At 38.5% G+C, this 142,291-nt stretch overlaps 14 protein-coding genes, 1 long non-coding RNA gene and 1 pseudogene across 15 annotated transcripts; 14 read left to right on the forward strand and 2 right to left on the reverse strand.

Moving 5' to 3' along the window:
• The first annotated feature begins 782 nt into the window (after positions 1-782).
• On the forward strand, positions 783-2,754 carry LOC142397172 (uncharacterized). Its single transcript, XM_075480516.1, has 6 exons — positions 783-825; positions 928-1,254; positions 1,554-1,910; positions 2,024-2,146; positions 2,450-2,511; positions 2,617-2,754. Exons 1-6 carry the CDS (start codon positions 783-785, stop codon positions 2,752-2,754), a joined length of 1,050 nt encoding a protein of 349 aa, XP_075336631.1.
• Positions 2,755-11,447: 8,693 nt separating this feature from the next.
• Positions 11,448-13,123, forward strand: LOC142397368 (uncharacterized). The gene is made up of 4 exons (XM_075480721.1): positions 11,448-11,714; positions 12,009-12,365; positions 12,479-12,601; positions 12,903-13,123. The coding sequence occupies exons 1-4, from the start codon at positions 11,525-11,527 to the stop codon at positions 13,004-13,006; spliced, it is 774 nt and encodes a 257-aa protein (XP_075336836.1). The 5' UTR covers positions 11,448-11,524; the 3' UTR covers positions 13,007-13,123.
• A 5,165-nt stretch (positions 13,124-18,288) lies between these two features.
• On the forward strand, positions 18,289-20,299 carry LOC142397369 (uncharacterized). The gene is made up of 6 exons (XM_075480722.1): positions 18,289-18,331; positions 18,436-18,762; positions 19,043-19,399; positions 19,513-19,635; positions 19,937-19,998; positions 20,098-20,299. The coding sequence occupies exons 1-6, from the start codon at positions 18,289-18,291 to the stop codon at positions 20,218-20,220; spliced, it is 1,035 nt and encodes a 344-aa protein (XP_075336837.1). The 3' UTR covers positions 20,221-20,299.
• A 5,962-nt stretch (positions 20,300-26,261) lies between these two features.
• On the reverse strand, positions 26,262-32,318 carry LOC142397173 (uncharacterized). The gene is made up of 5 exons (XM_075480517.1): positions 32,309-32,318; positions 27,244-27,600; positions 27,016-27,138; positions 26,759-26,820; positions 26,262-26,653 (listed from the first exon to the last, which is right to left on the reverse strand). Exons 1-5 carry the CDS (start codon positions 32,316-32,318, stop codon positions 26,531-26,533), a joined length of 675 nt encoding a protein of 224 aa, XP_075336632.1. The 3' UTR covers positions 26,262-26,530.
• Positions 32,319-33,270: 952 nt separating this feature from the next.
• Positions 33,271-36,240, forward strand: LOC142397370 (signal-regulatory protein beta-2-like). The gene is made up of 6 exons (XM_075480723.1): positions 33,271-33,313; positions 33,466-33,792; positions 34,118-34,474; positions 34,589-34,711; positions 35,870-35,931; positions 36,037-36,240. The coding sequence occupies exons 1-6, from the start codon at positions 33,271-33,273 to the stop codon at positions 36,157-36,159; spliced, it is 1,035 nt and encodes a 344-aa protein (XP_075336838.1). The 3' UTR covers positions 36,160-36,240.
• A 628-nt stretch (positions 36,241-36,868) lies between these two features.
• LOC142397174 (uncharacterized) lies at positions 36,869-48,215 on the reverse strand (annotated as a pseudogene).
• Positions 48,216-57,412: 9,197 nt separating this feature from the next.
• On the forward strand, positions 57,413-59,719 carry LOC142397175 (uncharacterized). The gene is made up of 6 exons (XM_075480518.1): positions 57,413-57,455; positions 57,607-57,930; positions 58,256-58,612; positions 58,727-58,849; positions 59,434-59,495; positions 59,597-59,719. The coding sequence occupies exons 1-6, from the start codon at positions 57,413-57,415 to the stop codon at positions 59,717-59,719; spliced, it is 1,032 nt and encodes a 343-aa protein (XP_075336633.1).
• A 4,927-nt stretch (positions 59,720-64,646) lies between these two features.
• On the forward strand, positions 64,647-66,517 carry LOC142397372 (uncharacterized). The gene is made up of 6 exons (XM_075480724.1): positions 64,647-64,689; positions 64,794-65,120; positions 65,423-65,779; positions 65,890-66,012; positions 66,208-66,269; positions 66,375-66,517. The coding sequence occupies exons 1-6, from the start codon at positions 64,647-64,649 to the stop codon at positions 66,495-66,497; spliced, it is 1,035 nt and encodes a 344-aa protein (XP_075336839.1). The 3' UTR covers positions 66,498-66,517.
• Positions 66,518-73,328: 6,811 nt separating this feature from the next.
• Positions 73,329-75,201, forward strand: LOC142397176 (signal-regulatory protein beta-2-like). The gene is made up of 6 exons (XM_075480519.1): positions 73,329-73,371; positions 73,527-73,853; positions 74,136-74,492; positions 74,588-74,710; positions 74,912-74,973; positions 75,079-75,201. Exons 1-6 carry the CDS (start codon positions 73,329-73,331, stop codon positions 75,199-75,201), a joined length of 1,035 nt encoding a protein of 344 aa, XP_075336634.1.
• A 9,885-nt stretch (positions 75,202-85,086) lies between these two features.
• On the forward strand, positions 85,087-90,044 carry LOC142397178 (uncharacterized). Its single transcript, XM_075480520.1, has 7 exons — positions 85,087-85,129; positions 85,285-85,611; positions 85,889-86,245; positions 86,361-86,483; positions 86,685-86,746; positions 86,852-86,962; positions 89,907-90,044. The coding sequence occupies exons 1-7, from the start codon at positions 85,087-85,089 to the stop codon at positions 90,042-90,044; spliced, it is 1,161 nt and encodes a 386-aa protein (XP_075336635.1).
• Positions 90,045-92,602: 2,558 nt separating this feature from the next.
• On the forward strand, positions 92,603-96,299 carry LOC142397373 (uncharacterized). Its single transcript, XM_075480725.1, has 5 exons — positions 92,603-92,852; positions 94,972-95,328; positions 95,424-95,546; positions 95,724-95,785; positions 95,891-96,299. The coding sequence occupies exons 1-5, from the start codon at positions 92,669-92,671 to the stop codon at positions 96,011-96,013; spliced, it is 849 nt and encodes a 282-aa protein (XP_075336840.1). The 5' UTR covers positions 92,603-92,668; the 3' UTR covers positions 96,014-96,299.
• Positions 96,300-101,018: 4,719 nt separating this feature from the next.
• LOC142397179 (uncharacterized) lies at positions 101,019-110,802 on the forward strand. The gene is made up of 8 exons (XM_075480521.1): positions 101,019-101,061; positions 101,165-101,491; positions 101,827-102,183; positions 108,939-109,277; positions 109,365-109,721; positions 109,954-110,085; positions 110,181-110,218; positions 110,391-110,802. The coding sequence occupies exons 1-8, from the start codon at positions 101,019-101,021 to the stop codon at positions 110,523-110,525; spliced, it is 1,728 nt and encodes a 575-aa protein (XP_075336636.1). The 3' UTR covers positions 110,526-110,802.
• A 13,156-nt stretch (positions 110,803-123,958) lies between these two features.
• LOC142397180 (uncharacterized) lies at positions 123,959-125,664 on the forward strand (the record flags this gene model as incomplete). Its single annotated transcript, XM_075480523.1, has 4 exons — positions 123,959-123,985; positions 124,359-124,614; positions 124,728-125,078; positions 125,618-125,664. Coding segments are annotated over exons 1-4 (681 nt in total), but the record flags the coding sequence as incomplete, so codon positions are not given.
• Positions 125,665-125,667: 3 nt separating this feature from the next.
• Positions 125,668-126,100, forward strand: LOC142397374 (uncharacterized). The gene is made up of 3 exons (XR_012772695.1): positions 125,668-125,749; positions 125,845-125,882; positions 125,982-126,100. It is a non-coding gene; the product is annotated as an uncharacterized LOC142397374 (long non-coding RNA).
• A 4,485-nt stretch (positions 126,101-130,585) lies between these two features.
• LOC142397181 (uncharacterized) lies at positions 130,586-132,736 on the forward strand. The gene is made up of 6 exons (XM_075480524.1): positions 130,586-130,612; positions 130,972-131,227; positions 131,341-131,691; positions 132,238-132,369; positions 132,465-132,502; positions 132,602-132,736. The coding sequence occupies exons 1-6, from the start codon at positions 130,586-130,588 to the stop codon at positions 132,734-132,736; spliced, it is 939 nt and encodes a 312-aa protein (XP_075336639.1).
• A 1,493-nt stretch (positions 132,737-134,229) lies between these two features.
• On the forward strand, positions 134,230-139,423 carry LOC142397182 (uncharacterized). The gene is made up of 6 exons (XM_075480525.1): positions 134,230-134,275; positions 137,523-137,855; positions 137,964-138,320; positions 138,603-138,734; positions 138,830-138,867; positions 138,972-139,423. The coding sequence occupies exons 1-6, from the start codon at positions 134,230-134,232 to the stop codon at positions 139,104-139,106; spliced, it is 1,041 nt and encodes a 346-aa protein (XP_075336640.1). The 3' UTR covers positions 139,107-139,423.
• Positions 139,424-142,291: the final 2,868 nt, after the last annotated feature.

Raw genomic sequence — 142,291 nt, forward strand, 5'->3', positions numbered from 1 at the left:
CCGGCTAGTTGGCTAGGGTAAAAAAAATAAAGCGTTTTGCTTCTCAAAACAAAATGCGTTCAACAGAGTAATACATTTGCATCACAAAATCGTTCTCCAGTAAAATGTCAGACCTCACAATCTAAAAAACATTTCAACAGAGGAAGTGGTCTCAGCACCTACAATGCAGAATTGTCTCTCCTCTCTAGGCAGTTTGACAACCATTCACACCTTAGGTCCTGTGACCAAAACTCACCTTTTCAGGCAGGTAAACAATTCAGGGGTGATAATGAGTAAGAATATGCACATTGGTCAGGGGGATCAGTGACACATGTGACTGTAACAACCCTCTGTGCTTATAAGCTGATACTCCTCGTCATGTAGTTTAGAACTGAAGAAGCCTTTTGGATGAGAAGTGAAACTTCTTCAAGATCCAATAAGAAGTCCAGTTACCCTTATTGGAGCTCTTATGATTACCATGACCTGGATGACTGAGAATCTTCATCAACAAATTAATATGTATATGTGTATGTATGTATACATATATAAATATATACACAAACACACATAAGAAAAAATAAAAGTGTGTGTTTCTGTGAATGGATCTCAGACGCAGATTAATTCTGTTGCTTAAAAAATATAATTAGAGCAAACAGAATACATAGAGGGAAAGATCATTGTGACAGGAAATACACTTTGATTGTATATTCTGAGATAACCAATCAGGCGCCTCTGATGCTCTGGATAACCACACCTCCCTTTGTCACTTAAGAAGCTGGTCTTCCAATGAAGACAGTGTCAAGATGATTCTGGTATGGGTTACACTGCTTCTTCTTCATCGAGGGTGTAAGTGCTATATACAGGAACAGAAATGTGCTATTCTCTGTATTATTTGAATTTGAGTAATCCTTTTTAGTAGCTCTTGTAACTTCTTTCTTTTTCATGCAGATTCACTGGTTCCAGTGGTCACAGTTCAACTCGGGGAACCTGTGACTTTGACATGTGTTTTGCCCGACGAAAGGTGGAGTACTGAAAAACTTCACTGGTACAAGCAGAGTGCAGGAGATACTCTGAAATCAATTGTGATGCTGTGGAAAAATGTAAAGCCTTCATATGGACCAGGGTTTTCTGCTTCAAAACTGGAGGCATTATACAATGAGAAAAATAGCACTCTGACAATTTTGAGGACAAGTAAAGAAGATGAAGGAATGTATCACTGTGCACTCTTTCAATGGACTGATGTTACTTGGAGTGGGACTTATTTGTCATTAAAAGGTAAATATGTTATCTATGTATTCAAGTTTTTTTTAAATTCCTTTAAAGATACAAATGTTCTCAACTACTAGTATTAAGACAATTAGTTGTATCAGTTAATACGAGTATTAATTTATTTGGATGTACGTTATATAAAGTATATTACTTGCTTTTATCAGTGGACGAATAGCTTATGTGCAAACTATCACATCAACTTACATGCATTTTGTTTACACAAACTGGAAACACCCAGAAGTCTGTATTAGTCTCTTTTTGTATGACACTAAATAAGTTTTTCTAATGTGTTCTTTTTTATACAGGAAACACTGAGAGGACGTCAAACTACATTGTTGTCCAGCAGCCGGCAGTATCAGATCCAGCTGGTCCAGGAGACTCAGTGAGTCTGCAGTGTTCAGTCCTCTCTGACTCTGAGAACAAGACGTGTTCAGGAGATCTCAGTGTGTTCTGGTTCAGAGCTGCATCAAATAAATCTCATCCACACATCATCTACTCTGATGGAAACGGACGTAATGAATGTGACAAGAGAGCTGCCACTCAGAGGAGATGTGTGCATCACTTCTCTAAGAACATCAGCTCCTCTGATGCTGGGACTTACTACTGTGCTGTGGCCACATGTGGAGAGATACTTTTTGGAAATGGGGCTAAACCAGAGATTGGTAGGATTTTTGTACAATATTGGAGGTATTTTTTAAAAATCTTCCAATGAAATCATGTCAAGTTTTTTTCCAGAAGTAAATGATATGTACTCATTTTTTTCTTTGTTTTCCAGAGAAAACAAGTTCTGAATTCAAAGTGCTGGTGATCATAACAATCTGCTTCGGCATTTCTGTGATTGTAAATGTTTTTTTCATCTGTTATAAAACAACAAGAGCAGCAAATGGAAAATATAAAGGTAAGTGTTGTTCACTGAACCTTGAATAATGTAATACTTTATTGAAGGTAATCCTAGTATACAAGACAGAACAAACAACTTTTTCGTGTTATTGAATGAAATTACAGATATGAGTAGATGTAAAACATATTGTCACTAAATTTATCGACTCAATTTGAGTCCGCTTTTTGATGTTTGTTCTAAGTTTCTTTCATAAAAGTTTAATCTGTTATCAACTGCTTTAAATTATACTTTGAGTCAGCTTTGAATCCTCTCTGAAAAGTCAGAATGAATACATGACACTCTCATTTTATTATTTATCAGGGAGAGAAAACAGCTCTTCACAAGGAAGACATGACAACTCGATCCAACCAGAAAATGACTTAGTAAGTAATGATATGAAATCACCTAACTTGCTGTTGCACTGAAATATTTACTTACAGCTGGATGTAACAATAAGAAGTTAAAATGAAATTTAATCTGCTGCACAGACTGAAGGTGGACGTGATCTGAACTACGCTGCGTTGCATTTCTCTGGAGGGAAAGCTACAAGAGGAAAGAAGAAGAAAGAGTTGACGGCAGAAGAAAGTGTATATTCACATGTTATATATCAGGGTGTTTCTCTGTAAATGTATAAATGCCGAAAAAGACTCTGATATACACTCACAATATGAGTAAATAATAAATGTTGCAGGTTCAATCTTAACTTTGAGAGAGCTGTGAAAAACAAAATCACATAATCTGCTCTTTTAAAGGGAATTAAAAAAAAATTAAATATAAATAGAATGAGTCTTAAGTTTGCATGTTCTCCGTGTGTATGTGTGGGTTCTCTCCGGGTACTCCGGCTTCCTCCCACTGTCCAAAAACATGCATGTTAGGTTAATTGGTGACTTTAAAAATGTCCTTAGGAGTGAGTGTGAGCATGTGTGGTTGTTTGTCTCGTTTGTCTCTGTGTGGCCCTGTGATGTACCCCGCCTCTTGCGATGAACGCTGGGATAGGCTCCAGGCCCCGGCGACCCGACCGACGGATTAAGCGGGTTTAGAAAATAGATGGATGGATGAGTCTTCTTATTCTAATGTCTTAGGAAATTATCCCACTCTCATTTGCACTTTACCACATTTATAGTTTTTTCTCAAGCTTAATGCCTTGAAGCCTGTCATTTTTGTTGTTGAACCTCTTTAAAACACTTATATCAGTAATATAAAATCAGTTTAAAGTATTTTGTTAAAGTCTGACTGTGCTGAACAATATATCATGAAAATGTGACTGAAATGATTTGTGAATCTTTACATGTTACTGGCCTGGATATGGGAGGTGACATGATGGAGCTTCATGTTTTGTCACATGAATGAGCTCAGTCAATGAAAAAGCAACCGTACACACAGATTCTTAATAGTGCAACTGATTTTTTTTAGGTAAAACATGTTCTATTATTCCTTTGAATTACCTTGCATGCAAAAGCTGATCTAAATTTCAAGTAAAGCTATATGAGACTTCAGAGCTTTGAGTTCTCAAACTGCAAAGTAGTTTCCAAAGTTCTAGTCTCAAGGAAATAGAGTTTAAACTCAATATGCAACTTGGTCTCATCACAAAACACAAAATTTCCATGAACTGGCTCGGAGCCCCTTTGCTCTTTCCCCTCTCTTTTGCTCTCTGCACCATTTCCTGTCAAGTAACTTTCTTATAAAGGCCACTTGTGTAAAAAAAAAAATCCTTTAATAGAAAAAAAAGAGATGACGTTATGAGATTAGAGGAACAACAAGCATGTTGTCACAGTTCATCACCTTTAGGAGACAATATAATCTTAGATTGGAGGTCAAAGGAGTCAAAGGAGAAGCTACTTACTTGACAGTCAAATTGAGTTAATTTCCTTTCTCAACCACTGATGTTATGAAACATCTTTTTTTTTTAAAAGAGTTTTTGTTACAGTCATTGTCTCCTGAGACTGGTTAGCCAAGTTTCCATGGCTTAGGTATAACAAAATGTCCAGTGTGATGTATTATATTTCTTATAAATAATACAGCCAAAGCATGGCCAGTATCCGTGGGTTTGTTGTCATTGCGCCAACATTCAGAACTGAAATGCTGAAAATAACCCACAAATTCTCATGTTAACACATTGGCTATAGTGACAACAGTCTGACAAACAGGGTGGCCTCCCTCAGCTGCATCAGATAGCAGCAAATTGAAGCAACAAGTCAGAGATAGTAATTAAATGTAAAAGTCCTCATATTGCCAAAGAAGGAATTATTTTCTACAGAATACAAGTCACAAATCAATAACTTGAAAAATAAACTATTGAATGTAAGCATGACAAAGAGCAATGCCATAACATGTGCCCAAATCGCTGGTATAATTGCAGACACTGAAAAAAGACAAAGACATCTGTAGAAATCACAAATCTTATGAACATGTCATTCATGACTGATGGAGACAGACATTTTCTTGATGGAATGAATGAATTTGTTCAAATTTGGTTTGTGGTGTGATTTAAATAAAGATAAACTTTTTACCTCCACCTAATGACCAATTTGATGCAGTACCAATTGTGGCGGTGCACCAAAAACAAAAAGTTAGATACATAACTTCACTTATATTGTGGCTTTCTTCTCTTTTCTCTGATTTGGTTGCCCTCCTGGTCTCACTGACCAATGAGAAATTTATTGCTGCCAGAATGTCGGATGGTTTCTTTCCCTTCATCCAATCCTCGAGCCCCCTTTCTCAGTGCTGAGGGCACTTCTGTCTTAAGTAGCCACAAGTAATCCACAACTCAGTAAAAATCCAAATTAAAATAGTAAATTAAAACATAAATGCAGTAAAAAACGAGGGAGCTACCAGTCCAGGCATCTGCATGTGTTTCTGCTATTGAATGTTAGTCAGGTAGTTGATGGTTAATTTAATGACCTTTTATTGAATAGATAACCTCAAAACCACAAGTTCCTTTGGGTGTTAAACAAGACCCATAGGAAGCATTTTCAAAACAAGCATCTCTACAAGCAGCAGGAGATATACCAAAATATATATCAAAATAACCAAAGAGGACGTTTGTTTGTACCCTGACGTATGAAACATTTAAGAATGTCCAAATCTAGACTGTGGGCCTTTTCTGTCTTGCATCATGTCACGTTCCACCTTGATGCAGCATCAATCTAACTGACTCTATTCTTATTATTTGTGCACACACTTTATTCTGATTACTGAACCTCCAAACTTTTTGTAATTATTGTACCCCAATAGATTTGTGTCAATCTTTCATTTTATCTTACTTCCTTAAAATGAATACATATATTTTTTTGGACTTTGCTGTGTACATTAAATAAGATGGAAGTCTTAACACTGAGGTCTACAGGAAACCCACACACACTGAACAGTACCTGCTTTTTGACCCTCATCCACCAGAAACCAAATTGGCCGTCATCACCACTCTACACCACCGGGCTGAGAGTGTACCTACTTAGGCTGAGAGGAAACAAAATGAACATCACCACTTCAAGAAAGCTCTTCAAACCTGTGGATATCCTAACTGGGCTTTTGTCAAATCAGTGAAGACAACTGGACCAAACCACATTGACAGAGAAGCTAAGAAGAACAGGCGCAAACATGTTGTTATTCCATATGTGGCAGAAGTCTCAGAGAAACTTAGAAGGACCTCCTCCAAACATTACAGTGCACTTCAAACGCAAAAGCACCCTCAGTCAAAGACTGGTCCACCCAAAGGACCAAACACCCAAACAAAAACTGAGTGGTGTCGTGTATGCAGTGCAGTGCAGCAAAGAGTGTGCAGACCTCTATATGGGAGAGACCAAACAACGGATCCACAAGCGCATGGCACAACATAGCAGAACCACCTCTTCAGGGGTCCGTTTCACAAAGCAGGTTGAATCAACTCTGAGTCTATTCCTGACCTCTGAGTTGATCTACTCTGAGATAGAAAACTCAGAGTTTTCGGTTCCAGAAACGCTGATTTGAGTGAGTTTAATCAACTCTGAGTAAGTTCACCTTGAGTTTTGCGTGTGCGCCACAACTTTAAAAAGCCAGCATCAATGGAGCCCCGATTCGACGAGTCACCATGGCAACGGGGAAGAGGAGGGGCTACGTTTTTCACCAACTTTTCAGATTTCACCACCAAATCTTAATGCGCTCATATGGCGAGTTTTAATACATTTTTAGAAATAAGTGCACCGCTGCAGCAGCAAAAGTGTAAGTTTAAATGTAGTCCTTTGCAATCACAATATTACAGGGGAAAACTGCTTGAATGGTAGCCCATTCATTTATTTCATTTAGGTGCAATCTCGAGGGGGAGAAGCGCACTTGGCACCAGTTTAAGATGAAATATAAAAACAATGGGCCTCATGCAAGAACCGTTCGTACGCACAGATTTGTTCTTAAATCGTCCGTACGTTCCACATACAATCAAGAACTGGACTGGGATGAAATATGGATAAATCTCTCTCGAAGCTCAAATAACCTAGCTCACCAGCTGATCCATTACAAAACTATCCATAGAGCATATGCAACCCCTTACAGAAACTTCCAGATGAACCGTGCCCCAAGCTCTATTTGTAACATCTGTAATGCTTACCTGGCACGTTTTTACATATGTTTTGGGAGTGTCCTATAATTGCAGATCTGTGGTCTAGTGTAGTAAAGGACCTCTCGAAACTGCTGGACATCAATTTCCCAAAAATACCACACATTTGCCTTTTGAACGATCTCACCGATCTAGAGTATTCCATTATCCAACAGAGAATGCTGATGACAGGCTTTACAGCCGCCAAAAAGGTAATTTTACATCTATGGATTAACCCCCAGGTTCCACCTCGTAAACTTTGGATTAACTACTTGGACAATATTGTTCATTTAGAATATCACACAGCTAGAGTAAACAAAGCCATGCCTTCCACGTTACAAAAATGGCAAACATTTCTTGTTAGAATTAAAGATTTAAACGGTCAATCTCACCTTCAGTGAGTTTACATATGTGTATGTGGTGTTGTGTGTGTTTTTTGTTGTATTTTTTTTCTTATGTGCTTCTGCTTAGTTGAGTGTGTTTTATTTCTATGTCACTGCATGTCTTGTTTCCTGTAATATCCTTGCGGGCCAAACCTTGGCATTTGGACTGAAATGATGGACTCAATGGACTATATGCAGTTATTCACATGTACCAGAGCTTGTTATGAATGTACCAAGTAACCGTCTACCCCCCCCCCCCCATAAAAGCAATAAAAAAGTTAAACAAAAATAAAAAATTAAAAAAAAACGTCCGTACGAGTGATGTAAGAGAATTTACCCAGTCACCAATCTTTTCGTATTTTACGTTTTCTTTCAGGTACGAACAGAATTTACGAGTGATCCAGACCTGTCGTAGGAGTTTCGTAAAATAGTCCGCTGTTATTCCAATCAAGTTTGCTTGACTAATGGATTGTATATTTAATTACTTTGAAGACAACATAAATAAATATACATTATACCCCATAATTATGCTGACATTATCTTGTTTGACTTAAATTGTGCACTAATTGAAGGTTCATTTGAATCTGTAACGGGAAATGCAGCTGGTGTCTTGCTACTTTTGGATGCCTTAGCGCGTCAGGCTCTTGAAGAGAGCGTGTAGATATCCTTGCGGAGACAGACGAATGGCTGACATCGCGATTAAGATTCCCAAGGACTGTGCTGCTACAAATATGCAGCTTGCTAGAGCCACGACTCCAGAGAAAAACACGCCGATCAAACCCAATTCCACCACATGCCCAGGTCCTCACCACCCTTGGATTTTTGGCCACTGGAACCTTTCAGAGGGAGACTGGAGACAGATCTGGGGTGTCCCAGTCCTCTGTGAGTCGTGCGCTCCCCTTGGTCATCAAAGCTCTCATCAGTTTATCACCCATGGTACATCAAATTTCCATACACTGCTGTCCAACAAGTACAAATTAAGAGGGACTTTCATGCCGTGGCTGGACTGCCAATCATAATTGGAGCACGAGACACATATACGCATCAAAACACCCGTGCTGTCGTGGAGCGCACTGAGCTGAAGGCCAGGTGGGTGTGTCTCGATACCTCGTTCATGGCGCAATATTGCCATGAACGAGGGTCTCCACCTGAACCAGCCCAGGCAGACCAGAAAGTGTGGTGCCAGAAGACCCCCCCTCATGGACCACCCCATCAAAGTGCCATCATGATGAGGCAACAACTGATTGCACGGCTTTAGTTGCAGTCATCGAGCGCCTGCCCAGGGCGAGACGTTTTTTTTTAAGCCATTTTCATATCAAACCATTTATTTTTTTATTTCGGTGACATGGTATTAACAGCACTCCTAATTGCTTCCCATTTCTTCGCTTTAGCAGGTCCTGTAATTCCACTGCTGACACTGGTAAAAATGACAGATTTTCCTTTTTGGATCTCTGAAAGCAGAACTTCAATCTCAGAGCTCCTAAAGTTGTTCTTTTTGCGCCTTGATGCCATTCTCATGACTCAACACTCAACACTTCCTGGCACAGGAGCGAGGAAGCACAGCCTTATATGGTATAATTTAGGGCGTGGAGTATGCAAATCTACTATCCTCGTGCACGTGAACTTAGATACGCACAGGTGTGATTCATCATTTATGCAGGTAATTTACACACTTTTTCCGAAGTTAAGAGCGCTTGTTGAATCTGACGTGGCGTGTTAGTACGAGACCTTCTTACGAAAAAAGTGAGAGAAATTTAGAATAAAAATATGAAAATGTTCTTGCATGAGGCCCATTGTTCAAACAGGGGAGACCTCGGCATGGAGGTACCTCATTTTGATCATGTTTAACACTGTAAAGTAAATATTAATTGGCTATTTGACTGTGCAGTTATTTTATCACCAACATAATGCTGTTTTCACACACATAAACTATGTCTTCTCATCTATATCATGTTCTGTTAAATAATTAAGCCTATTTAAACTAACACAGACTTCTACTGAGCCACCTCTTAACGGAAGGCCAGTGGCTGAGGGAATCCCTGGAGGGAGTCCACCCCTAAGACAATTGTCTTTATAAAATATAATAGGCCTATATATGTCTTTTTTAAGCCTATTCATACAAATATTTATTTGTCTTTTATGTCTTTTTTTCTTTTGTCCCAACAAAATTCTGATGGTGCCGCTCAAAAAGATAATTGTCTGTAAATGCAAAAATCTATGCGTATGATAGCTGTATGACATCCCATACTAGCAATATCATGCATGAACATCTTCTTACCCCCTGCTGCGTCCTGTGAGCCGAGTTCCGGCCTCGTTTTGGTGTTGACGAAGGTAGTCCGGCTAGTTGGCTAGGGTAAAAAAAATAAAGCGTTTTGCTTCTCAAAACAATATGCGTTCAAAAGAGTAATACATTTGCATCACAAAATCGTTCTCCAGGAAAAAGTCAGACCTCACAATCGCTTGGCGCTATTTTCTCTCCCTTCACATCACTGTGTGCTGCCGACAGCCGCGCCTAGACCGTGCAGAACGAAGTGCAGACCGAGCAGTCCCCTGCTTCCGAGCAGTAAACACCGTGAAAACAGGAGTGGCTTACCCCAGCCAACTTGCCGGACTACCTTCGTCAACACCAAAACGAGGCCGGAACTCGGCTCACAGGACGCAGCAGGGGGTAAGTCAATGTTCATGCACAATATTGCTAGTATGGGATGTCATACAGCTTCATGTCAAAATAGGCGAACTATCCCTTTAAACCACACAACACCACACTTTTGAATCTAATTTAATCCAATCTAATCTAAAGTTTAATCTAAAAAACATTTCAACAGAGGAAGTGGTCTCAGCACCTACAATGCAGAATTGTCTCTCCTCTCTAGGCAGTTTGACAACCATTCACACCTTAGGTCCTGTGACCAAAACTCACCTTTTCAGGCAGGTAAACAATTCAGGGGTGATAATGAGTAACGATATCCACATTAGTCAGGGGGATCGGTGACACATGTGACTGTAACAACCCTCTGTGCTTATAAGCTGATACTCCTCGTCATCGTCCTCGAAGCGTCTTCAAGATCCAATAAGTCCAGTTACCCTTATTAGAGCTCTTATGATTACCATGACCTGCATGACTGAGAATCTTCATCAACAAATTAATATGTATATGAGTCTGGGGGCCCTCTCGGCCTGCTTCTGATTGCTGGGGGGGATTGTGACACTATTAAGCATGGTTATTATGTGGGACCATCTATGTGTATTGCATGTTCATGCACACACACACACACACACACACACACACACACGCACACACACACACACACACACACACACACACACACACACACTCTCACACACTCTCAAACACACACATTCATTAGCCCAGTAGCATGCTCACTAAGCAGTTGTTGTGCTGTCCTGTGGTTTAAGGTCACCTGTGTATTATATGAGATTGCTGCTGCTTGTGTTTTTTTGTTTTTTTGTTCTCTGCTTGTCTGCTTACAGGTGCTCCTGGTGCTTCTAAGGTTGGATTCCCCACAAAAGCCGTGAATCGTCTTCAGTTTTGTTTTTACAGGTATAGCAGCTGGTTGTTGGATTTTTCATTGTTTTTAATGTTTGTCTCTTCATGTTTCTGTTCTTTTTTTCTCTTCTTAGCTCTCCCTCTCTCTCTGTGCCCCAATCCGGTTCAGCACTATTATCATATTGTAACAAAAATAAATAAATAAAAATGAGGAGTTGATGGGCGTCAAGGGGAGCTTTACATTCATAAAGCTTCCCTTGGCATAGCAAATGTGTTTAGCATAAACGGTATTCAGATTACAATTCTGCTGCCATAATGCTGGACAGGACTAGGGAAAAAAAAATAATAAATAAAATAAAAAAAAATATGTATATGAGTATGTATATATATATATATACATATATACATACACAAACACACATATGAAAAAATAAAAGTGTGTGTTTCTGTGTATGGATCTCAGACGCAGATTAATTCTGATGCTTAAAAAATATAATTAGAGCAAACAGAATACATAGAGGGAAAGATCATTGTGACAGGAAATACACTTTGATTGTATATTCTGAGATAACCAATCAGGCGCCTCTGATGCTCTGGATAACCACACCTCCCTTTGTCACTTAAGAAGCTGGTCTTCCAATGAAGACAGTGCCACGATGATTCTGGTATGGGTTACACTGCTTCTTCTTCATCGAGGGTGTAAGTGTTATATACAGGAACAGAAATGTGATATTCTCTTTATTATTTGAATTTGAGTAATCCTTTTTAGTAGCTCTTGTAACTTCTTTCTTTTTCATGCAGATTCACTGGTTCCAGTGGTCACAGTTCAACTTGGGGAACCTGTGACTTTGACATGTGTTTTGCTCGATGAAAGGTGGAGTAATGAAAAACTTCACTGGTACAAGCAGAGTGCAGGAGATACTCTGAAATCCATTGTGATGCTACGGGAAAATATAAAGCCTTCATATGGACCAGGGTTTTCTGCTTCAAAACTGGAGGCATTATACAATGAGAAAAATAGCACTCTGACAATTCTGAGGACAAGTAAAGAAGATGAAGGAATGTATCACTGTGCGATCTTTGAATATGCTGCTGTTACTTGGAGTGGGACTTATTTGTCATTAAAAGGTAAATATGTATTCAAGTTTTTTTTAGAATTCCTTTAAAGATACAAACGTTCTCAACTACTAGTATTAAGACAATTAGTTGTATCAGATAATACAAGTATTAATTTATTTGGATGTACGTTATATAAAGTATATTACTTGCTTTTATCAGTGGACGAATAGCTTATGTGCAAACTATCACATCAACTTACATGCCCGATTTTGATAACACAAACTGGAAACACCCAGAAGTCTGTATTTGTCTCTTTTTGCATGACACTAAGTAAACTTTTCTAATGTGTTCTGTATCATACAGGAAACTCTGAGAGAACATCAAACTACACTGTTGTCCAGCAGCCGGCAGTATCAGATCCAGCTGGTCCAGGAGACTCAGTGAGTCTGCAGTGTTCAGTCCTCTCTGACTCTGAGAACAAGACGTGTTCAGGAGATCTCAGTGTGTTCTGGTTCAGGGCTGCATCAAATAAATCTCATCCACACATCATCTACTCTGATGGAAACGGACGTAATGAATGTGACAAGAGAGCTGCCACTCAGAGGAGATGTGTGTATCACTTCTCTAAGAACATCAGCTCCTCTGATGCTGGGACTTACTACTGTGCTGTAGCCACATGTGGAGAGATACTTTTTGGAAATGGGGCTAAACCAGAGATTGGTATGATTTTTGTACAATATTGGAGGTATTTTAAAAAAATCTTCCAATGAAATCAAGTCAAGTTTTTTTTCAGAAGTAAATGATATGTACTCATTTTTTTCTTTGTTTTCCAGAGAAAACAAGTTCTGAATTCAAAGTGCTGGTGATCATAACAATCTGCTTCGGCATTTCTGTGATTGTAAATGTTTTTTTCATCTGTTATAAAACACCAAGAGCAGCAAATGGAAAATATAAAGGTAAGTGTTGTTCACTGAAATCAATAATTTAATACTTTATTCAAGGTAATCCTAGTATCCAAGACAGAACAAACAACTTTTTCGTGTTATTGAATGAAATTACAGATATGAGTAGATGTATAACATATTGTCACTAAATTTATCGGCTCAATTTGAGTCCGCTTTTTGATGTTTGTTCTAAGTTTCTTTCATAAAAGTTTAATCTGTTATCAACTACTTTAAATTATACTTTGAGTCAGCTTTGAATCATCTCTGAAAAGTCAGAATGAATACATGACACTCTCATTTTATTATTTATCAGGGAGAGAAAACAGCTCTTCACAAGGAAGACATGACAACTCGATCCAACCAGAAGACGATTTAGTAAGTAATGATATGAAATCACCTAATTTGCTGTTGCACTGAAATATTTACTTACAGCTGGATGTAACAATAAGAAGTTAAAATGAAATTTAATCTGCTGCACAGACTGAAGGTGGACGTGATCTGAACTACGCTGCGTTGCATTTCTCTGGAGGGAAAGCTACAAGAGGAAAGAAGAAGAAAGAGTTGAGGACAGAAGAAAGTGTATATTCACATGTTATATATCAGGGTGTTTCTCTGTAAATGTATAAATGCCAAAAATAGACTCTGATATACACTCACAATATGAGTAAATAATAAATGTTGCAGGTTCAATCTTAACTTTGAGAGAGCTGTGAAAAACAAAATCACATAATCTGCTCTTTTAAAGGGAGTTAAAAAAAAAAAAATAAAATAGAATGAGTCTTCTTAAGTTTGCATGTTCTCCCCGTGTATGCGTGGCTTCTCTCCGGGTACTCCGGCTTCCTCCCACTGTCCAAAAACATGCATGTTTGGTTAATTGGTGACTCTAAAATTGTCCTTAGGAGTGAGTGTGAGCGTGTGTGGTTTTTTGTCTCGTTTGTCTCTGTGTGGCCCTGTGATGGACTTGCGACTCCACTCCATCCACTCTCGCCCAATGACTGCTGGGATAGGCTCCAGTCCCCCGTGACCCGACCGACGGATTAAGCGGGTATAGAAAATAGATGGATGGATGGACTTTGAGAGAGAGTTGTGAAAAACAAAAACAAATAATCTGCTTGTTTTATTAAAAAAAAAAAAATAATCTTATGTGTCTTTTTATTCTAATGTTTTAGGAAATTATCCCACTCTCATTTGCACTTTACTACATTTATAGTTTTTTCTCAAGCTTAATGCCTTGAAGCCTGTCATTATTTTTGTCGAACCTCTTTAAAACACTTATATCAGTAATATAAAATCAGTTTAAAGTATTTTGTTAATGTCTGACTGTGCTGAAAAATATATCATGAAAATGTGACTGAAATGATTTGTGAATCTTTACATGTTACTGGCCTGGATATGGGAGGTGACATGATGGAGCTTCCTGTTTTGTCACATGAATGAGCTCAGTCAATGAAAAAGCAAAAGTACACACAGATTCTAAATAGTGCAACTGATTTTTTTTAGGTAAAACATGTTCTATTATTCCTTTGAATTACCTTGCATGCAAAAGCTGATCTAAATTTCAAGTAAACCTATATGAGACTTCAGAGCTTTGAGTTCTCAAACTGCAAAGTAGTTTCCAAAGTTCTAGTCTCAAGGAAATAGAGTTTAGGGTAAACTCAATATGCAACTTGGTCTCATCACAAAACACAAAATTTCCATGAACCGGCTCGGGGCCCCTTTGCTCTTTCCCCTCTCTTTTGCTCTCTGAACCATTTCCTGTCAAGCAACTTTCGCATAAAGGCCACTAGTGTAAAAAAAAAATCGTTATGACGTTATGAGATTAGAGGAACAACAAGCATGTTGTCACAGTTCATCACCTTAAGGAGACAATATAATCTTAGATTGGAGGTCAAAGGAGTCAAAGGAGAAGCTACTTACTTGACAGTTGAATTGAGTTAATTTCCTTTCTCAACCACTGATGTTATGAAACACCTTTTTTTTTTTTTTAAAAGAGTTTTTGTTACAGTCATTGTCTCCTGAGACTGGTTAGCCAAGTTTCCATGGCTTAGGTATAACAAAATGTCCAGTGTGATGTATTATATTTCTTATAAATAATACAGCCAAAGCACAGCCAGTATCCGTGGTTTTGTTGTCATTGCGCCAACATTCAGAACTGAAATGCTGAAAATAACCCACAAATTTTTATGTTAACACATTGGCTGTAGTGACAACAGTCTGACAAACATGGTGGCCTCCCTCAGCTGCATCATATAGCAGCAAATTGAAGCAACAAGTCAGAGATAGTAATTAAATCCTCATATTGCCAAAGAAGGAATTATTTTCTACAGAATACAAGTCACAAATCATTAACTTGAAAAATGAACTATTGAATGTAAGCATGACAAAGAGCAATGACATAACATTCTTTCCCTTAATCCAATCCTCGTGCCCCCTTTCTCAGTGCTGAGGGCACTTCTGTCGTAAGTAGCCACAAGTAATTCACGACTCAGTAAAAAGCCAATTAAAACATAAATGCAGTAAAAAATGAGGGAGCTACCAGTCCAGGCATCTGCATGTGTTTCTGCTATTGAATGTTAGTCAGGTAGTTGATGGTTAATTTAATGACCTTTTATTGAATAGATAACCTCAAAACCACAAGTTCCTTTGGGTTGGTGGTTTAAACTGTTAAACAAGACCCATAGGAAGCATTTTCAAAACAAGCATCTCTACAAGCAGCAGGAGATATACCAAAAGACATATCAAAATAACCAAAGAGGACGTTTGTTTGTACCCTGAAGTATGAAACATTTAAGAATGTCCAAATCTAGACTGTGGGCCTTTTCTGTCTTGCATCATGTCACGTTCCACCTTGATGCTGTCATGGGACTATGTTTTAGGTCATGCTTGGTTTTTCACGTTTTAGTCATGTCTTAGTTTAGTTCTTAGTTTTCCCATGTTTTAGTTTCCCTGCACTTAGTTCATTCACTGCACCTGTGTTTCCCCATCAGCTGCACTCTATCCCTAATCACCCTCCACAGTATTTAGTTTCCAGGTCCCCTCATTGTTTTGTGAGATTATTTCCGTCAACATCCTCCATGCCACGCCACGACCAAGATAAGTGTTTGTCTCCATGCAATGTCAAGTGTTTTGTTTTGTTCAGTATTTATCCCACAGTTTAGGTTTTTTTAATCCGGCTCAGCCGCGCTTTTTGTTTGAACTTTGTTTTTGTAAATAAATCAAGTTTGCTTTTTTTGAATATCAGCATCCGTGTCCTCTTCACCCACCCCAAACTGACAGATGCAGCATCAGTCTAACTGTCAGACTCTATTCTAATTCTTTGTACACAAACTTTATTCTGATTATTGAACACCAAACGTTTTTTAAATACTGTAAATCTTTTCATTTAAATGAATCAACATTATGAGAGTCTAAATTGTAGCCAATACACTTTGGACAGAGCAGAAAAAAAGACAAGTGTGGCTTTGATTATTTACTATGTGATGTCCAAATAGATGCCTTTGATCCCCTAGATTGCCACACCTGTAATGGTTTGTAGATGGGGGAGAGATGAGGACCCAAATGCAGAACAGCAGACTGGAGTCAGACGGAAACTTGACCTAAAGTTCAATAAAAACTGTAACCAAAAACGTGTCCGAGTCAGAAACCACAACCTAGACTGAAAAACAAAAACTATACTGACAAACCTCATAGTGGAAATGGACAAGCACTGAACTGAACTACAGAGAAAACCACGAAGATGTAACGGCGATGATTTAACTAAGACTAACCAAGGGGAACATATACTGAAGGTAAGAAACGAGGAAGTGATTGCAACAGTAGCTGACTGAGTAGAGGCAGGTGTGCAGTAGAGCTGAGAACCAAAACAGGGGAACTGAGGATAATGAGGAGTAATGACCAGGACAAGATTCTAAAACTGTACAAAGTAAGATCAAACAAAATACTAACCAAAAACAGAATAGAAATAAAATACCGAAAAACCAAGACAAAAAAAATTAAATCCAAACTCAGAAAATTCATAGCCCCTAACAGTAACCCTGGAGACTGATGCGCTGAAAGCTGGAGCACTGGTGTGTGCTGAGGACAGAAGCTCAGGAGACTGAAGCGCTGAGGTGTGAAGCACTTGAGACTTTGGTGACGATTCAGGCTCTGATGGAGACTTTGGCAAAGATTCTTCAGCTAGCTGAGGCAATGGCTGCAATAAAGGCTCGGGAACCAAAGAGACAGGAGCTGGACCAGGAACTGGACCAGGAACTGGAGAAGACTGTGCCTCAGGCAAGGTTTGTGGTGCAGAAGAAGTCTGTGGCTCAGGAGAATGAACTGGTGCTGGACCTAAGGCAGGAGAACCTGGCGCTAGAACTGGTGCAGGAAGTGGAGCAGAGCTTGGCTGAACATCCTCGGAGGAAGGAACAGGAGGTGTGACGTCTGCCGGTACAAATGAAGTCGAGGGAGCAGGTGCTGTCTGTAGGTCTGACAGAGATACAGACTGTGCTTCTGGTGAAGACTGTGGCTCAGGAAGTGACTGAGGCTCGAGCAAAGTTTCTGGCTCTATCTTGAATGTGGCAGAGAAGGTGAAATTAAGTCCCCTGGAGCTTCGCCTAGGGGCTGCACGGTGGTGTGGTGGTTAGCACTGTCGCCTCACAGCAAGAAGGTTCCAGGTTCAACTCCCAGCTGGGGCAATTCTGTGTGGAGTTTGCATGTTCTCCCTGTGTATGCGTGGCTTCTCTCCAGGTACTCCGGCTTCCTCCCACTGTCCAAAAACATGCATGTTAGGTTAATTGGTGACTCTAAATTGTCCTTAGGAGTGAGTGTGAGCTTGCATGGTTGTTTGTCTCTGTGTGGCCCTGCGATGGACTGGCGGCCTGTCCAGGGTGTACCCTGCCTCTCGCCCATTGACTGCTGGGATAGGCTCCAGCCCCCCCGCGACCCGACCGATGGATTCAGCTGTATAGATAATGGATGGATGGAGCTTCGCCTCCCTCGGCAATGTCTTCCAGAAGGCTGTGCCAGCTCCTGCTTAAGTCTAAGGAGATACTTAAAGAGAGGGATCATCTCTCCTCCTGCAATAGACTTCAGTTATAGACTTCAACTGTGGCTCTGACGAAGGTGATGAAGATTGAGGTAAAGCCTTTGGGAACTTCACCACCTTCTAGAGCAGGGAAGTCCAAAGTCGGTCCTCGAGGGTTGCTGTCCTGCAGATTTGAGATGTTTCCCTGCTTCAAAACACCTGATTTAGATGAAATGATGAAATGGATCTCTTCAAAAGATTGTTAAGTTCTGCACAAGCCTGCTCATGATGCATTGATCTGAATCGAGGATGTGGACATCCCTGTTCTAAAGCGTCTTTTCCTTGATGATGGCTCAAGGGAAGTATCACAGCCGACCCCCTTGGAAGTAGAAAGAGGGGTATCCAACCCGAAAGCACACAGAGAGTAGAGTATACAGTACAGTTATATACATATAAATTTATGTTATGTGAGTACGTATGTTTGTGTGTATACATTCTTCTTCGCTTTTCATGATCTATTTTTCTCTTGTTTAATTCATTTGAGATGCAGATGAATTCTGTTTCTTAAAGGATTTTATAAGACGGCACATACTATACATAGAGAGAAAGATCAGTGTGGCAGGAAATGCACTGACATAACCACACCTCTCTTTGTCACTTAAGAAGCTGGTCTTCCAATGAAGACAGTATCAAGATGATTCTGGTATGGGTTACACTGCTTCTTCTTCATCGAGGATGTAAGTACTATATACAGGAACAGAAATGTAATCTTCTCTTTATCATTTTGAATTTGAGTAATCCTTTTATAGTTTCACTTATACCTTCTTTCTCTTCCATGCAGATTCACTGGTTCCAGTGGTCACAGTTCAACTTGGGGAACCTGCGACTTTGACATGTGCTTTGCCCGATGAAAGGCAAAGTATTGAAAAACTTCAATGGTACAAGCAGAGTGCAGGAGATGCTCTGAAATCAATTGTGATGCTGTGGAAAAATGTAGACACAAAATATGGATCAGGGTTTTCTGCCTCGAAACTGTTGGCAACCCATAATGAGAAAAATATCACTCTGACAATTTTGAGGACAAGTAAAGAAGATGAAGGAATGTATCACTGTGCGGTCTTTGGATACGGTGATGATACTTGGAGTGGGACTTATTTGTCATTGAAAGGTAATTGTGTTATCTATGTATTTTTTGGAATTACTTTAAACCGTACACATGTTCTATTACACTGTAACAGGAAATGTTATTTAAGATTATGCGAGTATTAAGATATTGTGAGATAAGCTATAAAAAAAGTGTATTACTTGCTTTTAGCAGTGGAAGAAGTGCAAACTATCATGTCAATTTACATGTCCAAACTGGAAACACCCAGAATTTTTCAAGTATATAGAAGTTTTTATTTGTACGCCACAAATGAAACCTTTCTAATATGTTCTGTATCATACAGGAAACACTGAGAGGACGTCAAACTACACTGTTGTCCAGCAGCCGGCAGTATCAGATCCAGCTGGTCCAGGAGACTCATTGAGTCTGCAGTGTTCAGTCCTCTCTGACTCTGAGAACAAGACGTGTTCAGGAGATCTCAGCGTGTTCTGGTTCAGAACTGCATCAAATAAATCTCATCCACACATCATCTACTCTGATGGAAATGGACGTAATGAATGTGACAAAAGAGCTGCCACTCAGAGGAGATGTGTGTATCACTTCTCTAAGAGCATCAGCTCCTCTGATGCTGGGACTTACTACTGTGCTGTGGCCACATGTGGAGAGATACTTTTTGGAAATGGGGCTAAACCAGAGATTGGTAAGATTTTTTTACTGCATGATACTGAAGGTATTCTAAAAATTCTCCCAATGATAACATGACAAGTCTTTTCAGAGTAAATGATATGTACTCTTTTTTTCTTTGTTTTCCAGAGAAAACAAGTTCTGAATTCAACATGCTGGTGATCATAACAATCTGCTTTGGCATTTCTGTGATTGTAAATGTTTTTTTCATCTGTTATAAAACACCAAGAGCAGCAAATGGAAAATATAAAGGTAAGTGTTGTTCACTGAACTCAGAAATGTAATACTTTATTCAAGGTAGTCTTAGTATACAAGACAGAAGAAACAACAATGTAGTGTTATTGAATGAAATCATAGATATGAGTAGATGTATAACATATTGTCACTAAATTTATGAACCCAATTTGAGTCTGCTTTTTGATGTATGTTCGAAGTTTCTTTCATAAAAGTTTAATCTGTTATCAACTACTTTAAATTATACTTTGAGTCAGCTTTGAATCATCTCTGAAAAGTCAGAATGAATACATGACACTCTCATTTTATTATTTATTAGGGAGAGAAAACAGGTCTTCACAAGGAAGACATGACAACTCGATCCAACCAGAAGACGATTTAGTAAGTAATGATATGAAATCACTTAATTTCCTGTTGCACTGAAATATTTACTTACAGCTTGATGTAACAATATGAAATGAAATTTAATCTGCTGCTCAGACTGAAGGTGGACGTGATCTGAACTACGCTGCGTTGCATTTCTCTGGAGGGAAAGCTACAAGAGGAAAGAAGAAGAAAGAGTTGACGACAGAAGAAAGTGTATATTCATATGTTAGATCCTGAATATCAATGTATGTCTCTGTAAATGGATATATGCCGAAATAGACTCTGATATACACTCACAATATGAGTAAATAATAAATGTTGCAGGTTCAATCTTAACTTTGAGAGAGAGCTGTGAAAAACAAATTTGTATAATCTGATGTTTTTATTAAAAAAAAAAAAGAGTCTTCTGTGTCTTTTAGGAAATGATCAGAATCAGAATCAGAATCAGCTTTATTGGCCAGGTTTGACTAAACAAACAAGGAATTTGACTCCGGTAACTTCACTCACAAAGTACAACACTCAACAATAACATGAAATAATAAAAATTAGAAATGCAGAGCAGTAAGAGTTGAATTTAATTCAATTTAATTCATCCGACTCTAATTTGCAATGTACTACATTTATAGTTTTTCTCAAGCCTAAAACCTTGAAGCCTGTCATTTTTTTGTGTTAAACCTCTAACATAAAATAATATAATATCAGTTTAAAGAAAACATATTTTGTTAATGTGATGAGATGAGATGAGATTCAACTTTATTGTCATTACACATGTAGCATAACGAAAAGTAGGTTTTGGCATCTCACCAGAAGTGCAAATAGCAGCAATAAATAAATAGTGCATTTTTACAGATGAATAATTACAGATGAATGAAATGAAATGAAATACAGTGCAATGAAATACAAATAAATATACGGATTAAAGTGCAGTGGTAATATATACATCTATGTTGACAGATTTGGGAGGAGAGATTGGGGAGCAGAGTTCAAAAGGCAGACAGCTCTGGGGAAGAAGCTGTTCTTCATTCTGCTGGTTCTGCTCCGGAGGCTTCGAAGGCGCCTACCGGAGGGCAGGGGGACAAACAGTCTGTGCGCAGGGTGGGAGGAGTCCTTGAGGATGCTGCGAGCACGACGCACGCAGCGTTTCCTCTGGATGACCTCAATAGCAGGGAGTGGAGACCTTGTGATGCGCTGGGCGGTTTTCACCACCCGTTGTAGTGATTTCCTGTCTGTGACGGAGCAGTTACCATACCACACAGTAACACAGTTGGTCAGGATGCTCTCTATCACACAGCTGTAAAAGTTTCTGAGGACATCTGAAGACAGGTGGTGTCGCCTCAGGAAAAAGAGGCGCTGGTGAGCCTTTTTTATAAGACTGGAGGTGTTAGTGGTCCAGGAGAGGTCCTCTGAGATGTGGGTCCCCAGAAACTTAAATCTGGAGACACGTTCAACAGCCATCCCATTTATGTGAATGGGGTCGTGTGTGCTCCCTCTTTTTGTCCTGAAGTCCACAATGAGTTCTTTTGTTTTGCTGGTGTTGAGGTGCAGGTTGTTGTTTGAACACCAGGCGGCCAGATGCTGTTCCTCCTCCCTGTAGGCTGTCTCATCGTTGTTGCTGATGAGGCCGATCACCGTTGTATCATCTGCAAACTTGATGATGGCGTTAGACCCATGTACAGGTCTGCAGTCATAGGTGAACAGGGAGTAGAGGAATGGGCTCAGAACACAGCCCTGTGGTACGCCTGTGTTGAGTGTGGTGGTGGTGGAGCAGGTGTGTCCTGACCTAACAAACTGAGGTCTGTTGGTCAAAAAGTGTGCTGAAACGTAGATCATGAAAATATGACTGAAATTATTTGTGAATGTTTCAATGTTACTGGCCTGGATATGGGCTCAGTCAATGAAAAAGCAACTGCACAAACAAACAGATTCTCAGTAGTGTAACATACCTTTATGTATAAAACCTGCTTCTGATATTCCTGTAAGTTACCTTCCATGCATTAACTGAACTGATGTTCAAGTAAAACTGAGACTTCAGAGCTTTGAGTTCTCAAACTGTGTAGTTTCCGAAGTTCTAGTCTCAAGGAAATACAGTTTAAAATCAATGTGCAACTCCGTCTAGTGGCAAAATGACGAACCTCCATGAAAACTTAATCCAAGCTTTTTCAGGATGACATGATTTTCTCTTTTTTTTTCACATATGAAAATATCAGACTACAAGAATGAAAGCATTTTAGAGCATGTTTATAATTTCAACAGACAAAGTCTGAGATTGGAGGTCAGAGGAGTTTGGTGGTGCAGCTACATACCATCAGTCAGTCTGAGTTAATTTTCTGTCCCAACAACTAATGGTATGATATACCTTACTTTGAACATCGTTTTTGGTTACATTCTTTGTTTCCTTATACTTTAAGTCACAGTTTGGTGTTTATTTAAAACTGGGTGGATGAGGTGAAGAAAACATCATGACTTTGATTAAAATAGACACCGTAATAATACTCAAAGTCAAAGGCCATTGACAATATAAAAGGCCAATATATATACATTTTGGAAAGACTGGTTAGCCTGTTTCTGTTGCATAAGTACAAAAATGATGCATTACATTTATTACAAAGATGTAGGTCTTTGCCTTTTATATTCCAATGGGCTTTAACTTCAAGTTTGATTCTATCTCTAGAGCTCAGCAAAGGCAACTGTTTGTAATCTTACCAGGAACAGGGGAGAAGGATGGTTTCACGCTTACCTCAGCTAATGGTGTCCTAAAGTCTGAGATTTTTTCTGAAAGCAAACCTCGTTATTATCGTGTTAACTTGTTAATTATTTAACGCCAATAAATATTTTATCTCGTATTAACGCAGGTTTTATTATTATTATTATTTTTATATATATTTTATTATTTTCTTTATCTTATTATTATTTAATTTTATTTTATTATTGTAAAAGTCTGTTGCTGTCTGCTGCGAACCGGAAAAGAAAGTAATCGGCGGATCCACCAAACATGGAGAAGGGTACGGAACTTTTACTCGGCCATTTTCATTTTAAAGTTCTTCCAGACGGCGGAGTCGACAGAACCAAAGTCACCTGTAAACACTGCCAATATGCCGCCCATTAATTGGATGCGAGACATCAACACCATAGAACTAAATGTTCACGTAAACAAAGTAAAAGACAACATTAGTTGTTGTAATCATTAAAGAAATAGCATTCTTAGCATTGTCGCTGGTACCAATAAATAATCAAAGTAATACTGGACACTTTAGCCTGCTTCTCAACCAGCGGCAGAGTCATTCCCCAGAGGCAATCTTCAAGGTCAAAACTAGGATTCTTTAACTTCCACTTCTCCTATGAATCACATTTACACAGTTACAGCAAACACCACGAAGCATGGAGTGATAAAATAAAAATAAATTAGCAGGTAACATCACGTTACAGGTGCTCCTCGGTCTCTGTGTGAAGCTCACGGAGCTAACCGGCGCTACTTCCTGTTTAACTTGTTTTAACATAAAAGCATAAAAGTACGGTGGCCGACACGTGCAAACGCGCTGCAAACGGCGAAACAAATCCAACAGTAAAACGCTGCAATAGAAAAATGCGGCAATCACAAAAACGACCGGAGCACACGCGCTGCAAACCCCAAAACACATGCAAGAGAAAAATGTGCTGCAAAATTCAAAACACATGCAAGAGAAAAATGCGCTGCAAAATTCAAAACACAACGGAAGTTCGCCAGGCCACTAGGGGGTCTCGACCAGTGGGATAGGGGATTGACTATGGGAGATCTACCATATTAAAGCGGCAGTCTGCAACTCTTTTTCAAGCATAATGCTTGGAACTGTCCGGGGATTCTGAAAGTAGTACATTAAATACCCCAATACAAAAAAAAAAAGAGTTCTCTAGGTCCCCTATATGTCCCGCTAGGTCCCTCCAAAGCCAGCAGGTTTATTTACAAAATTGCAGACCGGACCGGTAAAAGGTAACCAATCAGGTTACGAGCTGGGCTCTGCTGCCTGTCAATCACCGATTGTGCACGCGCGATACAAGGTAGGCTCGTCCCCACGCTTATTTATCTAGACTATTGAACTTCATTACGGGCTAGTCTACTTACTGTGTCTTCCATGATCGCAAATGACAGGTGAGTTGATGAATGAGGAGTCGTGTAGGTGCATCTGGCGTGCACGTAGACGTGCACGAGTTCTCATGTGTTTTGAAGGGGCGGGACAGGAAGTTGAATAACTTTTTATTTTTCGGTTAAAAAATAAGCATTTCTTGCATTTTGCGACTACAGAGGTCACCGTTTTCAACTTCAAGCGTTCTGATAGATCATGTAAACTCTTAAAATGCCAAAAAGTAGGACTTTACGTATGACAACAACAAATCTTGCAGACTGCAGCTTTAATGAAAGAGAAGAAAGTCAAAAGGTACGTTGTCATTTATGTCTTTTTTAAACACTTGGCCGTAATATTTTACTTTATTATAGAAGAGCAGCGGAGTTATGTCGCTATAATAAGGTAAAAGATTACGTTCAAGTGTTTAAAAAAGACATAAATGACAACGTACCTTTTGACTTTCTTCTCTTTCATTAATATGGTAGGTCGAGACACCCTAGTGGCCTGGCGAACTTCCATTGTGTTTTGAAGTTTGCAGCGCATTTCTCTCTTGCATGTGTTTTTAAGTTTGCAGCGTTTCTTTCTTCCATGTGTTTTTAAGTTTGCAGCGTTTCTTTCTTGCATGTGTTTTGAAGATTGCAGCGTTTCTTTCTTGCATGTGTTTTGATGTTTGCAGCGTTTCTCTCTTGCATGTGTTTTGATGTTTGCAGCGTTTCTCTCTTGCATGTGTTTTGAAGTTTGCAGCGTTTCTCTCTTGCTTGTGTTTTGGGGTTTGCAGCGCGTGTGCTCCGGTCGTTTTTGTGATTGCCGCATTTTTCTCTTGCAGCGTTTTACTGTTGGATTTGTTTCGCCGTTTGCAGCGCGTTTGCACGTGTCGGCCACCGTATTAAAAGTATTTCAAAATAAATGTAAAAAAACCTCCTGCATTTACAGCCAAGTTGAATTATCTTATCGCCGTAGTAGTTCCAGTCTAAAATATCACTTAAAGGCAAAACACACAACTGATACCAGCAAGTCATTCAAGGAAACAGACAGTGGAGCGAGGCTTCTACATAAAAACTACATAAAGATGCTGATGTTAAAAGTGTGTTTGCACAAAAAATGTTATGGCACTTTCATTCATATGGCAGTACATTTAAAATAAAACTAAATGCTAAAAGCTATACACTACTTTTGAATTAATATTTGGATTTTGCGTACAAATGCGATTAATCGTGATTCATTGACTGAGCTCATTCATGTAACAAAACAGGAAGCTCCATCATGTAACCTCACATATCCAGGCCAATAACATGGAAACATTCACAAATCATTTCAGTCATATTTTCATGATCTATGAGTCAGACTTTAAGAAAATGCTGCTGCTAGAGTTTTAACTCGGACTAAGAGATCTGAACACATCACACCAGTTTTGAAATCTTTACACTGGCTTCCAGTCAGTCACAGAATAGATTTTAAAAGCCTGCTGATGGTTTACAAATCCCAAAACGGTTTAGGCCCAAAATACATCTGTGATATGTTCAGAGAATATAAACCCAGCAGAGCTCTTAGATCCAAGGACTCAGGTCAGCTGGTCCAGTCCAGAGTCCAGACTAAACATGGAGAAGCAGCATTTAGCTGTTATGCTGCAAACAAGTGGAACAAACTGCCAGTGGAGATTAAACTTTCACCAAATGTATACATTTTTAAATCCAGGTTAAAACCATTTCTTTTCTCATGTGTCTATGCATGAAATATCTTTTAATTTATCTAGACTGTTGCTTGTTTTTAAATTCATTGAAATTATTTTATTTGTTTCTCTTTATATTCTTTTATGTATTTTTAATGCTTCTTCCACTCCCTGCTGCAATGCTTTTATTTTATGTAAAGCACTTTGAATTGTTTTGTACATGAAATGTGCTATATAAATAAATTTGATTTGATTTGAAAATATGTTTACTTTAAACTGATATGATATTATTGATATAATTAGTTTAAAGATGTTTAACAAAAGAAATGACAGGCTTTAAGGCTTTAAGCTTGAAAACAACCATAAATGTAGTACAGTGCAAATGAGAGTGGGATCATTTCCTGAGACATTAGAATAAGAAGACACAGAAGACTCCTTTTTTTTTTTTTTTAATAAAACAAGCAGATTATTTGATTTTGTTTTTCACGGACAATTTTAGAGACATCAATTAACCAAACATGCATGTTTTTGGACAGTGGGAGGAAGCCGGAGGACCCCGAGAGAAGCCACGCATACACGGGGAGAAGATGCAAACTTAAGAAGACTCATTCTATTTATTTTTAATTCCCTTTAAAAGAGCAGATTGTGTGATTTTGTTTTTCACAACTCTCTCTCAAAGTTAAGATTGAACCTACAACATTTATTATTTACTCATATTGTGAGTATATATCAGAGTCTATTTCGGCATTTATCCATTTACAGAGACATACATTGATATTCAGGATCTAACATGTGAATATACACTTTCTTCTGTCGTCAACACTTTCTTCTTCTTTCCTCTTGTAGCTTTCCCTCCAGAGAAATGCAACGCAGTGTAGTTCAGATCACGTCCACCTTCAGTCTGTGCAGCAGATTAAATTTCATTTTAACTTCATATTGTTACATCCAGCTGTAAGTAAATATTTCAATGCAACAGCAAATTAGGTGATTTGGTATCATTACTTACTAAATCATCTTCTGGTTGGATCGAGTTATCATGTCTTGCTTGTGAAGGGTTGCTTTCTCTCCCTGATAAATAATAAAATAGGAATGTCACAAACATGGAGAATGAAACAGTGTTAATTATTTTAGTGACAATATGTCATACATCTACTCATATCTGCAATTTTATTCCATGACACAAACGATGGTTTGTTCTACTTTATATACTAAGACTACCTTGATTAGAGATTTGAAATTTTAAGTTCAGTGAACAACACTTACCTTTATAGTTTCCATTTGCTGCTCTTGGTGTTTTATAACAGATGAAAAAAACATTTACAATCACAGAAATGCCGAAGCAGATTGTTATGATCACCAGCATGTTGAATTCAGAACTTGTTTGCTCTGGAAAAAGAAGAGTACATATCATCGCCAAAAAAAACTTAATTGTTTATATCATTGGAAGTTTCTTAAAAATACCTCCAGTATTATGCAGGAAAAAAATCATACCGGTTTCCAGTTTAGCCCCATTTCCAAAAAGTATCTCTCCACATGTGGCCACAGCACAGTAGTAAGTCCCAGCATCAGAGGAGCTGATGTTCTTAGAGAAGTGATACACACATCTCCTCTGAGTGGCAGCTCTCTTGTCACATTCATTACGTCCGTTTCCATCAGAGTAGATGATGTGTGGATGAGATTTATTTGATGCAGCTCTGAACCAGAACACGCTGAGATCTCCTGAACACGTCTTGTTCTCAGAGTCAGAGAGGACTGAACACTGCAGACTCACTGAGTCTCCTGGACCAGCTGGATCTGATACTGCCGGCTCCTGGATAACAGTGTAGTTTGATGTTCTCTGAGTGTTTCCTGTATGATACAGAACACATTAGAACATTTTAGTTGCTGTCATATATAAAGACACTTATAATAACTTCTGGTTGTTTCCAGTTTGTTTTAACATGTAAAATTTGCAGGACGTCACAGTTTGCATCTGACGTATTCTTCCACTGACAAAAGCTATGTACCCTATAAAACTTACATCTAAATATATAAATACTTGTATAATCTTATATAACAAAATTAAATAATATTGTATAGTTGCAAACGTTTATTTTTTAAGTAATTAAAAAAGTTGCATAGATAATGGTTTAAAAAGTTACGTAGGTAACATAATTACCTTTTAATGACAAATAAGTCCCACTCCAAGTAACAGCAGCATATCCAAAGACTGCACAGTGATACATTCCTTCATCTTCTTTACTTGTCCTCAAAATTATCAGAGTGCTATTCTTCTCATTGTATGTTGTCTTCAGGTTTGAGGCAGAAAACCCTGGTCCATATGTCGGTTTATATATTTTCTGCAGCATCACAATTGATTTCAGAGTCTCCCCTGCACTCTGCTTGCACCATTGAAGTTTTTCAGTACTCCACCTTTCACCATGCAAAGCACATGTCAAAGTCGCAGGTTCCCCAAGTTGAACTGTGACCACTGGAACCAGTGAATCTGCATGAAAGAGAAAGAAGGTATAAGTGAAACTATAAAAGGATTACTCAAATTCAAAATAATAAAGAGAATATCACATTTCTGTTCCAGTTTATACGTAAAACTATAGAGACTAACTCACATTTTAAATTAAAAACACACAAAAAAGGGAGAATGAACGATCACAAGTCATGCTGATACTTCAATAAGAGAATAGCACATTTCTGTTCCTGTATATAGCACTTACATCCTCGATGAAGAAGAAGCAGTGTAACCCATACCAGAATCATCTTGACACTGTCTTCATTGGAAGAACAGCTTCTTAAGTGACAAAGGGAGGTGTGGTTATCCAGAGCATCAGATTCGTCTGATTGGTTATCTCGGGGCATTTCCTGCCACTGATCTTTGGCTCTATGTATAGTGTGTACGTGTATGTGTGTGTGTGTATTTCTTGGATGTTAAACAGTTTAAATGAAGGTTAGTAATCTATTACCTTTACTGATCAGGATGTAAAAGTGGAACACGATCAATCACACGTTTAATGTGCATATAGATACCTAAATGAGACATTATCACATCATAATTCCTGTATAGCCCATTTACATCCCTGACGGACAAAAAAAATAAAAAATTAAACCCATTCGAGAATAATCTTGAAAAGGTATTTCCTGGTTAAGTTCATGAGACACAGAGGGCACATGTTGCAGCTGATGTTTGCTTCTGGTTCACATTCTGATTCGTGAATTAAAGGAATTTGCATAAAGGACCAGTTCCCTGCCCCTTTGGCATATAGCTCATCCTACACTAGGTCCTGTATGAAAGCCACAGTGTTAAAACGTGTCAAATCCGGACTGATTTCTTTATAAAAGATATAGATTCTATAAAACATACTTTGTGATTTGTGAAACCTTTATTTGATTTATGAAAATGCAGAAAAGCCCCATGTCACTGCTTGTTACGCATGTAGGTCATGTTAAACAAGGTCCTGTCTGAAAACTACAACAATAAGATTGGCCAAATACTTTTTTGAAATTCAAGTTTTTATTGAACTTTTCAAAGGCTTGGTACATGGCAAATTTAATGTTTCTCCATCAAGGAACAAATGTAGTGTATAATTAACAATAAACTCTGGTGACATACTCAACATATTTTTCTCTCATAACCACACACACACAAAAAAGGAGAAATAGCTAGCAAATACAAAAGAAGGTGGGTATGTAATAATATCAACTACTATGTACATATATCTGTATACACGCACACCTGCACACCTGTATACACTCATACACTCATACTGTCATGCCAGGTCTATGTATCCGTTCTTTGTTCCTGCTTTATTTTGGTAGTCACTTCCTGTCACAGTCTTATTGTCGTCATCCTAATTATCCTCACCTGTGTATCCTTGTCTCCCTCTCTTTTTGTGGAGTAAAATAGCTGTCAAAATGTTCGTGTGCATAAACTAGAAATGCATGCATATGTTTTGATGTTCGTATGCATAAACTAGAAATGTGTGCATAAACTAGAAATGCATGCATAAATGAGTCCAAAAGTTTTGACATCAAGAATTACGAGTTACGAATTACGAGTTACGCATGCAAGTTCTCTTTTTTTTTTTTTTTTAAACTTTATTAGTAATTCAACAAAATAACAGTTTACAAATGTGAGCATAACGCCAAAAAGAAGATAGCCAGGTGGAGCATAGGAATAATAATAAAAAGAAGATGACCTTCATGATGCACAAAAAATAAAAAATAAAATAAAAAATAAAAAAAATTAGGAATTATGACAACAGTTCGTATGACAACAAGTGATGACATATTTTTGACAGTAAAGTCACGGCAGAGAACTTGAATGCGTACTAAAAAAGCAAAAACAACTATATGGGCCTGTTCCCAACTTGGGATTTTGGACGAACTGTTGTCATAATTCCTAATTTTTTTTATTTTTTATTTTATTTTTATTTTTTGTGCATCATGAAGGTCATCTTCTTCTTTTTATTATTATTCCTATGCTCCCCCTGGCTATCTTCTTTTTGGCGTTATGCTCACATTTGTAAACTGTTATTTTGTTGAATTACTAATAAAGTTTAAAAAAAAAAAGAAAAAAAAAGAGAACTTGCATGCGTAACTTGTAACTCGTAATTCGTAACTCGTAATTCTTGATGTCAAAACTTTTGGACTCATTTATGCATGCATTTCTAGTTTATGCATACGAACATCAAAACATATGCATGCATTTCTAACTCGGAATTCGTAACTCGTAACTCGTAACTCGTAATTCGTAATTCGTAACTCGTAATTCTTGATGTCAAAACTTTTGGACTCATGCATGCATTTCTAGTTTATGCACACATTTCTAGTTTATGCACACGAACATTTTTGACAGCTATTTTACTCCATATCTTTTTAGTGTATTTATACCCAAGCCTTTGTCTTGTTCGTTGCGTGTTCGTCTTGTCATTTTGTCATCCGTTGAAGCATTTATTTCAAGTCTAGCTTTCACGTCATTTTACCCCTTTGCATGTTTTTTGACCAGAGATTTTGCCAGCCGATTTTAAACCTTTGCCTTTCTACTCTTGCCTACCCGTGTACCAGACCTTGGAATTATTAAACCGACACTGATTTTGGAATACTGTCTGTCTGAGTCGTGCATTTGAGTCCAGCAGTTCGGAGCGTGATACATACTTGCTACCACATACATAATGTATACTGTTTATGTTGCTGGGGTATAAAGTATTACAGGATCCCATTTGAAACAAAAAACAAAACAAAACAAAAAACAACACAATTCTAGTGAGGGTCTTTATCCACCTTTATGTAGTCCCAAAACCTGTCCCAGGGGGTCACCCCCTCCCCCCTGTCATCACTTAATCTATTACGCATACATTCATAGGATGCAGTATCAGTCATTGCACAGACCCATTCTTTCACCTGCGGAGATACTGATGCCTTCCAATGTCTTAAAATGACTCGACAAGCTGTTGTTGTACGCACCGAAATTACTGAAAAATTATAGGTAGCTGAGGTTTATCCCCCAGTAAGCAGAGCTCTGGATTTGAGGAGATTTGTGCTCTGAGCCACATTCCCACATACAGTGAAGGAAAGTTCCAGTTTCCTCTTTGCATTTCCAACACAGATCATCACCCAGTAGTTTCATCCCATACAATCTAGAGATGGTTTATAGTATCCATGTAATACGTTATATTGTGTAAGTTGCCTCTCTCACATATTTACCACAATCAGCAACAATTATTAACCATTTATCTCTTTCAATCTCTCCACCAAGGTCCCTCTGCCAGATCATCTTTAACTGGTTAGAGTCATTGCTGAGGGAAGAGTTAGCAATTTGGTTAAACTTAAAGGATTTTTGATTTCTAAGTGGAAGTTTCATATAGTCTATCACCATGTTATCAGTTATATTGTATGGCTTTGGGATAATACAACTCCTTATTTGCAAAAATAAAAGTAATCTTTTCCCATCAAACAAAATTTCTGCAGCAGCTTATCATATGACAAAAACACCCCTTCTTCAAATAGATCATTAATGGTGCTTAAACGTCTGATGTGCCACTGTTTCCAAAACACTTTCCAATTCAGACATCACGATTATACCACAATGATGAATAACTTTGTAAAGTGTATTTGAGTTTTAACATTTTATGTACTCTGCTCCAGACGTCCATTGAATGCAGAAGTATTGGATTTGTGATTTTAGACCTTTTTTGTGATAACACCTCCATGGGTATGAAAGGCAAGCATATCTCCTTTTCTACTTCCATCCTCTGTAGCTGTCCAGTATCTTGCTAGTTTGGCCCTCTCAAATGCTACATAATATATCCTAAGATCTGGGAGGCCCAGCCCTCCCTTCTCTTTTATATGCACATAACTTTCTTAGTTTTAGTCGTGGTCTTTTCCCACCCAATAGAAAATGTTTTATGACATCATCCAGTTGTCTAAAGGTGGTAGATGGTATCTTTTTCTTAATTTGATTTTTAAATTTATTTTTTATAATACCTTTATTGAATTTTCTTTGTAAAAAAGACATACAAGAAAAAAAAAGTGGACAAGAGTGTAAAATAATGCAAAAGTGTACCAACATACATCGTCAGGTCCAATTTTCATTCAGGTAGATGGTATCTTAATTGGCAGCATCATTGTCACATAACTGAATTGTGGGACGACTATCAGTTTTACCACATTCATTTTTCCCCACAATGTGAGTTTTATTTTTTCCCACTTATCAAGAGATCAATCAAATCTTGACTGAACTACTCTACAGAGGATATAGATTATTTAAAAGACACTTTGACACTATTATTTTGATACTTGAATATTTTCTTTTTTAATACTTAATCTGTATTTTAAATAAATTAATTTGTGTCATCTCAACAATCTTTCTTCTTACATGTGCCATCTGTTCCCCTCCTGCTCATGTACTCGGCTGTTTTACATTAGCTTTAGTATTGCTTCCCTTTAGACTTGTTTGTGAATGTGATTACCTGAAACTGTCTTATCAAAAGAAAGAAATGTCCAACTTTGTTTCCAGGTGCCTTGATCCATTATCTGTTAAACCTTTTGATTTCCTGGTTTATACTTTCCTGACAAAGTAAACTGATCTTCTTTAAGTTTAAGTTAAGAATTTTATCAAATTTAGCATTTCTCATTTTCCCATACAACCTTTCGTTGTATCAGGATCTTTTGCAGTCAGAAGAAGGTAGTTAGTACAGCCGGTGAATTTGCAGACAGCCTTTCCCCTCCAGAGAAACTTTTTAGCCTTTTGAAGCTAACTGCATTTCACTTTGTCAGCCTTGAATAAAATGATGCAAGATCCTACATCCTAATCATTAAAGGTTATAGACTACAAACCTTAATTAAAACTATTTAACATCCAAGAAACACACATATACATGTACACGTAGACCCAAAGATCAGTGGCAGGAAATGCACTTTGATTGTATATTCTGAGATAACCAATCAGATGAATTTGATGCTCTGGATAACCACACCTCCCTTTGTCACTTAAGAAGCTGTTCTTCCAATGAAGACAGTGCCAAGATGATTCTGGTATGGGTTACACTGCTTCTTCTTCATCGAGGATGTAAGTGCTATATACAGGAACAGAAATGTGATATTCTCTTATTGAAGTATCAGCATGACTTGTGATGGTTCATTCACCCTTTTTTTTTATGTGTTTTAGATTTGAGTTATTCTTTTATAGTTTTACTTATACCTTCTTTCTCTTCCATGCAGATTCACTGGTTCCAGTGGTCACAGTTCAGCTCGGGGAACCTGTGACTTTGACATGTGTTTTCCCTGGTGAAAGGTGGAGTACTGATAAACTTCACTGGTACAAGCAGAGTACAGGGGAGACTCTGAAATCTGTTGTTTTTCTGTGGAAAAATATAAACCCAACATATGGGCCAGGGTATTCTGCCTCAAAACTGAAGGCAACATGCAATGAGAAGAATAGCACTCTGACAATTTTGAGGACAAGTAAAGAAGATGAAGGAATGTATCACTGTGCAGCCTTTGGATTTGCTGCTGTTACTTGGAGTGGGACTTATTTGTCATTAAAAGGTAATTATGTTATCTATGTAACTTTTTAAAATATATATGCAACTATTTCTGTTTTTTTTTTTAAATTACTTTCAATATACATGTTTGCAACTATACAATATTATTTAATTTTGTTATATAAGATTATACAAGTATTTATATATTTAGATGTAAGTTTTATAGGGTACATAGCTTTTGTCAGTGGAACAATACGTAAGATGCAAACTGTGACGTCCTGCAAATTTTACATGCCCGACTTTGTTAAAACAAACTGGAAACAACCAGAAGTTATTATAAGTGTCTTTATATATGACAGCAACTAAAATGTTCTAATGTGTTCATACAGGAAACTCTGAGAGAACATCAAACTACACTGTTATCCAGCAGCCGGCAGTATCAGATCCAGCTGGTCCAGGAGACTCAGTGAGTCTGCAGTGTTCAGTCCTCTCTGACTCTGAGAACAAGACGTGTTCAGGAGATCTCAGCGTGTTCTGGTTCAGAGCTGCATCAAATAAATCTCATCCACACATCATCTTCTCTGATGGAAACAGACGTAATGAATGTGACAAGAGAGCTGCCACTCAGAGGAGATGTGTGTATCACTTCTCTAAGAACATCAGCTCCTCTGATCCTGGGACTTACTACTGTGCTGTGGCCACATGTGGAGAGATACTTTTTGGAAATGGGGCTAAACTGGAAACCGGTATGATTTTTTTCCTGCATAATACTGGAGGTATTTTTAAAAAACTTCCAATGATATAATGTCTGTAAAAAACATTTTCAGAGTAAATGAAATGTACTTTTCTTTGTTTTCCAGAGCAAACAAGTTCTGAATTCAACATGCTGGTGATCATAACAATCTGCTTCGGCTTTTCTGTGATTGTAAATGTTTTTTTCATCTGTTATAAAACACCAAGAGCAGCAAATGGAAAATATAAAGGTAAGTGTTGTTCACTGAAATCAATAATTTAATACTTTATTCAAAGTAGTCAAGACAGAACAAACCACAATTTAGTGTTATTGAATAAAATTAGGGCTGCACGGTGGTTAGCATCGTCACCTCACAGCAAGAAGGTTCCTGGTTCAACTCCCGGCTGGGCCCTTCCTGTGTGGAGTTTGCATGTTCTCCCTGTGTATGCGTGGGTTCTCTCCGGGTACTCTGGCTTCCTCCCACTGTCCAAAAACATGCATGTTAGGTTAATTGGTGACTCTAAAACTGTCCTTAGGAGTGAGTGTGAGCATGTCTGGTTGTTTGTCTCGTTTGTCTCTGTGTGGCCCTTTGATGGACTGGCAGCCTGTCCAGGGTGTACCCTGCCTCAGCCTTCTTCCTTCTCGGTCTTCCTGATCACCCCAAACCCCCCTCCCACACTGGGTCTTTTAAGAACTGGCATGCACTATAATACCCCACCATCCTTTCAAGACTTAATTTTAGCATAGTTATGCATTGACCACTTTAGCCAGCCTTAAGCTATTTTACAAATTTCTTGCACCTTAATCCACAAAATTTTATACTGGTATTATTGCAATATTGTCTAACCGTTACAACCTCCATATACTACCTCCTTATTCCTCCATGGGAGGAACGCACTGTCCATATTGTCTTAAGTGTTTGGTGTCCATATTGTCTTATGTATGTCTTTTCTTATTTTAGTGCCTTATTTTGGATATTTAATTTATTTAGCTTAGATGTTCTTAGTGTTTGTATAAATGTCTCTTTTTAGCTGCAGCCTTGGTAGGAGAGTAACGTAATTTCAATCCTTGTATGTCCGGTACATATGCAGAATTGAAAATAAACTTGAATTGAATTGAACTGTTGGGATAGGCTCCAGCTACCCCGCGACCCGACCGACGGATTCAGCGTGTATAGAAAATGGATGGATGGATGGATGAATAAAATTACAGATATGAGTAGATGTATAACATATTGTCACTAAATTTATCGACTCAATTTGAATCCCCATTTTCATGTTTATTTTAAGTTTCTTTCATAAAATTTGAATCCTTCATGGACTGCTTTAAATTATACTTTGAGTCAGCTTTGAATCATCTCTGAAAAGTCAGAATGAATACATGACACTCTCATTTTATTATTCATTAGGGAGAGAAAACAGCTCTTCACAAGGAAGACATAACAACTCGATCCAACCAGAAGACGATTTAGTAAGTAATGATATGAAATCACTTAATTTCCTGTTGCACTGAAATATTTACTTACAGCTTGATGTAACAATATGAAATTAAAATGAAATTTAATCTGCTGCTCAGACTGAAGGTGGACGTGATCTGAACTACGCTGCGTTGCATTTCTCTGGAGGGAAAGCTACAAGAGGAAAGAAGAAGAAAGAGTTGACGACAGAAGACAGTGTATATTCATATGTTAGATCCTGAATATCAACGTATGTCTCTGTAAATGGATATATGCCGAAATAGACTCTGATATACACTCACAATATGAGTAAATAATAAATGTTGCAGGTTCAATCTTAACTTTGAGAGAGAGCTGTGAAAAACAAATTTGTATAATCTGATGTTTTTATTAAAAAAAAAAAAGAGTCTTCTGTGTCTTTTAGGAAATGATCAGAATCAGAATCAGCTTTATTGGCCAGGTTTGACTAAACAAACAAGGAATTTGACTCCGGTAACTTCACTCACAAAGTACAACACTCAACAATAACATGAAATAATAAAAATTAGAAATGCAGAGCAGTAAGAGTTGAATTTAATTCAATTTAATTCATCCGACTCTAATTTGCAATGTACTACATTTATAGTTTTTCTCAAGCCTAAAACCTTGAAGCCTGTCATTTTTTTGTGTTAAACCTCTAACATAAAATAATATAATATCAGTTTAAAGAAAACATATTTTGTTAATGTGATGAGATGAGATGAGATTCAACTTTATTGTCATTACACATGTAGCATAACGAAAAGTAGGTTTTGGCATCTCACCAGAAGTGCAAATAGCAGCAATAAATAAATAGTGCATTTTTACGGATGAATAATTACAGATGAATGAAATGAAATTAAATACAGTGCAATGAAATACAAATAAATATACGGATTAAAGTGCAGTGGTAATATATACATCTATATACATCTATATTGACAGATTTGGGAGGAGAGATTGGGGAGCAGAGTTCAAAAGGCAGACAGCTCTGGGGAAGAAGCTGTTCTTCATTCTGCTGGTTCTGCTCCGGAGGCTTCGAAGGCGCCTACCGGAGGGCAGGGGGACAAACAGTCTGTGCGCAGGGTGGGAGGAGTCCTTGAGGATGCTGCGAGCACGACGCACGCAGCGTTTCCTCTGGATGACCTCAATAGCAGGGAGTGGAAACCTGGTGATGCGCTGGGCGGTTTTCACCACCCGTTGTAGTGATTTCCTGTCTGTGACGGAGCAGTTACCATACCACACAGTAACACAGTTGGTCAGGATGCTCTCTATCACACAGCTGTAAAAGTTTCTGAGGACATCTGAAGACAGGTGGTGTCGCCTCAGGAAAAAGAGGCGCTGGTGAGCCTTTTTTATAAGACTGGAGGTGTTAGTGGTCCAGGAGAGGTCCTCTGAGATGTGGGTCCCCAGGAACTTAAAGCTGGAGACACGTTCAACAGCCATCCCATTTATGTGAATGGGGTCGTGTGTGCTCCCTCTTTTTGTCCTGAAGTCCACAATGAGTTCTTTTGTTTTGCTGGTGTTGAGGTGCAGGTTGTTGTTTGAACACCAGGCCAGATGCTGTTCCTCCTCCCTGTAGGCTGTCTCATCGTTGTTACTGATGAGGCCGATCACCGTTGTATCATCTGCAAACTTGATGATGGCGTTAGACCCATGTACAGGTCTGCAGTCATAGGTGAACAGGGAGTAGAGGAATGGGCTCAGAACACAGCCCTGTGGTACGCCTGTGTTGAGTGTGGTGGTGGTGGAGCAGGTGTGTCCTGACCTAACAAACTGGGGTCTGTTGGTCAAAAAGTGTGCTGAAACGTAGATCATGAAAATATGACTGAAATTATTTGTGAATGTTTCCATGTTACTGGCCTGGATATGGGCTCAGTCAATGAAAAAGCAACTGCACAAACAAACAGATTCTCAGTAGTGTAACATACCTTTATGTATAAAACCTGCTTCTGATATTCCTGTAAGTTACCTTCCATGCATTAACTGAACTGATGTTCAAGTAAAACTAAATGAGTGTTCAGAGCTTTGAGTTCTCAAACTGTAGAGTAGTTTCCGAAGTTCTAGTCCAGGGGTGGCCAACCAGTCAGAGACTAAGAGCCGCATTTTTTACTGTGTTACCACAAAGAGCCACATTATTTACAAAAATGACAGAATTCTCTCCGTTACATCCGTCTGTTTTTGACTCGCTCTCGTCTCGGTCACGTGACGCATCAACGCAAAAACAGACGTATTTGGAAAGCTTCTTCCCATGAGGAGACAGAAGAAGAGGCTGTGACCACTAAGAAAAAGAAAGCTGCATTTTGAAGACATGTTTAAGCATTACCATAACGACCAGAGAGGATGTTATGTCAGGAGGACGCTGCTAATAAAGTTACATACAAGTACATAGTGGATTCAAGTTTATTATTATATTTACTAAATACCACAGAGTCTGTGTTGGTCGTATCATTTTATTTTGTAGTATTTATCCGCCACACCTGAAAGGCCGGTCTGTGAAAATATTGTCTGACATTAAACCGGTCCATGGAGCAAAAAAGGTTGGAGACCGCTGCCGTATTGAACTCAAATGAAGCGAACACGCACATAAAACAAAACAAAACAAAACACAAACACAAATTTTGATATGAACGTAAGAGCCGCATGAAACCAGACAAAGAGGTTGGCCACCCCTGTTCTAGTCTCAAGGAAATACAGTTTAAAATCAATGTGCAACATCGTCTAGTGGCAAAATGACGAACCTCCATGAAAACTTAATCTAAGCTTTTTCAGGATGACATGATTTTCTCTTTTTTTTTCACATATGAAAATATCAGACTACAAGAATGAAAGCATTTTAGAGCATGTTTATAATTTCAACAGACAAAGTCTGAGATTGGAGGTCAGAGGAGTTTGGTGGTGCAGCTACATACCATCAGTCAGTCTGAGTTAATTTTCTGTCCCAACTACTAATGGTATGATATACCTTACTTTGAACATCGTTTTTGGTTACATTCTTTGTTTCCTTATACTTTAAGTCACAGTTTGGTGTTTATTTAAAACTGGGTGGATGAGGTGAAGAAAACATCATAACTTTGATTAAAATAGACACCGTAATAATACTCAAAGTCAAAGGCCATTGACAATATAAAAGGCCAATATATATACATTTTGGAAAGACTGGTTAGCCTGTTTCTGTTGCATAAGTACAAAAATGATGCATTACATTTATTACAAAGATGTAGGTCTTTGCCTTTTATATTCCAATGGGCTTTAACTTCGAGTTTGATTCTATCTCTAGAGCTCAGCAAAGGCAACTGTTTGTAATCTTACCAGGAACAGGGGAGAAGGATGGTTTCACGCTTACCTCAGCTAATGGTGTCCTAAAGTCTGAGATTTTTTCTGAAAGCAAACCTCGTTATTATCGTGTTAACTTGTTAATTATTTAACGCCAATAAATATTTTATCTCGCATTAACGCAGGTTTTATTATTCATTTTATTATTGTAAAAGTCTGTTGCTGTCTGCTGCGGAAACCGGAAAAGAAAGTAATTGGCGGATCCACCAAACATGGAGAAGGGTACGGAACTTTTACTCGGCCATTTTCATTTTAAAGTTCTTCCAGACGGCGAAGTCCACAGAACCAAAAGCCGCTTTCGGACAGAGCCGTTCTAAGAACGCAGTTATCAGAACTGTCCTACTTGAATTTCGTTCTGATAACTGTCCTTCCCCAGCGGAACTGTTTCAGTCTGCATTCGCACATGAGTCAGGACCAGGTCGGGACTGATGCGCCGCGCGCAGCCGTCTGCATCAGTGACGTGTTACGTTAGCCGTTAAGCGCCACATTCAACAACAAAACAAAACAAAACCCGGTAAAAGTAAGGAGAGAAGAAAAAACACCACAAAGAAGCTAATATGGAGAGCGGGGAGGCCACCGTGTTTATGGTCTGCATGATGGTGATATTAATCATGGACGATCACATCAGGCGTCTAATATCGAGGCTGGAAGAGCTCACAGAGAGAGTCAGGAGTCGAAGGATGGAGCGCAGGCAATACTTTTTCATTTCATGAAGTAAGAAAGGAGAGCAGAGCGCTGCAGACAAAGGAGACAACGTGTAAGTTTAACTTATTAAACACCCGCCGGTTGTGTCATATGAGTAAACATTTCAGCATGTCATGGGGCGTGGCTACCGACCACCAAACACCTTCGTCAGATGTGTTATAGAACCCAGAACAGACCCAGCCTCGGAGCTGAAAGGGTTATAGGAACTGAGGGCGATGGCCCCGAGTTCCAGTATCTCCGAGTGCGGGAGAAAACGGCCCCACGGATTAAAAGGTTATTAGAACTGAAGGTTCCTACAGTCTGAAAAGCGGCTAAAGTCATCTGTAAACACTGCCAATATGCCGGCCATTGATTGGATGCGAGACTCCGGTCTTTTTCACGGATGTTTATTAACGCCACATCAACACCGTGGAACTAAATGTTCATGTAAACAAAGTAAAAGACAACATTAGTTGTTGTAATCATTAAAGAAATAGCATTCTTAGCATTGTCGCTGGTACCAATAAATAATCAAAGTAATACTGGCCACTTTAGCCTGCTTCTCAACCAGCGGCAGAGTCATTCCCCAGAGGCAATCTTCAAGGTCAAAACTAGGATTCTTTAACTTCCACTTCTCCTATGAATCACATTTACACAGTTACAGCAAACACCACGAAGCATGGAGTGATAAAATAAAAATAAACTAGCAGGTAACATCACGTTAGGTGCTCCTCGGTCTCTGTGTGAAGCTCACGGAGCTAACCGGCGCTACTTCCTGTTTAACTTGTTTCAACATAAAAGCACGTATTTCAAAATAAATGTAAAAAAAACCTCCTGCATTTACAGCCAAGTTGAATTATCTTATCACCGTAGTAGTTCCAGTCTAAAATATCACTTAAAGGCAAAACACACAACTGATACCAGCAAGTCATTCAAGGAAACAGACAGTGGAGCGAGGCTTCTACATAAAAACTACAGAAAGATGCTGATGTTAAAAGTGTGTTTGCACAACAAATGTTATGGCACTTTCATTCATATGGCAGTACATTTAAAATAAAACTAAATGCTAAAAGCTATACACTACTTTTGAATTAATATTTGGATTTTGCGTACAAATGCGATTAATCGTGATTAATGATGGTGTCAGCCACCGAGTCCTGAAGGCCTGTGCAGAGCAGCTCTGTGGGATTCTGCAACACCTTTTCAACCTTAGCTTGACCCAAGAGAAGGTACCACTGTTGTGGAAGACATCCTGTCTGGTTCCAGTACCAAAGAAAACTCACCCTTCAGTCATCAATGACTACAGACCTGTTGCCCTGACATCCCACATCATGAAGGTCCTGGAGAGACTACTGTTGACCCACCTGTGTAAGCAAACCAGCACATATCAGGACCCCCTGCAGTTTGCTTATCGCCATGGAGTTGGAGTTGAAGATGCTATCATACACCTGCTTCAACAAACCCACTGTCATCTGGACAAAGCAGGCAGCACTGTGAGGATCATGTTCTTTGATTTCTCCAGTGCATTTAACACAATTCAGCCTGATCTGCTTCGTCTGAAACTCCAGAAGACTCAGGTGGAGGCCTCAACAATCACCTGGATTAATGACTACCTGACAAACAGACCACAGTTTGTCAGACTGAAGAATTGTGTGTCTAACCAGGTGATCAGCAGCACAGGAGCACCACAGGGGACTGTACTCTCACCATTCCTTTTCACTCTGTACACTTCAGACTTCCAGTACAAGTCAGACTCCTGTCATCTACAGAAATATTCAGATGACTCTGCAGTTGTCGGGTGTATCAGAGATGGACAAGAAGCTGAGTACAGAGAGCTGGTGGACCGCTTTGTGGCATGGTGTGGGAACAATCATCTCATCTTGAATGTTAACAAAACAAAGGAGATGATTGTAGATTTCAGGAGAAACAGGGTCAGATCAAACCCTGTTTCCATCATGGGAGAAGAAGTGGAGGTGGTTGAGGAATATAAATACCTTGGTGTTCATGTGGACAACAGACTGGACTGGAGACACAACAGTGAAGCAATCTACAAGAAAGGACAGAGCAGACTGTACTTCTTGAGGAAGCTAAGGTCCTTCAAAGTTTGCAGCAAGATGTTGCAGATCTTCTACAAGTCTGTTGTTGAGAGCGTCATTTCCTCTTGCGTCATCTGTTGGGGCAGCAGCATCAGAACCAGGGACCTAAAAAGACTCAACAACCTGATAAGGAAGGCTGGTTCTGTTCTGGGGACAACTGTGGAACCTCTGGGGACAATAATGCAAAGAAGGATTTTGCATAAAATCAAGAGAATTATGGACAACCCTGAACATCCTCTCCATGAGACTGTTATCGGAAAACAGAGTCTCTTCAGTCAAAGGCTTCTTCAGTTTGGATGCAAAACGGACCGCTACAGGAAATCTTTCCTGCCCACAGCCATCAGCATCTATAATAACTACTTGATTTAATTGAGTTACATCAACATTTAATTTCCCTCCGGGATAAATAAAGTATTTTTGAATTGAATTTGAATTTGAATTGAATTAATCAGGGAAATCCTGTGATTAATTAGATTAAAAATTTTAATCGTTGCCTAGCCCTACTTATGATACACAGTTTCAAATGCACACACATGACGCTGAAAGAATCAGTGGGTTATGACGTGATATTCTTCTACGACTGTTAGGGTGAAAAGTACACACCGTGAGTTAGATATGAAGGGGTTGGGGGATGGTGGGTAGGATGTCAATCTGTTGCTCAACTGAGAATCTGTTTGTTTGCACAGTTGCTTTTTCATTGACTGAGCTCATTCATGTAACAAAACAGGAAGCTCCATCATGTAACCTCACATATCCAGGCCAATAACATGGAAACATTCACAAATCATTTCAGTCATATTTTCATGATCTATGAGTCAGACTTTAAGAAAATGCTGCTGCTAGAGTTTTAACTCGGACTAAGAGAACTGAACACATCACACCAGTTTTAAAATCTTTACTCTGGCTTCCAGTCAGTCACAGAATAGATTTTAAAAGCCTGCTGATGGTTTACAAATCCCAAAACGGTTTAGGCCCAAAATACATCTGTGATATGTTCAGAGAATATAAACCCAGCAGAGCTCTTAGATCCAAGGACTCAGGTCAGTTGGTCCAGTCCAGAGTCCAGACTAAACATGGAGAAGCAGCATTTAGCTGTTATGCTGCAAACAAGTGGAACAAACTGCCAGTGGAGATTAAACTTTCACCAAATGTAGACATTTTTAAATCCAGGTTAAAAACATTTCTTTTCTCATGTGTCTATGCATGAAATATCTTTTAATTTATTTAGACTGTTGCTTGTTTTTAAATTCATTGAAATTATTTTATTTGTTTCTCTTTATATTCTTTTATGTATTTTTAATGCTTCTTCCACTCCCTGCTGCAATGCTTTTATTTTATGTAAAGCACTTTGAATTGTTTTGTACATGAAATGTGCTATACAAATAAATTTGATTTGATTTGATTTGAAAATATGTTCACTTTAAACTGATATTATATTATTGATATAATTAGTTTAAAGATGTTTAACAAAATAAATGACAGGCTTTAAAGTAATACTTCGGAGTAGATTCAACCTGGGGTCATTTGAACCGCGATATCCAGCCAAGTAGCCCACCCGCAGTTTTTTCGATATTGGCTGAACATCAGCTGAGTTACTGAGTTATCCCGAATAGCTTCGTACAAGGGTTAATGGATCCTGGTCCGTATCTCCAAAATTACCACACTAAAATCACATGCCATGACACCAAACTTCTACAGTAGTACAAATATGGTCTGTACTCACCAAACGATGCATTTGGAAGTTTGAAAATAGTCCAGGAGTTTATTATTATCAACACAAGCCTGATAGCTTAAAGCTGCGTCGACGTCACTTCAGGGAGCTGGGAGCTTCAAAGTAAGATGAGGGTTGATCTACTACTGTAGACAACAAAGCAAGGCTGCTCAATTTCTCCATTGATAAAATAATTTCACAACTCTACAACATAAAAATTCATAAAAAAACATGTAGAATATAGCATATACTTTGTTGTCTACAGTAGTAGATCAACCCTCATCTTACTTTGAAGCTCCCAGCTCCCTGAAGTGACGTCGACGCAGCTTTAGCTGCAGAGAAGCTATCAGGCTTGTGTTGATAATAATAAACTCCTGGACTATTTTCAAACTTCCAAATGCATCGTTTGGTGAGTACAGACCATATTTGTACTACTGTAGAAGTTTGGTGTCATGGCATGTGATTTTAGTGTGGTAATTTTGGAGATACGGACCAGGATCCATTAACCCTTGTACGAAGCTATTCGGGATAACTCAGTAACTCAGCTGATGTTCAGCCAATATCGAAAAAACTGCGGGTGGGCTACTTGGCTGGATATCACGGTTCAAATGACCCCAGGTTGAATCTACTCCGGAGTATCACTTTAAGGCTTTAAGCTTGAGAACAACCATAAATGTAGTACAGTGCAAATGAGAGTGGGATCATTTCCTGAGACATTAGAATAAGAAGACACAGAAGACTCTTTTTTTTTTAATAAAACAAGCAGATTATTTGATTTTGTTTTTCACGGACAATTTTAGAGACACCAATTAACCTATCATGCATGCTTTTGGACAATGGGAGGAAGCCGGAGTACCCGGAGAGAAGCCACGCATACACGGGGAGAACATGCAAACTTAAAGGGATAGTTCGGGATATTTGACATTAATCTGTATGGCATCGCCATAACCAGTGTCGTGCATTCAAACTGACTTACCCCCGACAGTGTCCTGTGAGCCGAGTTCTTGTCCAGTGTTGGTCAAGGCGAAAGTAGTCCGGCTTGTTTGCTGGGGTCAAGAAATTAGCGCGTTTTTCTTCCCAAAACAGTACGTGTGCTAAAGAGTGATTTATTTCATCACAAAAACCGAAGCCGGCAAAAGTCACTCCTCGTTATCACATGGGCCCTATACTGTCTCTCATTGTGTATCAGTGCGCACGTCATTCTGACCGCGAGCTGTGCGCACAAGTCTTTCTGTTCTTTGGCAGTGCTCAACACTGTCTTACTCTGCAGACAACTGGCCATCGGGTCCAGCTGGTCTGGGACTCTTCCAGTTGATCTTGGGAACATGGAAAAAAGTTCTCAGACGCCTGCATTCAGGAGTGCAGGGAAGTCACCGTTATTTGTGATGCAGGCAGCAGCTGTCCCACGGCCGCCGACATCCTCATCTATGGAAAGGTTTTGTATCTGGGGCATAACTAAATCCCACTCGTGGCAGCAGTAACATTCCACCTCTGTCTGCATTACTTCGCACTTCAAACAAGTGCACCAGGATTTGTCGGCCACCCTGGGTATCGCAGCTCCAGCAGTGGCTCCAGCTTCTGTTTCCATCACTTCTCTGTCCACCCTCTCTCTTTCTGCCCGATCTAAGTCCATTTGGCGAACTTCCTCCTCAGTATAAACGGGTTCATAAAGATACCCCCTTGGCTCTGAACGGAAGTCAATATGTTCCTCGTCGCTCTCGTAGTCAGACATCTTCCCGAGCAGTAAACAAAGTGAATCGACTCGTGCGCACAGCTCGCGGTCAGAATGACGTGCGCACTGATACACAATGAGAGACAGTATAGGGCCCATGTGATAACGAGGAGTGACTTTTGCCGGCTTCGGTTTTTGTGATGAAATAAATCACTCTTTAGCACACGTACTGTTTTGGGAAGAAAAACGCGCTAATTTCTTGACCCCAGCAAACAAGCCGGACTACTTTCGCCTTGACCAACACTGGACAAGAACTCGGCTCACAGGACACTGTCGGGGCCGACCTTGAGTCCCAGTTCCAGCTTGTTTATCAAGAATAAGAAATGAGGAGACCATTTTCACAACAATAGCTCATTTCTATCCATTTTGGCTGTTTTCGCTGGTCCATCCTGCTGCTACAGACAGGGTTCCATTGGGCACTCTGTTCAATGTCCATAAAACAATACTAATGTTAATTTTAAAGAAAAGGTCAACTCTTATTCTTGATAAACAAGCTGGAACTGGGACTCAAGGTCTTAAATAGTGAACTTCTCCTTTAAGAAGACTCATTCTATTTATTTTTAATTCCCTTTAAAAGAGCAGATTATGTGATTTTGTTTTTCACAACTCTCTCTCAAAGTTAAGATTGAACCTGCAACATTTATTATTTACTCATATTGTGAGTGTATATCAGTCTATTTCAGCATATATCCATTTACAGAGACATACCCTGATATATAACATGTGAATATACACTTTCTTCTGTCGTCAACTCTTTCTTCTTCTTTCCTCTTGTAGCTTTCCCTCCAGAGAAATGCAACGCAGCGTAGTTCAGATCACGTCCACCTTCAGTCTGTGCAGCAGTTTAAATTTCATTTATCTTCATATTGTTACATCCAGCTGTAAGTAAATATTTCAATGCAACAGGAAATTAGGTGATTTGGTATCATTACTTACTAAATCATCTTCTGGTTGGATTGAGTTATCATGTCTTGCTTGTGAAGAGTTGCTTTCTCTCCCTGATAAATAATAAAATAGGAATGTCACAAACATGGAGACTGAAACAGTGTTAATTATTTTAGTGACAATATGTCATACATCTACTCATATCTGCGATTTTATTCCATGACATAAATAATGCTTTGTTCTACTTTATATACTAAGACTACTTTGATTAGAGATTTAAAATTTTAAGTTCAGTGAACAACACTTACCTTTATAGTTTCCATTTGCTGCTCTTGTTGTTTTATAACAGATGAAAAAAACATTTACAATCACAGAAATGCCGAAGCAGATTGTTATGATCACCAGCATGTTGAATTCAGAACTTTTTTGCTCTGGAAAAAGAAAAACAGAGTACATATCATTGCCAAAAAAAACGTAATTGTTTATTTCATTGGAAGTTTCTTAAAATTACCTCCAGTATTATGCAGGAAAAAAATCATACCGGTTTCCAGTTCAGCCCCATTTCCAAAAAGGATCTCTCCACATGTGGCCACAGCACAGTAGTAAGTCCCAGCATCAGAGGAGCTGATGCTCTTAGAGAAGTGATACACACATCTCCTCTGAGTCTCAGCTCTCTTGTCACATTCATTACGTCCGTTTCCATCAGAGTAGATGATGTGTGGATGAGATTTATTTGATGCAGCTCTGAACCAGAACACGCTGAGATCTCCTGAACACGTCTTGTTCTCAGAGTCAGAGAGGACTGAACACTGCAGACTCACTGAGTCTCCTGGACCAGCTGGATCTGATACTGCCGGCTACTGGATAACAGTGTAGTTTGATGTTCTCTCAGAGTTTCCTGTATGATACAGAACACATTAGAACATTTTAGTTGCTGTTATATGTAAAGACACTTATAATAACTTCTGGTTGTTTCCAGTTTGTTTTAACATGTAAAATTTGCAGGACGTCACAGTTTGCATCTGACGTATTCTTCCACTGACAAAAGGTGTTTCACTGACTGTATGTACCCTATAAAACTTACATCTAAATATATAAATACTTGTATAATCTTATATAACAAATTAAATAATATTGTATAGTTGCAAACGTTTATTTTTTAAGTAATTAAAAAAAAAAACGGAAATAGTTGCATAGATAATGGTTTAAAAAGTTACGTAGGTAACATAATTACCTTTTAATGACAAATAAGTCCCACTCCAAGTAACAGCAGTATATCCAAAGACTGCACAGTGATACATTCCTTCATCTTCTTTACTTGTCCTCAAAATTGTCAGAGTGCTATTCTTCTCATTGTATGTTGTCTTCAGCTTTGAGGCAGAATACCCTGGTCCATATTTTGGTTTATATATTTTCTGCAGTATCACAGTTGATTTCAGAGTATCTCCTGCACTCTGCTTGTACCAGTGAAGTTTTTCAGTACTCCACCTTTCACCATGCAAAGCACATGTCAAAGTCGCAGGTTCCCCAAGTTGAACTGTGACCACTGGAACCAGTGAATCTGCATGAAAGAGAAAGAAGGTATAAGTGAAACTATAAAAGGATTACTCAAATTCAAAATAATAAAGAGAATATCACATTTCTGTTCCAGTATATACGTAAAACTATAGAGACTAACTCACATTTTAAATTAAAAACACACAAAAAAGGGAGAATGAACGATCACAAGTCATGCTGATACTTCAATAAGAGGATAGCACATTTCTGTTCCTGTATATAGCACTTACATCCTCGATGCAGAAGAAGAAGCAGTGTAACCCATACCAGAATCATCTTGACACTGTCTTCATTGGAAGAACAGCTTCTTAAGTGACAAAGGGAGGTGTGGTTATCCAGAGCATCAGATTCATCTGATTGGTTATCTCGGGGCATTTCCTGCCACTGATCTTTGGCTCTATGTATAGTGTGTACGTGTATGTGTGTGTGTGTGTATTTCTTGGATGTTAAACAGTTTAAATGAAGGTTAGTAATCTATAACCTTTACTGATCAGGATGTAAAAGTGGAACACGATCAATCACACGTTTAATGTGCATATAGATACCTAAATGAGACATTATCATGTTATAATTCCTGTATAGCCCATTTACATCCCTAACGGACAAAAAAAAAAAAAGAATTAAACCCATTCGAGAATAATCTTGAAAAGGTATTTCCTGGTTCAGTTCATGAGACACAGAGGGCACATGTTGCAGCTGATGTTTGCTTCTGGTTCACATTCTGATTCGTGAATTAAAGGAATTTGCATAAAGGACCAGTTCCCTGCCCCTTTGGCATATAGCTCATCCTACACTCGGTCCTGTATGAAAGCCACAGTGTTAAAACGTGTCAAATCCGGACTGATTTGCTTTATAAAAGATATAGATTCTATAAAACACACTTTGTGATTTGTGAAACCTTTATTTGATTCATGAAAATGCAGAAAAGCCCCATGTCACTGCTTGTTACGCATGTAGGTCATGTTAAACAAGGTCCTGTCTGAAAATTACAACAATAAGATTGGCCAAATACTTTTTTGAAATTCAAGTTTTTATTGAACTTTTCAAAGGCTTGGTACATGGCAAATTTAGTGTTTCTCCATCAAGGAACAAATGTAGTGTATAATTAACAATAAACTCTGGTGACATACTCAACATATTTTTCTCTCATAACCACACACACACAAAAAAGGAGAAATAGGCAGCAAATACAAAAGAAGGTGGGTATGTAATAATATCAACTACTATGTGCATACAGTATATCTGTATACACGCACATCTGCACTCATACACTCATACTTGCCACCACATACATCATTTATATATGTTGCTGGGGTATAAAGTATTACAGGATCCCATTTGAAACAAAAACAAACAAAAAAACAAAACAACACAATTCTAGTGAGGGTCATAATCCACCTTTAAAGGGATAGTTCGCCTCTTTTGACATGAAGCTGTATGACATCCCATATTAGCAATGTCATTTATGAACATTTTCTTACACCCTGTTGCGTCCTGTGAGCCGAGTTCACAGTTTGGTGTTGACGAAGGTAGTCCGGCTAGTTGGCTGGGGTTTAAAAAATAAAGCGTTTTGCTTCTCAAAACAATATGCATTCAAAAGAGTAATACATTTGTATCACAAGATCGTTCTCCAGGAAAAAGTCACACCTCACAATCGCTTGGCCCTATTTTCTCTCCCTTCGTATCACTGCGTGCTGTGCAGACCGAAGTGCAGACCGAGCAGTCCCCTGCTTCCGAGCAGCAAACACCGTAACAGGTTTGCTGTCGGCAGGCGGCAGCACGAAGTGATACGAAGGGAGAGAAAATAGCACCAAGCGATTGTGAGGTCTGACTTTTTCCTGGAGAACGATTTTGTGATGCAAATGTATTACTCTTTTGAACGCATATTGTTTTGAGAAGCAAAACGCTTTATTTTTGTGGCCCCAACCAACTAGCCGGACTACTTTCATCAACGCCAAAACGAGGCCGGAACTCTGCTCACAGGACGCAGCAGGGGGTAAGAGCGCAGCGCAGCGTGGAGCGCACTGAGCTGAAGGCCAGGTGGGTGTGTCTCCATACAGCGGGGGGCAAACTGCTCTATAGCCCAGAGAAGGCATGCCAGATTTGCACAATATTGCCATGAACGAGGGTCTCCTACAACCTGAACCAGCCCAGGCAGACCAGAAGGTGTGGTGCCAGAAGACCCCCTCATTGACCGCCCCATCAAAGTGCCATCATGATGAGGCAACAACTGATTGCACGGCTTTAGTTGCAGTCATCGAGTTCCTGCCCATGGCGAGACGTTTTTTTTTTTTTTTTTTATTTCGGTGACATTACGAACTACAGGTGACATTGAATAAACAGCACTCCTAATTGCTTCCCATTTATTCGCTTTAGCAGGTCCCGTAATTCCACTGCTGACATGCTAAAAATGACAGATTTTCCTTTTTGGGTCTCTGAAAGCAGAACTTCAATCTCAGAGCCCCTAAAGTTGTTCTTTATGCGCCTTGATGCCATTTTCATGACTCAACACTCAACTTTTCCTGGCACAGGAGCGAGGAAGCACATCCTTATATGGTATAATTTTGGGCGTGGAGTATGCAAATTTACTATCCTCGTGCACGTGCCCCTTAAATACGCACAGGTGTGATTCATCATTTACGCAGGTCGTTTACACACTTTTTCCGAAGTTAAGAGCGTTTGTTGAATCTGACGTGGCGTGTTCGTACGAGTCCTTCGTATGAAAAAAGTGAGAGAAATTTCGAATAAAAATACGAAAATGTTCTTGCATGAGGCCCAATGCTGTTATAACTCCTGGAGGTTCAATCCGTATTTACTTAGTGATCCCAATTTCATTTCTTACTTTAAATCAGAATTTAACATATTCTATAAAATAAATAAAACTCCAGACATAATTCCATCGGTATAATGGGAGACCTGTAAGGTTTTTTTTCTAGAGGCATAATCTCCTATGTTAGGAGTAAACAGTGTAAATCTTTGGAAACCCAACGGAAATTAGAAGGAACACTCATCGACTTGGAGAAGACATATACTCAACACCCCTCAATGTTGGCCACAAGAGCATCTCTAAATTCCCTTCTCACTCATAGAGCTGAACCGAGTATTCGATTTGCTAAACAACGATTATATTAGTATGGTAATAAACCAAGTAAGTATCTGGCAAGACTAGTGAACAGGAGGACTGACTCCCAGACAATTTCATCAATTAAAGATAAAAATGGACTTGGTATGTCCGACACAGGTAATATTTGTAGCGTATTTAAGGAATTTTATAGTCAGTTATATAGCAGTGAAGAGCCCCCAGAGACTCAGGAGTTGATTGATGGATTTATGTCGAAGCTTACTTTACCTAAATTAACAGAGGAACAAAAACAGGGGCTAAATGGTCCAATTGTCAGGCAGGAGGTTCTAGAGGCATTACAAACTCTACAATCAGGGAAATCTCCAGGCCCAGACGGCCTTAGCAGTGAGTTCTATAGACATTTTAAAGCAGAACTTATCGATCCCCTTTTGGAGATGCTAAACGAATCATTTATTAGATGCTCTCTGCCAAGATCTCTAACAGAAGCTAATATTAGCCTCATACTAAAAAAGGGAAAACCAGCCAATGAATGTCCCTCTTATCGACCATAAATGTTGATTTTAAAATATTGTCTAAAATATTAAATATTGTCTAAAATATTGTCTAAAATATTAGCGCGGCGTCTTGAGAAGGTCTTGCCCTCCATTATGAACACAGATCAGTCAGGGTTCATAATTGGCAGAAACTCCTGTAATAATATGAGGAGGTTGTTGAATATAATTCAGCTTGCGTGTCAACAGAAGTTGTCCAGCATGGTAATAAGTCTAGATGCTGAAAAAGCCTTTGACAGGGTTGAATGGCAATTTCTTTTTTCCACCTTGAGTGCCTTTGGGCTTGGTGATATTTTCAGCAGCTGGGTTAGGTTGTTATATAACAAACCACTGGCTGCTGTTCGGATAAATGGCCAGCTTTCTTCTTACTTTCCTCTGGGTAGGGGAACTAGGCAGGGGTGCCCCTTATCCCCACTGTTGTTTGCCATGGCGATCGAGCCCCTTGCAGAAGCTATAAGGAATAGTCCAGATATCACTGGAATTTTAGTCAGGGAGAAAAATCAGAAAATAGCCTTATATGCTGATGATATACTGCTTTTCATAACTAATCCAACAAAATCTATACCAGCTGTTTTGGAGGTGATAAATCAGTTTAGTAAATTCTCAGGATATAAGATTAATTTTTCTAAGTCTGAAATTATGCCATTGGGTAATTCGTCCCAGCCTAACTCTTGTCCTTTTAAATGGTCCCCTGCAGGCTTTACCTATCTGGGGGTTTCTATCACCCCATCATTAGATGCAATGTATAAGGCGAACTTTGAACCTCTGTTAAAACATATATGTGATGACCTGGACAGATGGTTATCGCTTCCACTGTCAATGATGGGTAAAATAGCTTTATTTAAAATGAAGATTCTACCAACACTTCTTTATCACTTTCAAATGGTCCCCATCTTACTTAGTAATAAAACAATTTGAAGAGTAAATGGCTGGATCAGTTCATTTATCTGGAACAGGAAAAAACCACGACTAAAAATGGCTAAGCTGCATATGTCTGTGGAGCAGGGAGGTTTAGCCATCCCTAATATTAGGCTTTATCAGCTGGCTGCACAGCTTCGATACATAGCAGATTGGAATAACAATGATCCAGAATCGGTATGGCTAGATCTGGAAACGGCGAATGCGGGTAATGGCCTCTTGAGTCTTTTATTTTCTTTGGACTAAAAGAAAATGAAGGTAGCTGAAGACAGAAACATTTTAATGTCAACAACTCTAAGAGCCTGGCAAGCAATAAGAAAGCTGGAGGGTCATTCTAGAATATTGTCCTCGCTAGCTCCGATATACCAGAACATGGATTTTGCTCCAGCCCACTCAGACATGGGGTTTAGGATATGGGAGGAGAAGGGGATCTTAACTCTGGGACATTTATTTGATAAAGGAGTGATGCTTACATTTGAACAAATTCGACAGAAATATGATCTTCCTAGCAACCACTTCTTCAGGTATCTGCAATGCCGCAGCTTCATCCAGAATCAGAGCAGATATGACTTTGACCGTCAGACTTTACAGATAGAACGGTTGCTTCTTGATCGTGGCAAGAAAGCAATTCTTGGCCGGGGATATGCTATGCTCATCTCTGTTAGCAATGTGGACTTAGAGCATCTTCGATGCAAATGGAATTCTGATTTTGATCTTAGAATAGATGAATCTACATGGTTGGAATTGTGGAGGTTAGCTAGAGAGATTTCTATATGTAACAGAACCAGAGAGACTCAGTTTAGAATATTTAAACATCGCCTGCAGATTACACCACAGCTTAGGCACAGGATGAACTCAAGTTTGTCTGAAAAATGTTCCAAATGTCAAGTAGAGGTAGGAAGTTATAAGCACTGTATGTGGACATGTATTCATATTGAGGAATACTGGGGTAAGATTGTTGGCAAACTTAACTTGATTTTCAATGTCCAGCTTGATGCTGATCCTCAGGTTTTGCTTCTTGGCTTGCCGAGTCGTCATATTAAAGGGTCTCATCACAGAAGACTGTTCAGTATTCTCACATTTGCTGCTCGTAAAAATATATTGCTTAAATGGATTGATAATGCTCCACCTACAATTAAAGGATGGCACAAAATGATATTTGACTTACTATCAATGGAATACCTGACGTACAGGTACCAATGTAAGATTGATGACTTTGGTAGGATTTGGACCCCTTTCTTTAAAAATATAGGTAAAAGGCTCACAACCATTGTATTAAAAGAGATGATAGATGGTAATGAGGAAAACTGGACAACTGATGTTTTTGGGTGATATGACTGGATATAAGTTTAGTTATGATTTATTTTATGATTTATTGATTCTTTAAAATAGTATTTCCTCTCTAAATAGACTGTTACTTTCATTGTTGCCCTACTGTGTATTTGCTACATCGCTGTCATTTGTAATAGGACTGAGCGTTTCCTTCCTTGTGTGTGAATGTACATATGTGTGTGTACTTTGTTCCCACATCCTCCCAGTGATACTCTCACAGTATGCTGATGTATGAGTTTATCACAAGACATGTGTTGTTTGTTTGTTTCTCGTGGCCATGTTGTTTTACTTTGTTGTTTGTTTGTATTCATGTTGAAAAACTTAATAAAAATATTATTAAAAAAAAAAAAAAAGAAGGTAGTTAGTACAGCCGGTGAATTTGCACACAGCCTTTCCCCTCCAGAGAAACTTTTTAGTCTTTTGAAGCTAACTGCATTTCACTTTGTCAGCCTTGAATAAAATTATGCAATATATGTTCAAATTGCAAAATTTGCTGTCTCATAAGGTCAGTCCATCCTTTCCTTAACACTCTTTCAGGGCTCTCAAGTTTTCAAGTTTGCTTGGAGTGAGATTCGGGCATTTTTTTGGGGGGTGTGTGGTCCCTTGCAGTATCCCATCGCCATAAACTAGCTACTTAAAGAACAAAGAAATTGTTTTATTTATACCAAAATCACAAATCTTCACTTTTACACTAAATTCTGCTATATTTTAAAATAAATTGTTTTAGGTATGCAAAGTCTTAACAAACAAATATTTTTTTATGAGTGTTGTTGTAAGTGTTTGTGGCAGATTTTGATGCTTGATGACTGATATTGGGGGCTCCCATTTAAAGCACTGTGGCTCAATGTCAGCCATTTTCACAGTCATGATGGATGACAGAGTTCCATTCAGAGCCAACATGTTCCTGGTCTTGGTTTTATTGAGCCCCACCATGGAAAAAACCCTCTCTGCATCAGCATTTCAGTGTGGCAGAACTAATACCAGTTTGGCAATTGTAGATAGCCTTGGGAATCTGCTCATACCAGTCACCTTTGAAAAAAATTAACCACGGAAGCCTAATTACACTCCTACATATTTTTCATTTTTCATTAAGTTGCTCATGTCAAAGGGTGTGTGCTGAATATTTAGGCCTACTACTCCAACGAACACTTTAATCGGCAGGTATTGGTCTTTTACAAAGAGTAGGAAAACTATAGTAACTAATAAAAGATTAAAATAAATGAAGATATGACCTGCTGATGATCCTGACGGTTCTCTTCCACCTCCAGCTTGTCCACAACTTCTGCACGCGTGCTTGCAGCTGAAAGCTATTTCAGACCTCACCCGGCAACAAGAAATTCTGTTTTCTGATTGGCTGAGAAATTCTATTTTGTGATTTGCCGATGGGTTGCTAAATCAAGACAGGTGTACCAGAGCTATAGTTCTGAGCTGTACGAGCGCACAGTAACCTGCCATTGATTCGTTTATAGGATAGGCCATTAGAATTTCTGTGCGACGAAGTTGATCCTTTCTCAGCGTGAGAAATGGCATGTGTGGCGTGTGAGCATGTGAACTTGTTGAAATGCGTGTGTTTCACGCAGGGGCGCCGCCAGGCGGGGAAAAGTGGTAACGATTCTAAGGGCCCAACCAGGGCCCAGGGGCCCTCGAAGGGCAGATGATAATATAATATTAATATTGTTGCCCATTCTTAGAATTTTCTAATAAATTACAAAGAAAAATGATCCTTGAAAATGACCTAATTAAATATGGTTGTAGATTTCCATAACTTTTTCTTTACTTCTTTATCATACTGTCATTTGCCCCTCCTCCTCTTGCCAAATGGTACGGTCCAGTTCTGCAACGCGCGATGCTTTGAACGAATGTGCACTGCTCCCCTGAACGAGAGCGGTAGGCTAACATGTGGAATTCTTGGATTAATTCTAGCCTCCAAAAGAATGAGTTTAGAGAACTACAGTTAGCACCGAATTCAACCACCATCGCTCCATTGTGCAAATATTCAACAGCAGATGGGTGGCAAGTAGTTTGAAAACTGTGAAAGCAGTCTGAAATAACTAGCATCGGCAAGTTCCCTGTTGCAACGACACAGGGAGAAAGAAATGTCTGAGGCTAGCCTAGAACTACACTGTAACCACCCTGGGATATTAATGGATCTAGCTGGCATGAAAAACATACTCAGTCATTCTGCTTTAAGGTAAGATTCATTTAATTATTCGTATGCTGTGGGTAGCCAGATCATGTTTGACCATGTTCATGTTTGTGGTGCTTTTGTTGATGCTGGTTGATCTGGAAGATTGGTTATTTAGTTGCGCTGTGGACATGAATGGTTGGCCAATTCTTGTGTGTGTTATCAATGACGCAAGATTGTTTTTTGAGCCTGCCAAAGCACATGACTTCCCCCAATGGGTTATGACTTTAGACGCGATGCGTCGAGTGAGGTGTGTGGAGCCTGTGTGAGCAAGGTGGCGCGCTCTCTGTTCTGTGCAGTCCCCTCCGAGTCCAGCGACTTTTAAAAGACTCACTTTTCCTAACTTTTGACTTGGATTTCGAAACGCTGCGAACCCACATCACATTTAAAAGCCCTGTGCTCCGCCTCCCTCCCAGTCGCATAAAATAGGCTCTGTCTGCTTTATCTTTTCCACGCACTGCCCGTCCCCCTTTCATTCAAATTTAGGCCTAGTTTCCTTTCTAACTCATTTGCTGCTATCGACTGGTGACTTCTCAAAATGCGACTTCCCTCAGTTCAGACATCGCTTCACAATCTCTCTCTCTCTCTCACTCACTCACTCACTCACTCGCACACGCACACACACATAGAGTGAGTTGAGCAAAAGTTGGAAATCCTTGTATTTAGTATTTTGCTGCTATCAGTACTTAATAGGCTTACTAACCAGTCTGGACATTTTTTTACTACTATTTCAAAACAAACATTTTAAAATGTGTGCAGGCAATACAACAACTGTCGAGTTTTCCATTAAAGAATTTGAACTGGATTTGTACTGATTTGGTACTGATGGTAGCCTATTGTTGGAAAATCAGGGTTCCTGCACTTATTTTTGGATTGTGTTGTCAGACAATGGTTCCTGCCCTTCTTGTTCTACACTTCAAGCACTGGGTACTTGGGTATTATAAAGTTTATAAATTAATTTAAAGTCACACAAAGTCACATGTTCAATGAATAGGCAACGGAAAGTCAGGTAGGCTAAGTGGGGGGGTAGGGGGCCCAAAATTAAAATCTTTCATGGGGCCCAAAATTTCTGGCGGTGCCCCTGGTTTCACGCTCATTGCGTGAGACTTGAAAGCCCTGCTCTTTCCTGTCATTTGATTTGACTACAGACCTCTCCTCTCTTGTCAGACTCACAGTAAATCCTTGGGAGCAAGATCCTACATCTACAGAACCTTAATTAAAACTGTTTAACAACCAAGAAACACACACACACACACACATACATGTACACATAGACCCAAAGATGTGGCAGGAAATGCACTTTGATTGTATATTCTGAGATAACCAATCAGTTGAATCTGATGCTCTCGATAACCACACCTCCCTTTGTCACTTAAAAAGCTGGTCTTCTAATGAAGACAGTGTCAAAATGATTCTGGTATGGGTTACACTGCTTCTTCTTCATCGAGGATGTAAGTGCTATATACAGGAACAGAAATGTGATATTCTCTTATTGAAGTATCAGCATGACTTGTGATGGTTCATTCACCCTTTTTTTAATGTGTTTTAGATTTGAGTTATTCTTTTATAGTTTTACTTATACCTTCTTTCTCTTCCATGCAGATTCACTGGTTCCAGTGGTCACAGTTCAGCTCAGGGAACCTGCGACTTTGACATGTGTTTTACATGGTGACACGAGTACTGGAAAACTTCACTGGTACAAGCAGAGTGCAGGAGATACTCTGAAATCTGTTGTTTTGCTGTGGAAAGATGTAGACCCAAAATATGGACCAGGGTTTTCTGCCTCAAAGCTGAAGACAACAAACAATGGGAAAAATAACACTCTGACAATTTTGAGGACAAGTAAAGAAGATGAAGGAATGTATCACTGTGGGTTTATTAAATATGCTGCTTATACTTGGAGTGGGACTTATTTGTCATTAAAAGGTAATTATGTTGTCTATTTAACTTTTTAAACTATATATGCAACTATTTCTGTTTTTTTTTAAATTACTTTCAAAAAACACGTTTGCAACTATACTTAATTAATTTTGTTATATAAGATTATACAAGTATTTATATATTTAGATGTAAGTTTTATAGTGTACATAGCTTTTGTCAGTGGAACAATACGTAAGATGCAAACTGTGACGTCCTGCAAATTTTACATGCCCGACTTTGTTAAAACAAACTGGAAACAATCAGAAGTTATTATAAGTGTCTTTATATATCACAGCAACTAAAATGTTCTAATGTGTTCTGTATCATACAGGAAACTCTGAGAGAACATCAAACTACACAGTTGTCCAGCAGCCGGCAGTATCAGATCCAGCTGGTCCAGGAGACTCAGTGAGTCTGCAGTGTTCAGTCCTCTCTGACTCTGAGAACAAGACGTGTTCAGGAGATCTCAGTGTGTTCTGGTTCAGAGCTGCATCAAATAAATCTCATCCACACATCATCTACACTGATGGAAACAGACGTAATGAATGTGACAAGAGAGCTGCCACTCAGAGGAGATGTGTGTATCACTTCTCTAAGAGCATCAGCTCCTCTGATGCTGGGACTTACTACTGTGCTGTGGCCACATGTGGAGAGATACTTTTTGGAAATGGGGCTAAACCAGAAACCGGTATGATTTTTTTCCTGCATAATACTGGAGGTATTATTAAAAAACTTCCAATGATATAATGTCTGTAAAAAACATTTTCAGAGTAAATGAAATGTACTTTTCTTTGTTTTCCAGAGCAAACAAGTTCTGAATTCAACATGCTGGTGATCATAACAATCTGCTTCGGCTTTTCTGTGATTGTAAATGTTTTTTTCATCTGTTATGAAACAACAAGAGCAGCATGTGGAAAATATAAAGGTAAGTGTTGTTCACTGAAATCAATAATTTAATACTTTATTCAAGGTAGTCAAGACAGAACAAACCACAATTTAGTGTTATTGAATAAAATTAGGGCTGCACGGTGGTTAGCATCGTCACCTCTCCGGGTACTCCGGCTTCCTCCCACTGTCCAAAAACATGCATGTTTGGTTAATTGCTGACTCTAAAACTGTCCTTAGGAGTGAGTGTGAGCGTGTGTCTGGTTGTTTGTCTCGTTTGTCTCTGTGTGGCCCTGTGATGGACTGGCGGCCTGTCCAGTGTGTACCCCGCCTCTCGCCCATTGACCGCTGGGATAGGCTCCAGCTACCCCGCGACCCGACCGACGGATTCAGCGGTATACAAAATGGATGGATGAATGAAATTACAGATATTAGTAGATGTATAACATATTGTCACTAAATTTATCGACTCAATTTGAATCCCCATTTTCATGTTTATTTTAAGTTTCTTTCATAACATTTGAATCCTTCATGGACTGCTTTAAATTATACTTTGAGTCAGCTTTGAATCATCTCTGAAAAGTCAGAATGAATACATGACACTCTCATTTTATTATTTATCAGGGAGAGAAAACAGGTATTCACAAGGAAGACATGACAACTCGATCCAACCAGAAGATGATTTAGTAAGTAATGATATGAAATCACCTTCCTGTTGCACTGAAATATTTACTTACAGCTGGATGTAACAATAAGAAGTTAAAATGAAATTTAATCTGCTGCACAGACTGAAGGTGGACGTGATCTGAACTACGTTGCGTTGCATTTCTCTGGAGGGAAAGCTACAAGAGGAAAGAAGAAGAAAGAGTTGAGGACAGAAGAAAGTGTATATTCACAAGTTAAATTCTGAATATCAATGTGTCTCTGTAAATGTATAAATGCCGAAATAGACTCTGATATACTCACAATATGTGTAAATAATAAATGTTGCAGGTTCAATCTTAACTTTGAGAGAGAGCTGTGAAAAACAAATTCATATAATCTGCTCTTTTTAATAAAATAAAATAAATAAATAAAATGAGTCTTCTGTGTCTTCTTATTCTAATGTCTTAGTAATTTATCCTACTCTCATTTGCACTGTACTACATTTATGTTTTTTTCTTGAGCTTAAAGCATTTCATCCTGTCATTCTTTTTGTTAAACCTCTTTAAAATAATTATGTCAGTAATACATTATCAGTTTAAAGTAAACATTTTGCAACAAACTGCAAAGTAGTTTCCAAAGTTAAGAAATAACTGAGCACATTCATTTAACTTATTTAGGGACTTATACAACTGTTAATAAGCAATTGTTGTCAATAGCAAAGCCAAAAAACTCATTTGGAGGCAGCCAAATAGACAAAAAAAAAAATTATTTCTGACATCCCACTTCTGAGATACAATGAATGCAGCACGTAAGCTGGGAGTTTGGAACACTCCATTGTCAAGGAAAGACAGTGAATTATTCAGAACTATCAATAAAGTACTAATAAAGTATTTTTAATGTATTTTTAATTTAAAGTATTTTTCTATTCTATTATATTCTATTCAAAGGTTTTTGGTACCATTTTACTGAATAGCTGGGTTGTTTGCATGTAGTCGTAGCACCACAACGTCAGCACGAGTTGACATGCACAAGGCTATGAGTCTCATTGACATCCTACCCACCATCCCCCAACCCTTTCATATCTAACTGTCATATCTAACTCGTGTACTTTTCACCCTCACAGTCATAGAAGAATATCACGGTCACAACCCACTGATTCTTTCAGCGTCATGTGTGTGCATTTGAAACTGTGTATCATAGGCTACTCTCTGAGAACAACACATGCTTGCAACTGGTCAAACTAAAACTAGCTAGCTGCTGATTATTCAAGATGAAGAGAAGTATTGATAGGTTTTCTTTCAGAAAAATACTGTGATGCTTGTCACACGTACCCTTATTCTCAGCTCGGAAAGCTGCCGCCTATACTTTACACCATCAGCTCAGGTAAACTTCAAACTCTCCTAATCCTTGTGCAGTTGCCTTCGCCGAGCTCTAGAGATAGAAAAATTAAGCTCAAGAGTCAAAGCCCATTGAAAATATAAAAGGCCAATATATACATTTTGGAAAGACTGGTTAGCCTTTTTCCGCAGCATAACTATGAAGAAACGTCCAGTATGATGCACAACATGTACTACAAAGTATCCAGCCAAAGCAGGTAGGTAACTGGTAATCGTGGTTCAGTTGTCAGTCTGCCAACATTCAGAACTGAAATACTGATAATAAACCACAATATCTCAAAGAAACATGCTATTGTATTAACAAGTGACAAATTAGGTGCCCTCCCTCCCTACATCAGTGCATATCGGCAAAATTAAGCAACGAGTCAGAGATGATATTCTGGTGATTCTTATGTTATGGACACCTGAAGGAACAGGAAGGGGATATTTTCACAATATTCAGCATAATGAAAATGAAAATAATCACAACTTGGAGACACGGAGAAAACAGAATTTCAAGAAACATCTCTTAGAAATGAAGATGGTCATGATCTTTGGACTTTTGTGTTATGTTTCCTAGTTCTAGTTACTTCCTGTTTTACTTTGGTAAACAGGAATCTGATCTTTTGTTCTCTTCTGCTACTTTACGGATTCCCTGTCACACCTGGGTTCCTTTGCTGATTGCCTCACATGCTGTTCATGTGTAATAATTAGGGCTGGGAAATGATTAAAATTTTTAATCTATTTAATCACATGATTTCCCTGATTAATCACGATTAATCGCATTTGTATGCAAAATCCAAAAATGAATTAAAAGTAGTGTATAGCTTTTAGCATTTGTTTTATTTTAAATGTACTGCCATATGAATGAAAGTGCCATAACATTTGTTGTGCAAACACACTTTTAACATCAGCATCTTTATGCAGTTTTTATGTAGAAGCCTCGCTCCACTGTCTGTTTCGTTGAATGACTTGCTGCTATCAGTTGTGTGTTTTGCCTTAAAGTGATATTTTAGACTGGAACTACTATGGTGAGAAGACAATTCAACTTGGCAGTGTTTACAGATGACTTTGGTTCTGTCGACTCCGCCGTCTGGAAGAACTTTAAAATGAAAATGGCCGAGTAAACGTTCCGTACCCTTCTCCAAGTTTGGTGGATCCGCCGATTACTTTATTTTCCGGTTCCACAGCAGACAGCAACAGACTTTTACAATAATAAAATAAATAATAAATCAAGGGTGGTCCGTGGCGTAGTGGGTTGAGCGGACGGCCCTGTGCTGCGTGTCGTTCCCCCTCTCTTTGCCCCCTGCTTTCCTGTCTCTCTTAACTGTCATATCCATTAAAGGCACAAAACCCCAATTTATTTTATCTTTTAAATTAAAAAAAAAAAAAAAAAAAATATATATATATATATATATATATATAAAACCTGCGTTAATGCGCGATAAAATATTTATCTGTGTTAAATAATTAACGAGTTAATGCGACAATAACAAATTGACTCCCCCAGCCCTAGTAATAATTTCCCTCAGCATATCTACTCCCAGTTTTCAGTTGTTCTGATATTTTTTACTGTTGATTCTTTTCACATTGCCTGTGTCATTTCTCAGGATTCTCTGTTTGTTTTGCTTCAGTTTTCTCAGTGAGTATATGTCAAAGCCATCTGCCTGCTACTCCACGCTCATTATAATCTTGCAGTTAGGTCCACTCCTTCAATATCCATGAATATAAGGAAAACAGGAACACAAAGTCAACTAATAAGTAGGAATATCAACAGAAGGGCCAAGATGACACACATGTAGTGTCAGAAGAGACCACAGCTGAGCTTCTTTGTGCCAAAAAGAACATGGAAGGTCTTGTTGGTCAAAGCATGAAAAAAGTCACATTGAAGATGGAATAGATACTGGAGACAATGCTCAGAACAGAGATGGAGATCACAATGCAGAATATGGCAAAGACGTAAAAAGTTCAATTGTATAGTTGGAAAGAAGTTGAACATAATTTAAAGAGGAGAGAGAAAGAAAAGAATGTGCTTTATAAATGCAATGGATATGAAATGGCTGAGAACATTGAGGTTAATAACAATGAGCATCCTGTCATCACTTTATTTTGCTTTTAAAAACAGCCAAATGATCCAAGTGAGCCATCTGCTCTGTGTTGTCATTGTAAGGAATAGTTTCATCCTGTTTGTGTTGACTATTTAAGTATAGCTCAGTATATTGTATCCCCTTTTTATCCATTTTGGTACCGTCCTTCATGTAGCATAAATGCCCAGGCAGCAGACTCTGTACAGATGGACAGTATGAAGAGGAGGTTATTCTATGGAAGGGAAAGGCCATCTTTCCCCCAAGAATTTTCTGTAATTCTGACAAGAGAGGAGGGATCTGCAGTTAAAGCACATGACAGGAAAGAGTGTTAAGGAAAGGATGGACTGACCTTATGAAACAGGAAATTGGCAATGTGAACATGTATTGCATCCTTTAATTCAAGGCTGACAAAGTGAAATGCAGTTAGCTTCGAAAGGCTAAAAAGTTTCCCTGGAGGGGAAAGGCTGTGTGCAAATTCACCGACTGTACTAACTACCTTCCTTTGATTGCAAAAGATCTTGATACAACAAAATGTTGAATGGAAAAATGAGAAATGCTACATTTGATAAAATTCTTAATTTAAACTTAGTGCAGATCGATGTACATTGAAGTCAGGAAATTATAAACCAGGACATCAAGAGGTTTAACAGATAATGGAAAAAGGCACCTGGAAACAAAATTGGACAGAAAGGGACAATTATTTATTTTAATAAGACAGTTTCAGGTAATCACATTTACAGACAAGTCTAAAGGGAAGCAATGCTAAAGGTAAGTAAAACACCTGAGTACATTCAAGCTAATACACATCTGGACAGGGGAAACAGATAATAATGGGATGAAGAATGTTCTGTCTGCACACAGTTGGGGGGGCAGATGACTGTGACAGGCAGGAGCTGGAGAGGAAATGATGGCACATGGAAGAGGAAAGATTATTGAGATGACACAAATGAATTTCTTTACAATGCAGATTAATTAAGGACAGAAATATTCTCATAAAAAAGTGTCTTTTAAAGAATCTATATCCTCTGTAGAATAGCTATTGTTGTAGTTTTCATAAAGGACCTTTTCTAACATGACCTATAAGCAGCGAAATCACCCTATTCTGCATTTTCATAAATCAAATAAAGGTTTCACAAATCACAAAGTGTGTTTTAAAGAATCTATATCCTTTACAAAGTAAATCAGTCCAGATCTAATACATTAATACATACAGCTTTTCAAGATTATTCTCAAGTGGGTTAAATATTTTTTTCTCAATCAAGGATGTAAATGCGATATACATGAATTATATCATGATAATGTCTCATTTAGGTATCTGCACGCACGATGTGTGATTGATTATGTTTAACTTTTACATCCTAATTCTTTAATGTTATAGACTACTGACACAGAAGAATGATTTATTTATATATATATATATATATATATATATATATATATATATATATATATATATATATATATATATATATATTTAAAAAGAGCAGATTATGTGATTTTGTTTTTCACAGCTCTCTCTCAAAGTTAAGATTGAACCTTGAACACAATAAAATGAAAGAAATATATACACATACATACACGTACACACTATACATAGGGCCAAAGATCAGTGGCAGGAAATGCACTTTGTATAGTCTGAGATAACCAATCAGATGAATTTGATGCTCTGGATAACCACACCTCCCTTTGTCACTTAAGAAGCTGTTCTTCCAATGAAGACAGTGTCAAGATGATTCTGGTATGGGTTACACTGCTTCTTCTTCATCGAGGGTGTAAGTACTATATACAGGAACAGAAATGTGATATTCTCTTTATTATTTTGAATTTGAGTAATCCTTTTATAGTTTTACTTATACCTTCTTTCTTTTTCATGCAGATTCACTGGTTCCAGTGGTCACAGTTCAACTTGGGGAACCTGTGACTTTGACATGTGTTTTGTCCGATGAAACGCGGCGTATTGAAAAAGTTCACTGGTCCAAGCAGAGTGCAGGAGATACTCTGAAATCCATTGTGATGATGTGGAAAAATCAAAACCCGATTTACGGACCAGCGTTTTCTGCCTCAAAACTGAAGGCAACATACAATGGGAAGAATAGCACTCTGACAATTTTGAGGACAAGTAAAGAAGATGAAGGAATGTATCACTGTGCGATCTTTGAATATGCTGCTGTTACTTGGAGTGGGACTTATTTGTCATTAAACGGTAATTATGTTATCTACTTATTCCAGTTTTTTGGAATTACTGTGAACGGTACAGATATCCACATTTACACTTGATGAAGATATTTCGTTATATATGATTAAATAGGTCCTGACATATTGAGAGGTAACTTATATAAAGTTATATAAAGTGTATTACAGTGGAAGAATAGCTTATGTGCAAACTATCACATCAATTTACATGCCCGACTTTGTGAAAACAAACTGGAAACACCCAGAAGTCTTTATTTGTCTCTTTTTGCACGACACTAAGTAAACTTTTCTAATGTGTTCTGAATCATACAGGAAACTCTGAGAGAACATCAAACTACATTGTTGTCCAGCAGCCGGCAGTATCAGATCCAGCTGGTCCAGGAGACTCAGTGAGTCTGCAGTGTTCAGTCCTCTCTGACTCTGAGAACAAGACGTGTTCAGGAGATCTCAGTGTGTTCTGGTTCAGAGCTGCATCAATGAAATCTCATCCACACATCATCTACTCTGATGGAAACAGACGTAATGAATGTGACAAGAGAGCTGCCACTCAAAAGAGATGTGTGTATCACTTCTCTAAGAACATCAGCTCCTCTGATGCTGGGACTTACTACTGTGCTGTGGCCACATGTGGAGAGATACTTTTTGGAAATGGGGCTAAACTGGAAACCGGTATGATTTTTTTCCTGCATAATACTGGAGGTATTTTTAAGAAACTTCCAATTATATAATCAATTAAGGTTTGTTTGGAAATGATATGTACTCTGTTTTTCTTTTTCCAGAGCATACAAGTTCTGAATTCAACATGCTGGTGATCATAACAATCTGCTTCGGCATTTCTGTGATTGTAAATGTTTTTTTCATCTGTTATAAAACAACAAGAGCAGCAAATGGAAAATATAAAGGTAAGTGTTGTTCACTGAACTTAAAATTTTAAATCTCTAATCAAAGTAGTCTTAGTATATAAAGTAGAACAAAGCATTATTTATGTCATGGAATAAAATCGCAGATATGAGTAGATGTATGACATATTGTCACTAAAATAATTAACACTGTTTCAGTCTCCATGTTTGTGACATTCCTATTTTATTATTTATCAGGGAGAGAAAGCAACTCTTCACAAGCAAGACATGATAACTCAATCCAACCAGAAGATGATTTAGTAAGTAATGATATGAAATCACCTAACTTGCTGTTGCACTGAAATATTTACTTACAGCTGGATGTAACAATATGAAGTTAAAATGAAATTTAATCTGCTGCACAGACTGAAGGTGGACGTGATCTGAACTACGCTGCGTTGCATTTCTCTGGAGGGAAAGCTACAAGAGGAAAGAAGAAGAAAGAGTTGAGGACAGAAGAAAGTGTATATTCACATGTTAGATCCTGAATATCAATGTGTGTCTCTGTAAATTAATATAGGTGAAAATAGACTGATATATACTCACAATATGAGTAAATAATAAATGTTGCAGATTCAATCTTCAATCTTAACTTTGAGAGAGAGCTGTGAAAAACAAAATCACATTATCTGCTCTTTTTTATAAAAAATAAAAAAAATAAAATGAGTCTTTTGTGTCTTCTTATTCTAATGTCTTAGGAAATTATCCCACTCTCTTTTGCACTGTACCACATTTATGCTTTTCTCAAGCCTAAAGCCTTAAAGCCTGTCAGTTTTATTTGTGAAACCTCTTTAAAAGAATTATTTCAGTTATATCTTTACTTCGAACATCAGTTCAAAGTAAACATATTTTGGTAAAGTCTGACTGTGCAGAAAAATCATGACATGATCATGACAATGTAACTGAAATAATTTTTTGAATGTTTGCATGTTACTGGCCTGGATATGGGAGGTGACATGATGGAGCTTCCTGTTTTGTTACATGAATGAAGTCAGCCAATGAAAAAGAAACCGTACACACAGATTCTCAGTAGTGCAACAGCTCTTTTAAGGTAAAACATGTTGCTGGTATTCATGGTCTGTCAGTAAATCTATGTGATACTTCAGAGTTGTGATTTCTCAAACTGCCCAAGTAGTTCCTGTCGTTATAGTCTCAAGAAAATACAGATTAAAGTTATTATTTGATACAATAGACTGAAACTCAGTCTCATCACAAAACACAGAACTTCTACGAACTCTTAATCCAAGCTTTCTGAGGAACGTGACTTTCTTTCTTTTTTTTCTTTCCACACATGAAAATATCAGATTAGATGAAGAAAAACATTTCAGAGTAGTAAGAGATTCTTAACAGACAATAAAGTCTGAGATTGGAGGTCAAAGGAGTTTGATGGTGCAGCTACATACTTGACAGTCAGGCTGAGTTAATGTGACGGGTTGAGTCTGTTCCAACCACTGATGGTATGAAACAACTCACTTTTGAAACATCCTTTTTGGTTAAAGTCTTTGTTTCCTTATGGTTTCTGTCACTGTTTGGTAGTGTTTATGCATTAAAAAGGATGAGGTGAAGAAAACATGACGGCTTTCAAAACGGACACTGTAATAATGCACCACATCAAAATAATCTTTTCCTTCTTTGTTAGCTGATGACTTTATCCTTCTAACTAACATATAAAATGTGCTGGACAGATGAAACAAAGCTCCACTGGCAGAAATGAAACAGAAACTAGTCAGAGGGGCGGGCAAGTAGAGAAAAGTAGTGTTGGTGATTTGTGAGAAGCGTTTGTACAAGAATATAACTGAGCCAGCATCCTCAATTACAAACACATGCGTTAAAATTGTTTGGAAACTCAGAGCTATGATTATTTCAACCTTTCATTGACCTTCAAACAAAACAAAGACAACGTGACAAAAACTGGAATTCCTGATGAGAAAAACGATTTAGTTTGAACCCTTACGTCTGCATTTTTATTTGTTCAAAGAGACAGTTTTACCATGTACATGTAAAATATTCTATTTGTTATTGTTAATCCAATAAAATCTTGGAAGTAATTTTAGAGCAACTTTGCCAATTTAATTCACTTTTTAAGGGACTTACACAACTGCTGATGAGCTATTGTTGTTAATAGCAAAGAAACAAAATAAACCTGGAGGGAGCCAGATTAAAAAATGTACATTAAATCTGACATCCCACATCTGAGAAACACTGAATGCAGCATGGAAGCTGGGCGTTCACACCACTCCATTGTCAGGGGAATATGGGGAACTAATAAGGTAATCTTTCAAAATTGTTAGTTACCATTTTACTCAACAGCTAGGTTGTTTGTATGCAGTCTGAGGTTGACTGCATACAAACAACTATACATACTGATGTTGCACCTCAACATCAGCAGGAGGTGAGATACACTTGGCTCTGAGATACTATCCCCCATATCTATGCATACTCTTGCACCTAAACTCAGTCATAGAAGAATATTATGGTCATAACCATCTGATTCTTTCACAGTGATGTGTGTGCATTTAAAACTGTGATTCATAGGCTACTTTCTGACTACGACATATGCTAACAACTGGTAAAAGTACAACACCTGCTACATTCTAGATGAAGACAAGTCTTGACCGCTTTTTCCTTAAGAGAAATGATGTGATGTTCTTAACATGCATCCCCAATCCCAGCTTTGAAAGCTCCAGCCTTGGCATTACACTGAGGTAACCATTGAACCATTTTTCTTCAATCTGTCTGTGAAAACATTGCAAACAATTAACTTGGTAGAGCGGAGGTAGAATCAAACTTGGAAGTCAGAGCCAACTGAATATGTAAAAAGTCAATATATACATTTCAGAAAGACTGGTTAGCCCAGTTTCTGTAGTTTAGGAACGTTAAAATGTGTAATGCATTACTTTAATCACAAACCCTTCAGTCAAAGCATGGCTGGTAACGATGGTTTAGCTGTCAAAGCACAAAAATTCAGAACTGAAACACTGACTTTGAGTTATTTTGTGACTATTGGAAGTAATCAATCCGATCGAGTGGCTATGACATGTGGAGTTCCTCAGGGGTCAGTTCTTGGACCCCTTCTGTTCACCCTATACATGCTGTCTCTGGGTCAAATTCTGAAGAACTCTAAAGTCAACTACCACAGCTATGCAGATGACACACAGATATATCTCTTACTGTCTCCAGATGACTGCAGTCCTGTAGAGTCATTGTGCGACTGCGTAGAGCAAGTCAAAAAGTGGATGAACCAAAATTTCCTTCAGTTAAATCAAGAAAAAACTGAGGTCATTGTGTTTGGCAACAAAGAGAAGAGGTTTGCTGTCAGTAAACACCTTGAGTCACTGTCTCTAGAAACTAAAGACTAAGTCCAGAACCTCGGCGTGCTGATAGACTCAGACCTGACCTTCAACAATCATATCAAATCAGTCACCAAATCAGCCTTTTATCAACTTAAGAACATATCCAGAATTAAGGGTTTCATGTCCCAAACAGATCAGAGAAGCTGATTCATGCTTTCATCTCCAGCAGACTTGACTACTGTAACGGTCTTCTTTTTTTTTTTTTTTTTTCCCCTTGTCCTGTTCAGCATTATGGCAGCAGAATTGTAATCTGAATACCGTTTATGCTAAACACATTTGCTATGCCAAGGGAAGCTTTATGAATGTAAAGCTCCCCTTGATGCCCATCAACTCCTCATTTTTATTTATTTATTTTTGTTACAATATTTAACATGATATGATAATAGTGCCGAACCGGACCGGGGGACAGAGAGAGAGGGAAAGCGAAGAAGAGAAAAAAAGAACAGAAACATGAAGAAACAAACATAAAAAACAATGAAAAATCCGACAACCAGCTGCTACACCTGTAAAAACAAAACTGAAGACGATTCACAGCTTTTGTGGGGAATCCAACCTTAGAAGCACCAGGAGCACCTGTAAGCAGACAAGCAGAGAACAAATACACAAACAAAAAAACAAAAACACAAGCAGCAGCAATCTCATATAATACACAGGTGATCTTAAACCACAGGACAGCACAACAACTGGTTAGTGAGCATAGTGAGCATGCTACTGGGCTAATGAATGTGAGTGTGAGTGTGAGTGCATGAACATGCAATACACATAGATGGTCCCACATAATAACCATGCTTAAATATCAGTGTATAGTGTAACTATCCCCCGCCCCCCCCCCCCCCCCCCCCCCCAGCAATCAGAAGCAGGCCGAGAGGGCCCCCAGACCCAGGCCACCAACAGCCCCCAAGGAGCACAGAACCCGGGAAGCCCACCCGGGAAGCCCACGGTCTTCTGACTGGACTCCCCCAAAAGAGTCTCAAACAGCTGCAGCTCATTCAGAACGCTGCAGCCCGAGTTTTAACCAGAACAAAGAGATCACATCACATCACCCCAGTTCTCAAGTCTTTACATTGGCTCCCAGTCAGATACAGAATAGATTTTAAAGTTCTGCTACTCGTCTACAAATTACGGAATGGATTAGGTCCAGAATACATGAATGACATGCTAGTAGAGTATAAACCCAGTAGAGCTCTGAGATCTACTGACTAAGGTCAGATAGTGGAGCCCAGAGTTCAAACTGGACACGGTGAAGCAGCTTTTAGCTGTTATGCTGCACACAACTGGAACAAACTACCAGCAGAACTGAAATCAGCCCCAACTGTAAGCACTTTTAAATCCAGGTTAAAATCATTTCTCTTTCAGTGTGCTTATGGTTGAGTTTATATTTTTCTTTTTCCCCTCTTCTTTGATTGCTTTTAACTGTGTTTTAATTTTTATTCTATTTTTTTTCTCTTTAAACGGCTTGTTTTTATGCTGCTTTATGCTGTTCTTTTAAATGCCTTGTCTTTATGTAAAGCACATTGAGTTGCCTGTGGTATGAAATGCGCTATATCAATAAAGATGCCTTGCCTTGCCTTGAAAATAACCCACATCATCTAAAAGAAACATGTTATTGTGTTGCCAACAGCCTGACAAATAAGGTGCCCTCCCTCCCTGCAGCATTGCATGACGGCAAATTTAAGCAATGAGTCAGAGATGATAATAAAATACAAAATATGTCATAATATTACGGAGCCATTTAAGGGACAATTCGATTTTTTTCCCCCTTTACATTCCCTTGCAATAACTTTTGTTTTATTTTGAAAAAATGATGCATTTCCTGGATCAGTTCGTGCGACACCGAAGGCACAAGACAGCTGAAGTTGGCTTCTAATTCACAGCTTGCAATATGTGAATTAAAAGGATATTCATAAAGGCCATTTCACATTTTTTCTTTAGCATGTAGATCATCTGACACTATGTTCTGCATGTAAACCACAAGAGTTAGAATGGTCAAATATGGAATGAAATAATCTACAGACGATAGAAATGCTTTAAAAGAAACTTTGTTTCACAGACAAGTCAAAACCAACATATAAAGTCTTGATGGTCACATCAGAAGGAAGATGGAATAAATACGGAAGACAATGCTCGGACCAGAGATGGAGATCAAAATGCAAAATATGGCAAAGACGTAAAAAATTGTAGCGAGCAAAGCGGAATTTTATGGTTGGAAAGAAATTGAACATAATACAGAGATGAGAGAGAAAGAAGAGAATGTTCTTTATAAAGGAAGGGAAGATGAAATGGCTGAGAACATTGAGGTTAATAACAATGAGCATCCTGCCATCACTTTATTTTGCTTTTAAAAACAGCCAAATGATCCAAGTGAGCCATCTGCTCTATATTGTCACTGTAAGGAATAGTTTCACTCTGTTTGTGTTGACTATTTAAGTATAGCTCAGTATATTGTATCCCCTTTGTTTCCCTTTTGGTACCATCCTTCCTGTTGCATAAATACCCAGGCAGCAGACTCTGTACAGATGGACAGTATGAAGAGGAGGTTATTCTATGGAAGGGAAAGGCCATCTTGCCCCCAAGAATTTTCTGTAAGTCTGACAAGAGAGGAGGGGTCTGCAGTTAAAGCAAATGACAGGAAAGAGTGTTAAGGAAAGGATGGACCGACCTTTTGAAACAGGAAATTGGCAATTGGCTGACAAAGTGAAATGCAGTTAGTTTCGAAAGGCTAAAAAGTTTCCCTGGAGGGGAAAGGCTGTGTGTAAATTCATCGGCTGTACTAACTACCTTCTTTTGATTGCAAAAGATCCTGATACAACGAAAACATCCTTTATAAATTACATCAGTCCAGATTTAATACATTTTAACACTGTGGCTTTCATACAGGACCTAATGTAGGATGAGCTATATGCCAAAGAGGCGGGGAACTGGTCCTTTATGCAAATTCCTTTAATTCACAGATGGGAATGAGAATCAGAAGCAAACATCAGCTGCACCATGTGCCCTCTGTGTCTCATGAACTGAACCAGGAAATAGCTTTTCAAGAATATTCTCGAGTGGGTTAAATAGTTTTTTTCTCAATCAAGGATGTAAATGCGATATACATGAATTATAACATGATAATGTGTTATGTCTCGTCAAATTTGTTAATCATGTTTATTTTATGTCACGTCTTGTTTAGTTTCATGTGTGGGTCCTGTAGGTTTTAGTTTAGTAAAGTCACTCATGTCCAATCCTGTCATGCACTTCCTGTTTTATTTTGTATTCACATTTTCCCCTCTCGTTTCAGATCCTGACTTCCTCCCTTTGTGTGCTTTCCCTCATTGTGATTGTCAACCCCGCCCCTGATTGGTTCCACCTGTGTCCCCTTACCTCATGTTCAAATAGTCTTTGTCTCCCTTTGTCTGGTTGTCAGTTCGTCTTGTTCTGTCCCTAACAAAGTTTAAGTCAAGTGTGAGTGCAATCTAAGTTAGCATTATTTTGTCATCCTCTTTGAGAGCGTCTTTGGTTCTTTGTTTTGGAAAATAAATACCTTTTGGATTACCTCACTGAGTCGTACAATTGAGTCCATCAGAACTGTGTCTCAGGTCGTGACATAATGTCTCATTTAGGTATCTGCACGCACGATGTGTGATTGATCATGTTCAACTTTTACATCCTAATTCTTTAATGTTATAGACTACTGACACCAAAGACTGATTTATATATATACACATATATTTAAAAAGAGCAGATTATGTGACTTTGTTTTTCACAGCTCTCTCTCAAAGTTAAGATTGAACCTTGAACACAATAAAATGCAAGAAATATATACACATACATACACGTACACACTATACATAGAGCCAAAGATCAGTGGCAGGAAATGCACTTTGTATAGTCTGAGATAACCAATCAGGTGAATTTGATGCTCTGGATAACCACACCTCCCTTTGTCACTTAAGAAGCTGTTCTTCCAATGAAGACAGTGCCAAGATGATTCTGGTATGGGTTACACTGCTTCTTCTTCATCGAGGATGTAAGTGCTATATACAGGAACAGAAATGTGATATTCTCTTATTGAAGTATCAGCATGACTTGTGATGGTTCATTCTCCCTTTTTTTTGTGTTTTTAATTTCAAATTTGAGTTAGTCTCTATAGTTTTACTTGTAACTTCTTTCTTTTTCATGCAGATTCACTGGTTCCAGTGGTCACAGTTCAGCTCGGGGAACCTGTGACTTTGACATGTGTTTTGACTGTTGACACGTGGTGTACTGAAAAACTTCACTGGTACAAGCAGAGTGCAGGAGATACTCTGAAATCAATTGTGATGCTGTGGAGAAGCTTTAATCCTACATATGGACCAGAGTTTTCTGCCTCAAAACTGAAGGCAACATGCAATGAGAAGAATAGCACTCTGACAATTTTGAGGACAAGTAAAGAAGATGAAGGAATGTATCACTGTGCAGCCTTTGGATATGCTGCTGTTACTTGGAGTGGGACTTATTTGTCATTGACAGGTAATGTGAGCTGTGCATTACAATGTTTAAAGAATAGTTTAAAAAATAATAATAAAATATTTAAATAAATAAATACACATTCACAATTACAGTGTATAAACACATTTTAAGATTAAAAAGATATTAACATATTGAGAGTTAAGTTAGATAAAGTATATTACTTGCTTTAATCAGTTTAAGAAGCGCAAACTATCACAAAAACAAACTGGAAACACCCAGAAGTCTTTCGAAGTGTCTTTTTATACGACACAAATCCTTTCTAATGTGTTCTGTATCATACAGGAAACACTCAGGGGACGTCAAACTACATTATTGTCCAGCATCCGGCAGTATCAGATCCAGCTGGTCCAGGAGACTCATTGAGTCTGCAGTGTTCAGTCCTCTCTGACTCTGAGAACAAGACGTGTTCAGGAGATCTCAGCGTGTTCTGGTTCAGAGCTGCATCAAATAAATCTCATCCACACATCATCTACTCTGATGGAAACGGACGTAATGAATGTGACAAGAGAGCTGCCACTCAGAGGAGATGTGTGTATCACTTCTCTAAGAACATCAGCTCCTCTGATGCTGGGACTTACTACTGTGCTGTGGCCACATGTGGAGAGATACTTTTTGGAAATGGAACCAAACTGGAAATTGGTATGATTTTGATGATGATGAGTATGATATTTTTTAAAATCGTCCAATGATATCAAAGACAATGATATGTTCTCTTTCTTTTCTTTGTTTTTTAGAGCAAACAAGTTCTGAATTCAACATGCTGGTGATCATAACAATCTGCTTCGGCATTTCTGTGATTGTAAATGTTTTTTTCATCTGTTATAAAACCCAAAAAGCAGCATGTGGAAAATGTAAAGGTGAGTGTTGTTCACTGAAATCAATAATTTAATACTTTATTCAAGGTAGTCCTAGTATACAAGACAGAACAAACCACAATTTTGTGTTATGGAATACAACAGATAAAAGTTGATGTATAACATATTGTTACTAAATAAATCAACAACATCGGAGTCTTGATATCCAAATGAATACATTTCCTTCATAAAATGAATCATTAGGGAGAGAAAACAGCTCTACACAAGGAAGACATGACAACTCAATCCAACCAGAAGACGATTTAGTAAGTAATGATATGAAATCACCTAACTTGCTGTTGCACTGAAATATTTACTTACAGCTGGATGTAACAATATGAAGTTAAAATGAAATTTAATCTGCTGCTCAGACTGAAGGTGGACGTGATCTGAACTACGCTGCGTTGCATTTCTCTGGAGGGAAAGCTACAAGAGGAAAGAAGAAGAAAGAGTTGAGGACAGAAGAAAGTGTATATTCACATGTTAGATCCTGAATATCAATGTGTGTCTCTGTAAATGAATATAGGCGAAAATAGACTCTGATATATACTCACGATATGAGTAAATAACAAATGTTGCAGATTCAATCTTAACTTTGAGAGAGAGCTGTGAAAAACAAAATCACATTATCTGCTCTTTTTTTTATAAAAAATAAAAAAAATAAAATGAGTCTTTTGTGTCTTCTTATTCTAATGTCTTAGGAAATTATCCCACTCTCTTTTGCACTGTACCACATTTATGCTTTTCTCAAGCCTAAAGCCTTAAAGCCTGTCAGTTTTATTTGTGAAACCTCTTTAAAAGAATTATTTCAGTTATATAACATCAGTTCGAAGTAAACATATTTTGTTAAAGTCTGACTGTGCAGAAAAATCATGACATGATCATGACAATGTGACTGAAATAATTTTTTGAATGTTTGCATGTTACTGGCCTGGATATGGGAGGTGACATGATGGAGCTTCCTGTTTTGTTACATGAATGAAGTCAGCCAATGAAAAAGAAACCGTACACACAGATTCTCAGTAGTGCAACAGCTCTTTTAAGGTAAAACATGTTGCTGGTATTCATGGTCTGTCAGTAAATCTATGTGATACTTCAGAGTTGTGATTTCTCAAACTGCCCAAGTAGTTCCTGTCGTTATAGTCTCAAGAAAATACAGATTAAAGTTATTATTTGATACAATAGACTGAAACTCAGTCTCATCACTTAACACAGAACTTCTACGAACTCATAATCCAAGCTTTCTGAGGAACAAGACTTTCTTTCTTTTTTTTCTTTCCACACATGAAAATATCAGATTAGATGAAGAAAAACATTTCAGAGTAGTAAGAGATTCTTAACAGACAATAAAGTCTGAGATTGGAGGTCAAAGGAGTTTGATGGTGCAGCTACATACTTGACAGTCAGGCTGAGTTAATGTGACGGGCTGAGTCTGTTCCAACCACTGATGGTATGAAACAACTCACTTTTGAAACATCCTTTTTGGTTAAAGTCTTTGTTTCCTTATGGTTTCTGACACTGTTTGGTAGTGTTTATGCATTAAAAAGGATAAGGTGAAGAAAACATGACGGCTTTCAAAACGGACACTGTAATAATGCACCACATCAAAATAATCTTTTCCTTCTTTGTTAGCTGATGACTTTATCCTTCTAACTAACACATAAAATGTGCTGGACAGATGAAACAAAGCTCCACTGGCAGAAATGAAACAGAAACTAGTCAGAGGGGCGGGCAAGTAGAGAAAAGTAGTGTTGGTGATTCGTGAGAAGCGTTTGTACAAGAATATAACTGAGCCAGCATCCTCAATTACAAACACATGCGTTAAAATAGTTTGGAAACTCAGAGTTATGATTATTTCAACCTTTCATTGACCTTCTGTCTCTACAGACACACTCGTGTGACAAGATGCTGTTCCACGTCGAAAGTAACCAAACGGCACAAACAAATGGAAAAATGAAAATGAATTATAAACATGTTTTATTCTGTGTGTGGAGTAAAGAAACGCGTCTGATACATTTTTGCTGGGAAACCCTCAGAGAGAATTGATGCTGCATAAAAGACTGAGTGAACTGATCATCAGATCACAGTGAACTTTGACTTTCCACTCTCCATCATGTGAAAATAAACGGGATAAACAAAACAAAGACAACGTGACAAAAGCTGGAATTCCTGATGAGAAAAACAATTTAGTTTGTACCCTTACGTCGGCATTTTTATTTGTTCAAAGAGACAGTTTTACCATGTACATGTAAAATATTCTATTTGTTATTGTTATTCCAATAAAATCTTGGAAGTTATTTTGGAGCAACTTTGCCAATTTAATTCACATTTTAAGGGACTGCTGATGAGCTATTGTTGTTAATAGCAAAGCAACAAAATAAACCTGGAGGGAGCCAGATTAAAAAATGTACATTAAATCTGACATCCCACATCTGAGAAACACTGAATGCAGCATGGAAGCTGGGCGTTCACACCACTCCATTGTCAGGGGAATATGGGGAACTAATAAGGTAATCTTTCAAAATTGTTAGTTACCATTTTACTCAACAGCTAGGTTGTTTGTATGCAGTCTGAGGTTGACTGCATACAAACAACTATACATACTGATGTTGCACCTCAACATCAGCAGGAGGTGAGATACACTTGGCTCTGAGATACTATCCCCCATATCTATGCATACTCTTGCACCTAAACTCAGTCATAGAAGAATATTATGGTCATAACCATCTGATTCTTAAATCAGATGGTTAAAAGTACAACACCTGCTACATTCTAGATGAAGACAAGTCTTGACCGCTTTTTCCTTAAGAGAAATGATGTGATGTTCTTAACATGCATCCCCAATCCCAGCTTTGAAAGCTCCAGCCTTGGCATTACACTGAGGTAACCATTGAACCATTTTTCTTCAATTTGTCTGTGAAAACATTGCAAACAATTAACTTGGTAGAGCGGAGGTAGAATCAAACTTGGAAGTCAGAGCCAACTGAATATGTAAAAAGTCAATATATACATTTCAGAAAGACTGGTTAGCCCAGTTTCTGTAGTTTAGGAATGTTAAAATGTGTAATGCATTACTTTAATCACAAACCCTTCAGTCAAAGCATGGCTGGTAACGATGGTTTAGCTGTCAAAGCACAAAAATTCAGAACTGAAACAATGAAAGGACCTGAATGGTTCAGGTCCTCCTTGGAGGAGCAGAGTTATTTTGTGACTATTGGAAGTAATCCAGCCGATCGAGTGGCTATGACATGTGGAGTTCGTCAGGGGTCAGTTCTTGGACCCCTTCTGTTCACCCTATACATGCTGCCTCTGGGTCAAATTCTGAAGAACTCTAAAGTCAACTACCACAGCTATGCAGATGACACACATATATATCTCTTACTGTCTCCAGATGACTGCAGTCCTATAGAGTCATTGTGCGACTGCTTAGAGTAAGTCAAAAAGTGGATGAACCAAAATTTCCTTCAGTTATATCAAGAAAAAACTGAGGTCATGTGTTTGGCCACAAAGAGAAGAGGTTTGCTGTCAGTAAACACCTTGAGTCACTGTCTCTAGAAACTAAAGACCAAGTCCGGAACCTCGGCGTGCTGATAGACTCAGACCAGAGGTCCGTTTCACGTAGCAGGTTTAGTGAAAACTCTGAGTTGGTTAACCCTGAAATGAGGGAAACCCTGAGTTTTCCGTTTCACAAAGGGAGGTAACTCAACCCCGAGAAAGAGGGGTAACTCTAGCCTGTTTCACAAAGAGAGGTAACTTAACCTCACGGTCAGTTACCGGAGTAACAGACTCTCTGAACCTAACCTGGTCGGGACCAGGTTTTATTCAAGAAACCTCGAGTTTCTCTCTGTCTCCGCCCTCTTTCAGCCACACACGCCATTTGATTTCCTCATTCATTCAGTCAGCAGAGCGAGTTCTTCTACTTCTAGAAGTCCATTAGGCACAGTAGGAGACGACTTTTTTCACGAACATGTCCTTTTGACAACGATCCGTGGATGAAGGTGCAGCATTATCGCGCAGAGAAATAAATATTCGTCGGAGATGGTTATCAGACCGCGCATAGATGTTTTTGCATTTACCGACAATTATCTTTTTGAGCGGCACCATCAGAATTTTGTTGGGACAAAAGAAAAAAAAAAAGACAACACAAATAAATAGTTGTATGAATAGGCTTAAAAAAGACATATATAGGCCTATTATATTTTATAAAGACACTTGTGTCTTGGGGGTGGGTCACCTCCCATTTTACGCGCATCTGCCTTCTTTCTGTTGGCTCAGTAGAAGTCTGTGTTAGTTTAAATAGGCATAAGTATTTAACAGAACATGATATAGATGATGACTCTAAATTGTCCTTAGGAGTGACTGTGAGTGTGCATGGTTGTTTGTCTCTATGTGGCCCTGTGATGGACTGGCGGCCTGTCCAGGGTGTACCCCGCCTCTTGCCCATTGACCGCTGGGATAGGCTCCAGCCCCCCCGCGACCCGACTGACAGATTCAGCGGTGTATAGATAATGGATGGATGGATGATAGGCTATAGATGAGAAGACATAGTTTATGTGTGTGAAAACAGCATTATGTTGGGGATAAAATAACTGCACAGTGAAATAACAACTTAATATTTACTTTACAATGTAAAACATGATCAAAATGAGGTACCTCCATGCCGAGGTCTCACCTGTTTGAACAATGTTTTTATATTTCATCTTCCAAGTGCGCTTCTCCCCCGCGGGATTGCACCTAAATGAAATAAATGAATGGGATACCATTCAAGCAGTTTCCCCTGTAATATTATTGTGATTGCAAAGGACTACATTTAAACTTATGCTTTTGCAGCTGCAGCGGTGCACTTATTTCTAAAAACGTATTGAAACTCGCCGTATGAGCGCATTAAGATTCCCAATTCGAGGTTGGTGAAAAACGTAGCCCCTCCTCTTCCCCGTTGCCATGGTGACTCGTCGAATCGGGGCTCCATTGATGCTGGCTTTTTGAAGTTGTGGCGCACACGCAAAACTCAAGGTGAACCTACTCAGAGTTGATTAAACTCACTCAAATCAGCGTTTCTGGAACCGAAAACTCAGGGTTTTCTATCCCAGAGTAGATCAACTCAGAGATCAGGAATAGACTCAGAGTTGGTTGAACCTGCTTTGTGAAAAGGACCCCTGACCTTCAACAATCATATCAAATCAGTCACCAAATCAGCCTTTTATCAACTTAAGAACATATCCAGAATTAAGGGTTTCATGTCCCAAACAGATCAGGAGAAGCTGATTCATGCTTTCATCTCCAACAGACTTGACTACTGTAACGGTCTTCTGACTGGACTCCCCCAAAAGAGTCTCAAACAGTTGCAGCTCATTCAGAACGCTGCAGCCCGAGTTTTAACCAGAACAAAGAGACCACATCACATCACCCCAGTTCTCAAGTCTTTACATTGGCTCCCGGTCAGATACAGAATAGATTTTAAAGTTCTGCTACTCGTCTACAAATCACAGAATGGATTAGGTCCAGAATACATGAATGACATGCTAGCAGAGTATAAACCGAGTAGAGCTCTGAGATCTGCTGACTCAGGTCAGATAGTGGAGCCCAGAGTTCAAACTGGACAAGGTGAAGCAGCTTTTAGCTGTTATGCTGCACACAACTGGAACAAACTACCAGCAGAACTGAAATCAGCCACAACTGTAAGCACTTTTAAATCCAGGTTAAAAACATTTCTCTTTCAGTGTGCTTATGGTTGAGTTTATATTTTTCTTTTTCCCCTCTTCTTTGATTGCTTTTAACTGTGTTTTAATTTTTATTCTATTTTTTTTCTCTTTAAATGGCTTGTTTTTATGCTGCTTTATGCTGTTCTTTTAAATGCCTTGTCTTTATGTAAAGCACATTGAGTTGCCTGTGGTATGAAATGCGCTATATCAATAAAGATGCCTTGCCTTGCCTTGAAAATAACCCACATCATCTAAAAGAAACATATTATTGTGTTGCCAACAGCCTAACAAATAAGGTGCCCTCCCTCCCTGCAGCATCGCATGATGGCAAATTTAAGCAATGAGTCAGAGATGATAATAAAATACAAAATATGTCATAATATTACGGAGCCATTTAAGGGACAATTAGATTTTTTTCCCCTCTGCATTCCCTTGCAATAACTTTTGTTTTATTTTGAAAAAATGATACATTTCCTGGATCAGTTCGTGCGACACCGAAGGCACAAGACAGCTGAAGTTGGCTTCTAATTCACAGCTTGCAATATGTGAATTAAAAAGATATTCATAAAGGCCATTTTACATTTTTTCTTTAGCATGTAGATCATCTGACACTATGTTCTGCATGTAAACCACAAGAGTTAGAATGGTCAAATATGGAATGAAATAATCTACAGACGATAGAAATGCTTTAAAAGAAACTTTGTTTCACAGACAAGTCAAAACCAACATATAAAGTCTTGATGGTCACATCAGAAGGAAGATGGAATAAATACGGAAGACAATGGGCCTCATGCAAGAACCGTTCGTACGCACAGATTTGTTCTTAAATCGTCCGTACGAGTGATTTAAGAGAATTTGCGCATTCACCAATCTTTTTACGTTTTCTTTCAGGTACGAACAGAATTTCCGAGTGATCCAGACCTGTCGTAGGAGTTTCGTAAAATAGTCCGCTGTTATTCAAATCAAGTTTGCTTGACTAATGGATTGTATATTTAATTACTTTGAAGAAAACATAAATAAATATACATTATACCCCATAATTATGCTGACATTATTCTGTTTGACTTAAATTGTGCACTAATTGAAGGTTAATTTGAATCTGTAACAGGAAGCGCAGCGGCTGTCTTGCTACTTTTGGATGCCTTAGTGCGTCAGGCTCTTGGAAGAGACTGTGTGGAGACAGATGAATGGCTGACATCGCGATTAAGATTCCCAAGGACTGTGCTGCTACAAATATGCAGCTTCCAAGAGCCACGACTCCAGAGAGAAACACGCCGATCAAACCCAATTCCACACACGCCCAGGTCCTCACCTTTCATCTTTGGATTTTTGCCCACTGGAACCTTTCAGAGGGAGATTGGAGACGATCGGGGGTGTCCCAGACCTCTGTGAGTCGTGCGCTCCCCTTGGTCATCAAAACTATCATCAGTTTATCACCCATGGTACATCAGATTCCCATACACTGCTGTCCAACAAGTACAAATTAAGAGGGACTTTCATGCCGTGGCTGGACTGCCAATCATATATACACATCAAAGCACCCGTGCTGTCGTGCAGCGCACTGAGCTGAAGGCCAGGTGGGTGCCAGATTTGCACAATATTGCCATGATGAACGAGGGTCTCCTACTACCTGAACCAGCCCAGGCAGACCAGAAGCTGTGGTGCCAGAAGACCCCCCTCATGGACCACCCCATCAAAGTGCCATCATGATGAGGCAACAACTGATTGCACGGCTTTAGTTGCAGTCATCGATCGCCTGGCCATAGCGAGACGTTTTTTTTAAGCCATTTTCATATCAAACCATTTATTTTTTTATTTCGGTGACACAGTATTAACAGCACTCGTAATTACTTCCCATTTCTTTGCTTTAGCAGGTCCCGTAATTCCACTGCTGACACTGCTAAAAATGACAGATTTTCCTTTTTGGATCTCTGAAAGCAGAACTTCAATCTCAGAGCGCCTAAAGTTGTTCTTTTTGCGCCTTGATGCCATTCTCATGACTCAACACTCAACACTTCCTGGTACAGGAGCGAGGAAGCACAGCCTTATATGGTATCATTTTGGGCGTGGAGTATGCAAATCTACTATCCTCGTGCACGTGAACTTAGATACGCACAGGTGTGATTCATCATTTACGCAGGTCGTTTACACACTTTTTCCGAAGTTAAGAGCGTTTGTTGAATCTGACGTGGCGTGTTCGTACGAGACCTTCTTACGAAAAAAGTGAGAGAAATTTAGAATAAAAATACGAAAATGTTCTTGCATGAGGCCCAATGCTCGGACCAGAGATGGAGATCAAAATGCAAAATATGGCAAAGATGTAAAAAATTGTAGCGAGCAAAGCGGAATTTTATAGTTGGAAAGAAGTTGAACATAATACAGAGATGAGAGAGAAAGAAGAGAATGTTCTTTATAAAGGAAGGGAAGATGAAATGGCTGAGAACATTGAGGTTAATAACAATGAGCATCCTGCCATCACTTTATTTTGCTTTTAAAAACAGCCAAATGATCCAAGTGAGCCATCTGCTCTGTGTTGTCACTGTAAGGAATAGTTTCACCCTGTTTGTGTTGACTATTTAAGTATAGCTCAGTATATTGTATCCCCTTTGTTTCCCTTTTGGTACCATCCTTCCTGTTGCATAAATGCCCAGGCAGCAGACTCTGTACAGTTGGACAGTATGAAGAGGAGGTTATTCTATGGAAGGGAAAGGCCATCTTTCCCCCAATAATTTTCTGTAAGTCTGACAAGAGAGGAGGGATCTGCAGTTAAAGCACATGACAGGAAAGAGTGTCAAGGAAAGGATGGACCGACCTTATGAAACAGAAAATTGGCAATGTGAACATGTATTGCATCCTTTAATTCAAGGCTGACAAAATGAAATGTAGTTAGCTTCGAAAGGCTAAAAAGTTTCCCTGGAGGGGAAAGGCTGTGTGCAAATTCACCGGCTGTACTAACTATCTTCCTTTGATTGCAAAAGTTCAGATCAGTGAAATCAGTTCACTTTGTCAGGAAAATATAATAATTCTTTATTCTAGTCAGACAGTTTCAGGTAATCACATTCACAGACAAGTCTAAAGGGCTGCAATGCTAAAGATAATGTAAAACAACTGAGTACATTCAAGACTCAGACACACTGGGACAGAGGAAAGCTAAAAACGGGATGAAGGATGTTCTATCCGCACAGTTGGGTGGTCAGATGACTGTGACAGGCAGAAGCAGGAGAGGAAATGGTGGCACATGTAAGAGGAAAGATTATTGAGATGACACAAATGAATTTCTTTACAATGCAGATTGAGTATAGAAAGAAACAGTCTCATGTAAAAATCCTCAGAAATACATCCAATGTAGAATAAGACACGTCAAACACAGGCAACAATAAAGGCTCTGGAAGGCGTGAGAAAAATGAAACAGACAGACATGTTGACCATGGACAAATGGAATAAAGGTAAGAGAACAAAAGCCAATGTTGTCAGATGAAAGAACATGAGAAGGAGATTAACAAAATTACCAAGATATGAAAAGTCCTGCAAGTAATTAAAAAGTAAAATGCAGGAACTATTTTTAATGAGAAGCATGAGATCTTTATGCATATAAAGAACGTCACAAAACTTAATGTGTCTTTTAAAGAATTTATATCCTCTGAAGAGTAGTTTAGTCAAGATTTGACCGATCTTATTGTTGTAGTTTTCATACAGGACCTTGTCTAACATGACCTATGTGTGTAAAAAGCAGTGAAATAGGACTTTTCTGCATTTTCATAAATCAAATAAAGGTTTCACAAATCACAAAGTGCATTTTAAAGAATCTATATCCTTTATAAAGTAAATCAGTCCAGATTTAACAAGTTTTGACACTGTGTCTTTCATACAGGACCTAGTGGAGGATGAGCCATATGCCAAAGAGGTGGGGAACTGGTCCTTTATGCATATTCCTTTAATTGGAATCACGAAATCTTCAGCCGTGTCTTGTGCCTCTGGTACGCATGAACTGATCCATGCGCACCAAAGTGCAATATACAGAAATTTGTTTAACATGCAAGAAATATAAACACACACATCTACGCACATTCTATACGTAGGGTGAAAGATCATTGTGACAGGAAATACACTTTGATTGTGTCAGGGTGGGGTGGTGAGGTAGGACACGGATGCGAACGTGGTTAAACAAAAGGATTCAAAAACTAAACTGTGAAAAAACAAACAAATAACTTGACATGGCATGGGATAAATACTTAGCTTCAAATACGAAGATACGTGGCATGGCATGAGGGGAAGAAAATCCGGAGCAAGGTAGGAAGGTAAGGATGGTAAGGTAACATGGGTAGGAACGTAGGTAAGGATCTGACAAACTGACAGGGGAGACTGGAAACTAAATAGAGGGCTGGGAGTGATTGGAGACAGGGGACAGCTGGTGACAATGACTAACAGGTGAAGGGAATGAACTGAACATTGGAAGTGAGGGGAAAACAATGGAAAAACTAAAAACTAAACATGGACTAAAAAACTAAGACATGAATTAACACATAAAGAAATCAACTAAAAACATGGGCAGTCTGTCCCGTGGGCGTGACAGATTGTATATTCTGAGACAACCAATCAGGTGAATTTGATGCTCTGGATAACCACACCTCCCTTTGTCACTTAAGAAGCTGTTCTTCCAATGAAGACAGTATCAAGATGATTCTGGTATGGGTTACACTGCTTCTTCTTCATCAAGGATGTAAGTGCTATATACAGGAACAGAAATGTGATATTCTCTTGTTGAAGTATCAGCATGACTTGTGATGGTTCATTCTCCCTTTTTTGTGTGTTTTTAATTTCAAATTTGAGTTAGTCTCTACAGTTTTACTTATAACTTCTTTCTCTTTCATGCAGATTCACTGGTTCCAGTGGTCACAGTTCAGCTCGGGGAATCTGTGACTTTGACATGTGTTTTGCCTGTTGACACGTGGAGTACTGAAAAACTTCACTGGTACAAGCAGAGTGCAGGAGATACTCTGAAATCAATTGTGATGCTGTGGAGAAGCTTTAATCCTACATATGGACCAGAGTTTTCTGCCTCAAAACTGAAGGCAACATGCAATGAGAAGAATAGCACTCTGACAATTTTCAGGACAAGTAAAGAAGATGAAGGAATGTATCACTGTGCAGTCTTTGGATATGCTGCTGTTACTTGGAGTGGGACTTATTTGTCATTGACAGGTAATAATGTGAGCTGTGCATTACAATGTTTAAAGAATAGTTTAAAATATAATAATAAAATAAATAAATACACATTCACAATTACAGTGTATGAACACATTTTAAGATTAAAAAGATATTAACATATTGAGAGTTAAGTTAGATAAAGTATATTACTTGCTTTAATCAGTTTAAGAAGCGCAAACTATCACTAAAACAAACTGGAAACACCCAGAAGTCTTTCGAAGTGTCTTTTTATACGACACAAATCCTTTCTAATGTGTTCTGTATCATACAGGAAACTCTGAGAGAACATCAAACTACATTGTTGTCCAGCAGCCGGCAGTACCAGATCCAGCTGGTCCAGGAGACTCAGTGAGTCTGCAGTGTTCAGTCCTCTCTGACTCTGAGAACAAGACGTGTTCAGGAGATCTCAGCGTGTTCTGGTTCAGAGCTGCATCAAATAAATCTCATCCACACATCATCTTCTCTGATGGAAACGGACGTAATGAATGTGACAAGAGAGCTGCCACTCAGAGGAGATGTGTGTATCACTTCTCTAAGAGCATCAGCTCCTCTGATGCTGGGACTTACTACTGTGCTGTGGCCACATGTGGAGAGATACTTTTTGGAGATGGGGCTAAACCAGAGATTGGTAGGATTTTTTTTCCTGCATAATACTGGAGGTATTTTTAAGAAACTTGCAATGACATAATGTCTGTTAAGTTTTTTCAGAGGCAATGATATGTACTCTGTTTTTCTTTTTCCAGAGAAAACAAGTTCTGAATTCAACATGCTGGTGATCATAACAATCTGCTTCGGCATTTCTGTGATTGTAAATGTTTTTTTCATCTGTTATAAAACACCAAGAGCAGCAAATGGAAAATATAAAGGTAAGTGTTGTTCACTGAAATCAATGATTTAATACTTTATTCAAGGTAGTCCTAGTATACAAGACAAAACAAATCACAATTTTGTGTTATGGAATACAACAGATAAAAGTTGATGTATAACATATTGTTACTAAATAACTCAACAACATCGGAGTCTTGATATCCAAATGAATACATTTCCTTTATAAAATGAATCATTAGGGAGAGAAAACAACTCTTCTCAAGGAAGACATAACAACTCGATCCAACCAGAAGATGATTTAGTAAGTAATGATATGAAATCACCTAATTTTCTGTTGCACTGAAATATTTACTTACAGCTGGATGTAACAATATGAAGTTAAAATGAAATTTAATCTGCTGCTCAGACTGAAGGTGGACGTGATCTGAACTACGCTGCGTTGCATTTCTCTGGAGGGAAAGCTACAAGAGGAAAGAAGAAGAAAGAGTTGACGACAGAAGAAAGTGTATATTCATATGTTAGATCCTGAATATCAGGGTGTCTCTGTAAATGGATATATGCCGAAATAGACTCTGATATACTCACAATTTGAGTAAATGATAAATGTTTTCAAGTTTCAATTGTAACTTTAAGAGAGAGCTGTGAAAAACAAAATCACATAATCTGCTCTTTTTATATATAAAAATAAATAAAAGTAGTCTTCCGTGTGTTCTTATTCTAATGTCTTGGGAAATGATCCCACTCCCTTTTGTAATGTACTAAATTTATGTTTTTTTTTCAAGCCTCTAATTTCTTTCGTTAAACCTCTTTAAAACAATAATAATCAGAATACGAATGTGTGTGTCTGTAAACCCCTGTGAAAAACAAACAATTTAATCTGCTATTATTGGTCAATATTTGACTTGAATCATGCCTGAGCCTGTCATTAAACCCCCCCACCCCCAAACAATTATACAAGTTTTAAATGATCCATCCATCCATTTTCTATACCCACTGAATCCGTCGGTCGGGTCGCGGGGGGGCTGGAACCTATCCCAGCAGTCACTGGGTGAGAGGCGGGGTACACCCTGGACAGGTCGCCAGTCCATCACAGGGCCACACAGAGACAAACGGCCACACATACGCTCACACTCACACTGACACTCACTCACTCCTAAGAGTGACTCCTAGAGTCACCAATTAACCTAACATGCATGTTTTTGGACAGTGGGAGGAAGCCGGAGTACTTTAGTACTTTAATGTCATCTCATGACAGCTGTCAGGAACGCACAAGATTTTAAAAGGCTGCATTTTCTGCCAAACCAAGATCTTTTTCTGGTCCTAACCCTTTGATGACTTAAAATGTTCCTCAAAAAAGGAAAGTGCTACCATTTTCACTGCTGGTTGTTTTGGACGTCGTCTTAGCGCTTCAACATCGGCAAGAGGTGAGATATACTGGGCTGCGAGTCTCATTAACCCTCTCCCCCAGCCCACTCTCCAGCTCTTCGCCCCTCCCCATAAACTCACTTGTAGAAAGAATATTATGGTCATGACCCAGTGATTCTTTCAGAGTGATGTTTGTGCATTTGAAACTGTGACCCATAGGCTACTCTGAGAGTGACACATGCTGGCAACTGGTTAAACTAAAATAGATGCTAACCACTGATAACTCAAGATTAAGCGAATTTTAGATTTTTCCTAAAGAAAGATGCTGGGATGCTTGTTACATGTATTCCAGATCGCAGTTTTCAAAGCTCCAGCCTGGACTTTACACTTTATCTGTGAAGGTAATTGTTGAACCATCCTTTTCCCCTGTCCCTGGGAGACTGCAAATGCAATTTAAACTTAGATCTGTAATTTGTTCATTTGCTTGACTCTTTATTTAAGAGACAAAAGTCCAAAGAAAAAAACGTGTCGTCACTGATAAACTCCACAGTATATAGAAAATATCAACAAATTTACTCACTGGGGAGCCAGCTCCAATTATTAAGCTGGCGAGTCATGTACAGAGGCTGTAGTTCCTCGACGCAGCTGGCCTGGGTTTGAGTCCCAGCCTGAGGCCCTTTGCTGCATGTCTGCATTCTTTCCTGTTCATCTACTTGGAAAAAAAAAAAGAAAAAGTCCACAAGCACCCCCCAAAAAGAAGAAACTAAATATCAGAACTGAGCATATAAAGGAGCATCACCAAAGGGTTCAGCCTTTACATGCAAGGATAGGTCATGGTTCACCACTTTGTGTCACACCTGTTCTCACAGAACACAAGGAAGAGCTGAGGCTGAGGACCCAAATGCAGCACTATCAGTAAGGGAGGTGAGGAACGGCAGTTTGGAAAAACATCCTTCCATCTTCTATACCCGCTGAATCCGTCGGTCGGGTTGCGGGGGGGGGGGGGGGGGGGGGGGGGGCTGGAGCCTATCCCAGCTGTCATCGGGCAAGAGGCGGGGTACATCCTGGACAGGTCGCCAGTCCATCACAGGGCCACACAGAGACAAACAACCACACACACGCTCACACTCACACTGACACTCACTCCTAAGGACAGTTTGAGAGACACCAATTAACCAAACATGCATGTTTTTGGACAGTGGGAGGAAGCCGGAGTACCCGGAGAGAATCCACGGATACATGGGGAGAACATGCAAACTCCACACAGAAAGGGCCCGGCCGGGAGTTGAACCTAGAACCTTCTCGCTGTGAGGCAGTTTGGAAGAACAGAAGGCTTTATTGAACAAACTAAACTAAAGGTGCTGCCAAGGCAGGAATTAGAACTATAAAGTAAAATAAAATAAAACTCAAAAGAGATGAACTGACTGTCTATGGTATGCCTGTAAACAAAAATAAAGCTGGAACATATATACTGAGGAAGGTGATAACAAATGAGGATCAGGTGTGGCAATCAGAAACTGAAGATTTGGTGGGAAACAAGAGGGGAAGTAAAACACAACAGAATGCACAAAGGGGGAAGTTCAACAAAATAAGACAGGAAGTAATCAGAATACAAATCTAAGGATCATGACACCTGTTTAAGTTAAAAAAGAACGAGTCGTGGGAAATGTAATCTCAAACAGACTCAAAAGCAAATATAGGTTAGAAAAAAAAAGAACTACAAAGCCGTGTCAGCGAGACTGTCAGAGAGAGAGAGATGAAAAGAAAACTGCATATAAGCTCTTTTATTTTTCAATAATTTGCTTCTTTTAATCAATCTTTTAAAATACTTAGAACAATCTCATGAAGTGCATCAAAAGATTGACTTGAATATGTTTTTGTCACATCATGAGAGCATGACAGATTTTTCATATCTTTGGTTTCTGGATTTCTTTCACTAAAATGTGTACATGATTATTTTACCAACTTTCTGTTAAACCTGTCCAACTTACTCAAAAACATCTTCCTAACTGAGTGTTGGTAACCACGTGAACACTCTTGAACATGTATTTCCTTATTGCTGCCTCTTTGTGAACGCTCTCTGCATTTCTGTTCAGAGAACAACAAGCAAAGCCACATCCAGCGGCAACACTCACAGACGTAAGCTGTGGTGGGCCGTTTCTCCGCTTTCTGACCAACCACGGAAGCTGTTTACTCTCAGAACAGAGCTGACTACGAGCTGCAGCAACATGTGAAGTGAGAAAACCGTCACGAGAGGGTCAAGCAGATGAATTTTAGTTTGAGAAATTGCTGTAACTGTTTTAAAAATCACTTATCATGAAAACTCACGTCTCTCTCTGAATGTTTTCTCTGCTTGATGAAAACAGGAGGTACATCAATCCTTCCTGTACCCATTATCAATGTTTGTCACAACCACACTGGGATGTTACACTTTCATTTAAAAAGATAATAAACAGCAGTCAAAGACCATCTTCGTGAGGCTGAAGCAGTTGGTTAGACGGGAAGTAAAGCCACTTTCTATTCACACCTTTGTTTAAAAGCCCAACCACAGAATGCTGAAGTTTCCATTGTGTCGAAATGTGTTTTTCTGTCTTTTAAAAATTGATTTACAAGCAGTGCTGTATGCACAAAGACAAAGAATGAGGTAAAAAGAAGGTTACAGCATTCTTCTTTAAAATGACCCTGTTGGTAATAATTTTGATATGAGGTACAGTTCCACAGCTTTTTGGCCTTTTAGCCTTCATTAGAAGCTGAACGGTGAAGATGCAAACAGGAATCCTGAGGTGAGACACACGTCCCCAAGTCATGAAGTCAACTATATATTGACCATAATGAACAAGAAGTGCAATCTGATAAACACTGCTGCAGTTTGAACTCTTTTTAGATGAAGTTGTTGCAGAGATCTCCTCTCTACTTTGATAACTTTTTTAAATAAGAGTCTTTGTTGTTAGAGTGCTCTGCTTTGTCTTATGAGGTGTTTTTGTCACTGTTGATGTATTTCTTAAGTTAAACCTTTGTATTTTCATCACAGTAACATAAAATGAGAATGTCATGGCAGCAAAGGCAATACAGACCATGGTCTACCCGGGCCAGACAGGACCACAGGTGCAAGTTGTGCAAGGAGGCCTCCAGTTCAGCACGAAACAGCGGGGTGTAAGATGCAGGCAGGTACAGCATACATGGAGCACCATAATGAAGTGGTGGGAATAGTGTAGGAACATCTGTGCTCAATATAGTTTTGAAGTCCCAAAGTCAAAGTGGGCGATACCACCAAAGGTAGTAGAGAATGGCAGAGCTAAGATCCTCTGGGGCTTCCAGAGTCAGACTGATAAACAGGTGATGGCTAACCAACTGGACATTGTGGCGGTCAAGAAAATACAGAAGAAAGTGGTAGTGACAGATGTAGCCATTCCAGGTGAGAGCAGAATCTAGAAGAAGGAACCCAAGAAGCTCCAAAAGTACCAAGGGCTGAAGGAGGAAGTTGAAAAGATGTGAGAATTTAAGCCAGCAGTAGTACCAGTGGTGACCGGAGACCTTCGTGATCTGATCGTGACCTCAAGAAACTGGGAGAGTAGCTCCAGCAGATCCCGGGACTATACATACATATATATATGTATGTGTATATTTGTATGTATATATGCAGTAGTGGGTGCTGGTGGGCTAACACATTACAAAGGTTAACTGATTACATTTCCACAACAGAATCACAAGATACAAAATTCAGCAACAACGTTATCAACTATTTCAACACAACATTATTATCCACTGGTCAGACAAAATAGTAAAGGTCAAGAAACCGTGCACAATGTTTTTTGAGAAGGTGGAGGCTTGTATCTACCTTCAAGAGAAGTTCACAACAATGCATTTTCTGGAAGGGAAACAGAATTATCAAATTTGGATTGAACTTCTGTAATTTTTCAATGAAGTCCTGTTCAATTGAGAGCACAGCTAATGCGTTGTGTCAAAGTCCAAAGCCTGTCGCCTTTGGGATGAACAAATTTAGCCCAAATGAGCAGCAAATGAAGGGGGCGTGCTACAACTCCTGTCACTTACTTGGCAAAACAAAAATAAATGAAAACTTGTAAAACTACGGTATTTGCGCTGTAGAAAATTTGTCCATTGAGATGGATGCTGTGTTTTTGTTCAAACTATTTGGCACTTTTTCTACTCTAGGTTTCACCAAAATCTAAAACAACCTGTTCAAAGTTAGTTTAACATTGATTTTCTCATCTTTACTTCATAAAGTAATGGAAGGCTTACCAGCTATTTATACCAGGTGTCCCTGGATATGTATATTTCTAAATTTTTCATTTTCTGCTCTTACTTAATGCATATTAATCAAATATACTTTTTAAAAAACATATTAGAGGGAATAGATCATACATAGAGCGAAAGATCAGTGACAGGAAATGCACTTTGATTGTATATCCTGAGATAACCAATCAGGGGCCTTTGATGCTCTGGATAACCACACCTCCCTTTGTCACTTAAGAAGCTGGTCTTCCAATGAAGACAGTGTCAAGATGATTCTGGTATGGGTTACACTGCTTCTTCTTCATCGAGGATGTAAGTGCTATATACAGGAACAGAAATGTGATATTCTCTTATTGAAGTATCAGCATGACTTTTGATGGTTCATTCTCATCTATTTGTCTTTTTTTTATTTAAAATTTGAGCCATCGTTTATAGTTTAACTTGTAACTTCTTTCTATTTTACGCAGATTCACTGGTTCCAGTTGTCACAGTTCAACTCGGGGAACCTGTGACTTTGACATGTGCTTTGCCTGCTGGAGGGGAGAGCACTAGAACACTTAAATGGTACAAACAGAAAGCAGGTGATACTCCAAAGTTAATTGTGATGCTGCGGAAAGGTATAAACCCTGTACATGGACCAGGGTTGTCTGCCCAAAAACTGAACACAGTATATGATGAGAAGAATCTGACAATTGTGAGGACAAGTAAAGAAGATGAGGGGATGTATCACTGTGCGGTCACTGACTGGACTGAGGATATTTGGAGTGGAACTTATTTGTCTTTAAAAGGTAATTATGTTATCTAATTATCTAATTATTTTGTGTTTTGGAATCTCTTTTAGGCTTCCAGGTTTAATTCTCAGCTGGGGCCTTTCTGTGTGGAGTTTGATGTTCTCTCTGTGTATGCGTGGGTTCTCTCCAGGTACTCTGGTTTCCTCCGACTGCCTAAAAACATGCATGTTAGGTTAATTGGTGACTCTAAATTGCCCTCAGCAGTGAGTGTGAACGTGCCCACACTGTGTTGTCTGTCTTGTTTGTCTCTGTGTGGCCCTGTCCAGGGTGTACCCCGCCTCTCGCCCGGTGACAGATGGGATAGGCTCCAGCCCCCCGGCAACCCTTGATTGAATTAAGCAGGTTTAGAAAATGGATAGATGGAATCTCTTTTAACACCCAACAACTTAAAACTGCACAGTGTTTATGTATCGAAGCACTAAATGATGGAAACTTGACTGAGTTTCTCAACGATGTTTCACCTTTGTGGCGGCTGTGGACTTGATGCCAGAGAGTCATTTTAGTACTAAAAGCCTGATGGTTTGTTTCTCTGACAGGTAGGAAATACAGTCGCTTAAAAAGTGAAAAATATGATTTATAATGTCTGTGCTTACTTGTTCTTTTCTCCTAGTGAGTGTTCACAACCAGCAGATGATTGCAGAGTAAAATACAGATTGGTAAAATGATTATTAAAATAAGACATATAAGACATTGTTTTTTCAGTGCACAGATTATTGGTGATATTTTTGAGACATTTTTATTATGTCTTCTCCTGATAAGTGGAAAGAAAATGTCAACATATTGGCTATTATTTTGCTATGCTTTGTCACTTCATGCAGATAAGTGGATAATTTATTCAATGATATTTATGTGCATATACACGATGATCTTTTCGCTGATATGTTTATTTTCTTTCACCTATTGTATCTCCTCGTAACCAAATGTTGTCCTGTCCATTCCATACAGAAAAAATTTAATGTATCTAAAATTGATGTTAAAGTGAAAGGCGACCACTGGAATATGTGAATTCTGTCTTAAGCCTTTAGCAGTTTCATTGATGTAAAAACAAACACACCAGAAAATAAATGTGTGGAGTCTAACTGAATTTGCAAATAGGCTATATGTGATATTTTCATCCCAGAGCCGTCTCTATAGGCCAGTTTCTGCCACATTAAAGTAACTGTTGTGATAAAACAGCACTGACACAAACAAAAAGTTAGAAATGAACAGAAAAAAATATTAGCTGGATATCTTCTATTCTTTTTGAGCAAATAATTTTGTTTGCATTAAAGAAGAATCAACACCAGATTGAAGTCCGTAAGGTTAAATTATGAAGGTTTGTATAGTTTGTAAGGTGGCTTGCAATGTACTTGTATTTTGACCTATATTTGGTTGCCGGCATTTGAAAAATGTCCAACTCATATGTTTTGTAGACCAAATACACACTTGTGCCAATGAACAAAATGAGAGGTATAGCCTACTTGAACAATCAGAAAACTGACAAAACTTCTGTAAAAGTGACTGTTAAAAATAAACAACTAAGATTTTTTTCTCAACAGCTAAGAGATTAAAAAAGCTTTCAATAGGACATATAAGTTTAAAAAGAACATTTTACAGAAAAACAATAGAGTGAAAGTTAATAATCAAAGTCATCAAATTCATCATTAGTTCTTCAAACTAATTAACTTAATGAAATCAATTAAATCGTGTTTGGAACAGAAAAGTTTTGACTAAAAGAATCAAGACTTGATTCAGACCTGCAGTTTTCTGGGAGTTTGTTCCACATATACGGTGAATAAAAACTGAAAGCATCTTCTCCATGTTTAGTTCTGTCTCTGTGGACAAAAAGCAAACCTGAGATGTCTTGAATGTTCAGAATGTACAAGAAGATCTGAAATGGACTTTGTTCGCAAACCATGAAGCTTTATAACTATTTGATGAACAGGAATCTGATGTAGAAACCGCAGACCTCATTTTAAATATTATATAAATATACAGAAGATTATATTATTCATGCTGGTTAATGCAAAAGTTGTACTGACAATATAATTTCACTTTTCTTTTTGTCCATATGTACATTGTACAAAAGTGAAAAAAGTTACAATTATGTTTTGATTTATATAATTATTTTATACAGGAAACACTGAGAGAACATCAAACTACACTGTTGTCCAGCAGCCGGCAGTATCAGATCCAGCTGGTCCAGGAGACTCAGTGAGTCTGCAGTGTTCAGTCCTCTCTGACTCTGAGAACAAGACGTGTTCAGGAGATCTCAGTGTGTTCTGGTTCAGAGCTGCATCAAATAAATCTCATCCACACATTATCTACTCTGATGGAAACGGACGTAATGAATGTGACAAGAGAGCTGCCACTCAGAGGAGATGTGTGTATCACTTCTCTAAGAGCATCAGCTCCTCTGATGCTGGGACTTACTACTGTGCTGTGGCCACATGTGGAGAGATACTTTTTGGAAATGGAACCAAACTGGAAATTGGTATGATTTTGATGATGATGAGTATGATATTTTTTAAAATCGTCCAATGATATCAAAGACAATGATATGTTCTCTTTCTTTTCATTCTTTTTTAGACCAAACAAGTTCTGAATTCAAAGTGCTGGTGATCATAACAATCTGCTTCGGCATTTCTGTGATTGTAAATGTTTTTTTCATCTGTTATAAAACCCCAAAAGCAGCATGTGGAAAATGTAAAGGTGAGCACTGTTCGCTGAATTTAATCACTTAAAACTTTATTCAAGGTAGTCCTAGGATGCAAGACAGGACAAAGCACTATTTAATGTTAATTAATACAATTTATATTCATGAGTAGATGTATGTATGTATCTGAAAAGCCAGAATAAAAAGGTGACATTCCGATTTTTATTATTTAGATAAAGAAAGCAACTCTTCTCAAGGAAGACACGACAACTTGAGCCAACCAGAAGATGATTTTGTAAGTGATGTTGACAAATCACCTAATTTCCTGTTGCACTGAAATATTTACTTACAGCTGGATGTAACAATATGAAGTTAAAATGAAATTTAATCTGCTGCACAGACTGAAGGTGGACGTGATCTGAACTACGCTGCGTTGCATTTCTCTGGAGGGAAAGCTACAAGAGGAAAGAAGAAGAAAGAGTTGAGAACTGAAGAAAGTGTATATTCACAAGTTAAATTCTGAAAGTCAGTGTGTGTCTCTGTGAACTCATGTAGTTTGAAATGGACTCTGATATATATTCACAACGGGCCTCATTCTTACGCTTTTTTTTAAGGAAAATTGTGGAGTTCACAAATGTTTTCTCATCCACGAGCAGTCAGAAGTTCTCTTACGCACATTTGAGTGCTGACACATTTGAACAAAATAAGCATTTGTGTTGTCTTCTGTCGTGCACTAAAAGTAAAACTTTTGTCAGACTGTTGGTAATTTACAAAGCATGCTGTTATTTTAAAATAAATTAAGTACACCAGTACTTTAATTTACATTAAGTTAATTGGAAACCATGCCATTAATTTGTGGTTCCACACTTTTTATACACCAAAGTGGCCTTTCTTCATCCCAGGTCTGCTCATAAAATGGCATATTTACTGTTGCTGCATGATATTTTGCAGATCGTACTCTGCAGAGAAAACAAATCCTTCAAGACCCTGCAGATTTATTTGCAGAGAGTGATGAATACTTATTTAGACCTTTCAGGCTAACAAGAGCTGTTCTCCTTGACCTTTGCAGTTGTTTGGAGCCAGCACTGCGCAGCCATACACAATGGTTCAACTCTGTTCCACCACATGTCCAGGTTCTTTCTACCTTGGGTTTTTTGGTCACTGGAACATTTTAGTGGGGGCTGGGAGGGTGGGTATCTCACAGCCATCCATCAGCTGCGCTCTCACTGGCCACACAATACATAAAGTTTCCACATACAGCTGAAGAACAAATCAAGTCAAGTCAACAAGTAATGTGGTTTTCCGCTTCCCAGGAGCATAACACGACTACATCTTACAGAACAGCTCCGTGGGCAGGCGTCAGGAACCAGGAGCAGCTGGTGATGCATGGTTCATTGGTATATATCTTTTAATGATTAAAAGTTTCTACAACAATGGCTTTTTACTACTTGTTTTTTTGTTTTTTTTAGGAGATCAAATATATGCCCTGTCCCCCTGGTTATTAACATCACTGACCAACCCTCAGACTCACCAGAAGGTTTTAAATAAATCAGATGTACACATACTCCCTCCACAATTGAGTGCACCAAAGGCATCTTAAAGGGATAGTTTGCCTCTTTTGACATGAAGCTGTATGACATCCCATATTAGCAATATCACTTATGAACATTGACTTACCCCCCGCTGCGTCCTGTGAGCAGAGTTCCAGCCTCGTTTTGGCGTTGACGAAGGTAGTCCGGCTAGTTTGCTAGGGTCCCGAAAAATAAAGCGTCTCTCTTCTCAAAACAATATGCGTTCAAAAGAGTAATACATTTGCATCACAAAATCGTCCCTCCAGAAAATGTCAGACCTCACAATCGCTTGGCGCTATTTTCTCTCTACCTTCGTATCACTACGGGCTGTGTAAACTGTGCAGACCGAAGTGCAGACTGAGCACTCCCCTGCTTCCGAGCAGTAAACACCGTAACAGGTGCGGCTATCGCTAGGTGGCTGTACGCATTGATATGAAGGGAGGCAAAAATAGCGGCAAGCGATTGTGAGGTCTGACTTTTTCTGGAGGGACGATTTTGTGATGCAAATGTATTACTCTTTTGAACGCATTTTGTTTTGAGAAGCAAAACGTTTTATTTTTTTGACCCTAGCAAACTAGCCGGACTACCTTCTTCAACGCCAAAACGAGGCCGGAACTCGGCTCACAGGACGCAGCGGGGGGTAAGTCAATGTTCATAAATGATATTGCTAATATGGGATTTCATACAGCTTCATGTCAAAAGAGGCAAACTATCCCTTTAAAAGAATGCTGGATGTGTTTGCACACAGCCCTTTTATAGGAATTTTAGGGCACAGACCTATGACCTAAATTAGCGACAGCTGGCCCATCCTGTCAATTTACAGGACATTGTTCATATCTTTGCTCTTAGATAATCTAACAATTTCTTGGTCTAAGAACACGTTCATGAATCTGATTTTCTTGATACATTTCTTAAGAACAACTCAAGGTAGAAAATTCTGAAGAAAATATTGGTGAATGAGGCCCAATGCGACTAAATAATAAATGATGCAGGGTTAACCTTAACATTGACAAAGAGCTCGGAAAAACAAAATCCCAAAATCAGCTTTTTATGCCTAATAATTTACCTGAATCACGACACGAGTCAGTATACGTGTCTTCTTCCAAGGTGGCTCTCATACAAAGTACTTGTTAACTTTTTTTTTAAACAATTACAGATGTTTCCAGTTCTATCAGTTTGATACAAAACAATTTTGTTAAAGTCTGATTGTGTTGAAAAATAGATAAAGAAAAGAAATTACTCAAATGCTTTGTGAATGTTTACATGTTACTAGCCTGGATATGAAAGGTGACATGATGGAGCCTCCTCTTTTGTTACATGGATGAGCTCAATCAATGAAAAAGTATCAGGATCTTTATGGATAAAACATGTTGCTGTTATTCCTGTAAATTGCAAAAGCCGAACTGATGTTCAGGTAAAGCTACACTACATTGCCAAAAGTATTCACTCACCCATCCAAATAATTAAATTCAGGTAAATTCCCATCACTTCCATGGCCACAGGTGTATAAATTCAAGCACCTAGGCATGCAGACTGCTTCTACAAACATTTGTGAGAGAATGGGTCGCTCTCAGGAGCTCAGAGAATTCCAGCGTGGTACCGTGATAGGACGCCACCTGTGCAACAAGTCCAGTCGTGAAATTTCCTCACTGCTACAGTAAGTATTCCACAGTCAAGCGTCAGTGGTTTTATAACAAAGTGGAAGCGATTGGGAACGACAGCAACTCAGCCACGAAGTGTCAGGCCACGTAAAATGACAGAGCGGGGTCAGAGGATGCTGAGGCGCATAGTGCACAGAGGTCGCCAACTTTCTGCAGAGCCAATCGCTACAGACCTCCAACCTTCATGTGGCCTTCAGATTAGCTCAAGAACAGTGTGTAGAGAATTTCATGGAATGGGTTCCCATGGCCGAGCAGCTGCATCCAAACCATACATCATCAAGTGAAAAGCAAAGTGTCGGATGCAGTGGTGTAAAGCACGCCGCCACTGGATTCCAGAGCAGTGGAGACGCATTCTCTGGAGTGATGAATCACGCTTCTCCATCTGGCAATCTGATGGACGAGTCTGGGTTTGGCGGTTGCCAGGGGAACGGTACTTGTCTGACTGCATTGTGCCAAGTGCAAAGTTTGGTGGAGGGTGGACTATGGTGTGGGGTTGTTTTTCAGGAGCTGGGCTTGGACCCTTAGTTCCAGTGAAAGGAACTCTGAATGCTTCAGCATAACAAGAGATTTTGGACAATTTCATGCTCCCAACCTTGTGGAAGCAGTTTGGGGATGGCCTCTTCCTGCTCCAACGTGACTGCGCACCAGTGAACAAAGCAAGGTCCAAAAAGACATGGATGAGCGAGTTTGGTGTGGAAGAATTTGACTGGCCTGCACAGAGTCCTGACCTCAACCCGATAGAACTCCTTTGGGATGAATTAGAGCGGAGACTGCGAGCCAGGCCTTCTCGTCCAACATCAGTGTCTGACCTCACAAATGCGCTTCTGGAAGAATGGTCAAAAATTCCCATAGAAACACTCCTAAACCTTGTGGAAAGCTTGCCCAGAAGAGTTGAAGCTGTTATAGCTGCAAAGGATGGGCTGACGTCATATTAAACCCTATGAATTAAGAATGGGATGTCACCTAAATTCATTTGCTTGCAAAGGCAGATGAGCAAATACTTTTGGCAATATAGTTTACCAGCCACTGGTAACTCAAAATGAAGAGAAATATTGATACTTTGATGCTCTTTTCATGTATCCACAAACCCAGCTCGTAAAGCTCCAGCCTTGACTTTACACCATCATTGGAGGTAACCGTTAAACCATTCTTCTCCCCTGTCTCTGTTATGATTGCAAGCAGTTACCTTTGACAAGCATTGGCTTGATAGTCAAACTCAGAGCTGAAGCCCACGGAAAACATGAAAAGCCGCTATATGCAAAGACAATACGGAAAGACTGGTTACCCAAGTTTCCATCGCTTAGGTACGATGATTTGTCCAGTGTGATGCATTACGACTTTTACAAAGAACCCAACCAAAGTAAGGCTGGCAATTGTGGTTCAGTTTGTTAGAGCGCCGACACACATAACTGACAAGCTGAAAATAAACCTCAAAGTCAAAAAGAAACACATCAATTGTGGTGACAACAGTCTGACAAACAAGGTGCTCACCCTGCTTGCAGCACCAGACAGATCAAATTTAAAACCAAAATTAAGAGACACAGATGATGATAAAATTCAAATTTTTGAATATTTATTCCATGGAGTAATTGGAGATACTTAAAAAAAGACAAAGACATCTGTTGAAGTCACAAATTCCATGAATATGTCATTCATGATAGAAGGGGCACAGATATTTCTGTGATGGACTGTGCCTCTGGCACCATCATCCTTTTCTCTGTTTTGGTTGCTCTCCTGGCCTCACCGACAGATGAAAAATGTATTGCTGGCAGATTGACTGATAGTTTCTTTCACTTAATCCGATCCTTGTGTGATTTCAGTGCTGAGGACACTTCTGTCTTAGGTAAACAACAAGCAATTGACAACACATTAAAAAGGCTGAAATAAAATTGGAAATCAAAATATACATACAGTAAAAAGTGAGTGTCAATGCAATCAATGCATCTCCATGTGCTGCTGTTATGGACAGTTAGTTAGTTGATTAAACGTTTGAATAATTTTCACTGAATAGATTATGTTTAGTGAATAATTCAACATATCTACAAACCATCATTAAGATGTTGGTTGTACAACAATGTAAATATATAAAAAACTTATTTTGGATGCAGATTAATCAAAAGGTTAAACTAAATGCAATTAGAGTAAACAGGCTATACATAGAGCCAAAGATCAGTGGCAGGAAATGCACTTTGATTGTATAGTCTGAGATAACCAATCAGATGAATTTGATGGTCTGGACAACCACACCTCCCTTTTTCACTTAAGAAGCTGGTCTTCCAATGAAGACAGTGTCAAGATGATTCTGGTATGGGTTACACTGCTTCTTCTTCATCGAGGGTGTAAGTGCTATATACAGGAACAGAAATGTGCTATTCTCTTTATCATTTTGAATTTGAGTAATCCTTTTTAGTATCTCTTGTAACGTCTTTCTCTTTCATGCAGATTCACTGGTTCCAGTGGTCACAGTTCAACTTGGGGAACCTGTGACTTTGACATGTGCTTTGCCTGATGAAAGGTGGAGTATTGAAAAAGTTCAATGGTCCAAGCAGAGTGCAGGAGATACTCTGAAATCCATTGTGATCCTGTGGATAAATCAAGACCGTTTATATGGACCAGGGTTTTCTGCTTCAAAACTGAAGACAACATACAATGAGAAGAATAGCAGTCTGACAATTTTGAAAATGAGTAAAGAAGATGAAGGAATGTATCACTGTGCGGTCTTTGAATATACTGCTGTTACGTGGAGTGGGACTTATTTATCATTAAAAGGTAATTAGGTGATTCGTGTGTTTCAAGTTTTGGAATTACTTTATAAATACTAAAAAACTTTTAAATGTTCACGGCTACACAGTATCAAAACATTTTCTTATATAAGATTATTCAAGTATTGATATATTTAGAAGTAAGACAAAAAATATATATGTATTATATATAAGATAATTTATATTAGGTGTATTACTTGCTTTTATCAGTGGAAGAATACCTTATATTTGCACTATTACATTAACTCACATATCTGAAGGTCAAAACAAGTTTTCAAGTCTTTATTAGACTCTTTTTTACGACACTAAATAAGTTTTTCTAATGTGTTCTGTATCATACAGGAAACACTCAGGGGACGTCAAACTACACTGTTGTCCAGCAGCCGGCAGTATCAGATCCAGCTGGTCCAGGAGACTCAGTGAGTCTGCAGTGTTCAGTCCTCTCTGACTCTGAGAACAAGACGTGTTCAGGAGATCTCAGCGTGTTCTGGTTCAGGGCTGCATCAAATAAATCTCATCCACACATCATCTACTCTGATGGAAACGGACGTAATGAATGTGACAAGAGAGCTGCCACTCAGAGGAGATGTGTGTATCACTTCTCTAAGAGCATCAGCTCCTCTGATGCTGGGACTTACTACTGTGCTGTGGCCACATGTGGAGAGATACTTTTTGGAAATGGAACCAAACTGGAAATTGGTATGATTTTCAGTACATGTTAAAAATATGAAAAAAATTCTTTCAATAATATTACAGCTGTCAAGTCTTTTTCAGAGGCAATGATATATACTCTTTCTTTTCTTTGTTTTCCAGAGAAAACAAGTTCTGAATTCAACATGCTGATGATCATAACAATCTGCTTCGGTATTTCTGTGATTGTAAATGTTTTTTTCATCTGTTATAAAACACCAAGAGCAGCATGTGGAAAATATAAAGGTAAGTGTTGTTCACTGAAATCAATAATTTAAATCTCTATTCAAGGTAGTCCTAGTATATAAGACAGAATAAAATCACAGATATGAGTAGATGTATAACATATTGTCACTTAACTAATTAATACAATCTGAATCTTCATGTTATTGTTTATTCCATGTTTCTATCCTAAACTTTATAACTTTACTGACTACATTAAATCACACTTTGAGTTATCTTTTAATCCACCCTCAAAAGACAGGTTAAATACATGAATTTTCTTTATTTAATTAATTATTAGAGAGAGAAAACAACCCTTCACAAGGAAGACGTGACAACTTGAGCCAACCAGAAGATGATTTAGTAAGTAATGATACCAAATCACCTAATTTCCTGTTGCATTGAAATGTTTACTACAGCTGGATGTAATAATTAGAAGTTAAAATGAAATTTAATCTGCTGCTCAGACTGAAGGTGGACGTGATCTGAACTACGCTGCGTTGCATTTCTCTGGAGGGAAAGCTACAAGAGGAAAGAAGAAGAAAGAGTTGAGGACAGAAGACAGTGTATATTCACAAGTTAAATATCAGGGTGTTTCTCTGTAAATGGATGTAGGTTAAAACAAGTAGATTGATAGATCCTAATGATGTGAGTAAATTAATAAATGTTGCACGTTCAATCTTAACTTTGAATGTGAGCTGTAAAAAACAAACTGACGGCCGAGAAATAAAAGAAGCAGCAGAGAGACAGAGGATACATTAATGTCCACACTTTTGGGTTTAATTAGTCAGTTCGCAGATGTTTGGCATTTGTAATCAGTAAACTAATTCACATTTATTTAAAACCAAATGCATTAATTCACATTGATCTGACTTTTTTAACATGTCACGTCTTTTATGTTAAGATGCATTTGGTATCCGTCTTTTTTACTTCCCGACATTTTTATCTCTGTATAGCTCTAAAAAACTGCAGAATGAAGACAAAGTAATCACGGTCTCCAAACTGAAATTCATCAAGCATGTTGTTAAAAACAGATTTGTAATGTTAACATAAACATAACTTGAATTAGGTCATTACCAGATAATGGACCAGATGTCAGGCAAATTAAAAAAGTGTCTAAATCTGATTATTTTGAATGAATAGCACTGATTTTGAATGAATATCCTCCTTTGAAATCTAATGTGGGACAAAGCAGTTTTTTGATATTGTAGTTTTAAAAGTTATGATGGATCATGCATGAATCATGTTTGTGTAATGCTGCAAGTTTGTTTCAATAAAGTGTCTTAAGATTTTGTTATTGTTCTAATGATGTGTGATGTATTGTTTTTGTTTAACCTGTCAGAAGTATTTTAGAGGAATTTTCCAGTTGGAAGTTTTCTTCCAGAATTTTGGATACGATGAACGGAAGAAAATAGCTCTACATACTATATACTTATTACCCTTTCATAAATGTTTTTCACTCTTTTTAAAAATTGTTTTAACCTGCAATTAATCAGTAGGTTGATCTGCTTATCATACAATATGTTAAGAAATAACGACACATATGTTATTTGTTGTGCATTCTACTTAAAGTGAGTGAAAAATTGATAATTTCTCCCAAAAGCTGTATCACTCCATTGAGAAATTCTTATGCACACTTTTCTTTGTAAACCCCCTCCTATCATCATTGGTTGACAGATATAATTTGCATATCTTTTTGCATGCTGTTTATATATAATCTGTGCTTGTGCCGTTCATAAAACCCACGTCACATATTCGCCAGCATTAGATTTACCAATTTGTTTGATTGATTCACAGTTGAGCTGTTGGGTCAAAGACTGTGTGAGCGCTCATATCTCCTTTAATGAAAACAAAGACTTTCTTATTGTGTGTACATGACAAGAACAGCTGATGTTCTTGTGTTTTTACAAGGGGACATATACAAATCACTCATTTGTTGTTCTTTGTTTGGAAGTTAAACAAGTTACTTCCTATGCTATGACCAGTGCATCTTCAGATGATTACCTGTGCTGGAGCTTTATCACCTTTTTTGTCACTGCAGGTTGTCTTCCGGTCAGAAGGATTATTGGTCAATCCCTTGCCCCTCCACACTCTAAAAAAGTTTAGAGTCCAAAGAAACAATGTTCAGTGTCCTCACTGACAAACTCTATTGTATTTAGAAAATACAAACACATTTTTTCACTCTCAAAAAGATTTAGGAAGGACTTAAAGACAGAAAGGTTTTTTGAATATACAAGCTTCAGAATAATTAATCACAGGGAAATGTGTCAGGACCAAATATAAAAGGCACACTACTTTGTGCCAAACCTGTTCACAGAGTCATCAGTAAGTTTTAAAGAGAGGAGTCTGGAAAAATGACAAGGTAAAGGGGCTGGAAAAACAGAAACTCCTGTTAATATGTCCAAGATTCCAGCCGTCAGGCTACACTGCCTTAGAAACCGTCATACCACCATCATCAATACAGCCACATCTGCACAAGAGTATTTGGCAAAATATTTTCACTCACCACATTCTGCAACTGCATTCAGAAATGTTACTTGAAACTTTGTTAGAGAAGGAAGATATATATACATTTCTGTGCAGAAACGCTGAGTTCTTTAAAAAAAAAAAGAATTATTAATGAATAATGAGAAATTCTCATAAATTGCTTAAAAAATTACCCCAAACTTATTTTTGTCAACTTTCTAATTGGTTTCTGATTCTTAAATGACAGTTACAAGGCAAACGTCTCAGTTTGAGACAAAAGTCACAAGGCTTCCTTACGAAACTCAAAAGCATGACTGACTTTTTTCAGACTTTTGGTTTCTGGATTTCATGCTGTGGGCTTTACCAAAAATTTTATGTGATTATTTTACTAACTTTCTGTTGAACCTGCCCAACTTCCTTAAAAAGTATTCATAACTGAAGTCTTGGTAACCACGTGAACACTCTTGAACATGTATGTTTCCTTATTGCTGCCTCTTTGTGAACGCTCTCTGCATGTCTGTTAAGAGAACAACAAGCAAAGCCACATTCAGCAGCAACGCTCACAGAGAAACGGTGGTGGGCCGTTTCTCCGCCCTTTGACCAACCACTGAAGCTAGACTCAGAACAGAGCTGATTATGAGCTGCCACAACATGTGAAGTGAGAAAACAGACATGAGAGGGTCAAGCAGATGAATTTTAGTTTGATATATTGCTGTAATTGTTTTTAGAACACTTAAAGTGAAAGATCAAGCAGCAGTAAAAGACCATCCTCTCAAGATAAAAGCAGTTGGTTAGACAGGAAGCAATGCCACTTTGTATTCGTACCCTTGTTTGAACACACCACCACAAGATGCTGAAGTTTCCATACATTTTTATGTTTCATGAGCAAGCAGTGATGTATGCACAAAGAGGGCTACAAGGTCCTTCTTTATAAAATACATTTCCTGATTGTTAGTTCTCTTCTGCACCCTGCTGCAAATATTCACTATGTGTAGAGGTGCTGACAGGAAGTTACAGTTTCATGTGTATCATAACTGGCAAAACTTCAGCACCAGTTTTGTTTTGACAGCTTTTGGCCTTTTAGCCTTCATTAGATGCTGAACAGTGGAGACGCAAACAGGAAACATGAGGTGAGTGCAGTGTCACAGCAACACACGTCCCCGAATGCAAAATGCATTCAAACCAGTGAAGTTGTGGTTTCATGTCACTGGTGTGATGTGTATCAGCAACAAGTTGATTAAGAAACCACTGTGTTCTGACCTCAGGTCCACTATATAATGAGCATATTGAACCAAAATGTTGCATTGTTATAAACACTGCTCCTGTTTTAAGCACTTTCACTTTACAAGCAGTTGAAGTTGTTGCAGAAATAAACTCTACTTTGGTAACTTTTTTTTTCATATGAGAGTTTTTGATATTAGACTAGTCTGCTTTGTGTTATGAGGTGTTTTTGCCCCTTTGAAGTATTTCTTGAGGTTAATCTTTGCATTTTCATAATTTCATTGCACGCATACCCTCTCATTCTATAATGCTATTGCCCTCCAGAGTCGTATGAATTTATGAATATGAATTGGCAGCCATGTTGAATGCCACAAAGGGAGTCTGCGTTGTCTGGATGGAGCAATGATGCAGGTCTATACCCTGTGTCCAAAGAATATCTTGTCTTTCAACTTATTCCAGTTGTTTTGCATGTGATATGCATTGGCAATCAAACCATAACCTCTTAATGTCCCACCACCCTCAATTAGATTTGATGGTTTTATGTCTGTATGCTGTTTGTCTTTCACTATACATCACCTTTACAACAGGATCTAGCTCTTGAATAAAACAACAAAAAACAATGCAGATTTGTCGATATTCTTAATAGTATTTTGGTGTTTATGTTCACTGTGTTTATTTGTTGAAAAACATTTTAATAATGTTCATGACAGCAACCGACAAAACATTTTTGTTCAATTTTCAAACCTCAGTCGAGCTGATAGTGAGTGGTGGGTGGAGTCTGGTGAGGCAATTGAAACTGACCAGTCAGAGCAGAATGGACATTTTTGCGAATAACCATCTTCAAAATCAAGTTTCAAAAACATGGTATTGTTATCACCAGGGCCAACATCTGCATGAATTTGCCTTTATAATCTTTCTCTTTTAGATAGGTTGGCAGTTACATAGTTGTGATAAACTAATCAGAAGTTAAGTAACTCACTGATAAGTGAATTTTGATAAAACCTTTGGAAAATGTGAGCTGACAATATTTCTAAATGATCTTATCTGGTTTTGATGTTGGTTATGGGAATCTGCTCTCCTTGTCTAACAATATTAGCATCCTGGTGTAACTGGGTTCAGTATATAGCAATGTTCCCAACACGTTATACTTCACAACCTGCCACATTTAACAGAAATTACACCTACTGTACACGACAGCCCAAACCATTCAATGTCACAAATAATGTCAGGATCTCGCAATGTCTCAGTATGTTTGATTCAAGAGTCCCTTTTTATCACTATTGAAAGTAAAGTGAAACATTTCCTGCTGTCAGTGATAGGCGATTTATTAATACGTGGCGGTCGTGGCTCAGTGGTCAGTCGTCCAAAAACCGGAAGGTTGGCGGTTCGAATCCCATCCTTGTCACGACCGAGGTGCCCTTGAGCAAGGCACCGTACTATGGTCCCCGGGCGCGGTGAATGCCCACCGCTCCAGTGTACATGGCATCTGTCTCCATGAGTGTGTGTGCATGTGCATGTGTGTGTTCAGCAGGTGCCAACCTGGAAGGGTTAAATGCAGAGGAGTAATTACGTGTATTTCCTGTATTTACATAACAATAAAAGTCTTTATCTAATATAATCTAATCTAATAAAGATGGTGAGGTCAAAGCTAACAATGAAAACAGTTTTAGCCACTATTCCAGAGTAAGGTAGTTCTCACATAATGAGTAATTATATGGTCTGGACCACATCATTAAGAATGTCAGTGAGTATTTTTTACAAGGGGAAATCTGCATGCAGGCCAATCCATAGATGCATATATTTATTTGATCTGTGTAGTAAAAATCTGATGACATCGGGTCAGAGTTTTGAGGTTTGTGACCCAAAGTGAAGTGAGACTTTGCTACAGTTGGCACTCACAGGACCTCAGTCCACTTTACGGGCCTGGATCCACAAGCTTCTTCAGATTTTGGCAAAGAAGCTACGATCCGCTTGAAATGTTTTAACAATTTTCTTCCATCTCTTAGTTAACTGCTTTGTCATCTCTTTTTAGGAGCTTGCCAAACAAACTGGATGAGCACTTTTTTCTGCCCCCTTGTTATGGACTCACCTCTGGGATGATGTTAAACTCCCCATCACTTCATTCTGACAGAGAGGACATCTCATGCCACAAATAAGAAATTTTATTTTTTAATGCTTTAAATCTTCTTAAGCAAGCTACAGCTTCCACAAATATAGCAGACACAAAACACGAATGATGTACACACAGAAATGTGGTGTATTGTGTCATTTAGCTTCTTCCTCCTTCATCATGTGTGACAGAAATTGTTTTTAAAGATGAGCCCCATGATGTAAAATAATGTGTCGGTCAGGTTTATACATGTGCATGTCCTGAACACGAACAGATTTAAATATAAGTTAGTATCACTCGGTAAGTCCCAGCACTCGGATAATGTGAGTGTTTGGGTTTACCGTTGGTCATTTACTTTGTGTAAGTGATGGAAACCTATCATCAAGCATTAACCATAATCTTGCTGTTGGTGTTTTTTTTGTGTGTTTAGGGTGGAAAGATGGTTGACATTATTTCCACTGTGGTAGTACAATGAAATATGAAAGCCAATCAGATTGTTCACAATTTGTTCACTCCCACTTTGCAAGATCATATTAAAGTGACCCTCCTTATTATGTCTTGTTTTTTGAATGCAGCCTCTGGTGGATTAATCTGAAAAATGCTGATCGTATTCTATGCACTGCTGATGCTCGGAGTGGGACGTAAGTATGAAGAAACAAGGAGAATGCAGAAAATATGAAAATCTATTTCACTTATTTATACAAAATTGTATTTTCTGATTTTCTCGGGGCAGCATGTTTTTCAGGATCAACAGATGATTTTAAGTTTGTGTCGACATCTTTCACTGTTGGACAAAATGTGAACCTGACGTGTCCTCGTCAGACGTCTCTTCTGCACCAAGAAACCTTGTATTGGATCCGACTTGTTTCTGGAAAGTGGCCCGAATTTCTGGGAGGAACTTATAACTTTGATGATAAGTTTGATGATGTTAACCAGATTCCTCACATTACAGCAAAACAAGGGAATGAAACCTTTATTCTACATTTTAATGGAGCTAAGCTAAATGACACTGGTCTTTACTACTGTTTTAAAATCAAACAACTCTACATGACCTTTTTGTACGGAACCTTTTTGAAAGTAAAAGGTAAATAAAAATGAATCTACGTAGATTACTTCTAAATGAACAAGTAAAACATGTCAATTCTTTATTTGTTGTTTTTTTTATTTCCAGGACCAGAACCAGATATCACTGCTGTTATTCAGGAGCCTCCATCTGATCCGGTCCACACAGGAGACCCAGTGACTCTACAGTGTTCAGTCCTCTTTAAACCTGAGAAGAAAACCTGTTCAGCAGATCACAGTGTGTACTGGTTCAGAACTGGTTCAGATGAGTCTCATCCTGGTTTACTTTATGCTCATGGAAACAGTGGTGATGGGTGTGAGAGGCTTCCTGAGACTGACTCAACACAGAAATGTGTCTACAGCCACTCCAGGAGCGTCAGCTCCTCTGATGCTGGGACTTACTACTGTGCTGTGGCTGCATGTGGAGAAATTTTATTTGGAAATGGAGCAAAACTGGACATTCAAGGTATTTACAGAATTTTCTATATAAAATCATTTATAATATAGAATCTGGTAATATCCATTGAAATCACACAATTTCATATATAAAACATATTGTAAAATTTTACATAAATTAATTACCCTGTGATGGACTGGCTCCAGACTCCCCGTGACCCTAACTTGGATTAAGCGGGTAGAGAAAATGCATTGATCGATAGTTGTATTAATTATAGTTTATGGCTGTTTTTATTTTCCAGCACCCAACATGTGGGATCTGCAGGAAGCCAATACAGTTCTCCTGCTGTTATGTGCTGCTTTGATGACAAGTCTCATTGTTATATTCGTCCTCATTTATGTCATCAAGAAGAAAACTTGTGGTTGTTATAATGGTAACAAAAGTTTCATTTATCAATCTATCAAACAGTATTTTATAAAAGTGGAGTATGGGTTTAATATTGTTACATTTCTGTCACACTGCAAACAGATGCTGTAACAGCCTGCAATGATCATCAGAGTCAGCAGGTACAGTAAAAAAGATAGACTCATATTGTTTTATGCATATATGTGTTTGATGTCTGCCTTTTTAGCACTCTGAGGTCATTAAATTCATGTAAAGTGCTTTATAAATAAAATATATTATTATTGTTATTATTATTCCCTAAAATTTTTGAATGAATTCCATATTTTTCCTCAGAGAGATGAGGTCTCATTGACTTATGCTGCACCAACCTTCACGAGGAAGAAAGCTGGCAGAGCAGAGAGAAGGAATGTAAAAACTCCTCAGGAGGAGACGGTTTACACTGATGTCAGAGCTTTGGGGATACATTAACAATGCTTTGAATTTGGCATTTCAAGCTAATTTATTTTCTTCTGTGACACACTGTGGATAATAGAATGCTTAAGCAGCACTAAGACTTGTTTTTCATCTCTGCAGAACTGCTGGTACAGTATCATTAAAATGACTTTATTATTTTTTCCAGAGTGATCACAGTAATTTTTAAAATCTTGTTCTTTAGGAAAAGGGAGTGAATCATCCATCCATCTATTCTCAAACTTTGCTTTCTTATATTCAGGGTGGAGGAGCTAAATCCAATGCCAGCTGTATCTGAACCTGTTAATCTTACTGCTTTCCAAGTTTTTTTTTGTGAGATGCCGTTTTACTGGTATTAGCTTCTACTTTATGTATCAATTCAATGTAAAACAGTTTTACTAAAACTGTTTTTTGTGTTTGTATGTTGCTTCTACCAGAAAAAAATTATTTCATGAATAAAAATTTATGATTCATCTTTGTATGAATGTGGCTTATTTACTTAAATATTTTCATGGTTGACTTTTTTTAGCCATGACATGGAAAATAAGTAGTTTAGATCAATGCAGTGAGCAACTTTCATAAGTATGTGAAACTGATTGATTCATTTTGTGTTTTCTGTCGGCCTTTGCACGCCACATACTGTGAATCGATGACAACCTGCGGATTACTTCTACCTTAGCCCTAACCATTCACAATGTAATTTCAGCAGTATAAAAATGTGCCAATGTAGTGCTTACAGGTAGTCAACCTGTAAGCACCTCCCTTAGCTCCTCCTCATGCTGTATATAAAGCCTCAAAATGGCTCCCTTCAGCCTCTTGCTGAGCTTGTGTGGTGACCTAATTCAGGTGGTGAGTAGGGTCCCCGTTTCATCAGGCATGTGTGGTGCGATCCTCTGTTCCTACTAACACGTGTTTTTGTCTTTTTAGGTTTACTTGCTGCTGTGCTGTTTTTTATTAGTTTGTTTATACAGTTCTGTTGTGCTGTTTTGTTTGGTTTGTTCTACTTTTCTTTTGCTTGTGTAGTTCTTTGTCTTTTAGTTTGATTATTAGGTTTGTTAACCTTTCTTTTTTTTGAGTTTCAGTGTGGCCTGGGTGTCATCAGGTGGGAGGCTAGTTACTGTGGTGAGGACCTCACTTCCGTTTTGGCATGCAAGTACACGGGGGCACTTTTAGCGTGTTTGTGGTGGCTTTTCATTTGTAGTGTTGCACCCCAGTTTAAGAAAGAGACACGCATCCAGTAGTATGCCTTCCACTGAGGCCCCAGCCCACTGATTTGAATTCTCTATTAGTAATTTGGCTTTTAATATTGTTATAGCCGACCTTTTAGCTTTCTGTTAATAAAAATAATTTACTAAATTCGTCTTGTTTAACCCTTTTCTCTCGTTTCTTCGCAGCAGCAGCTTTACTTAAGTTTTATTCATAAATATTATTTTCAATAAATATATTTTCTTTACTTTACTGTCTCTGCCTCCTCAGTCACGACCCTGTGTCCTCACAGCAATTGGGTTTCAGTTGTCATATCCTGGGGTGCAAGTCCCCAGGTGGCGTTGTTGGCTCTAACAATTTCAACCTTTACTCCGCTCCTTGCCACATTAATAAAGCTTAACATGAAAGTTTTATAGCCTTCCAAGAACTCGTCAGCATGCCTGGTTATTTAGTAGGTTGGTTGATGTTTTTGAGTTTGATATGTCAGAGCATTAACAGAGGAAATTTTATGATTGGTCCTGCTACCAATGAAAATTAACAATGCATTTCAAAATGTCCGCATGGAGGAATAAAGTAACAGACAGAAGTGGCTTGTAACTGTTTTGAAACACATTCATAGATGTTGGTTCAGCTTTGTTGTTGAAAGCATGCTGTGTTAAATGTTGATATTAAAATGTGTTGCTCAGATGAATAAGACCCTTTTTCTATCTGGTCTTACAGTGTGTCTGTCATAAGAACAAAAAGCCACATGCAGCACCCACACAGACTGCCTCCATCCTTCTACCATCACTGAAGCTGCTCACTCAAAGTGGATATGACTTCACAGCAGCAGTTGGAGACTTGTTCTGATATGAATATTGGACGTTGCAAATGTACTTTTTCATTTATAAAAGATCAAACAGCAGTCAAAGACCCTCTTCACAAGATTAAAGCAGTTGGTTAGACAGGAAGTAAAGTCACACCTTTGTTTAAGAGCCTAACCACAGAATGCTGATGTTTCCTTAGATTGTTTTTCTGTTTTATGCACAACCAGTGCTGTGCACACAAAGACAGAGCAAACGTTAAAAGAAGACTGCCAAAATTATATCTCCAAATAGCTGATTCTCCTCACTGTACTGCATATTAACGCACTATGTGTAGAGGGGTTGGACACAGGATCCTGTTAGAAATTTGCCAAAACTTATGTTGTTGAAGAATAGCTTCACAGCTTTTTGGCCTTTTAGCCTTCATTAGACGCTGAGCAGTGGAGACACAAACAAGAAACAAGAGGTGAGACAGTGCACTTTGACAACAACACACATCCCCAAAAGAGATTAAACCAGTGTTGTTGTGGTTTCATGTCACTGCTGTACTGTGTACTAAAAACAAGGTAATTAACAGACCAGCGTGTTCTAACTTGAAGTCAACTCTACTTTGGTACCTCAATGATGCTGGAAGTATTTCTTGAGGTCCATATTTGTATTTTCATCATTTTGCTACAACATAAAATGGGAGTATCCTCTGACATTTTTATGTTGTGTTATTTTCCTCCAGTCATATGAGTTTCCTCTCCCACATTACTATTTTGCACCACTTGAATTAGAAAATTTTGACCAACTTGACATCCTGCAGTGATGCTGTTAGATTAGTACACTGTCTGTGCTTCTCAACAACTACCCATAGAGATGTAGGAAGTAAAGAGGATGGTGGGTGTGACCACAAGCACCTCCCCAACTCTATATGCTGTCTTCTTCCTGCTAACATCAGTCACAGGTGGGTGGGTCATCATTTGTGATGCACAGTTCTGAATCGCGTGGCTGGAGTATATTCAGTATTTATACAGTTTATTTGATATTTCTGTTGCAACAAAAGAGTTAGATACTTTTATTTTAAATTTACAGAAATCAAACATCCTTAACTTTCCTCAGCTATTCACATGATATCTATGTTTTGCAGTAGAGCTCTTTTCAGATCGCTGCTTGCAACTGCCAGAGACTTCTAATGCTTGTGCAGCAGTACACCCAAAATGCACTATATTGCCAAAAGTATTTGCTCATCTTCTTTTACACGCATATGAATTTAAAGGTAGGGTAGGAGATCCTGGATTTTGAGTCCAGCGAAGCTGCATTTTGAAAATACACAGGTCAAAAGTCCCAACCCTTTTCTTCACTTTCCCCCCGAAGCCACGCCTCTAGAGTACATGAATGCGGACGAGCACAAAGGTGCACGAGCACTGTTCTGACAGCAAGCATCGATCGTTGCCGTATTTAGTATTTAGTATATGCTAACTATACGTTTAATAATGCTAGGTGCTAGCCAAGCTGGCTCTAGTTTAGCTTCCTGCCAAGCTTCTGGACACGTAATTCGTTCACGGAGCAGGGTACGCGCACAGGGGGAAGGAGCAGATTGCAGTTTGATAGACGGCATCAGAATCCAATCATCGTTAACGGTCCGTTCAGTATGATTGGATAGTGTTTTTCCTAGCTTGTACGTTCTAGAGGCCACTAAAACTTTTCATATTTGTGTCAAAACTTTTAATTAATTGGTTGCAATTGGGGTGTGAAGAGTATTTCAAGCAATATGTAAAAAAATGCTCCAGAAAAAGAACCCCTACCCCACCTTTAAGTGACATCCAATTCTTAATCCATAGGGTTTAATATGGCGTCAACCCATCCTTTGCAGCTATAACAGCTTTAACTCTTCTGGGCAAGCTTTCCACAAGGTTTAGGAGTGTGTTTATGGGAATGTTTCACCATTCTTCCAGAAGCGCATTTGTGAGGTCAGACACTGATGTTGGACGAGAAGTCCTGGCTCACAGTCTCCGCTCTAATTCATCCCAAATGAGTTCTATCGGGTTGAGGTCAGGACTCTGTGCAGGCCAGTCAAGTTTTTCCACACCAAACTCGCTAATGGACCTTGCTTTGTTCACTGGTGCACAGTCATGTTGGAACAGGAAGGGGCCATCCCCAAACTGTTTCCACAAAGTTGGGAGCATGAAATTGTCCAAAATCTCTTGGAATGCTGAAGCATTCAGAGTTCCTTTCACTGGAACTAAGGGTCCAAGCCCAGCTCCTGAAAAACAACCCCACACCATAATCCCCCCTCCACCAAACTTTACACTTGGCACAATGCAGTCAGACAAGTACCGTTCCCCTGGCAACCGCCAAACCCAGACTCGTCCATCAGATTGCCAGATGGAGAAGCGTGATTCATCACTCCAGAGAATGCGTCTCCACTGCTCTGGCATCCAGTGGCGGCGTGCTTTACACCACTGCATCCGACACTTTGCTTTTCACTTGATGATGTATGGTTTGGATGCAGCTGCTCGGCCATGGAAACCCATTCCATGAAGCTCTCTTGAGCTAATCTGAAGGCCACATGAAGGTTGGAGGTCTGTAGCGATTGGCTCAGCAGAAAGTTGGCGACCTCTGTGCACTATGCGCCTCAGCATCCTCTGACCCCGCTCTGTCATTTTACGTGGCCTACCACTTCGTGGCTGAGTTGCTGTCGTTCCCAATCGCTTCCACTTTCTTATAACACCACTGACAGCTGAATGTGGAATAGTTAGTCGTGAGGAAATTACACGACTGGACTTGTTGCACAGGTGGCACAGCATGGTACTATCACGGTACCATGCTGGAATTCACTGAGCTCCTGAGAGAGACCCATTCTTTCACAAATGTTTAAAGAAGCAGTTTGCATTTATAGCTACTTGAAGTTATATACCTGTGACCATGAAAGTGATGGGAACAACTGATTTTAATTATTTGGAATGTAGTGTAACTTTCAGGTCTCATAATGATCATTTGGGCAACCAATTTCACCCACTTCATGACTCCCATAGTCTGTACACTAACAATTAAGTTCAAACTAATCTTCCCCTCCCTGTCCATCTGTACACTTCTATGCAAAGTTTATTCAGGTAGAGAAGTAGCAAAGGGACTTAGATAAAGCAAATCTCCCAAGCCTTTAAGTGCATGGAAAGTTTATACATTGTAACAACAGAAATTAGGTCCTACATACCAAGCAATCAAATCTTCATGTCCTCCTAACTGGATCAAAAACATTTATTTCATTAGAAATGGCTTGTCTGCATCATATTGTTCATGCTGAGTCCATGATGCAGTTGGTTTGGTATGTGTTTTCACCATTGATAGGAATTTCTATGACAAGCAGCAAGGAATACTGAAAATGGACACACTGAGTCATATAGCACTCATTAGGTTGTATAATGGCTAAAGAAAATTGAATAGTGCAGACTGAATGTGTAGAAGAAAATCAACTGACCAATTAGCTGATGGACCAGAGGTCCGTTTCACAAAGCAGGTTTAGTGAAAACTCTGAGTTTATTAACCCTGAAATGAGGGAAACTCTGAGTTTTCCGTTTCACAAAGGGAGGTAACTCAACCTCTCGGTCAGTTACCGTAGTAACAGAGTCTCTGAACCTAACCTGGTCGGGACCAGGTTTTCCTCAAAAAACCTCGAGTTTATCTCTGTCTCCGCCCTCTTTCAGCCACACACGCTAATTGATTTCCTCATTCATTCAGTCAGCAGAGCGAGTTCTTCTACTTCTAGAAGTCCATTAGGCACAGTAGAAGACAACTTTTTTCACGAACATGGCATGTCCTTTTGACAACGATCCCGTGGATGAAGGTGCAGCATTATTGCGCAGAGAATTAAAGCTGCCGTTGGCAACTTTTTTTTAGTCATATTAGCTTGAACTGTCATGGGATTCTGGAAGTAGAATATTAAATAGGCTGTTTAGGAAAAATCCCGAATTCTGTAGCTCCCTCTGTAATCGTGCTTGCAAAAATCGAGCGCTCCCGGCTGTTTTTAACCAATCACGTTAGGTTTATTATTTATCTATTATCTGAGCAGAACAGTCACCAACCACGTCTTCCATGCTGAGCGTGAGTCTGCCCCCAGCTTGTGTGCGCGCACACTGGTGTGAACTCACGTGCACAACCTCGTCCACAGAGGGGGAGGGACCTGAAAGTTGTATCCGTTCGAATTTTCCGACTTTACACTCGGAATTTTGAAAACCTGCCGACGGCAGCTTTAAATATTCGTCGGGAGATGTTTTAGCATTTCCAGACAATTATCTTTTTGAGCGGCACCATCAGAATTTTGTTGGGACAAAAGAAAAAAAGACATAAAAGACAAATAAATATTTGTATGAATAGGCTTAAAAAAGATATATATAGGCCTATTATATTTTATAAAGACACTTGTGTCTTGGGGGTGGACTCCCTCCAGGGATTCCCTTAGCCACTGGCCTCCCGTTAGAGGTGGCGGTGCTGGGCACCACCCGTTTTACGGGCATCTGCCTTCTTTCTGTTGGCTGAGTAGAAGTCTGTGTTAGTGTAACACAATAGATGAGAAGACATTTATGTGTGTGAAAACAGCATTATGTTGGGGATAAAATCACTGCACAGTCAAATAGCCACTTAATATTTATTTTACAGTGTAAAACATTATCAAAATGAGGTACCTCCATGCCGAGGTCTCACCTGTTTGAACAATGTTTTTATATTTCATTTTAAGCTGCTGCCAAGTGCGCTTCTCCCCCGTGAGATTGCACCTAAATGAAATAAATGAATGGGTTACCATTCAAGCAGTTTTCCCCTGTAATATTATTGTGATTGCAAAGGACTACATTTAAACTTACGCTTTTGCTGCTGCAGCGGTGTTGCACTTATTTCTAAAAACGTGTTGAAACTCGCCGTATGAGCACATTAAGATTTCCAATTCGAGATTGGTGAAAAACGTAGCCCCTCCTCTTCCCCGTTGCCATGGTGACTCGTCAAATCGGGGCTCCATTCATGCTGGCTTTTTAAAGTTGTGGCGCACACGCAAAACTCAAGGTGAACCTACTCAGAGTTGATTAAACTCACTCAAATCAGCGTTTCTGGAACCGAAAACTCAGAGTTTTCTATCTCAGAGTAGATCAACTCAGAGGTCAGGAATAGACTCAGAGTTTGTTGAACCTGCTTTGTGACACGGACCCCAAGTCTGGTCTGAGCTTAAGTCTATGGTCTGCCAGAGTTAACATTATTCTCAATTTAGCTGAGTGCCACAAAATATTCTCACAAGATTTTCTTTTGACTGTTTTACAACATTATACAATGTTGTTACATCCCCTGAATTGGTATTCCAATTGTTTTGCATGTGGTACGCATTGAGTATCAAACTAAATCTAAGGTCATCCCTGGAAACATTTATTGTCATAACATCATCAAGTTCAAAAACATAATAACACATACAAAGATGTGAGAAATGTAGTGAACAAGAGTGTCTGTGTTTACTGTTTTTGATATTTAGTTGTAATCTGTACAAGTAATGGAAACCCTCCATCAAGCATCAAACAAAACTTCAATGTAGATGTTTTATGTGTTTAGGTTGGAAAGATGGTTGACATTATTTCCACTGTGGTAGTACAGTGAAATATGAAAGCCAATCAGATTGTTTACAAATTGTTCACTCCCACTTTGCAAGATCATATTAAAGTGACCCTCCTTATTATGTCTTGTTTTTTGAATGCAGCCTCTGGTGGATTAATCTGAAAAATCCTGATCGTATTCTATGCACTGCTGATGCTCGGAGTGGGACGTAAGTATGTAGAAACAAGGAGAATGCAGAAAATATGAAAATCTATTTAACTTATTTATACAAAATTGTATTTTCTGATTCTCTTGGGGCAGCATGTTTTCCAGGATCAACAGATGATTTTAAGTTTGTGACGACATCTTTCACTGTTGGACAAAATGTGGCCCTGACGTGTCCTCGTCAGACGCCTCTTCTGCACCAAGAAACCTTGTATTGGATCCGACTTGTTTCTGGAAACTGGCCCGAATTTCTGGGAGCAACTTATAACTTTGATGATAAGTTTGATGATGTTAACCAGATTCCTCACATTACAGCAAAACAAGGGGATGAAACCTTTATTCTACATTTTAATGGAGCTAAGCTAAATGACACTGGTCTTTACTACTGTTTTAAAATCAAACAACTCTACATGACTTTTTTGTACGGAACCTTTTTGAAAATTAAAGGTAAATACAAGTGATTCTACGTAGATTACTTCTAAATGAACAAGTAAAACATGTCAATTCTTTATTTGTTGTTTTTTTTATTTCCAGGACCAGAACCAGATATCACTGTTGTTATTCAGGAGCCTCCATCTGATCTGGTCCACCCAGGAGACCCAGTGACTCTACAGTGTTCAGTCCTCTTTAAATCTGAGAAGAAAGCCTGTTCAGCAGATCACAGTGTGTACTGGTTCAGAACTGGATCAGATGATTCTCATCCTGGTTTACTTTATGCTCATGAAAACAGTGGTGATGGGTGTGAGAGGCTTCCTGAGACTAACTCAACACAGAAATGTGTCTACAGCCACTCCAGGAGCGTCAGCTCCTCTGATGCTGGGACTTACTACTGTGCTGTGGCTGCATGTGGAGACATTTTATTTGGAAATGGAGCACAACTGGACATTCAAGGTATTTACAGAATTTTCTATATAAATTCATTTATAATATAGAATCTGGTAATATCCATTGGAATCACACAATTTCATATATAAAACATATTGTAAAATTTTACATAAATTAATTATCCTGTGATGGACTGGCTCCAGACTCCCCACGACCCTAACTTGGATTAAGCGGGTATAGAAAATGCATTGATCGATAGTTGGATTAATTATAATTTATGGGTGTTTTTATTTTCCAGCACCCAACACGTGGGATCTGCAGACAGCCAATACAGGTCTCCTGCTGTTATGTGCTGCTTTGATGACAAGTCTCATTGTTATATCCGTCCTCATCACGAAGAAAACTTGTGGTTGTTATAATGGTAACAAAAGTTTCATTTATCAATCTATCAAACAGTATTTTATAAAAGTGGAGAATGGGTTTAATATTGTTACATTTCTGTCACACTGCAAACAGATGCAGTAACAGCCTGCAATGATCATCACAGTCAGCAGGTACAGTAGAAAAGACATATTTAGATCTTTTCACTTATGTGTTTGATGTCTGCCCTCTCCTAAAATTCTTCCATGAATTTCATATTTTTCCTCAGTGAGATGAGGTCTCATTGATTAATGCTGCACCAACCTTCACGGTTGATAACATATTTAGGCTGAGATGCACCTCATCAAATAAAGTCAAAACGTTTATGATCTTGCATCAATGTTTAATTTCATTCATTTTCAGGACAAATGGATTTATTCTGCTGCTGTTTTCACCATGAAAAAAACCAAACTGAAATGAAATATATAAAAGAAGCAGCAGAGAGACAGAGGATCTACGCTAATATCAAAGCTTTAAGAATGAATTAGTCAGTTAACAGATGTTTGTCATCACTTTGTAATCAGTGATTTAGTTCATGTTTGTTTAGAGGTAAACGCCATAGCGCTGTGTTTAGAATACTGTGGGGAAAGAAAATATGATCAACTTGTGTCTTTTGGTTTCTATGTATTTGGAGTGAAAACATCTTTTTCATGAATAAATAAAAGGAGTGGTCACAAGCTCAATGTCATTCATCTTTTTGGTCAGGAACCATAGTTCCATCTCTCTCATGTCTGTAAAGGGTAAAAAAAAAAAAAAAAAAAATGTATGACAATGAAATCCTGGTTTCCAAATATAAATTTTGTGCATTTTTTAGTTATAATGATCGTCATGTATGAATCTTGTTTGGTCATTGAAAATAACGCTTTTAATTTGTTGCAATAAAATATCTTAAGATTTCTTTCTTGCTGTCGTGTACTTTGTCTCTTTTTTCAACAATGATTTGAACGGACACATGTTTTGATATGTTTAGAGTACAGTGTGTCACCTTTAGGATACGACAGCATGTACTGTTTCTTTCCTACTTAATGACAATAAGATTTCTGCTGTCATCACAGACTCATTTTGTCATGTTTTCATCAACAGGCCTACACAGACGGATTCATTTTTACTTCTGTCGTGTGAAGTAAAACACATTTATTCTTCGGTTATGTTCAGTTTATCCTTAGTCTGCTTATGACACCCAGTGATTAGCTCTGCTAGGACTTCATCACCCAAACACCGGAGTTGTTTTTCTTCATTCTTGGAAAGAAGCGATCATTGGAGAGTCACTGAGTTTCACAGTTGGACTTGAATTGGCTCAGTTGGAAGAGAATCAGTTAATCCCCATCTCCTAAATGAAGAATAAAACTCTTAATAAAACTCTTAATATATAAAGTACATAAAGACAAACCTGATATTTAGAAAAGTAACAAACTTTCTGAAATACAATGAAAACCCAAATCTGTCCTTTATCAGACACAAGTCCAAAGAAAGGATTTTTTTTTCAGTGTGTAATTGACCAAATTCATTAGATTTAGAAAATATAAACACATTTCAGATTTAATTCAGTGGGGTACACAAAGACTGATAGGTTGTAGTGTTTACAAATAACAACTTTCTGGAAGATTTGTAACAGGTGAGGGAGTCAGAATTGGATGTAAAAGGACCATCCACCAAAAGTCTTTCCAAGCAAGAATGGGTCATGGCTCACCACTTTGGGCCAAACACAGTCAGAGAATCATTGAAGAAATGCAAAAATATTTTTTTCTGTGTCAGTTTGGAAAGAACGATTGTCTTTCAACCACTAGAGTGCTTGATAATGTAAGACGATTCAGGGAATCCAGAGAAATCATAACATAGGCCAAGGACGCAAACTTATGTTGATGGATTTGACTTTCGAGCCCTCAGGAGGCACTGCATGAGAAACTGTCCGACCACCATCGACTCGGGAGCACCAAGCAAAAGCACGGTCACTCAGCACAGTCGGCCGCTACATAAAGAAATGTAACGCAGATCTGTGTTTCGCAAGAAGGAACCTAGATATCAGTTCTGTCCACAACTGCTGTTGACTCCTCTCGATAAGAGTTAATCTGAGATGGAGAGATGAAAAAATACAGCGAATGCAATGAATTTAACACTTAAACACTTAAAATAAAAGGACTGTTGAAGCAGTTTGAGCTAGACTGTCAGAAAGAGAGAAAGAAAGAAAATTCAAGTGCAACATATTGATTTTCAAAAATCATCATATGAAAATATTTTGAGAAACTTCATTGACATAATGTCCAACTTTCTTAAAAAAGTCTTGCAAATTTATGTCTTTGTAATCATGTGAACACCCTTGAACAAATATGTTTCTTTATCGCTGCAGCTTTGTGAACGCTCTCTGTAAGTCTGTCAAGAGAACAGCAAGCAGAGCCACATTAAGCAGCAACCCTCAGAGACAAAAGCTGCGGTGGGCCGTTTCTCCGCCCATTGACCAACCACTGAAGCTGTTTAGTCTGAGAACAGAGCTGCGACAACATGAGAAGTGAGAAAACAGACAGGAGAGGGTTAAGGAGATGACTTTTAGTTTGATAAATTGTAAAAATTGTTTTCAGAATACTTAATTGAAGTAAAAGCTAATGTCTATCTTTGATGTGTTTTCAAAAATGGAACTCATTGCTTTCCACAGAAAAGCAGTTTGAAACACACTATCTTGATTTAAGTTGATTTTGTGTTTTAACTCAAATGTATGGATTCATTCACCATTGGTATGAACTGGCTGCCAGTCCATCTTTACAACAAATGTACATATTTCTTTCTTTCTTTTTCATTTAACTGCTCCTTTGAGTTGTTCTGATATTAATATTAGTCATAACAACATTGCAAATTTACTTTTTGAATTTAAAAAGGATCAAACAGCAGTCAAAGACCCTCTTCACAAGATTGAAGTAGTTGGTTAGACAGGAAGTAAAGCCACTTTGTTTCTCACAGCTTTGTTTAAAAGCCCAACCACAGAACGCTGAAGTTTCCATAGATTATTTGTGTTTTCTGTTTCATGTACAACCAGTGCTGTGCACACAAAGATAGAACATCTCCTTATTGCTGATTCTCCTCACTAAAAACACACTATGTGTAGAGGGGTGGGACACAGGATGCTGTTAGAAATGTTTACCTTTTAGCCTTCATTAGATGGTGAACAGTGGAGACACAAACGGGAAACATGAGGTGAGACAGTGCAGTGTGACAGCGACACATGTTCCCAAGGGCAAAAAGAAATCAAACTAGCGATCTACTGATTTCATGACATTGGTGCTCTGTGTATCAGAAACAATCTAATTAACAAGCCAATTTATTCTCACCTGAAGTCAACTATATATTGACCATGTTGAGCTAGAATGTTGCAGCCTAACAAACACTGCTGCAGTTTTAACCCCTCCCAGAGTCTTTGATGTTAGACTGGTCTTCTTTGTATCATGAGGTGTGTTTTTTTTTATCACCGCTGGAGCATTTCTTAAGGTTAAACGGTGTATTTTTTACTGTCAGAGCAGTGCACTGCCTCTGCTTCTCATCAACCGCCTATTAGGAAGTAAGGTGTGACCGCAGCCACCTACCCAGCTCTGTATGCCGTCTTCTTCCTGCTAACATCACTCACAGGCAGAGAGGTTGTCATGCTTTGTGACGTGGCATATCTAAATTGACTGGCAGGAATATATTCAGTATTTACATAGTTTCTTCTACCTTTTGATATCATTGCAACAAAAAAGTTAGAATTTGTATTTTTCATACAGAGAAATCAAGTTCTCATAATAAAGCTCCAGAAACATGTTACTGTTCAAAATCTGGATTTTGTGGCCTCTGCTGCTTCAATTTAAACAACTTCTAAAATCTGCTTACTGAGTCCCCAAACATTTGGGGGGAGATGAATAACAAACAGATTCCCCCGTCAACTATCATCATTTCAGTCAAGTTGCCTTTATAATCTTTCTCTTTCAAGTTACTTTCCATCATACCTCAATCATGATTTTATGACAGTTGAACATCATCTCATACATGTCAGAATCAATTATTCATACTGACAGGAAGAATATTTCATGCTACGAATAATGAAAACTGTACCTGTGATCTGTTTCAGGTTTCTGGAAACCAGGCAGCAGCTCCTATAAATAACGCAGAAACAAAACAAAAATGAAGCATGGCATGTCGTCTCATTTTCCTTCATCTTATGTCAGAGAAAATTAAGTCAAGAGATGATCCCGAAGAGATAAAATTATGTTTTGCTCAGGCTTATATGTGTTTGTGTCCTAAACAAAAACAGCTTTATTGTAACAACATCAGCTGAAAAGTTCAGAAGTTTGTTTTTGATATTTGGACTTTATTCTGTGTAAATAATGAAAACCCTCCATCAACATGAAACAAAAGGTCGCTGTTGATGTTCTATGTGTTTAGGTTGGAAAGATGGTTGACATTATTTCCACTGTGGAGGTACAGTGAAACATCAAGGCCAATCAGATCACTTAGAAGTTGTTCACTCCCACTTTGCATGATTATCTTAAAGTGACCCTCCTTTTTACGTCTTGTTATTTAAATGCAGCCTCTGGTGGATTATTCAAAAAAATGCTGATCGTATTTTATGCACTGCTGATGCTCAGCGTGGGACGTAAGTATATAAGAAAATATTATATATAGAGTATACTGTACAAGATATATACATATCTTTCTTTATTGTTTGTACAATATTGTTTTTTCTAATTATTTTGGGGGGGGCGCATGTATTCCAGGATCCACAGATGATTTGATGTTCATCACCACGACTGTCCCTGTTGGCCAAAATGTGACCCTGACGTGTCCTTATCAGACAGCTTCTTCGGTCCGAGGAACCTTTTATTGGATCAGACTTGTTTCTGGAAACTGGCCCGAATTTCTGGGTCGAACGTTGTACTTTAAGTTTGATGAAGTTGATGTGACTGATAACATTATCGTTAAAAACAAGCCTGGAAACTTTATTCTACAATTTAATGGAGCTAAGCTCAGTGACACTGGTCTTTACTACTGTATCAGAATCGATCTACTTGATGTGACCTTTTTATATGGAACTTTTCTGGAAATTAAAGGTAAATGAAAGTGAATTTTTGGATTTTATTTTCAATAGATTGTATTCACAATAGGTGGGTCAAAACATGATTGTCTTTTTTTCAAATTTTAATTTTAATATTTTTCTTTTCAGGACCAGAACCAGATATCACAGCTGTTATTCAGGAGCCTCCATCTGATCCGATCCATCCAGGAGACCCAGTGACTCTTCAGTGTTCAGTCCTCTTTAAATCTGAGAAGAAAGCCTGTTCAGCAGATCACAGTGTGTACTGGTTCAGAGCTGGATCAGATGATTCTCATCCTGGTTTAATTTATGGAAACAGTGGTGACGGGTGTGAGAGGCTTCCTGAGACTAACTCAACACAGAAATGTGTCTACAGCCACTCCAGGAGCGTCAGCTCCTCTGATGCTGGGACTTACTACTGTGCTGTGGCTGCATGTGGAGAAATTTTATTTGGAAATGGAGCAAAACTGGACATCCAAGGTATTTACAGAATTTTCTATATAAAATCATTCATAATTTAGAATCTGGTAATATCCATTGGAATAAAATTGGAATAAAATTTTACCAAAATTAATCATAATTTCCCTGTGATGGACTGGTGACCTGTATGCTGCCTCTTGCCCAATAACAGCTCTGGCAGGTTCCAGACTCCCCACGACCCTAACTTGGATGAAGCGGGTATAGAAAATGCAGAGATGAATATCCATCCATCCATCCATTTTGTATACCGCTGAATCCGTCGGTCGGGTCGCGGGGGGGCTGGAGCCTATCCCAGCGGTCAATGGGCGAGAGGCGGGGTACACCCTGGACAGGCTGCCAGTCCATCACAGGGCCACACAGAGACAAACGAGACAAACAACTATACACGCTCACACTCACTCCTAAGGACAATTTTAGAGACACCAATTAACACTAACATGCATGTTTTTGGACAGTGGGAGGAAGCCGGAGTACCCGGAGAGAACCGCACAGATGAATAGTTGTATTAATTATAATTTATGGGTGTTTTTATTTTCCAGCACCGAACATGTGGGATCTGCAGACAGCCAATACAGTTGTCCTGCTGTCATGTGCTGCTTTGATGACAAGTCTCATTGTTATATTCGTCCTCATTTATACCATCAAGAAGAAAACTTGTGGTTGTTATAATGGTAACAAAAGTTTCATTTATCAATCTATCAAACAGTATTTTACAAAAGCTGAGTATGGGTTTAATATTGTTACATTTCTGTCACACTGCAAACAGATGCTGTAACAGCCTGCAATGATCATCACAGTCAGCAGGTACAGTGAAAAAGATAGAATCATACTGTTTTATGCATATATGTGTTTGATGTCTGTCCTCTCCTAAAATTCTTCTATTAATTTCATATTTTTCCTCAGAGAGATGAGGACTCATTGACTTATGCTGCACCAACCTTCACGAGGAAGAAAGCTGGCAGAGCAGAGAGAAGGAATGTAAAAGCTCCTCAGGAGGAGACGGTTTACACTGATGTCAGAGCTTTGGGGATACATTAACAATGTTTTGAATTTGGTATTTCATGCTAATCTCTTTCCTCTGACACACTGTGGACATTGTGTCACCTGAGCAGCACTAGGATTTGTTTTTAACCTCTGGGACTGGTAGTACAATTACATGGCTTCTCAATACAGCTACTTTAGACATATTATGCTTTCTAATCTGATGCAGTGCTTTTTTTAAAAATCCTTTAAGAAAAATGTAAATTATCCATGCATCACTTTTCTTATTTTGCCAAGTGTTTTAAAGTGTTTCTTTTTTCTGACGTGCAGTTTGCAATTTTACAGATGTTAACTTGTCCAAGAGTTATACCAAAACTGACATTTGTGTATGTGTGTTGATTCTTTCCTAATGGTGAGAATATATTGTAAAAATAAAAGACAAATTTATAATTAATATTCACATGAAATTAATGTTACCTTTCAAATACATTTTTTAGGTGCATATATTAACAGCATTTTGTCAAGTTTAGTTCATTAGCCATGACTTGTTTGTTACATAATGTGAGACTCATTTAGGCTTGCAACATGTTCTCGTCCACCTTAGTTGAGAATAAAAAAAGCCCCAATTTTTCCAAATGACCCAACTGGATGTAACACATAGTTGCATTTTCTGAAAAATAAGTTTAGCATCAATTACTTATGTGTTAAATCCTCTTAAAATACATGCATTTTGAATGCCTCAATATGACACTATTGTTAAAACACAGTATTGTAACACAGTATTGTATGGTATACCATAGAAAAACTCAGAGGACATCAAACTTCACCGTTGTCCAGTAGTTATAGCCATCCTCAATTATGGCATGAAGAAAAGCAAGTGTGATGATTTTCAAGGTAATAGAAGACTCAATTATTCTGACAAGAACATTCAAAGTGAAGGATCCATGTTTACGTCATCTTTTTATGTCATAATCAGGCTGCGCTGCAGAAACACAGTGGTGGTCAGAAAAGCCAAAAGGTATTTAGGCTGAGATGCACCTGATCAAATAAAGTTAAAAAGGTTTGGTCTTACATAAATGTTTGATTTCATTCATTTTCAGGACATATGGATTTATTCTGCTGCTGTTTTCACCATTAAAAAACAAACTGAAATGAAATATATAAAAGAAGCAGCAGAGTGACAGAGGATCTATGCTAATATCAAAGCTTTAAGACTGAATTAGTCAGTTAACAGATGTTTGTCATCACTTTGTAATCAGTGATTTAGTTCATGTTTGTTTAGAGGTAAATGCCATAATGCTGTTTTTAGAATACTGTTGGGGAAAAAAAATATGATCAACTTGAGTCTTTTGGTTTCTATGTATTTGGAGTTAAAACATCTTTTTCATGAAAATGTTCTTGAATAAATAAAAGGAGTGTTCACAAGCTCAATGTCATTGGTCTTTTTGGTCAGGAACCATAGTTCCATCTCTCTCATGTCTGTAAAGGGTAAAAAAAACCGACCAAAATGTATGACGATGAAATCATGGTAGAACTTCTGTGCAGTTTTCAAAGTTTCAAATGATGGTCATGTATGACTCTTGCTTGATCGCTGACCACAACGCTTCAAGTATGTTGCAATAAAATATCTTAAGATTTTATTCTTGCTGTTGTGTACTTTGTCTCTTTTTTCAACAATGATTTGAACGGAAACATGTTTTGATATGTTTACAGTACAGTGTGTCACCTTTAGGATACGACAGCATGTACTGTTTCTTTCCTACTTAATGACAATAAGATTTCTGCTGTCATCACAGACTCATTTTGTCATGTTTTCATCAACAGGCCTACACAGACAGATTCATTTTTACTTCTGTGGTGTGAAGTGAAACACATTAAAGGCATCGTTGGTAATCCTGGAGAGCTAGATAGAGAGCTAGATAGATTTGAAAGTGGCACCTCCGCTAAGCTGCATAAAGAAATGTAACACAGATCTGTGTTTCGCAAGAAGGAACCTAGATATCAGCTCTGTCCAAAAATGCTGTTGACTCCTCTCGATAAGAGTTAATCTGAGATGGAGAGATGAACAAATACAGCTAATGCAATGAATTTAACACTTAAACACTTCAAATAAAAGGACTGTTGAAGCAGTGTGAGCTAGACTGAAAGAAAGAGAGAAAGAAAGAAAATTCAAGTGCAAAATATTGATTTTCAAAAATAATATTATGAAAATATTTTGAGAAACTTCTTTCTTAAAAAAGTCTCGCAAATTTAAGTCTTTGTAATCATGTGAACACCCTTTCACACATGTTTCTTTATCGCTGCTTACTTTGCGAACGCTCTCTGTAAGTCTGTCAAGAGAACAGCAAGCAGAGCCACATTAAGCAGCAACCCTCAGAGACAAAAGCTGCGGTGGGCCGTTTCTCCGCCCATTGACCAACCACTGAAGCTGTTTAGTCTGAGAACAGAGCTGCGACAACATGAGAAGTGAGAAAACAGACATGAGAGGGTTAAGGAGATGACTTTTAGTTTGATAAATTGTAAGAATTCTTTTCAGAATACTTAAGTGAAGTAAAAGCTAATGTCTATTTTTGATGTGTTTTCAAAAATGCAACTCATTGCTTTCCACAGTAAAGCAGTTTGAAACACACTATCTTGATTTAAGTTGATTTTGGGTTTTAACTTAAATGTATGGATTCATTCACCATTGGTATGAACTGGCTGCCAGTTCATCTTTACGACAAATGTACATATTTCTTAATTTATGAGCGACTGAAAATAAAAAATACAAAACTACTAGCTTGAATAAAAACAGCAGGAACACAAATCCTTCCTTTACCATTTAACTGCTCCTTTGAGTTGTTCTGATATTAATATTAGTCATAACAACCTTGCAAATTTACTTTTTTAATTTAAAAAGGATCAAACAGCAGTCAAAAACCCTCCTCACAAGATTGAAGTAGTTGGTTAGACAGGAAGTAAAGCCACTTTGTTTCTCACAGCTTTGTTTAAAAGCCCAACCACAGAACGCTGAAGTTTCCATAGATTATTTGTGTTTTCTGTTTCATGTACAACCAGTGCTGTGCACACAAAGATAGAACATCTCCTTATTGCTGATTCTCCTCACTAAAAACACACTATGTGTAGAGACGTGGGACACAGGATGCTCTTAGAAATGTTTACCTTTTAGCCTTCATTAGATGGTGAACAGTGGAGACACAAACGGGAAACATGAGGTGAGACAGTGCAGTGTGACAGCGACACATGTTCCCAAAGGCAAAAAGAAATCAAACTAGCGGTTTACTGATTTCATGACATTGGTGCGCTGTGTATCAGAAACAATCTAATTAACAAGCCAATTTATTCTCACCTGAAGTCAACTATATATTGACCATGTTGAGCTAGAATGTTTTGCAGCCTAACAAACACTGCTGCAGTTTTAACCACTCCCACTTTGCAAGCAGATGACCTTCATTGTGATGCAGAAATATCCACTCTACTTTAACGTTTTCTTCAATGTCAGAGTCTTTGATGTTAGACTGGTCTTCTTTGTATTATGAGGTGTGTTTTTTTTTTTATCACCGCTGGAGCATTTCTTAAGGTTAAACGGTGTATTTTTTACTGTCAGAGCAGTGCACTGCCTCTGCTTCTCATAAACCGCCTATAGAGATGAAGGAAGTAAGGTGTGACCGCAGCCACCTACCCAGCTCTGTATGCCGTCTTCTTCCTGCTAACATCACTCACAGGCAGAGAGGTTGTGTCATGCTTTGTGACGTGGCATATCTAAATTGACTGGCAGGAATATATTCAGTATTTACATAGTTTCTTCTACCTTTTGATATCATTGCAACAAAAAAGTAAGAATTTGTATTTTTCATACGGAAAAATCAAGTTCTCATAATAAAGCTCCAGAAACATGTTACGGTTCAAAATCTGGATTTTGTGGCCTCTGCTGCTTCAATTTAAACAACTTCTAAAACCTGCTTACTGAGTCCCCAAACGTTTGGGGGGATGAACAACAAACAGATTCCCCCGTCAACTATCATCATTTCAGTCAAGTTGCCTTTATAATCTTTCTCTTTCAAGTTACTTTCCATCATACCTCAATCATGATTTTATGACAGTTGAACATCATCTCATACTTGTCAGAATCAATTATTCATACTGACAGGAAGAATATTTCATGCTACGAATAATGAAAACTGTACCTGTGATCTGTTTCAGGTTTCTGGAAACCAGGCAGCAGCTCCTATAAATAACGCAGAAACAAAACAAAAATGAAGCATGTCATGTCGTCTCATTTTCCTTCATCTTATGTCAGAGAAAATTAAGTCAATAGATGATCCCGACGAGATAAAATTATGTTTTGCTCAGTCTTATATGTGTTTGTGTCCTAAACAAAAACAGCTTTATTGTAACAACATCAGCTGAAAAGTTCAAAAGTTTGTTTTTTATATTTGGACTTTATTCTGTGTAAATAATGAAAACCCTCCATCAACATGAAACAAAAGGTCGCTGTTGATGTTCTATGTGTTTAGGTTGGAAAGATGGTTGACATTATTTCCACTGTGGAGGTACAGTGAAACATCAAGGCCAATCAGATCACTTAGAAGTTGTTCACTCCCACTAAAGTGACCCTCCTTTTTACGTCTTGTTATTTAAATGCAGCCTCTGGTGGATTATTCAAAAAAATGCTGATCGTATTTTATGCACTGCTGATGCTCAGCGTGGGACGTAAGTATATAAGAAAATATGATATATAGAGTATACTGTATAAGATATATACATGTCTTTCTTTATGGTTTGTACAAAATTGTTTTTTCTAATTCTTTTGGGGGGGGGCGCATGTATTCCAGGATCCACAGATGATTTGATGTTCATCACCACGACTGTCCCTGTTGGCCATAATGTGACCCTGACGTGTCCTTATCAGACAGCTACTTTGGTCGGAAGAACCTTTTATTGGATCAGACTTGTTTCTGGAAACTGGCCCGAATTTCTGGGTGGAACGTTTCACTTTAATTTTGATGAAGTTAATGTGACTGATCACATTATTGTGAAACACAAGCCTGGAAACTTTATTCTACAATTTAATGGAGCTAAGCTCAGTGACACTGGTCTTTACTACTGTATCATAATCAATCTACTTGAAGTGACCTTTTTATATGGAACTTTTCTGGAAATTAAAGGTAAATGAAAGTGAATTTTTGGATTTTATTTTCAATAGATTGTATTCACAATAGGTGGGTCAAAACATGATTGTCTTTTTTTCAAATTTTAATTTTAATATTTTTCTTTTCAGGACCAGAACCAGACATCACTGCTGTTATTCAGGAGCCTCCATCTGATCCGGTCCATCCAGGAGACCCAGTGACTCTTCTGTGTTCAGTCCTCTTTAAATCTGAGAAGAAAGCCTGTTCAGCAGATCACAGTGTGTACTGGTTCAGAGCTGGATCAGATGATTCTCATCCTGGTTTACTTTATGGAAATAGTAGTGATGGGTGTGAGAGGCTTCCTGAGACTAACTCAACACAGAAATGTGTCTACAGCCACTCCAGGAGCGTCAGCTCCTCTGATGCTGGGACTTACTACTGTGCTGTGGCTGCATGTGGAGAAATATTATTTGGAAATGGAGCAAAACTGGACATCCAAGGTATTTAATGAATTTTCTATATAAAATCATTCATAATTTAGAATCTGGTAATATCCATTGGAATAAAATTGGAATAAAATTTTACCAAAATTAATCATAATTTCCCTGTGATGGACTGGCGACCTGTATGCTGCCTCTTGCCCAATAACAGCTCTGGCAGGTTCCAAACTCCCCGCGACCCTAACTTGGATGAAGCGGGTATAGAAAATGCACAGATGAATATCCATCCATCCATCCATTTTGTATACCGCTGAATCCGTCGGTCGGGTCGCGGGGGGGCTGGAGCCTATCCCAGCGGTCAATGGGCGAGAGGCGGGGTACACACTGGACAGGCTGCAAGTTCATCACAGGACCACACAGAGACAAACGAGACAAACAACCATACAACCAGACACGCTCACACTCACTCCTCAGGACAATTTTAGAGTCACCAATTAACCTAACATGCATGTTTTTGGACAGTGGGAGGAACCCGGAGTACCCGGAGAGAACCGCACAGATGAATAGTTGTATTAACTATAATTTATGGGTGTTTTTATTTTCCAGCACCCAACATGTGGGATCTGCAGACAGCCAATACAGTTCTCCTGCTGTCATGTGCTGCTTTGATGACAAGTCTCATTGTTATATTCGTCCTCATTTATACTATCAAGAAGAAAACTTGTGGTTGTTATAATGGTAACAAAAGTTTCATTTATCAATCTATCAAACAGTATTTTATAAAAGCTGAGTATGGGTTTAATATTGTTACATTTCTGTCACACTGCAAACAGATGCTGTAACAGCCTGCAATGATCATCAGAGTCAGCAGGTACAGTAAAAAAGATAGAATCATACTGTTTTATGCATATATGTGTTTGATGTCTGCCCTCTCCTAAAATTCTTCCATGAATTTCATATTTTTCCTCAGAGAGATGAGGTCTCATTGACTTATGCTGCACCAACCTTCACGAGGAAGAAAGCTGGCAGAGCAGAGAGAAGGAATGTAAAAGCTCCTCAGGAGGAGACGGTTTACACTGATGTCAGAGCTTTGGGGATACACTAACAATGCTTTGAATTTGGCATTTCATGCTAATCTCTTTTCCTCTGACACACTGTGGACATTGTGTCACCTGAGCAGCACTAGGATTTGTTTTTCACCTCTGGGACTCGTAGTACAATTACATGGCTTCTCAATACAGCTACTTTAGACATATTATGCTTTCTAATCTGATGCAGTGCTTTTTTAAAAATCCTTTAAGAAAAATGTAAATTATCCATGCATCACTTTTCTTATTTTGCCAAGTGTTTTAAAGTGTTTCTTTTTTCTGACGTGCAGTTTGCATTTTTACAGATGTTAACTTGTCCAAGAGTTATACCAAAACTGACATTTGTGTATGTGTGTTGATTCTTTCCTAATGGTGAGAATATATTGTAAAAATAAAAGACAAATTTATAATTAATATTCACATGAAATTAATGTTACCTTTCAAATACATTTTTTAGGTGCATATATTAACAGCATTTTGTCAAGTTTAGTTCATTAGCCATGACTTGTTTGTTACATAATGTGAGACTCATTTAGGCTTGCAACATGTTCTCGTCCACCTTAGTTGAGAATAAAAAAAGCCCCAATTTTTCCAAATGACCCAATTGGATGAAACACATAGTGGCATTTTCTGAAAAATAAGTTTAGCATCAATTACTTATGTGTTTAATCCTCTTAAAATAGATGCATTTTGAATGCCTCAATATGACACTATTGTTAAAACACAGTATTGTAACACAGTATTGTATGGTATACCATAGAAAAACTCAGAGGACATCAAACTTCACCGTTGTCCAGTAGTTATAGCCATCCTCATTTATGGCATGAAGAAAAGCAAGTGTGATGATTTTCAAGGTAATAGAAGACTCAATTATTCTGACAAGAACATTCAAAGTGAAGGATCCATGTTTACGTCATCTTTTTATGTCATAATCAGGCTGCGCTGCAGAAACACAGTGGTGGTCAGAAAAGCCAAAAGGTATTTAGGCTGAGATGTACCTGATCAAATAAAGTTAAAAAGGTTTGGTCTTACATAAATGTTTGATTTTATTCATTTTCAGGACATATGGATTTATTCTGCTGCTGTTTTCACTATTAAAAAACAAACTGAAATGAAATATATAAAAGAAGCAGCAGAGAGACAGAGGATCTACGCTAATATCAAAGCTTTAAGACTGAATTAGTCAGTTAACAGATGTTTGTCATCACTATGTAATCAGTGATTTAGTTCATGTTTGTTTAGAGGTAAATGCCATAATGCTGTGTTTAGAATACTGTGGGGAAAGAAAATATGATCAACTTGTGTCTTTTGGTTTCTATGTATTTGGAGTGAAAACATCTTTTTCATGAATAAATAAAAGGAGTGGTCACAAGCTCAATGTCATTCATCTTTTTGGTCAGGAACCATAGTTCCATCTCTCTCATGTCTGTAAAGGGTAAAAAAAAAACGACCAAAATGTATGACGATGAAATCATGGTAGAACTTCTGTGCAGTTTTCAAAGTTATAATGATGGTCATGTATGACTCTTGCTTGATCGCTGACCACAACGCTTCAAGTATGTTGCAATAAAATATCTTAAGATTTCTTTCTTGCTGTTGTGTACTTTGTCTCTTTTTTCAACAATGATTTGAACGGACACATGTTTTGATATGTTTACAGTACAGTGTGTCACCTTTAGGATACGACAGCATGTACTGTTTCTTTCCTACTTAATGACAATAAGATTTCTGCTGTCATCACAGACTCATTTTGTCATGTTTTCATCAACAGGCCTACACAGACGGATTCATTTTTACTTCTGTGGTGTGAAGTGAAACACATTAAAGGCATGGTAATCCTGGAGAGCTAGATAGAGAGCTAGATAGATTTGAAAGTGGCACCTCCGCTAAGCTGCATAAAGAAATGTAACGCAGATCTGTGTTTCGCAAGAAGGAACCTAGATATCAGCTCTGTCCAAAAATGCTGTTGACTCCTCTCGGTAAGAGTTTATCTGAGATGGAGATATGAAAAAATACAGCTAATGCAATGAATTTAACACTTAAACACTTAAAATAAAAGGACTGTTGAAGCAGTTTGAGCTAGACTGTCAGAAAGAGAGAAAGAAAGAAAATTAAAGTGCAACATATTGATTTTCAGAAATCATCATATATTTTGAGAAACTTCATTAACATAATGTCCAACTTTCTTAAAAAAGTCTTGCAAATTTATTTCTTAGTAATCATGTGAACACCCTTGAACAAATATGTTTCTTTATCGCTGCAGCTTTGTGAACGCTCTCTGTAAGTCTGTCAAGAGAACAGCAAGCAGAGCCACATTAAGCAGCAACCCTCAGAGACAAAAGCTGCGGTGGGCCGTTTCTCCGCCCATTGACCAACCACTGAAGCTGTTTAGTCTGAGAACAGAGCTGCGACAACATGAGAAGTGAGAAAACAGACATGAGAGGGTTAAGGAGATGACTTTTAGTTTGATAAATTGTAAGAATTCTTTTCAGAATACTTAAGTGTAGTAAAAGCTATTGTTTATTTTTGATGTGTTTTCAAAAATGCAACTCATTGCTTTCCACAGAAAAGCAGTTTGAAACACACTATCTTGATTTAAGTTGATTTTGGGTTTTAACTTAAATGTATGGATTCATTCACCATTGGTATGAACTGGCTGCCAGTTCATCTTTATGACAAATGTACATATTTCTTAATTCATGAGCAACTGAAAATAAAAAATACAAAACTACCAGCTTGAATAAATTACAGCAGGAACACAAATCCTTCCTTTACCATTTAACTGCTCCTGTAAGTTGTTCTGATATTAATATTAGTCATAACAACATTGCAAATTTACTTTTTTAATTTAAAAAGGATCAAACAGCAGTCAAAGACCCTCTTCACAAGATTGAAGTAGTTGGTTAGACAGGAAGTAAAGCCACTTTGTTTCTCACACCTTTGTTTAAAAGCCCAACCACAGAACGCTGAAGTTTCCATAGATTATTTGTGTTTTCTGTTTCATGTACAACCAGTGCTGTGCACACAAAGACAAAACATCTCCTTATTGCTGATTCTCCTAACTAAAAACACACTATGTGTGGAGGCGTGGGACACAGGATGCTGTTAGAAATGTTTACCTTTTAGCCTTCATTAGATGGTGAACAGTGGAGACACAAACGGGAAACATGAGGTGAGACAGTGCAGTGTGACAGCGACACATGTTCCCAAAGGCAAAAAGAAATCAAACTAGTGATTTACTGATTTAATGACATTGGTGCGCTGTGTATCAGAAACAATCTAATTAACAAGCCAATTTATTCTCACCTGAAGTCAACTATATATTGACCATGTTGAGCTAGAATGTTTTGCAGCCTAACAAACACTGCTGCAGTTTTAACCACTCCCACTTTGCAAGCAGATGACCTTCATTGTGATGCAGAAATATCCACTCTACTTTAACGTTTTCTTCAATGTCAGAGTCTTTGATGTTAGACTGGTCTTCTTTGTATTATGAGCTGTTTTTTTTTTTTATCACCGCTGGAGCATTTCTTAAAGTTAAACGGTGTATTTTTTACTGTCAGAGTAGTGCACTGCCTCTGCTTCTCATAAACCGCCTATAGAGATGAAGGAAGTAAGGTGTGACCGCAGCCACCTACCCAGCTCTGTATGCCGTCTTCTTCCTGCTAACATCACTCACAGGCAGAGAGATTTTGTCATTCTTTGTGACGTGGCATATCTAAATTGACTGGCAGGAATATATTCAGTATTTACATAGTTTCTTCTACCTTTTGATATCATTGCAACAAAAAAGTTAGAATTTGTATTTTTCATACAGAAAAATCAAGTTCTCATAATAAAGCTCCAGAAACATGTTAGGGTTCAAAATCTGGATTTTGTGGCCTCTGCTGCTACAATTTAAACAACTTCTAAAAGCTGCTTACTGAGTCCCCAAACGTTTGGGGGGGATGTACAACAAACAGATTCCCCCGTCAACTATCATCATTTCAGTCAAGTTGCCTTTATAATCTTTCTCTTTCAAGTTACTTTCCATCATACCTCAATCATGATTTTATGAAAGTTGAACATCATCTCATACATGTCAGAATCAATTATTTCATACTGACAGGAAGAATATTTCATGCTATGAATAATGAAAACTGTACCTGTGATCTGTTTCAGGTTTCTGGAAACCAGGCAGCAGCTCCTATAAATAACGCAGAAACAAAACAAAAATGAAGCATGTCATGTCGTCTCATTTTCCTTCATCTTATGTCAGAGAAAATTAAGTCAATAAATGATCCCGACGAGATAAAATTATGTTTTGCTCAGGCTTATATGTGTTTGTGTCTTAAACAAAAACAGCTTTATTGTAACAACATCAGCTGAAAAGTTCAAAAGTTTGTTTTTTATATTTGGACTTTATTCTGTGTAAATAATGAAAACCCTCCATCAACATGAAACAAAAGCTGTTGATGTTCTATGTGTTTAGGTCGGAAAGATGGTTGACATTATTTCCACTGCGGAGGTACAGTGAAACATCAAGGCCAATCAGATCACTTAGAAGTTGTTCACTCCCACTTTGCATGATTATCTTAAAGTGACCCTCCTTTTTACGTCTTGTTATTTAAATGCAGCCTCTGGTGGATTATTCAAAAAAATGCTGATCGTATTTCATGCACTGCTGATGCTCAGCGTGGGACGTAAGTATATAAGAAAATATTATATATAGAGTATACTGTATAAGATATATACATGTCTTTCTTTATTGTTTGTACAAAATTGTTTTTTCTAATTCTTTTTTGGGGGGCGCATGTATTCCAGGATCCACAGATGATTTGATGTTCATCACCACGACTGTCCCTGTTGGCCAAAATGTGACCCTGACGTGTCCTTATCAGACAGCTTCTTCGGCCCGAGGAACCTTTCATTGGATCAGACTTGTTTCTGGAAACTGGCCCGAATTTCTGGGTGGAACTTTTCACTTTAAGTTTGATGAAGTTGATGTGACTGATAACATTATTGTTAAACACAAGCCTGGAAACTTTATTCTACAATTTAATGGAGCTAAGCTCAGTGACACTGGTCTTTACTACTGTATCAGAATCAATCTAGTTGATGTGGCCTTTTTATATGGAACTTTTCTGGAAATTAAAGGTAAATGAAAGTGAATTCATGGATTTTATTTTCAATAGATTGTCTTCACAATAGGTGGGTGAAAACATGATTGTCTTTTTTCCAATTTTTTTCTTTTTTTCTTTTCAGGACCAGAACCAGATATCACTGCTGTTATTCAGGAGCCTCCATCTGATCCGGTCCACCCAGGAGACCCAGTGACTCTTCAGTGTTCAGTCCTCTTTAAATCTGAGAAGAAAACCTGTTCAGCAGATCACAGTGTGTACTGGTTCAGAGCTGGATCAGATGATTCTCATCCCAGTTTACTTTATGCTCATGGAAACAGTGGTGATGGGTGTGAGAGGCTTTCTGAGACTAACTCAACACAGAAATGTGTCTACAGCCACTCCAGGAGCGTCAGCTCCTCTGATGCTGGGACTTACTACTGTGCTGTGGCTGCATGTGGAGAAATTTTATTTGGAAATGGAGCAAAACTGGACATCCAAGGTATTTACAGACTTTTCTATATAAAATCATTTATAATTTAGAATCTGGTAATATCCAATGGAATTCATCAAAAAATTTCACATATAAAACATCATATTGTAAAATTTTACTAAAATGAATCATAATTTCCCTGTGATGGACTGGCGACCTGTATTTAGAACTTTCTATATAAGATTATTTAGAATCTGGTAAAATACATTGAAATCATCACAAACATTTCATAATATTGTAAAATTTTACCAAAATCATTAATTATAATTTATGGGTGTTTTCATTTTCCAGCACCCAACATGTGGGATCTGCAGACAGCCAATACAGTTCTCCTGCTGTTATGTGCTGCTTTGATGACAAGTCTCATTGTTATATTCGTCCTCATTTATACCATCAAGAAGAAAACTTGTGGTTGTTATAATGGTAACAAAAGTTTCATTTATCAATCTATCAAACAGTATTTTATAAAAGTGGAGTATGGGTTTAATATTTTTCCATTTCTGTCACACTGCAAACAGATGCTGTAACAGCCTGCAATGATCATCACAGTCAGCAGGTACAGTGAAAAAGATAGACTCATATTGTTTTATGCATATACTGTATGTGTTTGATTTCTGTCCTCTCCTAAAATTCTTCCATGAATGTCATATTTTTCCTCAGAGAGATGAGGACTCATTGACTTATGCTGCACCAACCTTCACGAGGAAGAAAGCTGGCAGAGCAGAGAGAAGGAATGTAAAAGCTCCTCAGGAGGAGACGGTTTACACTGATGTCAGAGCTTTGGGGATACATTAACAATGCTTTGAATATGGTATTTCATGCTAATCTTTTTCTTTCCTCTGCCACAGTGCAGCCACATTTTAGCACTTTGGCAGAGGTTTGTTTTTCACCTCAGGAATTGGTTCTACAATTACATTGTTTGTCATTGAAGCTACTTTATTCACAATGCTTTACAATCAGATTGAATTTATTTGTTTTTTTTATCTTATTTCTAAGGGAATATTTTTTAATTTTTTCTGTTGTTTTTTTGGCCCACCACACCCTCTTCGGAGGAGAACTTTATTTTTCATGTGGTATTAAAGTTCAACAATAAACTCAAAATGTTAAGCTTGCATATGTTCACGTGTTATCTTCCACCCCGTTTTAGTGGTAGCACATGCGTATAAATTTTGTATACAAAAATATACAAAATGTGAAACAAACAACACAGAACACAACTAAGCGACAGCACCGACAAGAAACAAGACAGGATGATGTACAGACAGTGGGACAAGACAGACTGACAGGCCAGTTGGGCGAACATGACCAGATAGAGTAAATACATGCTATTAGCATCATGTTCAGTGAGTTATGATTGACATCAAGCAGTTGCTGTTGGAAATGCTGAGGTTGGGCAATATATGTTAAGCAAGTATGTGTGTGGTATTACGATAACTAATGCGTCACAGTGGCACCCTAACCCCAGAGGGATGAGCAGTAAGTGTGTTTGTGTGTGTGGGCGGATGTGGAGGGAAGGCTGTGCATTCTGGGATGTACACGGTTTGAAAGGAAAGGAAGATCTAAAATTGAGAAGTTTAAACATTGATTTTGTTCCAATTCCAGCCAGGGGTAATTGTGGTTGTGTTTTTGGATCCATTTGACTAAATACTATAGTGAATTTGCAAGAAAGTAATGAAATGTAAGGTCTTCATTTTAAAGCTGCAGGTGAGATCATCACTTGGCCCTCTACAGTTTGCCCACCGGCCTGCTTCTAATGGGTGGTCTGGCTTCAAAAAAGAGAGAGTTTTTCTGTGTAAAAAGTGACTAAAGAGATAATACCTGGCCCCACCCCATTACTTACAACTTGATTGAAAAACTACTGAAAACTACTCATAGACCAATCATATAATTGTTCTGAAAACATGCTATCATACCCTAATGGTTTCAACTAATTCATCTGAATTTTCAAGTGCAGAGTACCATTACCCACCGTCCAAACTAACAATATTACAACACTTATTTGGAAATAGTGGGAGAGGGATCAACAAATGAATAAGGTCAAGGTCAAGGTCACGTTTATTTGTAGAGCACCTTATAACAACCTAGGTTGACCAAAGCGCTTTAAATAAATGAATAACAATAAAATCCAAAGATAAATTTCACAAAGACAATTTCAGCAAAAGGTATATATAATCGACACACAAAGACAACTTTTGTCTCACCCAGGTCTGAAAGCCTGGGAGAAAAGGTGGGTTTTAAGAGAGAATTAGAAAATTTCCAGAGTTTCTGACGACCGGATATGCAGCGGTAAACTATTCCACAGCTTAGGGGCAACCACTGCAAAAGCTTGATCGACTTTAGCTTTTAGCCTGCATTTAGGCCCATCCAGGTATAGTTCGTTAGCAGACCTCAGAGCTCTGAGTGGTCTGTTAACATCTATGAGTTCATAATAAGAATAATAGGCTCCCTTCACAGCCCAGAATAGCGACCAAATCACATATAAACATTCCCAGTAGCATTTCCAGGTACAGAATCCTAAAGAAAATGACTAGGTCTAACACTTAATGCCAGACCTTCTGATGAGTTCAACAAAGCAAAATAGGAATAATTAATTAATGTTTGATCTGAATCCCACACTGGAGAAGATCTTCAACCCAAAGCAAAACCCTCTGGCCCCCTGTGCTCTTCACGGATGAGAGCAGGTTCACACTGAGCACATGTGACAGATGTGACAGAGTCTGGAGACGCTGTGGAGAACATTCTGCTGCCTGCAACAGCATGACTGGTTTGGCGGTGGGTCAGTAATAGTGTGGGGAAGCATTTCTTTGGAGGGCCGCACAGCCCTCCATGTGCTAGCCAGAGGTACCCTGACTGCCATTAGGTACCGGGATGAGATCCTCAGCCCCTTTGTGAGACCATGTGCTGGTGCAGTGGGCCCTGGGTTCCTTCTGATGCATGACAAATCTAAGCCTCATGTGGGTGAAGTGTGTTAGCAGTTCCTGCATGATGAAGGCATTGATGCTATGGACTGGCCTGCCCGTTCCCCAGACCTGAATCCAATCGAGAACATCTGGGACATCATGTCTCTTTCCGTCCACCAACGCCACGTTGCACCACAGACTGTCCAGGAGTTGACTGATGCTTTAAGCCAGGTCTGGTAGGAGATCCCTCAGGAGAACATCCACCACCTCATCGGGAGCATTGTAGGGAGGTCATACAGGCACATGGAGGCCACACACACTACTGATCCTCATTTTGACTTGTCTTAAAGAATTGAAGTTGGACCAGCCTGTAATGTGATTTTCCACTTTTATGTTAAGTATGATTCCAAATCCAGACCTCCATGGGAAAATCATTTGGATTTACGTTGATCATTTTTATGTTATTTAGTTCTCAACTCATTCCACTATGAAATGAGTAACGATACTGTTTCTGTATTTATGTTTACTTATTTCTGGTCTGTCCCTGTGCTGCTGCAATAACACACACTCAGCTCAGTTAGCTCAGTCACAGTAGTAGTAAGAAAATGACCAGAGCAAAGCATATATGCATACAATTTGTAATTCATAGTCTTGGTTGTTATTAAAGATGCTGCCACACTGTTGGCTTTTTTTCAAGTAGAAAAAATGTAAGTCTATCTTTTTCTGTTTTGTATTGGGCTGTTCTAATTTAAAAAAATAAAATAAATACAGTGATTAATCCTGCCAGTAAGGATGCTGCATTTAGCTACATATGTCCTGTCTCAGAAGTGTTCGCCTGGTTCACTGCAAGAAAAAACAAACACCTCCTTAAGTTCACAGATAACACTTTTTTTTTAAATTTTCTGGTACAGGACAGAGAGGTTCATCATGGGCCAGTGGTGGATTACTTGGTGGAGCGGTATATTAACCACTTCCTCCAGTTAAATGTCAGCTAAACCAAAGACATGGCCATTGACTCTCAGAAAGCCTCCTATTCATCTGTTCCAGTAAATAATTGAGGACACACTGGTTGAGAGTGTA

Source organism: Odontesthes bonariensis, chromosome 13 (genome assembly GCF_027942865.1).
Source record: "Odontesthes bonariensis isolate fOdoBon6 chromosome 13, fOdoBon6.hap1, whole genome shotgun sequence".
Lineage (NCBI taxonomy): Eukaryota > Metazoa > Chordata > Actinopteri > Atheriniformes > Atherinopsidae > Odontesthes > Odontesthes bonariensis.

Bases quoted from the DNA above. Each gene is read 5' to 3' on its own strand.
- LOC142397370 (XM_075480723.1), top strand. From the start codon at position 33,271: ATGATTCTGGTATGGGTTACACTGCTTCTTCTTCATCGAGGAT. The intron at 34,475-34,588 runs GTATGATTTTTT...TTTGTTTTCCAG, and splicing joins TGGGGCTAAACTGGAAACCG to AGCAAACAAGTTCTGAATTC. The intron at 34,712-35,869 runs GTAAGTGTTGTT...ATTATTCATTAG, and splicing joins AGCAAATGGAAAATATAAAG to GGAGAGAAAACAGCTCTTCA.
- LOC142397369 (XM_075480722.1), top strand. From the start codon at position 18,289: ATGATTCTGGTATGGGTTACACTGCTTCTTCTTCATCGAGGAT. The intron at 19,636-19,936 runs GTAAGTGTTGTT...ATTATTTATTAG, and splicing joins AGCAAATGGAAAATATAAAG to GGAGAGAAAACAGGTCTTCA. The intron at 19,999-20,097 runs GTAAGTAATGAT...TCTGCTGCTCAG, and splicing joins TCCAACCAGAAGACGATTTA to ACTGAAGGTGGACGTGATCT.
- LOC142397372 (XM_075480724.1), top strand. From the start codon at position 64,647: ATGATTCTGGTATGGGTTACACTGCTTCTTCTTCATCGAGGGT. The intron at 65,121-65,422 runs GTAATTATGTTA...TGAATCATACAG, and splicing joins GACTTATTTGTCATTAAACG to GAAACTCTGAGAGAACATCA. The intron at 66,270-66,374 runs GTAAGTAATGAT...TCTGCTGCACAG, and splicing joins TCCAACCAGAAGATGATTTA to ACTGAAGGTGGACGTGATCT.
- LOC142397373 (XM_075480725.1), top strand. From the start codon at position 92,669: ATGCTGCGGAAAGGTATAAACCCTGTACATGGACCAGGGTTGTCTGCC. The intron at 92,853-94,971 runs GTAATTATGTTA...TATTTTATACAG, and splicing joins AACTTATTTGTCTTTAAAAG to GAAACACTGAGAGAACATCA. The intron at 95,786-95,890 runs GTAAGTGATGTT...TCTGCTGCACAG, and splicing joins GCCAACCAGAAGATGATTTT to ACTGAAGGTGGACGTGATCT.
- LOC142397368 (XM_075480721.1), top strand. From the start codon at position 11,525: ATGCTACGGGAAAATATAAAGCCTTCATATGGACCAGGGTTTTCTGCT. The intron at 11,715-12,008 runs GTAAATATGTAT...TGTATCATACAG, and splicing joins GACTTATTTGTCATTAAAAG to GAAACTCTGAGAGAACATCA. The intron at 12,602-12,902 runs GTAAGTGTTGTT...ATTATTTATCAG, and splicing joins AGCAAATGGAAAATATAAAG to GGAGAGAAAACAGCTCTTCA.
- LOC142397172 (XM_075480516.1), top strand. From the start codon at position 783: ATGATTCTGGTATGGGTTACACTGCTTCTTCTTCATCGAGGGT. The intron at 1,255-1,553 runs GTAAATATGTTA...TTTTTTATACAG, and splicing joins GACTTATTTGTCATTAAAAG to GAAACACTGAGAGGACGTCA. The intron at 2,147-2,449 runs GTAAGTGTTGTT...ATTATTTATCAG, and splicing joins AGCAAATGGAAAATATAAAG to GGAGAGAAAACAGCTCTTCA.
- LOC142397179 (XM_075480521.1), top strand. From the start codon at position 101,019: ATGATTCTGGTATGGGTTACACTGCTTCTTCTTCATCGAGGGT. The intron at 109,722-109,953 runs GTATTTACAGAA...TTTATTTTCCAG, and splicing joins AGCAAAACTGGACATTCAAG to CACCCAACATGTGGGATCTG. The intron at 110,086-110,180 runs GTAACAAAAGTT...CACTGCAAACAG, and splicing joins AACTTGTGGTTGTTATAATG to ATGCTGTAACAGCCTGCAAT.
- LOC142397178 (XM_075480520.1), top strand. From the start codon at position 85,087: ATGATTCTGGTATGGGTTACACTGCTTCTTCTTCATCAAGGAT. The intron at 85,130-85,284 runs GTAAGTGCTATA...TCTTTCATGCAG, and splicing joins GCTTCTTCTTCATCAAGGAT to ATTCACTGGTTCCAGTGGTC. The intron at 86,246-86,360 runs GTAGGATTTTTT...TTCTTTTTCCAG, and splicing joins TGGGGCTAAACCAGAGATTG to AGAAAACAAGTTCTGAATTC.
- LOC142397182 (XM_075480525.1), top strand. From the start codon at position 134,230: ATGGTCATGTATGACTCTTGCTTGATCGCTGACCACAACGCTTCAA. The intron at 134,276-137,522 runs GTATGTTGCAAT...CATGTATTCCAG, and splicing joins CGCTGACCACAACGCTTCAA to GATCCACAGATGATTTGATG. The intron at 138,868-138,971 runs GTACAGTGAAAA...ATTTTTCCTCAG, and splicing joins ATGATCATCACAGTCAGCAG to AGAGATGAGGACTCATTGAC.
- LOC142397175 (XM_075480518.1), top strand. From the start codon at position 57,413: ATGATTCTGGTATGGGTTACACTGCTTCTTCTTCATCGAGGAT. The intron at 57,456-57,606 runs GTAAGTGCTATA...TCTTCCATGCAG, and splicing joins GCTTCTTCTTCATCGAGGAT to ATTCACTGGTTCCAGTGGTC. The intron at 58,613-58,726 runs GTATGATTTTTT...TTTGTTTTCCAG, and splicing joins TGGGGCTAAACCAGAAACCG to AGCAAACAAGTTCTGAATTC.
- LOC142397173 (XM_075480517.1), bottom strand. The intron at 26,821-27,015 runs GTAAGTGTTGTT...ATTATTTATCAG, and splicing joins AGCAAATGGAAACTATAAAG to GGAGAGAAAGCAACCCTTCA. The intron at 26,654-26,758 runs GTAAGTAATGAT...TCTGCTGCACAG, and splicing joins TCCAACCAGAAGATGATTTA to ACTGAAGGTGGACGTGATCT.
- LOC142397176 (XM_075480519.1), top strand. From the start codon at position 73,329: ATGATTCTGGTATGGGTTACACTGCTTCTTCTTCATCGAGGAT. The intron at 74,711-74,911 runs GTGAGTGTTGTT...ATGAATCATTAG, and splicing joins AGCATGTGGAAAATGTAAAG to GGAGAGAAAACAGCTCTACA. The intron at 74,974-75,078 runs GTAAGTAATGAT...TCTGCTGCTCAG, and splicing joins TCCAACCAGAAGACGATTTA to ACTGAAGGTGGACGTGATCT.
- LOC142397181 (XM_075480524.1), top strand. From the start codon at position 130,586: ATGGTTGACATTATTTCCACTGTGGAG. The intron at 131,692-132,237 runs GTATTTAATGAA...TTTATTTTCCAG, and splicing joins AGCAAAACTGGACATCCAAG to CACCCAACATGTGGGATCTG. The intron at 132,503-132,601 runs GTACAGTAAAAA...ATTTTTCCTCAG, and splicing joins ATGATCATCAGAGTCAGCAG to AGAGATGAGGTCTCATTGAC.